Source organism: Pogoniulus pusillus, chromosome 1 (genome assembly GCF_015220805.1).
Source record: "Pogoniulus pusillus isolate bPogPus1 chromosome 1, bPogPus1.pri, whole genome shotgun sequence".
NCBI classification, from domain to species: domain Eukaryota; kingdom Metazoa; phylum Chordata; class Aves; order Piciformes; family Lybiidae; genus Pogoniulus; species Pogoniulus pusillus.
The window spans coordinates 30994819-31104951 of record NC_087264.1 but is presented as its reverse complement, the minus strand read 5'-3'; the positions used below and the strand labels follow the sequence as shown (position 1 = coordinate 31104951).

General features: G+C 46.5%; 3 protein-coding genes across 3 annotated transcripts; 1 reads left to right on the top strand and 2 right to left on the bottom strand.

Moving 5' to 3' along the window:
- The first annotated feature begins 1910 nt into the window (after positions 1-1910).
- THBS1 (thrombospondin 1) lies at positions 1911-16340 on the top strand. Its single transcript, XM_064147617.1, has 22 exons — positions 1911-2063; positions 2271-2362; positions 3139-3716; positions 4243-4318; positions 4537-4733; positions 4909-5034; positions 6478-6571; positions 6858-7031; positions 7399-7575; positions 7855-8028; positions 8173-8300; positions 8414-8566; positions 9030-9248; positions 9739-9846; positions 10183-10342; positions 10689-10807; positions 11572-11806; positions 12115-12342; positions 12483-12754; positions 13099-13196; positions 13291-13430; positions 14089-16340. The coding sequence occupies exons 2-22, from the start codon at positions 2296-2298 to the stop codon at positions 14094-14096; spliced, it is 3531 nt and encodes a 1176-aa protein (XP_064003687.1). The 5' UTR covers positions 1911-2063; positions 2271-2295; the 3' UTR covers positions 14097-16340.
- A 6986-nt stretch (positions 16341-23326) lies between these two features.
- Positions 23327-78895, bottom strand: FSIP1 (fibrous sheath interacting protein 1). The gene is given in 15 exon segments (XM_064150338.1): positions 23327-23332; positions 25294-25613; positions 25616-25904; positions 54910-54914; positions 57469-57607; positions 58804-58968; positions 63864-63971; positions 64634-64797; positions 67524-67640; positions 67721-67767; positions 71760-71848; positions 72757-72929; positions 75149-75232; positions 75703-75892; positions 77002-78895. Coding segments are annotated over 15 exon segments (1989 nt in total). The 5' UTR covers positions 77095-78895.
- A 3916-nt stretch (positions 78896-82811) lies between these two features.
- On the bottom strand, positions 82812-106294 carry GPR176 (G protein-coupled receptor 176). Its single transcript, XM_064147602.1, has 3 exons — positions 105096-106294; positions 87032-87284; positions 82812-85596 (listed from the first exon to the last, which is right to left on the bottom strand). The coding sequence occupies exons 1-3, from the start codon at positions 105322-105324 to the stop codon at positions 84489-84491; spliced, it is 1590 nt and encodes a 529-aa protein (XP_064003672.1). The 5' UTR covers positions 105325-106294; the 3' UTR covers positions 82812-84488.
- Positions 106295-110133: the final 3839 nt, after the last annotated feature.

Below are 110133 nucleotides of genomic sequence, written 5' to 3'. Positions count from 1 at the left end.
AGTTCTTCAGTAGGAGGGTGGAGTCTGGAACAGGCTGCCCAGGGAGGCTATGGCTGCTTCCTGCCTGGGAGTGCTGAAGGCCAGGCTGGATGAGGCCTTGAGCAGCTGAGTCTAGTTGAGAGGTGTCCCTGCCCATGGTGGGGAGGTTGGAGGAATGAGCTCTGAGGTCCCTTCCAGCCTCTCTAGGTGCTAGGGGATAGCTTTATAAAGAGATTCCGGACAAGTTTTACCATTTCTATTAGAACAATTTTGGCTTCCATGAGACAGCCCACCAGAGAAACTCAGTGCTATATAAAAGGCTCGGTGGGCTGACCACTGAGAATCACAACGACCTGTCAATTAAGTCTGGCCAGGTAGGAGCAGTTTCTTGCTCTCTCTCCTGATGGGTTGCTTTGTTGTTTTTTTTTTTTTCCTGGTCATCATCATCGCTCTTCTTTTTGAGACCCTTGAGGTTCTCCTGCAAACCATTATACACTGAAAAGCTTACTTCAGGTGGCATACTCTGAGAAGTTAAAAGGACAATCATTGTGGCTCTACCCTAACATGCACAACTCTGCAGCTCATTCTTCAGGTCAAGCATTTCCCAAGGCATTTCCTGGGCTAATCTGTGGAGCAGCAATGCCTCCTGACACAGGAGCCAGCCCGACTGCCTGCTGCGTTCCGCGCAGCGCAGCCCGGAGCGCGGCTCAGTCACCGCTCGGGACTGCCAAGCTGGCTGCGGCTCCGCGGCGCACACGCAACGCCTGACCGGCTCCTCGCTCACTGACAGCTTGCCGCAGGAGCTCTCCACATGCCAAGCTCAGGCCGGGGAGCGCAGAGGAATTCACCATTTTTGGAATCGCACTCCCTCAAAGCTGTTTCACACACTCGAGTGGCTTTTGGTCACACATGACGTTCAGAACCTGCCTTTTTAACCGTTAACAGCTTTCCTCTTACCTGACATGAGGGTGCCGCGGGGAATTCTGGCTGAAGTTGTGAGTCGTTTTGAGCATTAAACAAAGCTGCTACAGGAGCTCCTCAGCGGCAGCACTGCCTCAGCCACTTCATTCTTAAGCCGTTAACTGAAGGTCATCCTCTGGCACTCTTCTCCCATGACCAGGAGAAGTGGAGCAGGAAACAGAAGGTGCCAGGCTCCCCTGTTCGCTCCCCAGTCTGCCTTCTGCCCCTATCATGGCTCCTCTTCTCCCACCACTACCCGGCCCATCTCCTCTCCAGGGCTGGGAAGGAAGAACGACATTTGCACAGCTGTGTCAATGTCCCCTATGCTGTGTATGGCGACCAGTGGGCAGTAAGAGACCTTTTAATTAAGTTCATTACGCTAATTAAGTGAATGAAATTGCTTTCATTAAGTGATTCGAGGCAGCCGTAAGTAGCGGCTCTGAGGCCCACCTCATCTCGGCGTCCCGGGCGGGCTGCTGGGCACACCTGCGGCGGGCTGTGCCCCCACCAGCGCTCTCCCAGGGGGTGCCGCCGGCTGCAGCGGGTACGGCTGGCAGAGAGGCACAGCGAGGTTAGCGCACTGTCACCCCTCGGGCGGGCGTACGGCCAGTGAGAGCAGCCGAGAGCCAAGGGGCGGAGGGCAGGGCTGGCACACCGTGGAAAGGCTGCATGCAGCCGCCGGCGCGGCCGCGAGCAGCGGCGGCCGGGCCCGAGGGCACAGTCGCCGTGCGAGCTCGCGGGGCGCCCCCAAGCGGCAAGCCCGGGCCTCGCAGCCCAGCCCGGCAGCAGCCCGCGGCAGCAGCGGGCGCTCCCCCGCCTCGGCCCCCGCTGGAAAGCCGTCTCCGGCCGCCCGCCGCCCGCCTCCCGCTTCCTGCCCCGCCGCCGCTGATTGGCCGGCCGCGCGCGCAGGAATGCGGGCCGCCCTTTAAAGGCGAGCGCGGCGCCCGCCGCCGGCAGTCCGCGCAGTGCCCAGCCTGCCTGGGAGCCCCAGCTGCCGGCCCCGACGAGGCGCTGTCGCTCGTCCTCCCTCGCCGGGACAGCCGAGGGCTACCCAGGGATATCAGTCGCCGGCACCTAGTGGTGCAGGAAGCCGTCGCTGCCCGCCCGCATCGCTCTCCCCGCAGGTAAGTGCTGAAGCCGCTCCTGCCGCGCTCGCTCTCTTCTCCGAGGGCAGCAGCGGGCGCGACGCACCTGGCGTGTCCCTGCTGCCTCCCGCCGCGCAGCCTGCTCGCCTGCGGGGAGCCTCGGGAGCCGCTGGCGCCAGTGCGCTGGGACATAGGTCCCGGCTGCGACGGCAGCGCGGTGACCTTCTTCCTTGTGCTTGTCCCCAGGCTGGCTCTGAGACAGACCTTTGCCATGGGGCCGGCAGCGGTTCTCTTCCTCCTCCTCGCACTCGGCACCTCGGAAGCTAAGCGTGCCGCAGGTGAGGCCAGCGCTGGGCAGGAACTCGGGGTGGGCAGGGAAGGGAGAACAAACCCTAAATGTTGCTTGGTGTGTGTGTGTAGGACAGCCGAAAGGGTGATCGGTGACGAGCTCCAAACTTTAAATGAACAAAGAGATTTTAGCTCGAGTATTGGCTAGTTGGCAATAGGAAACTTTTCCTGGTGTGGAATTTGTGTAACCTCCAGAAATAGAGGAGTCTCCGGGAGTTCAGCACAGTTTGTCCACCTCTGCGATGGCAGCAGAACGGGGGAACACGATGTAGGAACTGGCAGAAGAAAGAATAGGGCAACAGGCTGCCATCCCGGTCTGTAGAGAAGCTGCTGCTTTCCTCGCTGCTGATCTATCTGGACAAAGCAGGCTACTATTGCTGATGTCCCGGCATAGGAGTACTGCAACCTGGGCATCTGATGGCTGCTGTTCTTATGTGAAAGTCTAAAGAGGTTCCAGGAGGGCTGCAGGCACCTGGCATTCCTGTGCCGACTGGCTTCTGCACAAGAATGCACATGTGCTGCTGTGGAGCAACTGATAGCGGGACTGCCAGGCTGTTAGGGCTGCCATCAGTACTCTGCTGTGAGGTCCTGTACCTTCCATAGTCTGCACTGTCGGCCTTGGGACTGCCAGACCATCAGGACTGCTGTCAGTGCCCTGCTGTGAGGGTGCACCATCAGCTAGAGTGTTGATCAGTCCTAGCAGATACACACTTACTTAGCCTCTTCTTGTCCTCTGCTCATAATCCTTGTTGTAATCTCTCTGCAGAGTCCAGGAGTGATGATAACAGTGTCTTTGATCTCTTTGAACTGATTGGCTTCATTCGGAAGGGAGCTGGCCGCCGGGCACCTGGGGTGCACCTGGTGAAGGGACCAGAATCCTCCAGCCCTGCTTATCGCATTGAAGATGCTGCTCGCATCCCTGCTGTCCCTGACTCCAAGTTCCAAGACTTACTAGATGCCATCCATGTCGAGAAGGGCTTCATCCTCTTGGCTACTCTGCGGCAAGCCAAGAAGAGCAGAGGCACACTGCTGTCTGTGGAACAGAAAGATGGCTCTGGTCACATCTTCAGTCTAGTATCAAATGGCAAGGCAGGCACCCTGGACCTGAGCCTGTCTGGTGATGGCAAGCAGCAGCTCATCTCGGTAGAGGATGTCTTGCTAGCTACAGGACATTGGAAGAATATCACCCTGTTTGTGCAGGAGGACCGAGCTCAGCTCTATGTGGGGTGTGAGAAAATGGAGAATGCTGAACTGGACATCCCCATCCAGAACATCTTCACCAGGGACCTGGCCAGCAGTGCCAGGCTCCGTATTGCCAAAGGGGGAGTCAATGACAACTTCCAGGTAAGATATTGCCAATAGTTACACTTGGTATTTTCAGTTGTCTGCCTTGAAGGTACATTTGCTACTCAACCAGCCTAGATAGCTGCAAAGACAAAAGGCTGCATCAGTGAGTACATCTGCTGTGGACCACCTCTAAGTCTAGTCAACTTTTAGTAATGGAATTTGAAAGCCTAAGCATTAGACCTGCAGGGACAGAACTCTCTGCAGTAATAAGAAGGCACTGAAGCTTCCAAACAAGTGGTTGTAGCTCCATTGCTCAGTTTCTTATACAATATTCAGAAATTCATGGAGATTTTTTCCTGCCTGGAGACTTGCCAGGCACTTATAGTCAAGGATGAGAATGTTAGGGAGCCGGGTGTTGTTATCATTAAGGAGAATAAAGCAGTGTGTCTTGCTGTGCCATCTGTCCCTCATGAAATTGCTCTCAATGCTCTTACATGACCTTAAGTTGCTACAAGCTCTCTGTGCAAGCTGCACCTCCTCTTGAAGTCACTGCATGCAGCTCTAATTCTTCCTCTGTCCACAGGGACTGCTGCAGAATGTGCGATTTGTGTTTGGAACGACTCTGGAAACTATCCTGAGGAACAAAGGCTGCTCCAGCTGTAAGTTTGCAACCTTCCGAATCAAATGACCTATCAAAACCAAGATTCTTCGTTACGTTAGACAAGTTGAAACAGAGCTCAGAAGTATGCTGACATGCAAATCCACAGTGCATGAGCAATGAGACTGTTTCTGCAGGCACCCTAGAGAATCTGGTGGCAGCTGCTCAGCAGGTGTTACCTTGGAATGAGAAAAGCCCTTATGTGTGTTTGTCTCTTAGCCACCAGTGCCACCATCACACTGGACAACCCCATCAATGGCTCCAGCCCAGCTATCCGCACGAATTACATCGGCCATAAGACCAAGGACATCCAGGCAGTCTGTGGCTTCTCCTGTGATGAGCTGACAAACATGTTTGTGGAGCTGCAGGGGCTCCGCTCCATGGTCACCACGCTGCAAGACAGAGTGCGCAAAGTGGTGAGTGCTGTTCAGGTCCATGGTGCCGGTCGTTAACTGGCACTCAAAGCATAACCTGCCCTTCACGAGCCTGGAGCAACACCAGGAACGACACTCCACAACTTCTGTGGAAAAGGGTGCCTTCTGCATTAACCTCTCAGTGTCTTCTCTCTGCCTCTCTTCTGTCCCCTCCAAGACTGAAGAAAACGAGCTCATTGCCAAAGTGGTCCAGATCACTCCAGGAGTGTGCATTCATAATGGAATCTTGCACAAAAATAAAGAAGAGTGGACTATTGACAGCTGCACTGAATGTACCTGCCAGGTAGGCTTCCCCACATTTACAGGTCCTCTGGACACAAACTCAGGAGTTGAAATTGAACAGAAATTCCTGAATGACATTGTTAGAGTGAACCTACACAGACCTGGATGTACTGCTGTGGGCAAAGCTGTGTTCCATCCTCCTGTATCTCTGGTATGAAGGCAGCTTTCATACAGTTAGAACAGCAGAATCTGAGAGTCATGCAAACCATCACTGGCACAGCTCCTGACACTTCTGGCTGCTTCATTTGGGGGACGCCTGTATTCTTCATGTAGTCTGTGAGCAAACTTAAGTCAGTATCAGTAGAATGCATTTACAGTACTGCATCATCTTTGCTCCCTGGAATACTTTAGGTTCACCTTCTGTCCTCAGTGAACCTCCTGCTAGCTTAGTAGGAAAGGACATTCTCGTAATCATAAAGGCTCTTCACAAATGTAAGCTTATTCCTGTGCTTCTAGCTTTTTGAACAGCAATCCCTTCCAGATTCACTGGAGCTGTTCAAGTCCCAGGTTCACCTGGCAAGACACTTATGCTTCCGTGGAGTGTTGCAGTAGTACACTGAAGCAAGCATACATCTTCAAAGTTTCTCTAAACTCTTTACTCCCTTTACCTGCAAGTAGACCTTAACAAAAGCATCTTGGGAGTACCAGGAGCCAGAGAGTGTGTTAACTGCTCTGCTGCTGTTTAGAAACTCAAGGCTGACAATTTGTGCATGTGCAGTCCAAGTTCTGCTTCTGTGGGTCTCTACATCTTTTTGCATTGCAGTCAGCACATGATGCTGTGACTTCTGCATTTGCCTCTTTCCAATGGGAACCCTCTTGCTCAGTGTTGGCTGTAATTGCTTTCATGTGGGCATTTGTTTGGAGATTGAAATAGTAATCATGAAAGCATTCTTCTGATCAAGCTGCTACCTTCTAGAAGCAAAACTATAGGCTGCCCTTTAGCTCTCACTGAAGTTTAAGGTGGGTGTTCTCAGCCTGCCTGCTTGGCTTCCAGATCAAAGACCTATAAGTATAAGCTATAGATTTCCTGGCTCTTGAGCTGAGTCACTAAACTCATTTTATCTTTACCATATAATCAGCTTAAACCCATATTAACTGAAAGTTTGCTTCTCATTTTTTGTTTGAAGTCTGACCTTTATGCTTTGGGTATCACATGATAGCCTTACTTTGGCCAGCATCTGCAAAAACAAAACTTGATCAGCTTCTGCAAAACCAAAAGCTTCCTGTTTTCGACTGCAAACTAAGGGCTGAGAATGGGAATGAGCCAGAGTTTGACCAAAGACACCTGCAACTGCCCTTGGGTTGCACTAGCTCTGAATGTACAGCTCTTTGCTTTGGGTGTACTGTTGAGCCTTTGAGTGCTGCAGCAGAGGTCTGTCGTTACCCAGACTGCAGACACTGGTTTTGTTCAGTTGCTTAGTGCACTACTCCTGATTCTTTGTAGAACTCGGCCACCATATGCCGCAAAGTGTCCTGTCCTCTCATGCCCTGCTCCAATGCCACTGTGCCTGATGGGGAGTGCTGCCCCCGATGCTGGCGTAAGTACTGAACACCTTCTGCTTCCCTGGCATCTGGCTGGACACATGCTGCTCTAAAGTGTGCCACAGCTGGGAACAATCCTGCTCCACTGGAGTGAGGCTGGCCTGATGTGTGGCAGTCACTTGAGTCGTGCACTGAAACACTTAGTTCATGGCCTGTATCTTGTACAAGAAAGGAAGATGCTTCTGGCTTTTGAAGGCAGCTGTGTCCTGTTTGTGAGGAGAGGGGTGGGAGAAAAGACTATGGAGAAACACCTCTGGAGTAACAGCTGTATCCCTCTTGCAGCTAGTGACTATGCAGATGATGGATGGTCTCCCTGGTCCGAATGGACTTCCTGTTCTGTGACCTGTGGCAATGGGATTCAGCAGAGGGGGCGATCCTGTGACAGCCTCAATAACCGCTGTGAGGGGTCTTCTGTACAGACCCGGACTTGCCACCTGCAGGAGTGTGATAAGAGATGTAAGTACCTGATCTGCTGTGAAATACAGGCCACTGTCACTGGCTTCATGTTCACGGACCATGCAGCTCTATTGCTGGGGCAGAGTGTTGGCTTCTGGCCTCAAGGACCTGTATTAATGAGCTGAAGGAGAGCAGACAGCTAATGCAGGAAATGGGCATGTTTAGGCACTCCTCCCAGGGCAAAATTTGAGGCCAGTTCAGTTTGGCAATTCTTTAGTGGCAAAACAACTTGATCTGTGATAGTGGTGAGGCTGTCCAACATACATGGAGTCTTTGGTTCAGTTTTGGTGCTGGCTGTGTTCTAGGTGCTCTGCACGTGAAGGCTGTTCTGCAGAAATGTTGTTAATAATAGATATCTCTCCCCCAGTTAAACAGGATGGTGGCTGGAGTCACTGGTCACCATGGTCATCGTGCTCTGTCACTTGTGGCACGGGCATCATCACTAGAATTCGTCTCTGCAACTCTCCAGTACCACAGCTGAATGGCAAACCTTGCGAGGGTGAGGCAAGAGAGAACAAAGCTTGCCAGAAAGATCCTTGCCCAAGTAAGTGTGTCCAGGTGGTAACTAGTGCTTGGCAGCTTAGGTGGAGACCTTCCTGAGCAGTTGCTATATGCCCTAGTTTTAGTAATGTTTTGCCTTTATACTTAGAGGTGGGCTAGGTAAAACATCACAGACCGGTTTCAGATGAAACTGAACTGGTTTTTGTGGCTTTTCATTCTGTCCTGTCTCAAGGACTCTTGCTACACAAGTAATAGTCCTTAGTTGGGTAGAAACTAGTTGTGCCACTGAATATAACATTCTCCAACTTCTGTCTCACCTTAGTTAATGGCAACTGGGGACCATGGTCTCCATGGGATGCTTGCACAGTGACATGTGGAGGAGGGCTTCAGAAACGCAGCCGCCTCTGCAATAATCCTGAGCCTCAGTACGGTGGGAAGGCTTGTGTGGGGGAAGCCAGAGGGACTCAGGTCTGCAACAAGCAGGACTGTCCAATTGGTAAGTACCCATCTGCCCCATAGCACCTAAAGGCCGTGGACAGCCTCTGCAAGTCTGGCCTACATCTGTAAGAACAGCCATGCTGCATGTTCTGCAGCAGCACAGCAGGCAGCCCTCACCTTAGCACTTCCTCTTGTTTCTCAGATGGGTGCCTGTCGAACCCCTGCTTTGCGGGCACAACGTGTACCAGCTCCCCTGATGGCTCCTGGAAGTGTGGTGCCTGTCCTGTTGGCTACCATGGTGATGGCATCCACTGTCAAGATATTGATGAGGTAAGAACACTACTTTGCTCCTTGAGAGAGTGAAAGAAAATGGTAGAGGAGAAAACTTGTTGTGTTCTGTAGTACTAACTGTGGTTCTCCTGTACCTCAAACTCCCCTTTCAGTGCAAAGAGGTTCCTGATGCCTGCTTTGTCTTCAATGGAGTGCACAGGTGTGAGAACACCGAACCTGGCTACAACTGCCTGCCTTGTCCGCCACGCTTCACTGGGACGCAGCCCTTTGGCCGTGGTGTTGAGGATGCCATGGCTAACAAACAGGTATTGTCAACTCGAGAACTGTTCCGGGCTGACATCTAAACTGCAGAAAGCTCCTCTGTATTTCAGAGAAGGACTTGGTACAGTTACTAAAGCACCATTCTTGGGTTCAGCACAGGAGAAGCATTAAGCACTTTCCATTTGAGTTCACAGTCAGCTTTGAAAATGACTGTCCTCAGCCAGGGAGGGTTCAGACGTTAAAGAACGTTTTAGGAGAGTCACTTAAACAGTGTTCACTGACCATCCAGCAGTAGGTGCCTGGCAGATACTTTAGTGCTTGGTTCTACTGGAAAAATGTAATGCTTGAACAAGGCAAATTGGTGCCAAGACAGACTGGAGCTGGCAAGTGGAAGAAAGTAATGAGGCTTTTCTCTTTTTCTGCTCAAAAGCGTGTATTGTTTGTGTCTCTGGGGGAAAATAAGGAGTGAAAATATGTTCTCCAGGGAGTTTCTCTGGTGTCTTCTAGGTGTGCAAGCCACGTAACCCATGCACAGATGGCACACACGACTGCAACAAGAATGCCAAGTGCAACTACCTTGGCCACTTCAGTGATCCCATGTACCGCTGTGAGTGCAAACCAGGCTATGCTGGCAATGGCATCATCTGTGGAGAAGACACTGACCTGGATGGGTGGCCCAATGAGAACCTTGTCTGTGTGGCCAATGCCACTTACCACTGTAAAAAGGTGAGCTTCTCCTGTTGTCCCACCCAGTGCTTGAGCAGCCTGTCTGAGAAATGCACAAACCCTCACCTGCAAGGCATAAATCAAGCCTCTATATAGAGCTGGCAAACTGTCCACAGGTAAACCTGGCCAAGGCCTTCTTGGGTGAGGTAGCAGTGCCAAGGGATTGCTGGTTGGAAGTCTTCTAGGAAGACTCTAGTTCAGCTGTTCCTGTATTCCTGCTAAACATGCATCAGTCTCCAAGAGGAGAAAAAGGAGGGAAGACTCTCAGAAGCAGCCACATCCTTATTTTATAGATTTTGAACTGTGCCTTTCCAAACCTTCCCTTCACAGCAAGCAGGAGCTAAGACTGAGAGAATGACAGTGAGAGAAGAGCTACCTGGCTCAGCTCTTGCAACTGCATGTTTTTTGTGCTTGCTGGTTAGAGCTTACCTGCTGAAATCCCTGTTGGAATCATGCCAGGGTAAACATCTGGGTGCTTTCTGCTTTTTAGGATAACTGCCCTAATCTGCCCAACTCTGGGCAGGAAGACTATGATAAGGATGGGATTGGTGATGCCTGTGACAATGATGATGACGATGATGGAATTCCTGATGACCGGGTAAGGCAACAGGAAAGAACAGCCTTAGAATGTAGCTCTCTCACTCTCCTTGCTGAGGCTGGGGTCTAGCTTCTGAACTTAACCTTGAGAGGACCACAGGAAATTGCTGGTGCTGACAGCTATCCTGGGAGCCTTTAGTTAGACCTTGCTGCAGCTGGCTGAGCTTGGCAAGTGCATCTTCACTTTTCAGCTGTTCCTACACTCATGCAAGCAGTGGAGTGTTTGGAGATGGAAATGCTTAAGCTCTTTCCCTGCCTCTTGTTTCTCCTTTCAAAGCAGTACAAGCATGAGCAGAATCTGATTCTGTTTAAGACTTGACTTTCCTTGCTCTTACAGGACAACTGTCCCTTCATCTACAACCCCCAGCAGTATGACTATGACAGGGATGACGTTGGTGACCGCTGTGATAACTGCCCCTACAACCACAACCCTGACCAGACTGACACTGACAACAATGGAGAAGGAGATGCCTGTGCAGTGGATATTGATGGAGATGGTAGGTGGCCTCTGAGCACTCCTCCAAGGGTTTTCTAATCACTGTGTTCAGATATACCACAGATTTCATCCCAGATCATACAAAAGCTCTCTGGTGGCTTCAGGCCATAAGGACTACTGAATGTTAGTTACAGCTAATGGAAATTTGCTGTAGAATAGACCCATTTGGGCACAGCTCAGTGCTAGCTCCAGCCTTGCAGGCGATAGGAACAGAAGTGTGTGGCAGAGCTGGTGGCAAGTTCCAGAGCTTTCAGATGCTTTTCAAAAACATCAAGTGGGTAGTGGCTTTATCCAGTCCTCTGCAGCACTCAGCTGTCAGCATTCATGAACTCTCCTTGCCATTGCAGGTGTCCTCAATGAAAGGGACAACTGCCAGTATGTCTACAATGTAGACCAGAGGGACACAGACCTGGATGGTGTTGGAGATCAGTGTGACAACTGTCCTCTGGAACACAATCCTGACCAGGTAAGGGATTTGCACCTCAGAAATAGACTGGTATCAGAAAAAACTACCCAAGGTGTTGTGTATGCTAGAAAACACTTGAACAAAGTCCCTTTGGCTTGTCACAAATCAGTGCCTCACCAGATGGTGCCTTCAAATAACAGCCCTATGCAGCCTAAACAGGTGCTGGATGTTTTCTGAAAGGTAACTCCAGTGAAGGTCTGAGACTACTGCAGGTACTCATCTAACTTTGCCCATGTTTGTCACTTGCAGTGATTCCCTTGGTGAGGCTATCAAATTCTTAGGAGTATTGTATGATACCTAGGCAGGAAGTACCCTTTTGCTTAGCCTGTAGTCCTCACTTAAGTACAGATTCGTTCTTTGCCTTTAAGTTCAAAACAGCTGCGTTTGACAATGCATCCTCCCACTGAGTTGAAGGCACCATGGTTGAATTTTCCGTGACAATAATGTGCTTTCAGGTGCTTCCAGAATTCCCCTTTGTAAAAGTCTAGGGGGATCCAGGCTCTTGCACAGCTTATTGGTTCATGTGGCAGAAAAGAGAAGAGAAGCAGATGACCACACTGCTTTCTGCCGCTGTGGGTTGGCCAGTACTGAAGCAGCCCAAGAACAGCCAGCACAGGCAGCTTTAAGCATCTCATAACCCTAATACATTTGGCCTGTCTCTTGCTAACACAAGCAGAGCTCTCTCTCCTGGCTGGTCAGACTCCTACTTTGACTTTTTTTTTAGCAGCTTTTTAGAATGTTCTTTTCTTCCCCCCCTTTCTTAGGAAGACACAGATTCTGACCTCATAGGTGATCAGTGTGACAACAACCAGGACATCGATGAAGATGGCCATCAAAATAACCTTGATAACTGCCCCTATGTGCCCAATGCCAACCAAGCTGACCATGATAAGGATGGAAAAGGTGATGCCTGTGACCATGACGATGACAACGATGGTATCCCTGATGACAAAGACAACTGCAGATTGGTTGCCAACCCAGATCAGGCTGATTCAGATGGTAAGCTGGCCACTCTCATGAGAACATTTTAAGAACATCTTCCATTACTTGGTTTTTTTTCTATCCCCTGCCCACTATTCAGAGTCTGTACTGTTTAGTGCTCTCCAGGAGTAAGGAGCAGTGTACAAATGATCACATAACCTATTTACTCCTAAGTCACTGTGAGGCTGGAGTGCAAGGGCCCTTGTGGAGTAACTTCTGTGGTGTCTGCCAGCAGTGCCTTGGCAGTCAGAGCTCTGCAATTGAGATTTCACCCCTACGTTGTACAGCAGTGGAGATGTGATGGTGACATTACTTGTGCCCTGCAGGTGATGGACGTGGAGATGCTTGTAAAGATGACTTTGACCAAGACAGTGTGCCAGATATTGATGATATCTGCCCTGAAAATGTGGAGATCAGTGAGACTGACTTCCGAAAATTCCAGATGATTCCCCTGGATCCCAAAGGAACATCCCAAAATGATCCCAACTGGGTTGTTCGCCACCAGGGTAAAGAACTGGTTCAGACAGTCAACTGTGACCCTGGCCTTGCAGTTGGTAAGGGGAAAATATTATCATCTAACAGAGTCGACTGTTTGGTCTTGGGTTGAGGGTGAGGGGAGGAGGAGAGCCTCAGAAATGTCAGGAGTTAACCTCAAGAACAGTGCATAAAACTTTCTCCTTTAATGCCCCCATAGGTTTTGATGAATTCAATGCTGTAGACTTCAGTGGCACCTTCTTCATCAATACAGAGAGGGATGATGATTATGCTGGCTTTGTATTTGGCTATCAGTCCAGCAGCCGCTTCTACGTTGTCATGTGGAAGCAGATCACCCAGTCTTACTGGGACTCCACACCAACCAAAGCTCAAGGCTACTCAGGTCTCTCCATCAAAGTTGTGAATTCCACCACTGGCCCAGGAGAACACCTTCGTAACGCTCTGTGGCACACAGGAAACACCCCTGGCCAGGTAAGAGTGGCACTCCTGATAAGCTGTTGTGCTGCCACAGGGTCTGTACAGAATGGCAGTGTCCTCTTATAGAACTTTAGCTTTGGCATTGTGCCCCAGTGTGCTGCACACCACCCAGATGAGCAGGCCTGCCTGCTGCAGACAGCCTCCCTAGCAGCTCTGGCTCCTTGCAGGCAGCCTGCAGCTATTTCCTGTTGGCATATCTGCATTGAATTCAAATGCAGCTGATGTCAGAAAGGCATGGAGGAGCCTTTGGATTTGCACAAGCCAGTCAGGAGGCGGCTGGTTAGGGCATCTGCATGTCAAAACACTGTCTCCGTTACCAATGCAATGCTCCTCCACAGGTGAGAACCCTGTGGCACGACCCTCGGCACATCGGCTGGAAAGACTTCACTGCGTACAGGTGGCGCCTTAGCCACAGGCCAAAGACTGGCTACATCAGGTGAGCATCAGCCTCCTACCTGGCTGCTGGCTGCTCTGCAAGGGTGAAGTCAGGGAAAGCTTGTGCAGAGGGCTGACCTCTTGCCTTCCCATAGGGTCGTTATGTATGAAGGGAAGAAAATCATGGCAGACTCGGGACCCATCTATGACAAAACGTATGCTGGCGGGCGGCTAGGACTGTTTGTCTTCTCTCAAGAAATGGTCTTCTTCTCGGACCTGAAATACGAATGCAGAGGTAAGGAACCACTGTGCTCAAGAGACCCTCTATATATTAGTCTGTTCAAGAACACTACTCTCAATAAACCAGAATGAAGAGCATTAGAACTAAAAGTAGAAGTTTGCCCATGATCTTCTGTGGCTCAAAGTTCTGCAGGCAGAAGCAGCATACCTTGATAAACCCCTCCAGTTAAAAGTTTCAATGGATAAAAGCTCAGCGTTTCTGTCCTACGATTTCAAGGTATCAGAACTCCCTGTTAACTTCTGAGCATGAACTATCTTGAATCTCCTTTGACAATGCTGACTGCAGTGAATCAGCACAGCTGACAAAATTCAAGGTGAAAATGCAAAGTACTTCTTTGGCTAGCAAGAGGGAATTGTCAGACATTTAAAAACTTAATTTGCTTGAAAGCAAGCAGAGAAGAAGGTCATCCATGTATTGCACTCTGTGTAGTGCAGGTGAGTGCATGGGCCTAGTACCAGGTGCCCCTAGCCTTCCTGAGTTGTGACCTCAGTCTGTAAGGGTTACACAGAGCAGATTCTGAAGTCCAAGTACCTGAGCACTTTCAGTTTTCTCCATTGGTATGGTGTTCACAAATGTCTCCAGGGATCAGTGTTGTAGACATAGCCACGCCTAATGTACACAAACAACTACCTTAATTTCTTCTTCTTCACAGATCCATAGTCCCAAGCTCATTGGATCCAGAGACTCTAACACTGCTGGTATTGCACCTTCTGAAACTGTTAGCCTTAAAAATCCTGGGACCATTGTATTATTCCCTCCTGTCTCCTTTCTGTGCAAATGTGGACTCAAACACATCATCTGCCTCAAGAGATTGCTTTTGAGAACGAGAGTGAAAACCTCTGCTGAAGTGGAAGGAAGCAAGTGTGTCTTGCAAGTGAGAATTGTCTTTCCTGAACAAGCACACTTCTTTCGGTTGGAAGGACATCTGTTTGCTGGTGAGCACAGTGTGGTGTCACTGCCTCCAACTGGAGCTCCCATGGAGTAGCATCTTGCTCAAAACATCTTTGGATGTGCTGTGGACTACTTAACTGAAGACCTTTCATTGTGTGGGGAAAAGGGGATGTGGGTGGGAGGGTTTTGTTTTCTTTGTGGGGGAGAGGAGTTATTTTTTAACAGCTGTGCTACCTTGGTTTACATCCATTTAACCTGGATAAACTCCTGCTCCATGTCATACCTTCTGGAGGAAAGCAGACTTTACTCTAGTTGTGGTGAGCCAGATCAGCTGTTCTATTGCACAGGACAAAGCAGATCTCCTAAAACTCATTTCCATGGTGGGAAAGAGGAGGAGGATCACACTAGCTTTGGGAGAAGTGGGATTTACACTTTGGTTCTGTGTTTTTCCTGATCAGATGCAGATCTTTCTCACCTTTTTTAATGTTCTCTTCAGCTATGGTGCCAAGAAATGCCACCATCTCAGCCGGCACTGTGCTGTCCTTAGAAACCCAGCACATGCTTCACTTTTTATGGTTAAAAAGGCACAAAAATAACACATTCCTCTTCTACATGCCATAGATGCTTTAAACCCCTTCCTTCTCTGGGGGAGAGGGAAAGGGGCCTATAGATGAAATACTGCAATTGTAAAATATTTATTTTTACTTATCCTGCACATTTTAATGACCGAGGGAGTCCTGATCCAAACGAGAAGTGCATCAACTCTATCCACCTGCTCCTTGTTACAAGTCTTCAGGACTATAAGAGTGTAAATACAGATTATTTATTGACTCTGGTCTATAGTGCAACTAGATGGTGTTTAGATGAGAAAAAAAAACCAGTCTTGGATGGAGCAGTCAGTGGTGATCTGTTGGTTACAAAGAGCACTTTTCCCATGAAGGCTCTGAGGCACAGGGCAAAGTGGCAGGGTAGGGAATGGGATGTTTGTTTTTCTCAGTCTGAGCTCAGTGCTGGCTTTGCCTTTCTATGCAGGGCAGCTGGTAGCCTGGCAGGCAACTGCTCTGCAGGGCTAAAAGGCAAGTCTCTTCAGCTGGTGGCAGTTCCTGTCTCACCCACAGCACTAGAGAAAAGAGGATGTCACACAGCCTCCCAGTGGCTGTTCAGGGCTGGGAAATGGCTGCAATGCTTTGCCATTGCTCGGTGGTCTCATACAAAACCAGAACACCTGTGCTGAGGGGATGGCAGAGAGGGGCACAATGACTGCAGTCAGCCACCATGCTGACTGCTTGTGCTGCTGCACACTCATCATTGTGACTGGGGCCCTGCAGCTACAAAAGAAGGAACAGTTCCAGGAGCTCCTTGCAACAGAAGGAGAGGGCATGGTGCACACGACAAGGCTTTTCCCTAGCAGAAGAGAGAGCATCCTTAGGATTGCCTTCTCTCTTCAAGAAAGGAAAAGAACTGAAGACAGTGAAAGTTTTACATACAAATATTACCTCATTGTGTGGCTGAGAAAAACGTTTGGAGTAAGCAGAGTTAAAAGTCTAAGAAACTCTAAAGCTACTGTAGTACTAAAACCTTAATGCTGTACATAGTCAACAGTTCTTTGCATAAAGTCTTCCCAGTAAGGAAACGACATTGGAAAAAAGAAAATGTCCAATACAATTTCTGATGTTGTGTTATTTTTTCTCCTGTCACCTTGTGCCCCATTGCTTGTGTTTGTATAAATTATTGTACCAGTTAATCACCTCCTCATGTAGATATGCTATTTAAATAATTTATCAAGACCTGCTCCCTGTAGAGATAGGATTTCTATTTTTATAAAAGGTTTGCCCTGAAGAGCTGTTGTTTGGTTTTTTTGCTTCCCTCCTGAGGTTTTTGCTAGCATCATTTTCTAAGAATGTGCTTTTTTGTAAACATTTTTAACCATTTTCCATGTTAAAGTTGTGTTAATTGTCCAGTAAAGCTTGTTACATACAAAGAACAATAAACCATCAAGGATGCTTATCTGTACACCTCCCTCCTCTGCTTTTCTTCATGTGGATACTTTGGGTAACTGCATCTTACTTGTGTTACATTCAGCTTCAAAGCATGACCTCTACCTTCTTTATATTGCACCTGACCTTCCCTCGCAGCTTGTTCCCCCTTGGCAGCAGGGGCAGCTGCCAAACTTGCTTCTGGAGGCTTCAGATTTCAACCATCCCCAGCCAGGCCTACCCCTAACTTCTTTCCTTCCCATGGCAAAAGGCAGCAGAAGGGCAGGGCTGGATCAATACCAAATATTATCTGTGGCACTGCAGATGAAGAGTGCTGGATACCTCCACAAGAAGTGTAGGCAGAAGGGCCTGCTGCTATATAAAATTCATCACCTCTCCTTTTCCTCAGAACTAACCCTTCTGTGCTATGGAGCTTTCCCCTGGTTTTCTGACACCACATTTCTGAGGACAGTCCTATATATGTTTATCTTACTCCCCAGAAGATGACAGACAAAGAACGCCTGGCCTGTTGCTTCCAAAAAGTGAGTGGCTGCTGAACTGTGCCCTCACCACCATGCTGCAGTGAATCCTGCTGCTCTCTTGTTCTACTGCCTGAGCTCACTTGGCACTACTGTACCAAGGGTCCTGCAGTTCTGGGCCCACACTCTTGGTGCCTCCCAGGGGCACCAAGGAGGGTGAGAACTACACAGAAAGTCCTCAGCTGGAGAGATACATACCTTAGAACAACAAAACTAAGCCTTGCGCTAGCCCGCGGATCAAATCCACTCTCCCCTGGCTCAGGCAGTGTGAGTGCAGCCGGGTAAAAGGAGGAGCTGTAGCTGAGGTAAGCTAGCAGCCAGGGAAAGAAGGAGCAAAAGAAAGGCGAAGAGGAAGAGCATGTAAGATGACCACAAGTTGCAGAGCAAAAGCTCCACAGGTGAAGCCTGTGGGAAATGGGCTGTTACCAGCTGCCTAGAGCGTCAGCAGTGGGAGAGAAAGAGCAGGTCTAGGAAGCTGAATGAATATTTAAGCGGGGTTACAACAGGACAAAGAGAACTCCTTACAGAAAGGGGTTTGGCAAGCCAAAGTTTTAAAGATAAAAGCTGCCATAGGAAATCCACAACGCTGGGCAAGCGTCACAGAAAACACATCTGGATTTCCAGGTTCAGACAAAGGCCAGGAGGCTCAGCCATCGCTAGTCCTTAGCTTCTGAACTGCTCTCGGAGCAGAAGATGCCAGCCCAGGCAGCGCACAGAGGAGCTGAGGCTCCTTGCTGACCCACGCACAGAACGAGTGGAGAGACCATTCTGCTGTTACTGTAAAATGAGGGTAGGACGCCTTGGGCAAGGCCCTGCCCACCAAAACTATGCATACCACAGACACAATGCAAGCAGCAGAAAACCCAGGGCACGGAGCAGTACTTCCACAAGAAGAAGATGGCTCATTTTCAAGTGGAAAATAAAGCTCTAAATACAGACTGCTGGCCTGCAAATCTAAATTCTTCATGCAGTTTGGCACGCCAGAAACGAACAGAGAGGTGTGTGTGGCTTTGCTGGGGGTTTCTAAGCAGAACAGAGAAGGTGCTGCGCAGGGAGCTGCTTCACAGAGGCTTCGGTAACAGGGATCCTTTTACTCTGGCTGCTGCAGCTGGAGCGCAGCCAAGCTCTCAGTCAGACGTGTAATCGCATAACTGCAGGTTAGAGCATTAGTGGGATCCAAGCACCTCCACTCTGTTTGCAGAGGAAACCATTTCCCTGACCTTCGAATCTCGCTGCAAATAAACAAGCAATTATTTCTCGATGAATACAGCAGCGGAGAAGTTAAAAAGAAACAACAAAACAGTATTTTTCCTAGATTTCAAAAACCCTCCGAAATTTACCAACTTTCCAAGCAACTGCCAAGCCACCTCCTCTGCTGTGTCTAACCTTCAGACTGGAAGACTCCCAGACATCAGGGTTGTTCGGGTCTTTTTGAGCCAGGAGGAAGCACCTTTGGAAGCATAGCAAATTTTGCCCCTAAACAGCAGGAGAAAGATCTGGTTTGGAGCTGTGGCTGGAAAATGGCTCCAAGCAGCATAAGGAAGTGAAGAGTGTTAAGGATTTTCTAGAAAGTTTTTCTAGAAAGAAGTTTTAATAAAAGATAAAAATTCTTAGCATTATTGACATTACAGAGATTGAGCTGCAAACAGCAGCTTCTCGCTCATCCCCCTCTGGTGCAGAGGCAAGCTTGCAGCATTTCTAGCAGCTGAATCCTGGCATACTTGTTCACTCTTCCAGACTAGCCCTTGCTACTCTGGGGACATGTTTAAGCAGCCCTCTCCCATCTGCTCTGCACAGCAGATAATTCCTGCGCAGCCTGTTTGTGCTCAGCACGGCCGCTGACTCTGCAGGAGTTCTGCTGGGGAAGCGAAGGGGAAAGCAAGCAGGAGAAAGCATGCACCAGAGACCACAAAGCAGGCAGCAGCCATCGCTTGCCTGGAAGAAGCTTTTAGCTGAGAAGCTTTGCAGGGCTCTTTCCTTTTCCTTTTCCCCATGATGAAACTGGAAGTATTTTCACCCCTTGCTAGAATGACTTCCACTTAAACTTGTTTTATGGACGTGTAAGAGTAACTTCACTCCTTTCATTAGAGCTGTCTATAGTCAACCAACTTGTGTGTTTGTTTTTATCAGAATATTTACTCTGAGATGGCAAAGGCTCCCAACTGCTCTAAATCTGCATGACCACTGAAAAGCTGGACTGAGCTTCTTGTGCCAGGACAGCATTCTGAAGTTAACAGCATAGTTCCTCAAATCATCCTGCTCAAAGCTATGTATTTTGGTGTATGTTATATGTAATTTATCTATACTTACATATCTAAACATAAGGTTCATGAAACCGACGGAATCTTCCTTATTTTCCTCTTTCAGAGGGTAACTTAACAAATCAGTCTCCTGTGCTCTGCTGTGCTTTGAGACGAAGGGAGCCCGTAAAGTGGGCGAAGCAGCTGGTTATCAGAAGCTTTCAGAGAGCCAGCTGGTGAAGGAAGGGGTGCTCTGGAAAACCTGCATCCGAACGCTGAGTTAGGTTGAGCTGAAATTTCATTTCAACGTCTCAGTCATCCCTGCTGCACCGCTCCCCCGGGAGAAGCTGCCGCATTCCAGTGCCGCTGAAATTCCAGTGGCCAGCCAGACGCAGGGGTTATTGCAGGTCACAGTGGAGAGACACTGGAAACACAAAGGACAAGCCATGAATCCTCCTGGGCTCAGCTTTCCTTTTACCCTGATATTGGAGACGGTTCAACCAGAGATCTTGTCAGTGTATCTGATGTAGCATCTCTGCTGCTCTGGAGCTCACAACAGTGACCTTCTTTTATCAAACCATCTAATTTCCCAGTTTTACTTACAACTGGAAATACTTCCAGCAGAGCTTGAACTGGTATTTCACCTCTAACAGCAAGCAAACCAAAAAGTCCTGTCACAGAAGCTGTTATTTAATAGACTGCAGCAGAAGCCAAGCACAGGTAAGCATTAGGTCCCTAGCAGACTCTGAGCTTGGGTACCAATCCCACGTGCCTTTGGAAGAGCACATGAGGAGTGCCAGGTGCCCACAGCTGGCACTGACTACAACTGCAGCAGGATGCTCAGCACACCACAGCACCTGTCATGACCTAACAGAGTTCCTGTTGGAATATACTCCTCAAGTCAGCAGCTATTCAACCCTACCTGCTGACCCCTGAAATGCCAGATGCAAGTAATGACTTCTACTCTGGGCTCCAGGAATTGTGTCCTGTTTAGCCGGGGAGAGGCTTTTCCCAAAGGGTGCTAGGAAAGCTTTTCCACAATAGTGAGAGCCTTAAGATAACAAAGCCAGAGAAGTCAGAACTCATTAGCATTTATCCTCATAGATGCTGCAGATATTCTACACATAGAACCTCAAACAGTACTTCATAAAACTTCCTCACATGCTGCACAAGCACTTTAACAGTGCTTTAGAGGAGGACTTTGTAAAGCACAAGCTGTGTTGAAAATAACTGCATGGTGGAAAGACTGCAGCCAGTAGAAAGCCCTGCAGAAATATCATACAGGCACAGGAAACACCCAAAATATTGTTTTGATTATATTTATGGTCAAGAACCTACAACACAGGCTTAATATGCTAGAGAAGGCTGGGTGAGCTTTGCCAGGCTCCTTGACACACGCTGGCAGCAATTCCATGCTGGATGTTGCAGAACACCCCGGATCCATGAGGCTGCTGTTGCAAGACAAGTGAAAATAGCAGCAAATAACCACAGAAACCAAACAGCTTTGGTGTCCATACTGAATGGACAAAGACAGACAGAGCTGCATGAATGTGCACATGTATTTGGTTACACCCCCAGGAGACCTAAGGGAATGCAAATGGTTTCTTTGGAATCAATGTTCGATACTGACGATTATGATTAACTCTTCAGAACAAGTAAGCTTATGGAACAGTTCTCAATGACAGTAATTCATTTTCTTAGCCTGTCTGAAATCAGTGTAATAAATCAGCACAATGTCCCTGGCACAGGTTTAATCACTCTCTCAGAAAACCAGAGGTATAAAGAAGTATAGAATCCCTCTGCCCTCACCTTTCAATCTTCACACCACCTGCAAAAAGAACTGAATCGTGTGCCGAACTGCTGCAAGCACAATGTTACTTGCAAGAGGAAAAACCAACACCAGTTTGTGATGCAACTTCTCCTTAAAACCTAATACAGGCTGTTGTGGAAGGCTAAAGTAGGCCTAAACATGCCCTGGCTTGTCCAGATATGTTCCCCTCTTCCCTCTCTCTCCTGGTGATGGGGGAAGCAATCATGGGAAAGGAAAACAAAGGTCCAGTGCCATTATGTCTCCTTCTGTCCAGTAAACAGGGCACCCACACGTGTTTATACACTTCTTAGTTTGAGTTCTGCCCTAAAAGGGTAAAAGTAAGCCCTAGCTCACCTAATACGGTCAAATTTGGCAAACTGTCATTCTGGTTGGCTAATCTGTGGACTAAGAGCCATTAGTCCTGAGCTGAACCGATAAAAGAGATGAGCAGGCAAATACAATGTGCTCTGCCTCATTGCTCTCTGCCACTGCATACGTGCTCTCTGCTCTTGTATCCTGCCATGCTCTGCCATACTTCTGCCTTATTTGATTTGCAGCATTACGTCTGCTAAGTTCCAAGTCAGCTTGCTGCATGGCAAACTAAAATATAGATGATAAAATGCCCTGGTATACAGGCCCTGATGCTTTGGGCTTGTATACCAGGAATCACTTTAGTTTACCAGGAATAAGTATTACATGCTTTCATGCAATAGGCTTGCTTAGCCAGTGTGACATTGGGCCCTCTGCACATCTGTGAGTCTTCTGCCAAGATTGGGAGCCCTGGAAAGGACTCATCCAAGAGGATGACCCTGGAGTCATCCAAGAGGAATCAGGATCAGGTCAGAGATCATCTGCCTCTCTCCTAGCACCTTGTTAGAGCCTGGGAAGATTCAGAAGCCTCAACAGCTAATAAGACACTGACAGAACTGCCCTCAAGTGTTTGGGTACTATCTGGAAACTATAGGTTAGCCCTGGGAATCTGGATATTTTGTGAGTAAATACTTAAAGCCTCTCTGTAACTGAACCCAAGTGCCTTCTGCTTAAGCAGAAATGAGCCTTTGGAGTCCATCTAGTGGGCAAGCAGTATAATCAACCACAAGATTGTCTTTCCAATTTCAATTAGTTGATTCAATGTTTGTTACATTATTGCTAGTTATTTCTTAAGTGTTCTAGATTGTCTCTGGTTTTTTTCTCTCTGTAATATTTTTCATGACTGTGCAAAGAACCTACTAAAAATTAAGGCCCGTGGCAAGATTCCTGAATATCAACATTAATAAACTATATAAATTTTGGAATAAAACCCACTCACAGTATCACACAGTATCACAGTATCATCAGGGTTGGAAGAGACCTCACAGACTCATACCATTACACAGGCACACTACAAAAAAAAAAAAAACAAAACCAAACTGGAAAGGAGCCTCAGCTGGCTCAGACAGCTGCACAGTAACAGCCTGGCCTCTGCATGGGCCACTCTGGCAGCTCCTTGTCTCAGTAGACATCACTTCTGTTTACACACATAGATCCCAATGGAGTTCCTGCTTCTCTCAAGAAACAGGCAAGAGGAGAGCAGAGCTCTCCACACCAGTGTATGTAGGTAGATGTGAGTTATGTTAACAGTGATGCTTTCCTTAAAATACATACTGTGCATTGCAGTATCTATTTATGCACAATTCCAGAATGACTGGGAAAGCAAAATTCTGCTGAACCACCTTCACAGCAACACAGCTCCGTTTGCCTGCACAGCACCACACAGTTTACAACACATGTAGCAGGCCAGAGGTGAAGTTAGCTACAGGGGACTGTGTGCACAGGTTAAGCAGCCTTTAGGATTAAGGCTCATGTATAAAAATGTCCCTTAAAGATAACACCTGACATTTCTCACACCTCCATGTGCAGATGCATTTGCCTTCAGCTGGGCTCCACTGGGATCCAGTCCTCACCAGCACGGCTACTCATGCCTGAACTGCCAACAAGTGCACACAGGCAGCTTTACAACTCTGACAAGATGTGGCAGCCACTTGCTTATGGCCAGGAACAACTGCCCAAGAGAGGACTGAGGCACCTTTGCAGGAAACAAATCAATTCCAGGGAAAAGCACTGAGGTTCACTTCCTTGTAAGCAGCACCTTGATAAAAGCCACAAGGCTGGACTCGTGCCAATCAAATGCTGATCTTGGCTATGGGGTTTAGCCTTAGAGTAATATTAACTGAATGCAATCAATCTGAGTGCAATTGAACTGCAACTTATGGATAACTGCGAAATACTCAGCAATAGTGTACAGAAAATTACAAACCTCTGCTGTAGGCTTTATTTTGCACTCACTTTTATCATGCCCAAAGATCACCTGCTCTTGCCAGTTTTAAAAAGTCAGGCATAGACACAGAGGCTCGAGCTTGGTGGGGTTACAGTAGCTGTAATCACATCCTTGGCTTCATTTCTAGGGAATACGAAAAGATATGGAGACTTTGAAGATTCAGAACACTTCTCCCTCCCCCAGTAAACAAACAAACAATAAATAGCAAGATGATCAAGTCCAGATATTTACTGGCCATGTGGGTCTGAGGTCAGCAGCACCTCACTCAGCCACTGCTAAGGACAGCAACTGGAAGCAGCATGCTGCCTGACTCTGACTCAGAGACAGTGGAATTAGGGTGTGATAAACGTGATATAAATAAATGTAATAAATTAGAACATGGTAAAATAAACCTTCACTTTAAAGGCTTCCACTAGGAGATGCCCCGTATGGAAACTTACTTAAGAGCTGAAATCTCCTCTCTTCCTTGTGCAATAAAGTTAGCTCACAGTGACTATGTCTACTGCAGTAAATATCAACACTAAACCTTCCCACTTTACCACCCAGTGGTAACAGTGCCCAGGGTTTGGCTTGGTCTAACAGATCTCATCTTGAAAATCACCAACGAAGAGAGGTGGTAGCTGGAGCAGGACCTGAGTCATGTGTGGCTCTGACAGCTCTGCATCCGCTCAGCCTAAAGGAGAACTTCAATTCATCTGAAGGCAGCAAGTTCAACTTGAGCTCTTCTCCCTGTAATGTGCTGAAGACTGGTGGAGAGGAGGGGACTTAGGTTAGTCCTGCAGGAGAGCAGATTGCCCTTAGTAGAGGTGCCTCTCTGTGATGCTCCTTGTCACCCCTACTGACACCCTGCTCTCCTCTGGGGCAGACCACTGCTTCTGCCCTTCCTCCGCTCTTCTGATGCTTGCATTTGTGAAAACTAGCCTGTTATTAAAAACAACCCAAAACCCCAACCCCCAACCACTTCTATGGGTGTTGTGCTTCTATTTTCTTCCTCTTACAGCTGCTCAGATGCAGCAGATGAGTCTGACTAGCAGGTTTGCCTGGCAGTGCAACACCAGCCAGAACAAGGCCTCTTGCTTTCTGACAGCTGGAGTCACTGTGACCACCAAATACTACTGTTCCCTTCACCGTGGAAAGGTTTAAGCAGGAGCAAGCAGAGAAACAGCTGTCACCAGAATGAAGAAACAACAACATAGCGAAGAGGTCTGAGGACATCCTTCTAAACTACCAACACCTATGGAAAAACGTTGCTCCAAACACACAGCAGATCACACACCACCAGGACACAGATCTGTCCTGGGGAGCCTGGCAACGTGTACTGACTTCTAACATGATTAAACCAGAGTGCTTGAATTGCAAACGACTTCAGGCTGCCAGGACTTCAGCGAAAGCAATGAAAACTGTCCAGGTGCCTACCTACAAATCTGGATGCCCAGCAAGAGGAGCAGGCTTAAGTTCCACGTCTCCATCCACATTCAGACTGCATTTGAGTAAAGCATATAAACAACAGGGTCAGTTCCAAACTCTTCTTAGAATACCAGATTGAATGAGTTTAATTTTTTGCTGGTTAAAATTTAATCTCCTACTGAACTAAAAGTAATTTTTAGAAATTTTAGAATTAGATAGAATTCTACAGAAATTCTGTTGTCTTTATTCGGTTTGGTGTCTTCTCTGCATAAATCTGAATGCTCTGAAAGCAAGTTCTTGTTTTTCATATAATAGGTCGTGGTGGTTTCCATACTGCTGGGATTATCTTACCAAAAGCTTTTGGGAAACACCTGGATTTTTGTGTGAATTCCTATAGCAACTACTGGGAGAATATTTGCTCTCCACAGAGCGGGGAAGATGACTTTCTACTACTGGAACAATAATCCATACATGTTGTCAACACTGTCTTCCAGCTGACAGAGTTAATCAACACCAATATTAGATTTCATACCAGCCTCAGTCTTGCAGTCACTGAAGTCAGGGCAGGAATTCTAATAACCATCTTCTTATTTTGTGTCTCTTGTTCTTGGCACCATTTTATGTCATAAAAGCACACCCTTGCCACTCCATTTCAATCCAGGTGCACCGGTGCATACCTTTGGTGAGAACCTGCTGGGGTTTTTCACTCTAATCCAAAGCCCACTCTGAAGGGTAGTTGGGGTCTCACCTCCCTGGGTTTGCAGCGGTATGCTGAGAATGTCAGCCCCTGCTGGCAGCTCTTTGTTCACGCTGGTGCGATAGAGTGGCTCGCCTAAGACAGAAGCTTTCTTCTGCCTTTTTGTGTTGAGCGCCCTTGACATAAAGCAACCTTCAAAAATGTTGTCATCACCCATCTTCTGTAAATGCCCTGAGGCACCAGGTGCCTCTGTGTGGGCCAGGGAATCCTCTGGGAGGTGAGTATCAGAGATGCTTTTCTGATACAGCAGCCAGGGGTTTCACTCTCACCATTAACACTTGAGCTTTTGTCTTCCAGCACAGCCTTTTCCTGAGCCATTAACTGCCCTACAATATGGTCTTCAACTAACATATTGGAAAGAGTAGATGTGGAGTGAAGAGGAGAGTACTGACTTGTGTAACAAGAGGGACTTAACCCAAGAGAAAGAGATTCCTGAGACTTTGGCATGGTAACCTCGCTTATTGTTCTCTCAGGCTGCATACATTCCTCCAGAAGGGTCTTAAGCTGCTCTTCAGAGAGGCCCCATTTGTTCTTCAGCCTGAGATAAAAAGGGCAAGAATTTCTTCTGACAAAACGTAATTAATGAAAAGCAGTGCCATAAAACAGCTTGAGAGGGAAAGAAGCAGAACTCTTCAACTAATGTCAGTGATTTTCCGCCCAAACTCCATTTAAAGACACAATGACATCATTACATCATTTTTATAACATCTTCACCAGGTTCTAGATAGATGAGGTGTTAGGGAGGAATTCTGATGCCCATAAGGTAGTGAGAGGGCCTTGGCTTGCCTTAGTCTTCCACTGGATATCCCTGGGTTTCAGTTACCAAAGCATGCACCTTCTAATGCACCTTGGTTGCAGACACACACACACACTGCCAGCAAAACAGCACAGAGCCTTTCAGTGGCTGGGGCTCTGCAGCCAGACTTAAGAGTGTATTTGGACAGCAGAAGCCCAGAGACCCTCACATCTTGACTGCAGTGTTCACTCCCACACCCTTGCTGTGGAAATGCAGCACAGCCTCTCTTCTCTGCCATGAGGCAGAAGCACATCAGTTGCTCATCCGAAGGACCTACCCCACTGAGTACATCCCATGGTGTGTGCCATGAGCAAGTCCCACTTTCTGCACCTTAGTTTCACTGTTTTCCAGAGGTTGTCACTGATTTCTCTTTTCAGGCAATGCTTTGTTCAGACAGTGGCACACTCCCACCATTTTTTAATCACCCCAGACTCCTTTATCTGATCCTTCTTAATGTTTGCTGTTAAAGACAACATCTGCTATCAACTGGGCATGGCAAAGAACACCACAGAGCATTTTCTTAAGAGAGGTTTGCAGTGGGCAATTACCTTTAGCCTTTACATTCCTCGATGTTCCTGGCAACAGAGAAGCACAGCACTCCCTGACAGCTTAAAGGTTATGACGAGTAGTATAAGACGTGGTTCAGATCTGCAGAATGCCTTTGTCCATGGGACATGAGACACAGAAGCTATCATAACATCTCTTAGGAATGTTGTAGGTACTATATGTAACTACTAGAGGGAAAAGATGCTTTCTGCAACTGAGGAAGACACAAATCCTACTTCTGCCATGCCTTCCCCAGGATCACTGACCCAGTCTGAGGCACACACAAATCCTACTTCTGCCATGCTTTCACAGCCTTTCACTGTAAGTAATTTAACTCCTATAGAGGAGAAACACTCCAAGATATTTCTTTAAAAATACAAAGACATAAAATCGAGGTCACTCAAATAGCAGAAGCAGCCCACTAGAGAAGGGAGACTGAACTGTTAGGTCTGGTTCCCATTAGAAATTGGAAAAGCTTTTAGTTGTCCTGGCTAATTTTTAATAGGACACTGAGCCCTATTCATTTCCTCGGCTTTTTACTGTTAATGATCCAAAAAACTAATTCCTAGCCAGGAGTTTAGGAGCCTGCTAACAACCTTTACTGTTTCTGTGTGGCTAGTTTACACACTCTCATGGCCCTTCTCTGACTGAGGATTTCTTGTTCCTCGCTGCATTCCTTGGTGACATGGGTCTGCAGAGGAAACCTTACTGCATGTGGCAGGAATGCAAACTCGTAGAGGGTTGTGGACAGACCTGCTGTGACTATGGGCTTGCCAGCTCCAAGCTTTAGGCTTGTTTCCACATCTTCACAGTAAAACAAACATACTGACACTGAAAGGCCTTGCTTACCAGATGTTACTATGGGGAGAAAGTTAGTAAGTCAGCACTATTTCTAATTACAGCAAATAATCATCAAGTGCCACAGAGTGAATGAAGGAGCACTGGAGAGGGCTACCTAAGGACTCCTGCAGCTGGCCTGTTACAAACAACTGTACGTTGTTACTTAATCTGAAATGATGACAATTAACAGTGCTCATGAACCTTTACTTGCTTGAAACGACTCACTCGCATGCTCTGACTTACAGTTTGTTGATGTGCAGGGCTGCAACAGCCCAGCAGACACTGCTGAAGTAACTGTTCCCTTTATGAGAGAATATTTTAAGAGCATTATTATACAGACAACATTCAGATAGGTTGACAGAGCACAGGAAAGTTTGGTAGGGTTTAGGTGACTCATGATCTTATTAGACAGTTTTTCACATGGCTCTGTTCTGCTTTGAAAGGCAATCTCAATCTTTGCCTTGTACCTCTGTGCTCCTCAACTAAGCCTGTACCCCCACATCCCAGGACTCACCTGTGTGCCCACACCAAAGCACTTGTCCATGAACCACGTGGTTAGTGCTGCCATGCAGCATTACTAATGTGCTGCATACAAAATGGAACACACCAGGCCAGTCTCAATGAGCTTCTGACAGTGTCCTAAGAGCCCAAAGTTTCTTTGCACCACAGAAGTCAGGATTGGTGTCCAAAACTTGCAAGCAAAATAATTTAAATGATGGGAACATGTCCTTACGAGACCTAAGTGGATTCACAGCAGCAGGCAGCTCAGCACCACACAGCTGCTTGCTTGCTCGCTTCCCACCTCTCTACCCCAGTGGTATAGAGGAATAGGAAGAGAAGAGTAAAAGCAATAAAACTTCTGAGTCAAAGTGAAAATTATTTAACGAGCAAAGGTGAAGGGAAACAAGAGAGAAAGAAAATACACCCAGTGCTGCACAGGCAACCACTCATCACCTCTGCCACAGGTAACCCAATGCCCAGACAGCTCCTGACATGAAGGGGTCTGGTAGTTAATTTTCTGTAGCTGCTGCTGCTAAGGGCCAGAAAGGAGAAGGAGTAGAAAAAGTAATTGGGAGCAGCAGAAGAGGAGATCAGTGAGCAGCTGGTTACATCCTTCTCTGAAGAGTAACTTCAACTTGTAATGCCCTGAGCCTCATGGAGCCATAAAACACCTCCATTAAAAAAAAAATTACAAAGTATAGAATTTAGGAAGAGAAAATTAACTTCATTCATAAATTGGCAATTAAAAAAAATCATAAAAGATTTATTCCTCTTTGTCTGACAAAGAGAAACCTCAGCAGACCTCAAAAGGCAGCATAAGTTTCTGTAATTGTGCTGTTAGAGTAGCAAAGAAGGTGCAAATTGTGAGGAAGAGACATGCAGCTGGAGCAGTGCAGTTCTTATTCATGTTTAAGATAGGTTACAGAGGTAAAGAGAATGATGGAAGGTTGCTGCAGCCAAACCCAGCTCAAAGGTGCATAGCTCAGTAATGACAGAGAGGCCTCCCTCTTGGTTTCAGCTTGGCTCTCTCACCAATCTCCAGCCAGCTGCTTGAGGTCTGAGCGTGCAAGTAATGCAAAAGTGCTTCAGTAGCTCTGCAGGCTTTACACAGAGAAAGCAATTGGCTGCCAGAGGTGACAGAAGTGGGATAGAAAGAGGAAACTAAAATACTTTCTGCAATCATTTTTTTCTCATTTGATACCAGTGACACTAAGCTACAAGCTGCAGAGTTTGCAGAACACTACATTAGAGTGTGACAAAGAAGCCTCAGCGACTCTAAGTATGAATTTCTTCTGGAAGCACATGGAAATCATTTTAGAACTTTTAAAGATCCAAAAAGATTTCTGAATTGCTCCAAATTCTGCTTTTTATTCTTCACTTTCTGAAGCACACTCTATAAATTTCAGCTTTGTTTTACAGTTGCTTTTGATCTGTAGCTTGCACAACATTCCCTAGGTGCCTGCATATTAGCAAAGCCATTTTCACCCATGGACACCAAATCCTACATTTGCTTGTTCTTATCAAAGGTGGTGACTTTAGGAAACAGATTTTAAAAATGTCCCAGAAGCTCAATTCTTTGCAGGTTCCTATCAGGGACCTATTTATTCTTTTTTTAAATCCTATTTTTAAAGTCATTGAAGACTGCCTGCATAGTTATTTTTCTCTGTATGAGTCACTGGATGATTTTTTCCTCAACTTGCTGAAATCTCTCTAAATCCATGTCTAGCTGCCCGGGCTCGGGGCACTCCATTTCATACACTTTCATGTGCCCAGGACAGAAAGCAAGCTGGTTTGAACTGAGCACACTCAATGTGTGCAAATCTAGGAGACACAGATTCCCAAGCTGGTATTTACAATCCATCAGGCTGAACAAGACTTCAATTTTCTAGCCTCTGCTGAAGAAGAACGTCCCAAATTTCAACTATTTAGCATTCAGAAGCAGTTTCCTCAACATCCTGCTTTGTGTTTTTAACTGTTCGCTATTAAGCATTTAACAGATTTCATTTCATTCCATAGAAATATCTTCCTTGAACATTATTAAGTTGTGGCTTTAATTTCCAGCAAAGCCAGCAGGGCCGACAAAAATGCCTTGATGTGGCTGCAGCTGTTTTCTGTTACAAAACCCCAGTTCTTTTTCTCTGGGTCTTTTCTTGTTGTTGTTGTTTGAGTTTTGGTGTTGAGGTTTTTTGTGGTTCTGTGTGATTGTTTTTATTGTTGCCTTTAATTTGTCCAAGAACCAGATCTAGTGTAGCATAATGGCAGTAGAGTATCTTCTTACAGCAATCTTAAAACTCAGAAAGAAAGCCCTTTGAGATGTTAAGAATACCTGCAGGTCTGTAATCTGTTGGGGGAACAGAAAAAGCAAATAGCAACAAAACTAAGCACACTGAGGTTTGTTTCTTCAAAGTAAGAAACTTCACTGCAAGTGCTACACCAGCAGTAAAACTACTACCATGCCCCAGCCAGAGAGAAGCAAACAGGAAGCCACAGCACAGGATCTAGATCACCTGTGTGTTTAGGTGCAGTCTACTCTCACTGAAACCAAGAGGACTGGCTCAAGCAGCAGTAAGCCGTGAAGACTTATCAAAAGCAATTTCAGAGGGAAGCTTCAAGAAGAGCAAAACAACACTTTGTGTGTTCAAGGAATTCAGACCACAGCTCCCGATACTCTTGAGGGATGCCTTTTGAAGCCACCCTGTGTCTCACCAGCAACAGGCAGCTCTGAGTGCTGATTATTTTCTGTCCCACTTGCTTGGAACCTTCTTTCCTGCACATCAGAATATTTTTGCCTGGTTGCTTTGGTAAGGGAAACAACCCAAGTTCACAGATGTGTTTCTGACGAATCCATGATGACACTGTTGGTTTAGGGGACACTGCACTCCTCTCAGCTATGTGGAATCACAGACAGCAGATCAGCAGGCAATGACACAGCCAAGTGTGCTTCTTCCAGGCAGTTAGCAGAAGCTACTTGTTCATTAGGCTAATTCAGCAGAGAGGTGCTGCTGGAATGTACTGAGCAGTGCAGCAGCCTAGGGTATACAGTAAATGCTTCAGAGTCACAACTTGTTTAGCCAAGGACACTCCCTGCTTAGGTCAACTGCTCTTCCACTGAGCTTAGGAACACAGAAAACTTCTACAGGAGTTTCAGGAGAAATGAGCAAGTTAGTCAAGGGTGTGACTGAAGCACAACCCCTACAGCAAACTACCGTAAGTAAAGCAGATGTCCACAGCAGACAAACACCTCCGAGAAGACACCGCCTGCAGCCATTCTAGCAGTACTATCCTACACAAGAAGTGGTAAGGGCAGTATGCTCTTAGAAGAGAGGCAGGTTCCAAGCATCTGACTACAGCACAAACACACCTGAGTATCTAACCTGCTTACAAAAACATGAGATCTTGAGTGCAGCGACAATAAGAAAGGAAAAGGCTGCAGTAGTACAGCCCAAGTGTGTGCCTGCCAGCCAGGCTGGCACAACTTGAGAGCTACATCCCACTGCTGAAATGGATGAACTTATAATTAAAATAGACACATTATGGTTCTGAGGCACACAATTATTTTCTGTCCTTTTCAGAGACATCAGAAACCCATGCCTTTCAGAATTCTAAGAATGAATTCTTGTGGCTCTCTCTGGTCTGCCTGGCAGGAGACACAAGCAGCTTGGTTTTGCCTTGTGGAATCCATTCACACATGTATCTCTTTATGCTACTCAATATCAACTGATATAGGAATTCTCTTCATGCATTCCATGCAGTCTGTGTTTCACTCCAGACACTATTGGAAGTATATTCCCTGCAAGGCTCACTCACCTGTAGTTCAGTACTAGCTAGTGGGAGCAATGGGATGTAAGTGCACATCCTAAAGAGCCATAATGGAGCGCACAATGAAGAACAAGGTCATGGCACACCTGTTGAAGGCACTCAGTGCTGGGTGTTTAAGTGCCAGCACTTCTTCAGGCATATTGCCTCTGGCTGGGACAAACTTCCTCACACAGTTTCAAGGACAGCCACGCACAGTACTGCAGCACATCTGTTCTGCAGCCTACTGGGGACAGATGCTTTCCCCTTAGGAGGTGGCAGTTGTAGTCTGAAACAGAGGGCTAACAAAAGACTGCATCTGCCAAATTTGCTCTACCATAGCTAGGCAAAGGTTTCAACCATCACACACATAGAGGAATTAGAAGAGCTCTTCCTTGTTAGAAATCAAAACTGCTTCAATTGTGCTTAGAGTTACAAAGTTCCTCTGAGTTTTCGATCTTAAGACAAAGGCACCTGAACTTCAATTCAGTAAGGGAGAGAGCCCAGACAGCTTTGGGGCTTGGGGTTTTGGTGTTGCTTTTTTCATTTTCTCTCTTGTAAGTTAGCCCTAGGCTGTTTCCAGCTCAGTAAACTGGCTGCTCTGAATATTGTTCTAAAGCCATGTAATCCTCACCCTGATCTACAGAGAAAGCCCAGGAATTAACACACATTCGCTCACGACAGCTCCAGCTGACTTGCCCAAGGTGGGAGGGCAAAGCATTAGTTGAGCTGCTGCACCCAGCTTTCTCTTCTGATGTTCCTAGGATCTGCTGGGCAGAAATTCACATTGTGCTTATAAAACAACAAAACCAAAACCATGTAAGCAAGTCTCACTAATGAAAATAAACCGGAGATCTTCACGATTTAAGACTCTCACTTGATTGTATCTACGTGGTGTGGAGATGAGGGTGTGCAGGTACCTATGTACACATCCACCATGCACCCTAATCAACCCATTTAATCACTCATGGACTTATTGACAAACTCAGAACTATCAGGATGGGCACAGGAAGAAGCTGCAAATGAAAAGAGTAAAAAAGAATAAAGCCTTAGCAATAAGTAAGAGAAGTCGATGCACATAATGCAAATTCCTGCTCTGCAGCATGAGGTAGTTAATGACATCATTTTAATAAAACCCCAGCATTTGACTCTAGGACATGCAGAGAAAATCTGGATCACTGTTATCTCCCCAAACCACAAAACAGAGCCATATGTCCCTGAAATGCACCATATGGGAAAAATCCATCTTTTAAAAATGCCCAGGAATAACAACAAGAGCCATCACAGAATTCTAATCGTTTCTATTATAAGGAACTTCAGAGTTGTTTTTCCCAGGACACAGGGGGAAAGTTTGTGTTAAAACCTTTAAAAAGTTAGTCTGGACAAAAGGAATGGTGGATATTTGTTAACACAACCAAACTACTGAGAGAAGAACTGCAAGGACAGCTTCTCCCTTCTCCAGAGGAAGCCTCTTTACTTCTGATGAGCAGTACCTGGTTGAGAACTTTACCAAGAGGGAAGCCTGCAGCCTTTGGGCAGTGTCAAATGCCCCAGCATCTGCTCTCTGTGCAGAGAGTGGTGTACTGGGAGAGAGAGGAAAGAAAGCCTTGCCCTGCTCCCAGCATCCACATCTGCTTAGAACAACAGAACAAACTCTTAGTTGTCTGAAGTTAGCACACTGCATAGAAGGTGCCACGAGCTCCTGAGATAAGGGCAGTTAGGAAACTGATAATCCATTTTTCTCAGCCTCTTGTCTTAAAATGAAAGGGAACCTGCTCCTAAGTTGAAGAACCATCTATGACTGTTCTGCTGCAGACAAAAAAAGAGGGCTTTAATTGTCAAACTTCAGCTGCTGCGAAGGGTCTGTACCGCGTGTTTCTGTGGTGCACAGGAGCCATTTACTGCAGCTCAGCTGATCCATCAGGCAAAAAGCTTGTCTGGAGAGCTGAGTTCCCTGAGTAAAAACTGTTACATGATGGCAAAAAAAGAATACCAACATGGGCAAGCTATGCCATGATGTACATGCTCAGAGTGAGGACTCAAACCTACAAACCTCTTCACACAATGCTGTGCTTTTCTTCATACAAGGGACTGCAAAACTGAGATGACAGCAAAAAATCAGAGTTTAAGAAAGGTAAGAATCAGGGCAAACAATGCAGAGAAAGCTGCATTCTGTATTCCTTCTGAAACGAGGAGTTAGAAGCAGTGGCATGCCACAAGTGATTAAATGTTGTATTATTTGAACATCAAAGCAACACATACTAAGAAGCACATCCTGGTAAGGTTATGGAAAATATCAGGCAGAGGAAGGCACTGGTGAAGAGGGCTGAAAAGGAGAGGTGCCACACAGTACAAAAATGAATGTGCCACTCAGCCTCCTCAGTTACTGCTGCCTTCAGTAACTATTTCAACCTATTTTGCATCATAGACTTCTGCTACCACTTTCTCTTCAGTTCCCTCACACAAAGCCAGACAGCCTGGGCAAATGGCCTGCAGCCCATTCATCAGCACACATCTTCTAATCTCTGCATACAGGTTGACACAGACTGCAGTTGTGTCTGATTCTTTAGTGCAGTTCACTGAGCCCTTTATTGCTCTCTAATCCTGACTGCTATATATCCTACAGTTGCCAGCTACCCACGCAGCCCCTACTGCACAGAGTGGCTGACACCCAAGGCACAGAGCTGTGACTGAGTTTAGAGTATCACTGAACATGCTGGAACCACTCCCAAGAACAACTTCCAAAGGCGTCTGAAAGGAACATCACATTTGGAGCATGTAAGCAGTTCAGACGCTAGAAAACACTGTGAGGCACTGCCCTGGCATATTGACAGGCTCCTTGCACCCACAGGTTGCTGTATGCTTGTCATGCGACTACAAGGAGTTCGAGCAAAGCCACAGGCATCATCCAAATGTGACATTATATGGTAGACCTGAGTGCACCAAGCAACTCAGAGTGGAGTCACCGTCCCTGGAGGTCTTCAAGAAAAGACTGGATAAGGCACTCAGTGCCATGGGTCTAGTTGACTGGGTAGGGCTGGGTGCTAGGTTGGACTGGATGATCTTGGAGGTCTCTTCCAACCTGGCTGATTCTATGATTCTATGACACAGGTAAAAGGTTTTAACTTTTCCTTTTTTATTTTGGATTGCTCCAGGGGTGCTTAGGAGCAAGGTCCTTCAGAACCATTATAGAGTGGCCTGCTGTAGTTTGACCCTCCCTTGACATCTACTAATGAATTCTTTAAAGCAGTACAAAATATTTGCTTGTCTTTTCCTGCTTGAGAGGAGTTTCATCTGCAAAAACACCAGAATTTGCAGAGCTCCTCTATACCCCCTGGCACTTTAACCTGGGGTGTTTTCCACCTAAAAGATAATTCCTAACATTTTCAGATGTGCATCTTATCCTGGTCAACACTGACTATCGTTAGACACTTCCACCATATCATTGGTGAAAACTGGATGTGAAGAATGCTGCTCACGCACACTGTGACCAAATTGTCATACTCCAGCATCTAAAGCAGTTCCTTCTTTTCTTGATAAGCATTACGAATGCTGGGCTTGTCTGTTTTCGTTCAGCATGAAACAGTCAACCAAAACAGTATGGCAAATAAAATTTTAAAAGTTCCAAAAAAGAGAGAAATATTAAACAAAGTCTCTGAGGAGTTCATGTAAGCAGGCAGCAAGCGTTACTCAGCTTGGTTCAAAGGCATGGACGGGTTTTATCAGGCAGGGAAGCTCCAAGACAAAGCACACCTGGGGTTGGAAGGGACCTCTGGAGGCCACCTAGTCCAAACACCCTGCTCAGAGCAGGAACAACAAGAGTAGGCTGCTCAGGACAAGTTCTGACTCTGAGAATAGAGACTCCACAACCTCTTAGCTACCTGCCCCAGTGTTCAGTCACTCTCACAGGGTTTTATTCCCCCAACTGTCTTGTGTTTCAGTTTGTAACTGCCTCTTGCTTTCCTGCTAGAAAAGACAGGCCCACAACACTGGGGAAACATCATTTGTCAGCCTGATTGCACCAACTGCATTCTGATTCTAGTTAAACTACAGTGAGTTTGAACTAGTCTCAGAGAGGGTCTGAAAAGAATTCACACCATGCCAGGAATTTCACACTCGTAACCAGCTCAAGATTCTAAAGCTCTTTCTTAAAACACTAACCCGATCATTACCACCAGCAGCAAGTACAAGGAAGAGCCTTTGCTTACAGCTCATCTTCCACCACCAAGCAAATTAAACTTTCCTTCACCACTGCTGAGTGACAGATCCTTCACGCACATTTGCAGCCTTCTCTGGGCTTGCTGAAGTTAGTAGTTGCTTGACTGCTCTAAAAAGCCAAAGCTGTTAGCCAGCTCTTGGGTTAGATAAAACAGGAAACCAAGCTTCGTACAAAACAACAGAGAGACCTCTTAAATTCTGAGTACATGAAAGAACAGAGGAATTCAGCAGAGTTTTACACTGCAACTTGTTCTGAAGTCCAACACTAAGAACTTTGTAGTACAACACTGCTCTGTGTCCCATGTGTGGAAGGGACACTTGAGTCTGAAGTTGTGTCTGGGCTGCTATCCGAGGCTGCTCTCTGTCGAACCATACCTGACCTAGCTTGAAAACAGCTGTGAGCAGGAAAGCCACGGCAGCAGACCACTCAGGCTAGGACAGCCCTTACAGGATCTCCTGGACAGCACCTACAGTCCATGGTGAATCCATGCTAATGGCAGCTCTGTTGCCAGTAGTACTGCTGCAGTCGTGCTTCTGGGCTCAGCCTGGGGCAATACTCACGCTCCTAATGTTGCAGTAATCCACGCAGAAGCCACACACCTTTGCTTCATCTCCCAGGGCAGCTCATTCACCCAGCTCTTACTGAATTTCTACTAAACATCCAGTCTGTTCCCACAGCCTACAGGAAAGGGATTTAAGAGCCACGACCTCCTCCACTTCTGTGTTTCTTTCTTAACCACAAAGAACAAGTCTCAGACTGAAAGTTAGGAAAGACTCCAGAGAGTTCTAGTGTCAAAGTCTAAGCATCTGTGCAATAGAACCAAACTGCTGCTTGCCATGTCCTGTGATGAAACCCAAGTGAATGGCACAGCTCAAAAATTAACTTCAGCCTTTCAGTCCTGACTTGAATCTCTTCTTTTCTTACAAGGCTATAAATTAATACTAACACTCAAGTGATTTTTTCAGAGCCATTGTCCCTACTGCTTTTTTTCCCCTTCTCATTTTTCAAACATTAATATGAAAATGAGAAGTTTGTATGTGATTATTAATTCTGTGAGTAAACTCTGACAATGAGATATTAGTTCCTAGAGTGCCTTAGCAGACCAACACTTCTTTTTAATGACCCAGGAAACGCAATTCTGCACCAAGGTGGGGAAATCCTGTTTCCTAGCAGGGTTCCATGGTTATCCAAGTGACCATCAAAGAATGAGCTGTTCCCATTACCAGACCACTTCCAGAGCTCAGGTAACTGCATATTCTGTGAGGCAGAGCACTTTCAACTTGCACTGAGGCTTCACAACTGCTCTAAGAATCAAATCCATACTTAATGCTTTCACATGCAACAGTATTAGAAATGGAACGAGCAATAAAATACACCAAAAGAAACATTGCCTTGGCAGTGTTAGAAGGCCTGTTAAATAAAACTGACAATAAAAAATAAACTCCACAGGACATGTCGCTCTATCTTCTTCTAGTGAGAACAAATGCTTCTCTTAATTCTCTCTTTTAGTGCCTGGGGGTGTTTCAGGTGCACTTCAAAGTTACTGGACTGCTCTCAGCACACAGTAGTTTGTGTTGAGCATGTTACAGCTGTACTGACGGTGTCAGAGAGCTGCAGCCTCTCCATGCCTTATACATGGCCACTCCAGAGCCTGGCATAACTAATTCTTTGGAGAAGTGCAGCTGTCTGCCACGCTGGGAATGTATTTAGTCCTAGCTTGTAAGGGACTCTCAGATGCCTCCTGTAGCCATACAGCAAACCAGACACTCTGAAAGCAAAGCACTCAGCTAAGAGACACTGCAGGAGAACTGTTCCTGACAAAGTGAGGTGAGGCAAACCTTCCAGCTCGGCTCTCCGTTTGCTTGCTGTGTTTTCACCCTCAGAGTGCCCCAGGCTGACAGCCACTAGCAGGGCAACTAGCAAGCCTGGTCTGAGTTTAAATGAGGCAAGAGTGGATTATAACTGGAGAACACCAGCACAAGTTTCAAGTGCCTGTACAATCTTTTGCTTTCACCAAAGCACCTGCAGAGCCTTGCAGCATTCCTCAGAAAGTATTTAACAGCATTCAAACGTGAGGGTTTTTCTTCACAAAAGAAGCACCATGGTGGACTGAGACCTTGCAAATGCACCTTCCCTTAATTCAGGATGCAGAAATTGAGAAGAACAGGAATTATTTTGGAGAGAAAGGCAATAGTTTGCAGCTTAAGGAAGCATGGGATGTGGCCAGCTTGGACTGACCTGACATGAGGACTTCAGATTTCACCACTGAAGAAAGAGCATCGTGCTGTTGTCACCAGCCCAGCAGCAAACCAGCCAGAGCAAGTACAACTGCAGCAGGCCATCGCTCTGATACAGCTGACATGGACAAGTATCTACCTTGGTGAAGGATTCAGTCCTCAGGGCTTCTCTTTTTAAATGTATTCTTGAATTCCATGCCTTCAGTTACTCTCTTGCCCTCCTCAGCACAGCCACAAGCATGATGTCCCTTGTAATTTCAAATGAAGCTCTCCACTGCCATCAAGGATTCAGTAAGTCACCCAGCTGCAGAGCAGTAAACGTGGAGAGCAAGGCTTCTACAAACCCCTGCACAAAGCTTTTGTGCAATACATTATCAGCTTTTATTCCTGGCCTACAGTGTAACCTGGGTTTGATCTGCAGACACAAATCTTTGACACAGAAGTCTAACACTTTTCATTTATTTGTAATGGCTTGGAGAAGGTCATCAGGCTGCTCATTTGGTCTGAGTACAGACTGCCAAACTGCTCTCCTGCAAGAGAGGGAGTGCTTCTGAGAAGGGACTGAGAGTAGGGAAGGAACTTCCCATTCTGTTTCTACCTTCTTTGCTCAAAGGGGAGTTGTAAGACTAGAACTGAGTCTAGAATCTTTTTCTAGCTGCTCTAAACTAGTTTCTGCAGCGACTGAAAAGCAGCATTTCTTGCAGAAGACAGGAAAGGGAAGGATCGTGCAGTGATCCAGGAGGGAAGCTACACAAACCAGAGGAGGCAAAACAAAGCATGAGGCAAGACAGTGAAAGAAGTAAAGAGATGGCAACGATTGCAGATGGTCAAGAGAAGAGAACTCTGAGGCTCAAGTCTCATCTGAAGGAGTTGTGTGATGTACAGAACTTTGCTGAATGGTGGCTGCAGGCTGTTGCTTAACAGCAGGCCTGCAGTGCTGTGTCCAGCTCTGGAGCCCTCAACACAGAAAGGACATGGACCTGATGGAGAGGGTCCAGAGGAGGACACAAAAATGTCAGGGGCCTTGCTCAGGGCAGCTCTGTTATAAGGACAGGCTAAGGGAGCTTAGGTTGTTCAGCCTGGAGAGGAGAGACACCCAGGCAGACCTAATAGCAGCCTGCTAGTACCCAAAGGGGCTGCAGAAAGGCTGCTGTAAGGTCTGCTTGCAAAAGCCTGCAGGGACAGGACAAGGGCAGTAGTTGGAAATGAGAGCAGAGCAGATTGAGATTGGATGTGAGGAACACGTTCTGCACCATAAGGGTGCTGGAACACTGCCCAGGGAGGGAGTAGAGGCCCCATCCCTGGACATATTCAAGGTGAGGCTGGAAAAGGCCCTGAGCAACCTGGTCTAGTGGAGGATGTCACTGCTGACTGCAGGGGGCTTGGACCAGATGGCCTCTGGAAGTCCCTTCCAACCCAGCCCATTCGACAACTCTATGTATAAAGAGTTGTTTCATACCAGTTAAGCAGACACAACAACAAACACCCAGGAGACAGCAAAACCCCCTCCAGCACCACGCAGCAGTCTTGGTGAGCTGTGCTGGCTCATGACTTTCTCCCTCAGCCACTCTGTTCTGCATGTGAGGGGTTTTGCTGCTTCCTCCCAGACACTTCTGCTCACATCAAAAGCAGATATCTATCCTATGGCTCTCTACCCTAAGGCTGCTCCAATTGCACAGGATCTCTGGGCTTGTTTCCAACACTCTCTAACTCCAGTTTACCAGGACAGCACTTGGAGATGTCAGTCAGAACATCCTGATTTACCAGGGAAAATGCTTTGGCACTGAAGAGGATTCAGAAACCATTTTGTCTGATCTGACTGTTCATACAAGATGTGATGTCCTTATCAATGCATTTATTTTCCAGAGGAAGTGTTGCTACTCCGTTACATTTCCACAGGTTGCTGCCTTTTTTCGGCGCTGTCACTATGGTTACTGGGCCATTAAAGCCTGTTCAGAAGGAGGTGGGCACAGCACAGAGCCAGCACACAGAATGAGTGCTGCTTTAAAAGCAGCTCTGTAGGTAATTCTTCTGACTGTGCAAATTGCACCAATGGAGAGCACGAAAATTGGAACAAATTATGGTAGGTTCTGAAGCAAATGGAGAACATTTTTACTTCTGCATCTCGAGCCTTTGAAACTCTGAGCTGTGTGTGCCTGAAGCCACACTCTGGCATGCTGCTGACAGCAATGCAGACAGCCCTAGCTGAGAAGGGAGATGAATGGGCTGACATGGGAAGTGCCTGTGAGGGGCAAAAGGCTGGGGAAAGGGCAGCACATGCCTGACCTGTTCCGATTTTGCATCACTAGGACACTGTAGAAGCCAATTCAGCTCCTCAGGGATGTTTCAGACTGTCTTTCAGACAGCAGGTAAGTGTATGTTTCCTCCATGTGCTGCACTGTCTGTGTGGAGAGTGGAGCTCCCTCTTCTCTCCTCTAACATCCTGCACTGAGCAGCAGATGCAACCACACATTTCCTTACTCTTTCCTCAAATCCTGATACTCTCCTCAGAAAACAACACATCCAGAGCCTCAGCCTTCAGATGGAATCACTTGGACAAAGTCACAGGAAGTCTGCACTCAATGAATGCTTAGAAACAGAAACAAATTCCCTAAATGAAAAGTGCTAACAAATTCCCTACATGAAAAGTGCTATCAATGTAAGCATTTTAAACGTCTATACGCATGACTTTCTACCTCTTCCTTTCAGAAAGGTATTCCTCCAACAGAAGACTAACCTATGTCTCTTGAGACTAATCCTGCAGCCACATACACCCCTTACAGCTACCCAGTTTAAGGAACAATCTTAAATCTCAGCAGTAAATCACCTTCAATATTTTGCATGCCTTTGGTATTGAATTTTTACATCTGCAGTTAGGGGGGAGAAAAAGAGACAACCGCCTTGCTATTACTCAGCAGGGTACAGATTCCTTTCTGAGTGGCATTCCAGACATTCCATCTGTTTCCCATAAAAGCAGAAAAGAGCTGTTCTTCAAGCAGATGAAAGCAGGTTTGAGCAGTGCAGGTAGGAACCACGTGCAGCCACCCAAGAGGGCTCTGGCAGCAGTGGCTCCTCTCACTTGGTATGATGGTTTCCTCTCACCAGCCCAGCCAGCAGCGAGATGAACCACACTTCCACAAGCCAGATCTGCAAAAGGACTGAAGACAACAGACACACACACCAGAGGCTGCACCAAGCAAAATGTAGATTGTACATGAAGGAAAAAATCCTTCTCCAAAAGGGTTATCAAGCACCAGAGCAGGCTGCCCAGCAAAGTGGTTGTGTGCCCATGCCTGGAACTAGTTAAAAGAAAGATGTGTAGGTGTGGTAGGCATGGCAGTGTTAGGTAAGCAGTTGGGCTGGAGGATCTTAAAGAGCTTTTCCTGATCCAAACCACTCTATGAAGGCTTCTTTAGTCAAAGCACGGAAAAAGAACTTTTTTTTTTCACTTGACTGTCATTTACTTCAGAACTATGTACGAGATCCCTTTTGTGCTGAACTGAAACATTTGGATGTTTACACAACGGAGAGACTGCAGCTCCCTGGAGAAGCACAGGCTGGGAGCCACTGCTTCTGTGGCTGTCACTTTTCTAGCCACCATTCACGGGGACGCCCACTGTGCCCAAACACAAACTGTCCCCATGGAGGGAGCAGATGAATGTTTTCAGAGAAACTAATTCAGTCTGAAACATTCTTTCTCCAGTTGATATTCTGCTCTTTCTCTGTCACAACAATAACAAACCCAGAACAAAGAACAAGGCTCCTGATTCCCCACCTTGAACACTTTAACTCCTTCTGAGCCCATAAAGAACTCAGCTCACTGCACAGTTAGCTGGTTTGCTTGTACTACTATGAATTGATGTTTATAGCTAAATGCAACTCTGAGTTTTCAAAAGCAGTAGCAATTCTAAACCTAATTTACAAAGTCTGAACAAAGCACAAGCAGCAGCAGAGCACCAGACTATCCCCCACCTCCTCCTCCCTGCCCCAGGAGAGATCCAGTATGATCTTACTTTAAAGTCTCTGCCACAGGTAATAGATTTCATTTGATTCCTTCAAGATTTAGACAGGCAATAAATGCTGAAGGAAATGACTACATAAATAGCATTCCTTGAAACTGTATTGCCCTGAGAAAGAAAGAGTCGTTATTTGATCCAGGCAATAATGCTCATCCTGTGCTCAAAACACAGAATAACAGCAGCATTCTGCTCAGGTGGAGAGGACAGCTGTCTGCTTGCCAGTCCTTCAGGAGCTAACCTGGTACAAAGCAGGCTAACGTTTGCTTAGGTGGAGAAGACAGCTGTCTGCTTGCCATCCCTTTAGGAACTAAACTGGTGCAAAGCAGGCTAGCACACTTCTGAACGTTCCTAGTGGCAGTCATGAATATGAATTATGACTTGGAACCTTCAGCTGACTTAGACTTCAGCAGGCCCCTGAAACATTCCACAAACAAACTATGGAACTGCACAAGTGAGGTTCTGATGCCCTTTAGGCAACCTGATGCCGAAGCACCACCAGCACTGCCAGACAGCACAGGGAGGCATATGCAAGGCCAAGGCTACCTTCAACTGAACAAATGCCCCTTTCTGTCACTATGCACTTGTTCATCTGACATCAAGATCTGCTGTAGCCATCATGCTTGTAATGATTTAAGAACTTGAAACAGCTGTAGTGTTCTAACAGAATATACCAGATTATCCAGAAGAAAAAATCTTCACTAATTATGGCAAAAAATAATACAAGGAATTATAAATTATGTTATGGAAGGCATCTCCTTCTCTCAATTTATCTGACACCTGCCCAGCTCTCTGCAGCTACAGATAAAACCCTTGGAGTAGAGCAACAGGCACAGGCCACTTTGCTTTCTGTAAACAGGCATCCTAGGAAGGCCCTGGCAGTGCAGATTACTTCAGGCAGGCAACAAACAGAAACTCAAAGGGTTGACAGAACAGCAGCTTTCAAAAGTCTGGTCTTGGTACTAAAAGAAATCCAGTTTGTTCTTGTTTTAATTGCTGTTTAATCATTTGCAGACTTCACTGCTTGGTGCCAGTGTGCCAGCAGTTCACCAAGCTGAAATATGCCTGCTCACTGCTTTGAAAGATTGCACACTAGGTGGCTGTGCAAGAATGACTCCTGCAGTTTCACTAGAAAATCATACTGAACAGCCATTTAAAGAAGTTGGAGGGCTTTTTTTGGGTGGTGGGTTGTTGTTTTTTTTTTTTTTGCCTTGCAAAAAGACTTGAAGGGTTTACTCCAAATGTCAGCTGTGGCTGACAACAGCCCCTTGTGTAACTGACTTCAGCCCACTGCAAGGGGCATGCACTTCACACGGTTGTGTTAATGATTCATGAGGCTGCACCTGAAACACTGTCCAACAGACAATGTTCACAGGATCACAGGATGTCAGGCGTTGGAAGGGACCCAAGGAGATCATCAAGTCCAACCCCCTTGCCAAAGCAGGACCCCACAATATGGCCCAGGCCACAGAGGAACACATCCAGAGGGGTCTTGAAAGTCTCCAGAGAAGGAGACTCCACAACCTCTCTGGGGAGCCTGTTTCAGTGCTCTGGGACCCTTGCAGTAAAGAAGTTTCCCCTTGTGTTGAGGTGGAACCTCCTGCACTGCAGCTTACACCCATTGCTCCTTGTGCTATCCCAGGCAGCAAGTGAGAACAGCCTGTCATCATCCCCCTCCTGGTACCCAGCCCTAGATATTTATAAATATTTATTAAATCCCCTCTCAGTCTTCTCTTCTCCAGACTAAAAAGCCCCAGGTCCTTCAGCCTCTCCTCATCAGGGAGTGTTCCAGTCCCCTAATCATACTCGTAGCTCACCATTGGTCTTTATCAAGCAGACCCCTGTCCTTCTTAAACTGGGATGGCCAACACTGAATGCAGTACTCAAGATGGGGTCTCACCAGGATAGAGTAGAGGAGAACCTCCCTCAATCTGCTGTTTAGCCAGTCCAGCCAGACCCACTGCTAAAACCACTGCATTCAAGGTGCAGCTTGCTGTAGCACAAACCTCAGCAGAATGGGCATTTTCCAGCCTTGCCTTTGATCCTGCTATCCTGCCATCTTGTTCAACTTGCTGCAAAAGACATGAGCAGTTCCATTCTATTGAAGAACTCCAAGTCATTCTCACCTTTACTTTGTGTAACTTATTCACTTTTGTTTGAATCACATTTGAGGCCATTTAGAAGAGTGTAGAGTTTTTTTATGCAAGAGTTTTGGGGGTTGTAGAGAAAACTGACCTAGTAAGGTCTAAAGATGTATACACAGAGATTAACACATAGCTGGTCTCTAGCTGTCATTCAAACAGGTTTCCTCTATTTCTGCAGGGTACTCTGCTAGCTTGTACCAAAAGCACCTATCAACACTCTTCATTCAACCTACAGCTAGAGCACTTAATTTCCCATCACCGAGCACTGCAGGAAGCACAGAGCAGCACAACAAACAGTAGTAAAGAGTACAAACAATCTAAGAGACAGCAGAGAGGGAACATTCATCAATGACACTGATGAGGGGACAGAGTCTGCTCAGCAGGTTTGCTGATGACACCGAGCTGGGAGGCTCAGCTGATACAGCTAAAGGCTGTGTGGCCATCCAGAGCGACCTGGACAGCCTGGAGGGCTGGGCACAGAGGAACCAGATGAGGTTCAACAAGGACAAGTGCAGAGTCCTGCATCTGGGGAGGAATAATAAACTGCACCAGTACAGGCTGGGAGGTGATGTGCTGGAGAGCAGCCCTGTGGAAAGGCACCAGGGAGTTCTGGTGTTTAACAAGTTACCATGGGACAGCAGTGTGCCCTTGTGGCCAAGAAGGCCAATGGGATCTTGGGGTGTCCAGCAGATCAAGGGAAGTTCTCCACCCCCTCTACTCTGCCCTGGTGAGACCTAATCTTGAATACTGCATTCAGTTTTGGGCTCCCCAGTTAAAGAGGGACAGGGATCTGCTGGAGAGGGTCCAGAAGAGAGCTACGAGTATGATTAGGGGACTGAAGCACTGCCTGATGAGGAGATGCAGAAGGACCTGGGGCTTTTTAGTCTGGAGAAGAGAAGACTGAGAGGGGATTTAATAAATGTTTATGAATATCTGAGGGCTGGGTGCCAGGAGGGGGATGATGACAGGCTGTTCTCACTTGCTGCCTGTGACAGCACAAGGAGCAATGGGTGTAAGCTGCAGCACAGGAGGTTCCACCTCAACACAAGGGGGAATGTCTTTACTGCAAGGGTTACAGAGCACTGGAACAGGCTCCCCAGAGAGGTTGTGGAGTCTCCTTTTCTGGAGACTTTCAAGACCCCCTCTGGATGTGTTCCTCTGTGATCTGTGCTAGATTGTGTGGTCCTGCTTTGGCAAGGGGGTTGGACTTGATGATCTCCTTGAGTCCCTTCAAACCCCTAATATCCTGTGATTCTGTGAACAGCAACAGCTAAAGCTGTCAAGAGGACTTTCCAATTATCCAGTGCTTGGAGTCACTGTACAGGGATCTAGCAATGTCCTGGATACCTGCATAAAATACTCAGTGCCACAGTGCCAGGTCACAAGGATTTCCCCTGTACTTACAAGCACCTCAGATGAAAGTAGGACAAGTAAAAGCAGTGAACTGACAGCACTTCTGAAGGAAGGATGGTGCTGGGATGCCGCTTTCCCACAGGCAGTGCAAGTGAGCCAACACTGAAACATTTTCCCATGTTGTTTGGTTGCGAGTTTGGTGTGGTTTGGGCTTTTTTCTCCTCCACAAATCACAGGGAGGTCAGCTGTCAATGTACAAGTGAAATTTAGCCCAATAATCTTCTACCTGGCAAGACTCCAGATAATGAGTCAAGCAGTATAATTAGTACCTTGGAGTTGTTTTGTTACAGTATTGCTTGTGAAACAAGCTTAGCAGTGTACCAAACTTTAACACATCTGTAATGGTTAACCAAGGCCTTCCCTTCCCATATTCTCAGCATCAATTCACTGTCTTTGCCCACTGTTACATGTGCTCTCAGATGCTTTTTATCAAGCACAGCAAATACTTTCATGAAGGTCTTACCAAATCAGGTATTCCAAGCACGGCTGCTAAACTGAGGCCTGATTAGCAAAACCAGGTAGTAACTTCACAGCCAATTGCCAAAGGCCTTTGCCCAGGCAGATCCCTGTGGCCACTCACAGATTACAGCACGTCTCAACTGAGTTAATCCCCAAGAAAATGCAAATACAAAAGAGCCCAATTGCAGAGCAAGAACTGACAGCAGTGCACAGTGCAGACACACATACAGAAATGAATTAAAGAGTTGATGCAAGTTTCTGCTCTCCTCAGCACAGACTTACAAAAATGAGGAAAAGGTAGCATCTTCCAGGACATGAAAAAGTTCCTTAATGTCACATATTGCCTGTCTGGTGGATTGCAGGTGTCTCTTCTAGTTTGACATTATCAAACTGTGCTCAATATGCTCACATAAAGCTTTCATATTTAACAATTCAAATATTTCATACTTCAAACCCCAGCCATTCACATAAAAGTTTGGTTTTGTGTAGCACCTTTGTTTCTAGAGGTGACTGAAGTGCTGCAAGAAACCACCTAAGCTGGCAGTTAGAAGACTACCTCAACTGTTAAGCAATGTGGATCACTGAGGAGAAGAAAGGGAAAAACAACAACAGAAAATCCCAACATACAACTGCAGAAAAAAGAAACACCTGACATCAAAGAGGGGTTTGTAGAGCAATCACAAACTCATCTGAGCTGCAACTGGTTCTAGCATTGGGGTTTACTTCTACTTCAGCCAAATACGATTCTGATAATCAAAGATTGAAGTCCTCTTACTTCACTTCTGGTTCACTCTTTACCATTCTTGGCATGGAACTGGCAGTGTGAAGGAAATCTAACTGCACTGCTTGACAAAAATGACCCAAGCAAGGAAAAGGGAGGTTGTTCCAAAACACCTGGAGAGCTGAGAAAACAGACACTCGAATGTGATTCTGCTTTGAACACAACAAAGATTCTTTCTGTAGCAACAATAGCTGCAAACAGCCGCTTGGAACTTAGCCTTCAGAGAAGAAAAGTAAGCACAAGAATCACAATCCTTCATTTCACTGCCCATCTTTTCAAAAGCTCAGAAGTTCTCTCTGAAGCAGCACTTTTGCTGATTCGGAGCTGATTTATATAGGGAGAAAACAGTCTCACAAATCAAAAGATAATTAACAGAGTGATGGTAGGAGTTTCTGCTCCAGTTCTTTCTAGGGCACCACATTTAGAAGCATTTACATCAAAAGACTGCAATCACATCACCAACTTTGTCACCAGCACACCCAGATCCTGGCCATGCTTCTTTGTGCTCACTCATAACATGTCTGCTTCTCCAGAATGCTTTGACTTCTGCAATTCAACACCAAACTGAATAATTTAAGACAACACAGTAAAATGTTTTGCTTTTGAGGCTTTTGTGTTTCCAACACAGTTTTTTGATTCAAAACCACATCAGTGTCTCACTTCAGCCTTATTCTCTTTGACCACTCTTGACACATGCAGCTCCTTATCACATGGAGGAAAATGCTTGGTTTTTATCACTTTCAGATGAGGAATTTGCATTTTGACTCTTGATTTTACAACTTCCAAGGCTTCCTAAATGAGCATAATTAACTAAATCAGAAAAAAAAAAAAAAAGAGAGAGAACCAACCCAGGAAGCCAAAGCAACCAAACCCACACATTTCAGCTCATGTTCCTAGACTTGCCATAGCAGTTTAATCCCATAAAAGCCAAAGTAAAGCCTGTTAGATTGAAAAGAAAAGTGCATAGCTCCAATTTAAGCACTAGTTATAACTCATTAAAGTAAGGACACACATAAATTGAAGCATTAGAATGTATGCTGCAATATAATTAGTGGCTATGAATCAAACCTGGATGGATTAAGCTAATTCCTGGAATGCTATTACAGGGAGTATCTTGTGGAGAAATAATGATCCTTGTGTTTGCACAGCAACTAAACAGCTTCAATTTCCTTATAAAATGGTCTTGACCAGAGATAAAGGCCCAAGCACTTGAGAATGTAGTCTTCTAGATATAATCAGCCCGAATTATGCCTGCTTCGCAGCGCAGGACTGGCAACCTGGTTACAGGCAGCAGTAAGAAGGTTGCCCTCAGCTTATTACACCACTTAATTGATATGGTAATTGCCACAGCAGGGCCAGAGTGGAGAGCATCTGCCAGGACTGGAGGCCCAGCACAATACAAGTGCCATGTGCTGTGCCACTGTGGGAGTGCTGACTAAGGAGCTCTTTTGCTCTGCTCTGGAGCCGTCGAGCGGTGCGACTGCTCTGCTCGCAGGGGATTCCAGCAGCCTTGCAGTGACAGCAATTATGTAACACACGCACAGAACAAAAGAGCTTCACAGAACTTGGTAAGGCCTCCAGCTCTCCCAGCTCCACATCCCTGGCTGGCTGGATTTCATGGTCTGGTAGCTCCAGCCGACCGCCGAACGCTGGAGTACGCACATCACGAGGCACCGGCAGCGCTTAGAAACCACTGCCTCCTCTCCCTGCCAGATCTACTTAATGAGGAGGGCAGCATGCATAATCATGGGGTTAATTAAGAGATTTACTCACTTCTCTTTGTAGCTAAATGCTCTTCTGAGCCCCTGCTATTAAAACAAGTGAGACACAGATACTACTTTTCCTACCAAGAAAATCTTATTAAGCAACACTGGCAATAAAAAAAACACTAAGCAGCAACAATAAACCCCAATTGCTGTAGAATGAACCAACAGAATAAATTCTGCCTAATCTACCTTCTGCTCATTTTTATGAGAGCTTCAACATATTGCACCTGAAATTTCCAAGTTCAGTACCAGAGCTTCAGAAGCCAACTGGAACCAATGTTACAAAGGTTTAAAACCCAAATTGGCAGATAAGGACATGAAAGATTAAAAGGCTGTTTCTGCAGTAGAATTTCTACTAAAATGTGACTTGACAAGGCACAAATCCTGCCACCTCCTCCTCCAACCAAAGCCTGTTTGAGAGGTGTATCCATTCACACAGCAGCAAAGCTGTCCCACTTTCTGAAACTAAAACAGCCACAGGAAATCACCTGGCAGTGAGACAGAGAATAAACCAAAGTTACCCACACCAGAATTTCAAACACCAAGAACTCAGTTTTCTTACCATATACAATTGGAAAGATGCTTGTTTGCATTATGGTTGTCAGCATGAGTTCATCACACACCACTCAGTATTGCACTCCTGATCTATTTACAGATTACACCATGTTTGTCACTCATAAAGAGTTTGATTAATATATCCATAATTATTATTTCTAATCATAGAATGGTCTGGGTTTGAAGGGACCTCCAAAGGCCATCCAGTCCAAGCTCTCTGCAGTAAGCAGAGACATCCTCCACTAGATCAGACTGCTCAGGGCTTTGTCCAGTCTCACCTTTAATATATGCAGGGATGGAGCCTCAATTTCCTCCCTGGGCAACCTGTGGCAGTGTCCTGGCATCCTCATGGTGCAGAATTTGTTCCTCACATCCAATCTCCATATGCTCTGCTCTCATTTCCAACCATTGCACTCACCCTGTCCCTGCAGGCCTTTGCAAACAGTCCCTCTGCAGCCTTCTTGTAGTCCCCTTCAGGTACTGGCAGGATGCTAATAGGTCCGCCTGGAGCCTTCTCTTCTCCAGGCTGAATACTCCCAGCTCCCTCAGCTGCTGAGAGTATTCAGAGCTGCTCCAGCCTCCTGATCAATTTTGCAGCCCCTCTGGACCCTCTCCATCAGGTCCATGCCTTCCTGTGCTGAGGGCTCCAGAGCTGGACACAGCACTACAGGTGAGGTCTCCCCAGAGCAGAGGGGCAGGATCCCCTCTCTCCATCTCTGGCCATGCTGCTTTGGATGAAGCCCAGGCTGCCTTTGGCCTTCTGGGCTGCCAGTGCCCATAGCTGGCTCCTGTCCAGCTTCTCACCCACCAGCACCCCCAAGACCTCTCTTCACAAATGAGTCCATAATCTCCATATTCTGTACAAGACTTACTTCTGCCATTTCTTGAATTCACGTAATTCAAGTTCATTATTCTGTAAGTCCAAGACAGGCCTGTGTAAGAAAGTACCCTGAACCCATTGTCACAGTGTACTTGAAAACTGCTCTTATATATAGGCCACAACACTTCCTTCGTGTACAAGGCCAAAAAGGTCACTTTTGCTGCTATTTCACACAGAAATTTCACCTGGAAGTCACTTTCCTCACTACTGCTTTCTAGCTTTGTCCTTAAAAATTCTAATACGAAAGTCACTTGTCAGTACTTCCACTGCATTTTGTTTCCCCAATCTGCAACAGACAGCACTAGATGTTGCATATAGCTCTGCCTGCTGCACGGGTCTCCCTATGAAATACATGATACAGCCCAGAACTCCTTAACGACTTGCTGCACTGGTATGCAAACCTTTCCCTCCTAATACAAAGAATCTCTGGAAAACCTGTCAGCAGAAGGAGCACTGACTACAGAAGTCTGCACTGGCAAGAGCTCCTTCAGGAAGCAGAAACTGAGAAAGTCAGCAGACAGGCAGCTTCCAGCTTACTCAATACACTTCTATTTCACTTGAGCCAATAGCAGGGGACAGGCACAAAATGTTTGCTTCCTGCAGAATGAAGACCCCTGCTGAGAGACACTACTTTTTACTGAGTTTCCTTTCAAGGAAAGCTTTGGTTTACAGAAAGAAAAGCAGCTGGGAAGAAAAAGGGTCTGCTCCAGCCACATGTTGATGTGTGCATAAGCACTTCACCACTTCTAATCATTTTGTCCACGAACATCCCAGCAAATGAAGCCTTTCATAACCTATAGAGCTAAACCACCCCTGAGCAACTAGCAGCGGTTAGTGTTCAGTACACCCCACAGTGCAAGCAGACTGCAGCAGACACTATGACAGACTGGATGGCCAAGCTATGAACAGTGACTAGACTCCACCAGAACAGGCACATGAAGAATGCAGAGGTGCTCTTAAAGAAAATGGAATCACAGAGGGCACACAAAGGGAGATTCCTGGTATGGAGATGTGCTGCTTGCATTAGGAAAAAGAACTGACTGGGAGGGAAAGGCAGAAAGCAGCCTCTGGGGATACAGTGCCAGTACTTTTGAAGGACTTCTGCAGAAGGAATTCAAATAAAACTGTGGCTGCCTCCTCCCTGAGAGTGTTGGCCTAGCTAGATGAGGCCTTGAGCAGCTGAGTCTAGTTGAGAGGTGTCCCTGCCCATGGTTGGAGCAGAGGAGCTCTGAGGACCCCTCCAACCCGAGCCATTCTAGGATTCTGTGATTCAGTTTTCTCCCAAATATCATTGGCAGAGTAGAAAAATAAATGTAAGCCATATTATGCTATAGAAAAAAAGGATCTGTTACCACGTCCTGTCCGTACCTTCAGCCCTCCAATGTTTTCTCAGTTCCTCCCTGCAGAGAGGACACTAAAGGCAACACACCACTGAGCACAGCTCCAGAACGAGGACTCTGAAAGCAAACACTTGAGAGCACTGCCCAGTACCATGCAGCAGAACAGGTCAACAGACATCTCAGTATTTGCAAGCAGAACAGTGCCAAAAGGAAGAGGAGATTGGAGAAAGCGAAATCAAACCTACACTAAATCTGAGAACACTGGAAAAAAGGCAGCCTATAACTCTGCCTCTGCCATTAGCAGAGGGCTGTATAGAGGCTGTGCCTCTTAGGTGCAGGCAGCTGGGGTGAGGACAATTACATTTGCCCTTCAGAGTTACACAAGTACACACCTAGAAAGTGGTTTCTAGGTCTCGGACTACCTCCCCTTTTTATGAGGGGAGATCCTGATGACAATCATAGAGGCAAGTCTGACTTGAAACTGCTTCACCATTGCCCTGAAACTTCTCTGTCAGTACTGACAAAGGGCTCTGTGCATTCTATATCAGAGTCAGTCTGGACAAGCAGTGCTCCGAATGTCATCATCCTTCCTTCAAGAGAGCAGGCTGCCCTCATTTATGCTGGCTGGGGGCTGAATTTTGTCATTTACCATCTGGAGAGCTGATGTCCTTCCTCCTCCCAAGCCCAGAAAAAAATCTGTAGAGCTTAGGTCAGCTGTTGTCTGAAGGAAAACAGAAACAGAGCTACTGGGATGAAATTGTTGAGGCTGAAAAAAACTGGAGGAGTGCTCTCAGATAGATGCTTCCTAGGGGGTGTTTCTGAAAGGAAATGGGAGCAGTCTTGACCATGAGTGGTGAGAGGCTTTGTTCTTGAGACTGTTGGGTGTACTGGCATCTTTGGAGCGTGTCTAGCACAGCTAAAGGAAAGCATGAGATAGGCCACGAGATGCCCAGCTCTGCCAAGCTGACAACCAATACCAGCAGTCAGAACAGAGTGTTAGGCCTCTCCTTGGTTTTTCTACCTGAAGTTTCTATCCCTCCAGCTCTTCAGACTTGAATGAGAAGAAAGGTTTTCAGTAAAGGTTTTCTGGAAAAGGACATCCCAGCTTCCTAAGTAGTTTTGGACATCAGCCTGCACTACACAGCATAGCTAAAAATCTGATTAGATTACTTGGATCAGGCACAAACTCTGAAAGCTTTTCCCAGACCATCTGTGTTTGGCTCTGCAAACAGGACTGCAGTGTTTCTGAAGAGAAAATTATTGACTCTATACTAGAAATATTGCTGTTGTTACCTGAGCAAACTGCCTCTAGAAGCTGGAAAGCCATCAGGAATAGTTTGGCCTTTCAACCAAGCCTTCTCATGAACCTCTCATTACCAGATTTGTCACAATATGCCATTGGTTTATGATGCCAGATTAATTGGAATACCCATCTTATCTGTAATTCTAACAGAATTTCTATACCAGAAATAACTCCTTTCTTCAATACTATATCTATGATAGAACTTCATCTTGTCCTCTTCCTCCTTTACAGGGGAAGAAAGGAATTATTCTAGAAGTCAGGAATAAATTATTCTCCTTTTCTGGAAGGTGTCTCATATGAGTCAAGAATGAGATGCAATGAATTAATTCAGCTACATAGAATCATAGAATGATTCAGGCTGGAAAAGACCCCTGAGATCATCAGGTCTAACCATGAACCCTACTCTGCCAAGCTCACCACTGAACCATGTCCTGAAGCGCCAGATCTAAATGACATTTAAACACTCTCGAGGGATGGGGACTCCACCACCTCCCTGGACAGCCTCTTCCAATACCTGACCACTCTTTCAGTGAAAAAACTCTTTCTGCTGTCCAGCCTAAACCTCCCCTCGTGCAGGTTGAGGCTGTTCACTCTTGCTCTATCACTACTGACCTGTAGTGAAGAGACCAGCATTAACCTCTCTCTATTGTCCTTTCAGGTAGCTGCAGAGGGTGATAAGATCTCATCATTGACACAGCTGGAATAAAATTAAATGTAACAAAGAGTCTCATCATCATCCTGATGCAGGATAAACCATTTGGTTTGCAAGACTGTCTCCAGCATTAAACAATAATGCACAATAAAAAAATCTGAGGTTTCCTTCCCCACATCTACATCAAGAAGATCAGTACCATTCCTTCTGAAGTGCACCATCCACACCAAGTGCTCACCTTCCTGCAACATCCAGCTCTTCAGATTACACATACAGTGCATCCTCAGATTACTTGATATTCAGAAAAATCAGATCTCAGTAATTAACAATTGCATATTATGTTTGGCAACCAAATTGCATAAACTTGTTCATAGCATAAATGCTGGAGGTATGTGGACATCTGTTGGCAAATTCCAATTTGAGACTAGACAAATTAGATTGAGCTCATGCTTTAAAGGTAGGGTTTGAAAGCAGTATCACCATGCTACAGGTGATGCTGCTGGTACATGTGTGTACACACACAATTGCATGAATCCATTCATATCCATTAGGCATTGGACATGGTTTTGTATGTAGATATTTAGTCACCCTCCCAAAGCAGGCAGCTGTGCCTCAATTTGGCAGGAAAGAGTTCACATTTGAAATAAACACAGATCCAGTCAGCAAAGGGGCAGCTGCCTTGCTGTGCTTAGAAGTGCTTTTAGAGCTCCTGTCATGCAGAAACCAGCACAGCACCAATGTGCTCCTGCATTAGCACAAGTGGCCAAACAGCACAAGGCACAGTTGAAAAATAAGTACATGAATTATTCCTTCTATATCAAATTCTTTGCATTAATGCTCAGCAACACGCATGGGGCAGCTGAACTTTTTTTTTCCCCTCGAAGCAGCAGCTAACAATGCAATTCACAAAACAAAGATAAGCTCAATGGTTTCCAGGAAACTGAAAGATGAAAGAATGTGGACAGAGTCAGACATGGCTTTGGATGAAGAACAAGGGAACTAAGGTCAAACTAAAACCCAAAAGAAGTGCAGCCAGGAGCCCAGAGCACGGTGCAGATACATTTCAGCTGGACTGCCACTTCACAATGCATTTCAACAATGCACACAATGCATTCTCTGCTGTATTAATTCACTGGGGACAACTTCTTTCCAAAGAAAAGAGGAACTCAGATTCAGAAGCCCTTAGTTTCATTACTTCAAGCACAATACTTAGCAGATTGTCTGCAGTTTATATTGATTGTAAAATACATTAGTCTTCTTGTCCAGCCTTGGTTTATGTGGTTAGTTCCAGACTTCAGCTGAAACCAGGAAGCCACACAGCACACATCAGGTAAAGTGTAGTGTAGGAATCCATAAACGTTAACATTTCAGAGGCCAGCACCTAAATAGGCAGCTCTAGAATTATCAGTGTATTCCTCCCCCTTTAAAAGAAGGTCAAAACAAAGCTACCATTTTACAAACCCACTGAATTCATTTTGCACTAGGGGAAGAAATGCAGCATCTTACCATACACACACTGATATTATTGAAGTTTCCTTTGCAACTAATCTAAGCTCTTCCCCGACTGACACCCACTCTCCATAGCGTCCGTCCAGGAAGCAATAACAAACCAATGAGACAACAAGAAGGAAATATTTTATTGGAGGGCTTTTTAAAAAGCCATCTCTCAAACACTGTGGTTGCAAAATGCCAAAGCCCAGTGAAACCTTGCTGCAGAAACAACACTGCTGCCAGATCTCCCCTCAGCGCAGGACTCACTGCCAACTCTCACAGGGGTATCGGGGAGAGAACAGGGCAAACATAACTGACTTCTACACAGATAATCCAAGGGGCTAAGCTGGAAAAACGACCGACTGTTGGAAGTGGCACACCTGGAATCTTGCTAGACCTGAGCGGCAGTGTCCGACAGGCAGCCGAGCGCTATCGCCACCGGCAGCAGCACGCCCGCGGCCATGCCCGGGACTACGCAGCCGAGAGCGCCACCTGGCGCAGGCCCAGGGTACTTCCCAGCGCCGGGACACTGCCCCCGGCCAAGCGCTCGGCGCAGTTTCGCGGCACGCAGCCTCCCGACAGAGAGCAGCCTCGCTGGCAGCACTGTCACTGCACCAGTGGCCGCCACACGGCTCTGGCATACAAACAAAGCACCCGACATACATTGTGTGAGAGTCACCTGAGCTTGAGGCATTCCCACACCAGGGAAGAACAACTCTAGTCAGTTCTGCATCTGCAGTCAGAAGGTGATGTCTTGATGTTTTGTCTCATCTTCTCCAGTAATAAGCTCTACATTCCAGAAGGGAGATTAGAAGTAGCAAGGCCACACAACTGCCATGAGCAGTCGTTGGCCAAAAAAAGGTGCACTTTTTTCTATATATTTGCCTTTACTGCTAGAAGGAAGAACCTTCATTCAGAGCTGAAGACTTCTTTATGCACAGTGGCAACCAAAGTGTCTCTCAGAGGATCTAATACACAAATATTTCATATGCACATGTTGTGATCTCCCACCCATGCTACAGAGCAGTAACTGCTGTGGAGCCACCCTGAAGAGGCCTTCCCAGGTGCTGTGCAGCAGGCAGCGGCAGCAGCACTGGCCATGAGTTACACTGGAACAGAGTCCATGCTCTGTCAATTGCCATCTGAGCCATAAACAGCTCCCATAGAGCCACGGAGAGGTGTGCTGTGCTGCAAGGCTCTGCAGGCCATGTGGCACCAAACAGCACTGCTGGAACCCAGCAAGCCTTGGAACTGACCCATCTGAGTCAGCAGCTCAGTGCAGCTCCCAGGCCTACTTCAGACTCTCCTACAGTTCCCAGACAACTCCTCAGATCGTGTTTGCCATTGACCTTCGGGTCAACGGCTAGAGAACATGGCACTGCACAGACTTACATTGTTTACCCATTAACCTATCCAATATACTGACACTCCACAGAACTCCAGCTATTTGCCTCCTATCTTTGAACTGCCTAAGTATTAAACTGAAGGTCTACTATGGCTGTGGTACTTTGAACAGCTGAGAGCTAAATATGCAGCCTGACTTTAGTGATCCACAAGTGACCCGCCCGTGCAGCAGTCACTGTCTCCATTGTCTGAAGCCTTTGTGCCATAGGTAACTCCATGGGTACGTACATTTACCTGCTCTGTCCTGTAGCCTTTTGGGTTGGCTTTGGTTTCTTTTTCTTCCCCAAAGCAAAGACTGGACTGCATGCAGTTGTATTCAGATGAGCTTTAAACCTGCCAGATGTCTAATCATAGTGTCTGCAGTTCCATCTGTGGCAGCATAAACCAGATGGTGGCTGAAGTTTTTGCAGCTGAAACAGCAGAGCTATTAGTAACTGACATGACAGCACTGCAGTTACACTGCTATCTGGATCACGAAGCTTTGATCCACACTGGAGATCGCTTTCTGAGGGTGATTAAAGATAACTGGAACAGTTTTTGTCCCAGCTCCGATAACTGCTAAAGAAAGCCTACTGCTGAATAAGGATCTCCATAAACCAAAGGCAGTCTAGATGGATTTTTGATCTGACACAACAAACTCCTATAGGAATGTTCTTATGGCTACAGGAAAAAGCACTAAAATCAGCTCTCCGCAAGAGAAAGTTTCTACAACACACACATAAAAAACTGTTAGCAAAAATACTAAATAAAGACTGCTACCTGGGCAAGGTATAAAATCCTTCATCCTTTTCCTTTCAGAAGCAAAAAAAAATAATTAGACACAGGAGGAAGGGTGTCAGGAGCACTCTAGTCCAACTCATTCACAGCAACAGCATCTATGAGATCAGATCAGATGCCTGAAGGCTTTTTTAAGACCCATGGAATGATAAACCCCCAAGTTTTTGAACTAAGGGGAACAGAGCTTCCTCTCTAGGGACTTCAGCTGCAGATCTATCTCTTTCAGACGGTTTTGCTGGTCACGTTGTTCCTTATTGTCTCGAAGAACCTTTTCACCTGGAGCTGCTTCAAGGCTTCTGTCTGCATAAGCCAAAGACTCCTGGCAAAAGCAAGAACCGACAGAACTTAAAGACATGACTTGGGATCACTGCAAAGCCAGACAAGGTTTAGAAAAAGAGGTGAATTTCAAATCTGGCAAATGCATCCTTTTCCTTATGCACCTTTTTTAATACAACAGCTAAGCACCAGGCTTAAGTAAAAGAATTCTTGCCTTTGCATTTTAAGAATAATTTCTCAGTCTTCAGAGCAATCCTCTGATGCTTAAATTCCACTACAACAACAAAAGTGTACTGGGAATCAGGCGGGTAAAGTTGCCGCTGCAGGTCACCCGCTCGGGTCCGCGGCCGCCGCCCCGCTGTAGGCATCCACGTCCCGCGCCTTAGAGCCGGCCGAGAGCCAGCGTGGGCAAACCGGGACTGACCCACGGCTGCTCGCTGCGGCTGGAACAGAGCCTGCCTTACAGAAAGCGGCCAGCAAAGGCCAGTGGAGTGCTCTTCAGAAGAACATCCCAACAGTGATTCAGCTCCTCATGCTCTCGCACTGCAAAGCTGCACTGCAGTGCACCCCCTCACAGACCCTGCGCCTGCCTCAAGCTGTACCTCGGACAGAAACAAGGCAGGTTTGTGCAACTCAGTGCAAAAGAGGCATGTGAGTGGTTTAGAATATATTTCCCCCACTACAGCAGGGCAGCACCTCTAGGGAATGGGATAAACTGGAGTCCTCTCTGGACAAAAGTCAAATAATAATTTTTTTAAGGCTGATACTCCAGAGTTTCTTAATTCTGCTGGCAAGGGAGAAAGGCAAAGGCTGTTAAAAATACAGGACATATTTACATTGATTCACTGACTTCACTTTCTGATATCCTAAGAAGAAACCTAATTCCAGTTCCCAACGGTGAATTTCCTGGGTAATGAGTCACTGTGCTGACAAACCAAGGAGACTCTCATGCAGTTAAAAATGCCTGGATTTACCAGCTCCTACATGTGAAATTTCTTGTTGAAAATGTGCAGTGAGCAGGTGTTAGAAACCAGACAGTCCTTGAACTCTGTACCACTGGAGATAGCAATACCCCATGTTCCTGCATGATTTCACTTCTTCCATGAAAACACTTGATAATAAATAGCAGATACCAAAGAAAAATGCCCAAAACACAACCCCATGCTGTATTTCCATTGACAGACCTCAACACACATTCAGACAAGACACCTGTAGCGTAAGTTGTGTTCTGCAAGGCACCTTATAAATCTGACTGGGAGGGTTCGTGCAGGAGCTAGACAACCCAGGTGGATCCCCATCCGACAGCAGTACTTGCAGCTTCATCTCTATCTCCTTCAGCTGGTGAAATTCCTTTGGGTCGGGTGTGTACCCTTCTCCTGGGGCAAGCCAGCCAGAGACTTTCTCCTGTGGAATGACACAGGGAACATGTAGTCCTCAATCCCAAAGGCAATGGGGTTAAAGGCAGACACACAAGAGTGGTTAGTTCTCAAATAAGCTCTGCTTCAGGATAAAATGCAAGTTCTCATCCAGCTCACGGTAAAGCAGAACTCTGCCAAATACTCCTGTCCCTAGGATGCTCAGAGGCAGGTAGAGGCAGAACAGCTAGAGACATACCTTTCTCCTGTGTAAAGATAACCAAGCAGCAGCTAAAATGGACTTGAATATAGCTATTTCTTCTTTTTTAGACAACAGATGTACCTGCATGTGCTGTTCAAATGTAGTTGTTGAAGTGTGCTTAACCTAAACAGATTGCTGCTCTGATTTCAACTCTTTCTAAACAGCTCCAAAGCCTGTGTCCCACTTACAAGCACTGCAGTAAAACTGTGTGGTGCCAGATGCTTTGCCTCCATGCCAGCTGGCCAAAGAGCCACCAGACAGATGCCAAGTTCCCCACCCATTCTTCTGAAGGTTAAACAGCTCCCTTGATCAATTTATTTTATGCCCAAGAGAAGCACTTTGGGTAGTTAACTCCTGCATCTCACTTTACAGCCTCTGAGCCAAGTTAGTCACACCCTTAAAACAGCCTCATGCTGTGCTGTGCCTATCACAACTCACTTCAATAGATGCAGACTTTCTGCTATGGTTCTGTACTCATTCAGCATGGCATCCCAGGTCCCTTTTGAAGAAACAAGTGCTTGCCATGGTCTAGCTTCTACACAGATCTTGCTGTCCAGGGCTGCAGAGTAAGCATCACTTTCTGGTGCCAGTGACATGAAAGTCAATTGAGGAGTGTTATGCTCCTTTGTAAAACAGTACAGAAGATAGAGGTGAAAAGAGCCTGGCAGACATAGACCCACCATTCTGAAGACAGAAAACACAAAGAACATGCTATAAGCTCATGTTTTTAATGCTGCTGTTGAAGTGGAAAAGCACAGCCCTCAGAAACAGTGCTAGGACTGTCCTCAACACCATCCTAAACCACATCTGTTGTGCTCTGCATCCCAGCGCTCCTTGGCTCCACATTTCTTCTAGAGACATGGCACTACAGCCTAAGCCAGTCTGACACTAGATCACAAGCCTGTCCTAACCACGAAGGCCAGGTACCAACTCAGAAGGGCAGGGCAGGGATGTGAGGGAGCACATGACTGTATTGCTGGTTTCTTTTAGCTGACAGAAAAGGGCCAACACCTTGCCCTAAGACCTCAACATCTGCCTTGCAAGGCGTTCCTGTCCAGCACTCTTCTGCAGATTCCAGGTTAGTCCTCTGGCTATTGAAGCAGCCAAATGTACACAAGAGGAGGAAATACCAGCTTTTAGTTACAATACCACTGCTATGAGGTCATCCCTGGCTCATCCCCTTTACCCTAAAGAATATTTGTTGCAAAAAGGGAAAAAAAAAGAGCATACTCCTAAGACCTGTCCTGAATTACCTCCACACTCTACAAAAGTCAGCTGAAAATCAGCTCCTCTAATGCTTCCTCACAGAAGTGTGATGGCATAACTTGTAAGCCTGACTTGGCACTCAGAATGTCTCTAGAAGATTGTTAGCCCTGTGGAAGCATCTACTCAGGTGAGACAGTGGCCATCCCATGTGGCACCAAATTTGTGCCATATTAGCCAGTTCCTGTCAGACACCCAAGAGCACAGTGCAAGTGCACAGAAACTGCTCTGCAGCGGTCTGTGCTCCTTAGCTACAGCTCAGTGTCTAACCCCATGCTCTCAGTACCCAAACCACTCCACTCCAGCAGTCACTTTACTCCAGGTTAAATGGACTCACACATTCGTTTTTGTATTTTCAAGATAACCTTAGAAAATAAGCTTCTGTCCTGTCAGTGTTTCCTGTGTGTTAACTCAGGGCACTGCTTTTGTAACAGCAGAGGCAGTGCTTAGCACCATGCAACACCTGAACCAGATTACACCCTTGCAGCTTTGACAATTAGATTAGCATGGATATGGACTTCTAGACTATTCTAAATATGCATAACAGTTTTTAAAGGGTGAAGTTCTGTTTGGCTATATGACACACTGAGTAGTGCAAGTCAGATGAAGTTATCTGGTCCACATGACACTGTACAGAGAAATTTGTGCAGCACAACCAACTCTGCCTTGCTTGATAAGCTCCAAAGCATACTTGAGCCAGTGGAACTGCAGCAGCCTTTTGGAAGCCAGAATGAAATAAGATGAAAGTGGCCCTCAGCTGGACAGTTACCTGGGCCAGCCTGAAGCAGTGATTACTCATTAGCTGATAACTTCCTCATGGCCTGGGTTAGAAAGCAGCCACAGGAAATACCTCACTCATAACCCAGTTCAAATGTGGGACAGGAAGACTCTGTCTCCAGACTAGACAGGTTTAAGTCACTAAGTATTATCCTTTCTTTTATTCCACTTCAGCAGTAGATTAAAGAGCTGTTTTGTTTAGAGAGATGATCTAGCACAGACCAGACTGACTCACGAACTGCTGCTCCCATTCTTGTCCATTCTATCAAGATGCCTTGTGCCGTGACCCATTTAATCTGACATCAACAGTGAAACCCCTACGGGGAAATGCCCACAACAGCGACAGCTGATAAATACAAACATTGGGTACATGTTTGATTTTTCCACTCCCTTGATGTTTTGACTCTGGTGCAAAAACAGGTAAGTACTGCTAGGCAGTTTGCATTGGCTACTCTGCAGAAATGCCTCTACATTTCCTGAAGGACACCAGCTGAAAGAAAAAGAAACCCCAGTAGCTACACGTTGTGAGAAGACTTCCACAACGAGTAAAATACTAAACTTCATCAAGAGCACCACTGCTCTCTGGGGTAGAAAGCTATGGTTAACAGAAGGCTGGTAAAACATGTTCAGATCTTTACATTCTGACAGTTGTCAAATGAAGTACCATCCCCTCAACCTGGAACACATCCCTGATGAGGAAAGGAAGACAGAAAAGATGGCACTCTTAATAGAACACCAACCTTTCCAACATGAAGACACCAGCAAAAGCCAACCAGAAACCCCACAACCCTATATGTCTGCCTACAGTTTCTTCCTGTTCCATGGAGTACCCTTTCAGCAGAACATTTTGGCATTTCAGTGCCAAACCTGTCACAAGCATATCTAACAGAACACCTCAAATCTTCTCCTAACTGCACAGACAAAAGATCAATTAAATAATGATCAAATGAGCTTTAACTCTGTTCTTCTAACATGGAACAAATTTAATGTACAATACAAATCCATTTTTCTAACCAGTAGATCAACAGTGGCACCTCACTTCTTTACACAAGGCATCCCAGTATTTCTTGCTTGTTAAAATGCAGGTTTCTTGAAGCTTTATCAAGTTTATCTAGGCTGAGGATGCTTATTGTCTTGGTTCTAGTTTAAATTTCCCAGAGACTCAAATATAGCTAATAGAACCAATGCAATTATAGAATGCCTTCCTCTCTCCCCCCTTTTTGTAAGAAAGCAATTAGATACAGAGAGGAAAAGGTAAAACACACCCAAATAAATAGTCTTACTTTGATTTGGAAGTTAAAAGAGAAAACTTTAACAATAAATAAGAGGTATTTGAGGTAGGGGAGTTACAATGAGGTACAGGGAAAGAAAAACAAGATACAAACAATCTATATATAAAAATACAGATTGATGGCAATGGGTTTTGTCCACCTCATGGAAGGATGGCCACGTGGTAACAAAAAAGAGCAGCAGGAGCAAAAGGGTGGTGCCAGCAGGTAAGGAGGCAAGGCAAGAAAGCTGGAAAGAGGGAGTTCCTCTGTTTTTATAGGAGGCTAGACAGGAAGTGGGAGTGAGCTAACCACTACACCTGGAGTAAGATTCAGACCCACCCCTGGGGAGGAGTCAGGAGCACCTGGGGGCAAGTTCAAGATCAGCCCCTCAAGACAGTTAACCCTCTACATTTATGAGAGCACACACCCTGAGCGCATTTCATTCCACAGAGCTGAAAAGTACAATAAGCTCCTTATATAATTAATTTCTCAAATGACATTTTAGCTTCCCATCCTAGGAGCTGTGCAATTAGTGCCTTAAAAACAGAGTCCCCAAGAACTCCTTCTCATTGACATTCCCCTCCAAGCAGTAAGAAATAATGACCAGCTCCCAGCAATTGGGAGGTCAAAAGGCTATCTGATATCTTTGTATCACTGGGAATGATGGCACAGACCTTCCTAGAAGCAGTGGCTAGTGGGCCAATCACATACTCTTTCTTATTCTCTGTAAGAAAAGGGATTTCCATCTCCTTCAGCTCTTGCTCTCCACTGCATCATGCAGACTGCTCTTTGACAATAATGTGTTCAACTTCTAACACCAATAAATTACAAATGTCTAACACTTCAGAAGACCCTGGCTTGTCTGTATACTTTGAAGCCAGAGAGAGCTGGAAGCCACAGAGAAACACTAAGCTGTCTTTCTAAATGAAAATACCAGCTTCATTAGTGGATCTTTCCTCAGCTGCTGCACTCTGAAGTTCAGGCCCTCGTGGAACTCTGGGAGCTTATTTCCTAAGTAGATGCTGTCCTTTCTGCCTGAGGCCACAGCACTGGCCACTCAGATTGACAGGCCACAACTTCACATCAAAACAGATCATCACCTTCTCTGAGTGTACTTCTAAGGCTTCTTCCACCTATGTCTAAATTTAAGTTCCACTGTTTTTCTGAGGCCAGGCATGTCTAAGTGTTAACAAAGTGAAGAAAGAGGCCCATGAAAATTCATTCTTGGAGACAAGGCCAGCTGTGTTTGACCAGCTTTTCTCTCATACCTCAGCACACTGCTTCATGGTAGGATTAAAACCAAATCAAACTCAGAGTGATCACAGAAAGAAGTCAAATACAGCAGGGCAATACAAACTAAAGCTGCCATACCTCATGACCCTGCAGTTCAGTGTCCTCTTCTGCATCTTTCAACAGTTCCATTAGCCTTTTCCTTTCATCCTCAAGCAGAACAATCTGGTTTCCCGAATCCTTTGCTAGCTGAAATATTTACAGAAAGAACAAACAGACAAACTTTAGAACTCCATCAGGTCAAGCAAAGTTTTTAAACTCTTTTAAACCATCCAAACATTGTTTGTCATCACAGCACAAATTATGACTCTGACAAGTCTCTGTAAGCCTCCATATAATAAACTGATCATCTTTAAACAGTCTTTGACATAGAGGGAGATGGACAATTTCCTTGGATGAAAAATCATTCCAGCCACTAGGTCTCCACAGGAGCAAAAGAATGAGGAAACAAACCCAACAACGACAAAACATCTTCTGTAAATAAAGGTCACAGCCAGGCTATACACAACCCCCTCAGTATACCTCCTCCTTGTCCAATCTTAAGAACATCTTCCTTTAACTTAACATTTAAAGAAAGTTTTATGCAGTCTTTGCCCTCCAAACAAGCAATGTCCAGGCAGAAACAGAACTATTCCATTTCCAGTACTCTGGAACCAGTCCACAGAAGCAGTATTACCCCACCAATAAGAGCATTACAGAACTCTTTGCCATAATAACACTTTTTAACAGCCAGCTTTTCTTCATTTATGCCAAATTAACTCCAAATGCTACTGATTAAAGACCCCAATTGCCTCCACAAATACTGAAATGGTAACTAAGAAATGTTCACGATTTCATGCTTTAATGCTTACCTCAATGTTCTTTTTGATGAAGTCCTGATTGCTTTTACTTTTACTATGTGTTTTTTCTGCTTCTTTAAGGAACTCATTTGTTTCCAATTGACTTGGCTGATCAGAAGTTTGAGGAAGAAGAGTTGCTAAATGATGATCATTCTTTTTCTGACTCAGTGAGAGCCCTGAGAGTAACAAAGTGTGACTGTTTACCAGGCACATTGCACAGGCTGGTTTCATTGCTAAAGAAACAAAATTGCCCTGTGTAAAATATAACTGCTGTCAAAATCTAAGGTCACTTTAAGCTTTTATTATAAGAGATCATTCCACATTGTGAAGGCCAAAATGCTTTTGGATTTCTGACCTTGCCAGCATCAATGCCAGCTTGGAAAGCAGTGGCATTCCTTGGAAGCCTACGTCTCAGTCAGGGCTGTCATCAGCACGAACTAGACAGTCACTTCTCTGGAAACCACAGAGTTCTCTGGGGATACATCATGTGCTTTTGCAGATCAGACAGCTGAGGAACAGATGATCTAGCTGCTATCACAATAACACGGCTTAGAAAACAAATGCTTGTTTCAAAACAAAGCTACTCAGAGCTGTGCAGCCCTTCACCAGCCACACCACCTTCTCTGTGGTTTCCTCCAATGGTTCTCTCCCCATCACACAGAATTGGACAGGTGTCCTGGTTTGCAGAGACTTGCACCAGTTTTACAACAGCAGTTCCTTTAGGAAATTCCTTTTATTGCTTTAAGTAACAAGCCCAAGCACATACAACCACCTAAGCCTCAAACTGCCTCAAAGGTAGGCGTGCCACTTTTTGCTGCTCTGGCAGGTACAGAGCTGGGAATGAGTGGGCTATCTGCCTGCAAAACACACTAGGCAACATGAGAGACAGGTTCTGGAAGCTTACATGGAAGGAACTCTTGCAGAGTGAATAGACTGAAAGCAAACTCCCAAAGACACAGAATAAATTCCATGCATCCTTTTACACACTATTGGACCCAAACAAACAAAACTTATAAAGCAGTGTTCTACCATATCAGACTTAGGCTCAAAATGCAGCACACCTCAAAGCGCTGAGCTGCTGGATCTGCCCAAGGAAACTCTGTCACAGTTCAGATAAACAACTGAGAGCTTCCCAAACTGCCTTTAGCATTACAAGGCAACATCTTGGATCTCTTCAGGAACTAGATCAGATGAGAACCTATCAATACAATGATGCAAAACACACCAAGCACCAACATAGCATGCACTATATATGAAACACTGCTTTTAAGAGACATCTTAGCTATGTTTAAATGAGCATTTAGAGAAGAAGCAATCCTAAAGAAGATCCCATAACATTCCAGTCCTGGATCACCAGAACAAGATGCACACACTGGCAACTGCCATGGCCCAGTAAAAGAGAGACTGCAACTCAAAATATTTCGGACATGTTTTGGTTGACATGGCACAAGGGTTTGTTATCTTGCCAAATCTGCTAAAGCTACATTATAAAAGTAATGCTTCCATTCTTTTTCACAAGCTCCTCTTGGTCAGTCTGTCTCCAAAATCAACTAAACCAGTAAATCTTAGCAACTCAGAAACAGTACCACAAGCCTCCCACAGACCCAGCCAAAGCTGCTTCAGTATTCATCACACACAAACTCTAAGTGATCTGTTTCACCTGTTCCAAACCAGGAGAATGTGGAACATCTCTAAAGAGTGCAAGCAACAGCAGCTCCCAACCATGCTTGTACTGGGAGCCTCAGAAGTAACTGCTGTCCTGAGCACTGGTCATTAGACCTGACATTGCTATTCCAGGACCTTCCAGCACCACTCAGGATTTGGGAAGGTGTAAGCTACACAGAATCGGGAACTAGAGAAACCTAAAGGACAACACGGCTCCAACTCAGTGACACTTAATGACACAGTGTTAAGGTCACACACAGCTGGACTAAGACAAGTGGTAAGGGAGCTGAAATCCAGGTTTCAAAGCTAAAGCAGGCAATGAAGTTCTTAAAAATACAGAGGTTCTGTGGCCATCCACAGTTCAGCCCCAAGGAATATCCATCTGTTATGTCCTCGTCATCTCCACCAGCCAACAGGAAGACAGATTGCTCCTGCTTACATAGAATGGTAGATGACAGAGATAAACAAGTGCAGCTGATAGCAACAGCAGCTGAAGCTATTCTTATGTCACAGCACATGTAAGGAGTTACTCAACCATACAAATCTGAATTTCAACTAGGGAAAGACGAGAGGCATGAAAGCACAATTCCATTTACCGTGGGGCATGGGACACACTGCAGCCCTATAGGCATCTGAAAGCTCTGTATAGTGCACGCAAACAACTGATGTCTGAAAGAGCCAGCACAGATGTTGGATTGTCACCACGAAGTACTCAATCCATATGAGCAACACAGCCTTTCCTGTGATCAGTATAATAAAGTACTGCATCACCTGTGTGAAGATTTAGATTTGCCACATCTGCACAACTTCTCCTGAAACCAAAAGCAATCCAGCATAGTTCAAAGTGCACTACTCAGCTGCAGGTAGCTCCTTGAAAACAAGCCTGCTGATGAAAGCTACAGCAGCAGCTTCTAAAGCACTTCCAGGAAGAGCCAGTGATACACTGCACAATTAATTGTTCACACCTGGGCATCTTGCACTGAAATCACAAGTTTTAGTAACAGGAAACTGACAATTTTCTTAGCATGTAGAATGTAGTGTTGCAGACAAGTCACGAACAAAACTATTCTCTATTACTATTTGTTATGAAACAAAACCCACTGTGGCAATTCCACTAAGCAGCCTTGCTTCTGACTGCATCAGCCCAGGCACAACAGCCAGGGTCTCACCCCCCACCCACTGTCTATGCTGGTTTACCACACTCAGAAACACAAAGCACACAGCTCCTCAACCTTACCTTGGCTATGCTTATTGCAGTCACCATCTCCTGGGCTGACTGGTGTGTGAAGTACTGAAGTACACATTTCAGCTTCTTCAGCATGGGAGGCCTCTGCAAGGAATTGTTTTGGTAACACTGATTTGAAGTATGTTTAAAGGAGCTCTAGTTTCAGGAGTCTCATACTGTAAGGTCTCACAAGAAAGTCAGACAAGTACTTAGCTGAACCCCAGCACCAGCAGATTTCTCAAGAGTCTGTGGAAAGCTGCCAGGTGTGTCTCAGCAGTAACGATGGCTGCACTTCTACTTTTAACCACTACTGCACTTACATGACAAGGAATTACAGTCTAGATCGGGGTCCTCAAACTACGGCCCACGGGCTGGATACAGCCCCCCAGGGTCCTCAATCTGGCCAGCAGGTATTTACAGAATCCCCCCTGCCCCATCCTCCACCAGGGGCTGGGGGGGAACCAAGCAGCCACTTCCTGCCACTTAATCCGCTCTCAGGCCTCTGCAGCCCCCAAGCACCCGCTGGGACTGGGCTGGAACCAAACTATAGTCTGGCCCCCAGCACTACTGGGCTGGAACCAAGCTATAGTCTGGCCCCCGACAGTGTCTCAGGGACAGTGAACCGGCCCTCTGTTTAAAAAGTTTGAGGACCCTCGGTCTAGAAGGTACAGCCTAAAGCCCTGAAGTGCAAAAGCCTCTGCAGACACCACATACATGTCATCTAAAACTCTGAAAACACTCTCCAGGTTTTCCCAGCTGGTGTTTGCCTGTGCCCCGAGTATCAGACTTCCAAGCTGCTTATGTCAAGGGTATAGTCTAGAAATAAAGTGTTGCAAGGTTGCAGCACACAGATTGTCCCACTGCAAAAGCAAACTTCGGTAGTGGCATTCACATCTATCAGCTGCAAGTGCGAGCCAGAGCACGAACATGCAGCCCCCTACAGGTACAGACTCATAGTGCAAAGAACCGCACAGAGCATACAGGAGCACTGTCACCAGCAGAGAAACAACCAAATGCCCTGACGATGGACTCAACTCAGAGGATGACTTTGTTACACACATCACAGGTCATCAACTCCTGATTTACAATTCTGCCACGAAAAGCTAGCACACATAAGCTGTGAAGGCTTTTGTACCCAGATCTTGTGTTCAATTTCACAACCACTTTAATAGTTATGAGTACATAGCAGCCCTACAGAACACATTTAATGAAGCTCTTGATCAAACTGAAGCTCTGAAAGGCAAACCAGCTGCATGGCATTCCATTTCAGCATCAGTAGGGAAGCTGTTGGAGCACTCAGTGATTTAGTTGAGGCAATTAACGAGGCAGGAATTACAAAATATGTAGTTACTTTATTTCCAAAAGGCCTCGCCCACAACTATTTACAAGTTAGTTAAATCTGGGTTCTAATTCAGTCACAAAAATCTTCACAAAGATGTTTATGGGCAATTCATTAATTTAGGAGAATCAGAAAACATGTAAAAGGTTTGGCCACAAAATGGCTTTGCCCCACTTACAAATAAAAGGCAGCCCAGAGCCTTAGCAAAGGTCTGTTCTAGTCACTGTGGTGGAGTAGGTTTCAAGATAGTCCCTGGCTCCTTTGTGGCAGTGTTGGAACTGCTCAGACGTTGAGAACCTTCTAGATCTTCCCAGGGTGCTGGGAAGAGGCAGACAATCTCTGACTTGATCGTGGTTCCTCTTGGCATAGAGGTCTGCAGAGGTGCAGGATCTCTTGGAGATGTGCAGGAAGCACAATGTCGGTGGCACTTCTTGCCACATTGCGAGGCACTTAAATGCCTTCTCCTGGGAAACTTGAAGCACTTAAGTTTCCAAGTAGCTCAAACCCAAAATATCAGGGCTAAGCTGGTCTGAAGCACAAGGCAGAGCAGAAGCATCCTCCAAGAGCAGCGAGGCAGAGGCAGCAAGGCAGAAGCAGCAAAACTGCTTGCAACTTAGCTCAATTTATATTACTTGCCTGATGCAGTGGCTCCTTTGGCCACAGAGATTCACCAATCAAAATGGCCTTTGCAAAACTGACCATATTAGGTGAAACCAGGGCTTGCTCACCCTTATTTGGGCAAGACACTAACAAGTAGCTAAACACCTGTGAGTACCTGCTTATCACTTTAGGAGGGGACATAATGGCCCAAGCTTTTGTTTTCCTGCTGCCCTTGCTTCCCCCATCAGCAGAAGGGTGGAGCAAGCCAGGACATCTTATAGGCCTGTTAGCCTTCCAGGACACTCAGTTAAAGAAGCAAGACCTGGAAAGGCACTGGTATGTCACACAAAAAACAAAGACCAGGCTGGAGGGAAATTGTAAATATAAACTCTGTCAAGTTTTGCCTCTTCAGTAGCCAAGAACCCAGAGGATGCATGCAAGCTCTAGAGCCAAGAACTGTCTTTGAAACACAAGAGGAACCGCAACAGGATGTCCACAACCATGTGAGCTTGCTGCTCTGATGGATTTTTACTGCACCCTGACATCTGATGGAGGCTCTTCAGATGTCACCTACACCAAATGCTTCACAACTCCAACTCCAGCACAGCAAGATTACTTTGCAGTAATGCTGCCATTGTCACGTGTGAACATCTAACACTCCAGCTGAGTTTTGCTCAACGATAAGCACAAAGATCCCAACTCCCTGTCCTCTCCCCAGCAGTAATGCAGACAGGATGCACCACAGCTCTGTTTCCTTGCCACAAGGTGCACAGCTGAGGTACACGATACAGAATGTGCACACAGCTGACACAGAACCAAAGACTCTGGCACCAAGACAAAACATTCCAATAGCAGCTTTTCAAGCCTCTCTCAAGCAGTTTTGCCATGCTCTAGACTCGAGAAATTCAGTCAGGTTCTGCGGCCCTACCCCCCCCAATAAGACAGTGTGAGTAGAACATCCACAGTGTGTTCCACTGTCTCCTGCAGTTAAGAGTGCAGCCATAGAAATTAAAAAGACATTTTAAAACACCCAATGTTTTCTTTTTCCAGGTCCTTGCCAGCATTCATATCCTGTGTGTTCTTGAGGAAGACTGCCAGTCCTTCAGAAAGTGCTTCTGACACTTGCTTTAGGATTCCAGCAGAACTGTGTCCTGACTCACTGAAGAAAACTGATACAAAACTAAACCTGTGGGTTTACATCACAGGCATTCACTGCAGTCTTGATGAGTCTTTTATTGTTATGTACCACACTTCACCTTTCTCTCTGTCATTAACATTTGTTTATTTCTCCTTCACTACTCATTTGTCTGCTTGCCACGTAGCTGTAGAATTTGGAGTCTAAGTGCTACTTCAGCTGGAAGTGACTTCTACTAGAAGAGTAAAACGCAAACGTTCCTAGCAGTGTGCTGGTTTCCACTCCGGCTGGTTTTGTCTTCATTAGCATGTGGTGAAGCTCAGAAACTGCCATTGTTCCTGCACCTTTCTTCCTGAGAACAGCCTGCTATCATACCTGTGACATGCTCTCACTTTCTAAAACTGCCACCTAGCCCACACGTTCCCCAGAACACTCAGGAAGAAAGCCAGTGGAAAACCTAAGTTCATGTTTCAGATTCAGACCTCTCCCTTAGAGTCACACTCTGGTTATTTGCTGGTCCCTTTCCTCATTCTTTCTCACCTTTGGAATCTTAAATTCTTCTGGAAGTGGATTAAATGTAACACGAGAAGTATAAAATTTGGTGTGGGTGACCCATGGTGCCCTCTGGAGCAGGTTCCAAGCCTTGGGCTGCACATCCTCCTGTACTGATGTCCAGCACATAACCAGTACCAGCATTGGGTTCCACTCTTTTGAGTGTTTATGCTAACTATTCCTAAAGAGGCTCAGCATTTCCTTCCCTCTGCTGCTGGCACATTGTGATGGTTTGAGGCTAATTGGAATATTTTAATGAGAGAAATTAAGATCATTGGCTATGAAAGGAAAATAATAGTGATGTCTATATTATCCATTGGTTTTGCTTAGAGATATAAAAAGCCAAAACATAAAGATTCTCAGAATAGCTAGTTCCTTGGGAAAATGCAGTTTCTATGAGAAAAGAAGTGTTACAGAACAACTTCTACCTTCGTGATAATGCAAACCTCATTTCAATTCAGTTTTCAAATATGCCCTGAATGTATTTTCATAGGCTCTTCTTCTTGTTATTATTATTACTACTACTATTATTATTACTATTATTTGAATGCTTTTTATTCAAGCATGACTATTAATCAAAATACAGGACAATTATAACAGGGTATTTAGTTCTCTCGTTCACTTACCAGCTGTGTCCTGCCATGATGACATCAAAGCTAAAAAGAGTTGTGTGTTCTCCATCTCCTCATGGCTTCCAGTACTTCTGATGGACTGCTCCAAAGGAACAGAGCACAAATGCAGAGAGAGAAGTGCTGATTTACTCTGAAGTAAATACTTGACAGCAAAATACCTTGTCTGCTTTTCAGACCCCATTAAACATTCCTTCTTTGGTGGCAACATTTCCTTGCTGCTTTTATTCTCTTCTTGAGGGTATCCAAACATGTCCTACAACTATGGTAAAGGCAGGGTGGAACTGCAAGGTCTCTGCCATATGTTGTCTCTTATACAGAGACACACCTTAGAACAAGGAATTTGTATAGTGTTTCTGTGATTCTGAATCCAAATGCACGACTGAGGAGATGCAGGCAGACCAAGCACAGACAGGTCTTTTTAGCAGCTCACATGTGCAATCCAGAGAATTGTACAACACCTAGCCTCAGAGGAAGCACTCATGTTTTAAAGCTTAAAGCAGCATTTCAGTGATGGAGACCAGGAGAGGAACAATGTGAGGGTCTTTGTGCTGTAGCATTCTTATGCCTTCTTCAGGAGGCATCTCTAATTTCTTCACTAATGGCCAGCAGTGAAGTAGATGAGCCTAAGAATGGTGATACCAGAGCAGAACAAACACTTGCAGGTCTGGGTTCACGGACATTACCTCTTGTCCTGCCTTCCAATACCTGCAGGCAGTGAGCTCAAGCACAAGGCTGTGCTAGGAAACCACACTGCTGGGTAGTTGGTTGATGGTCACAGAAACTTTTAAGGACTACAGCCCTCTTTCAAAGTCTATCTAGATAACAGATACTGAAACTCATTCAGAGCTACTGCTTAAGATCCATTTCTTCACTTTAAGCAGACAAGCATGAGTTACTTACTAAACTCTGTGTCTGTGCAAGGCATTAACTCTGTGAGGCAGCACTCAAAGACAGGCTATTGGCCAAAGAAGCAGAACATTGTCTAACCTGAAGTTCTTCCCAGAGCTTTGCCCTCATTTCTTTGCCTTGGTGTTTAATTGCTCTCTCCTTCAAATGTTTTTTTGCCAGTATTGTGTCAAATTTCTTCATTTTCCTTATAGCTGCTCGAATCTGAGGATCTACATCTGTCTCTTCAGAACATTCAAGGCTGGAAAGGTTTGCTGTAAAATACTTCTAAAATTAATGTTAGTTTAAAGTGTTTCAACTTAAAAAGGCAGTACAAGTAATTTGGTAACAACCAAACGCAAGACTACAACCATTATCAAGCACAGATGACATCTTAATTTCTAAAGGTCCTTGTAAAAGAACCCTGAACCAAACTCTAAACTGTAGCAGTGTGATACAGGGAGAGGAGGAGGAAGAGCCCCAGCACGCTGAACATGTGATTTGGTTCAAATTTATAATGGAATCTGCACAGCAAAAACCACAGATAAGCTTAAAAATCAAAGTCATTTCTTCAGCCTGACCAGCAGAATACATGTGGGAAAGTGTGCTGGTTTGAGGCTAATTGGAATATTTTACTGGGAGAAATTAAATCCTTAGCTGTAGGAAGTGAGACAATAACAGTGACCTATATCACTCATTCTTCTGCTGAGAGAAGCAGCTAGTCAAAATACAGATAATGCACTCACTTCTCACACACTTCTCAATTAGTTCTCAGTTGTTCTCTTCTGTCGGTCTGAGTAGTTTCATCTGCCTTAACTCTTTCATCTGATCTAACCTTTTTCCTCTAACCTCCTTGTCATCTTTTTGACATCTCACCTCTGATCTCTCCAGATTTATCATGTGAGATATACAGGGATTGATCTGATTATTTCTGAGGGAAAGGAAAAAAGGGGAATGTGGGGAGGAGGTTTGGGTCGTGAGCCTCCTGGGCAGTCTCACTGTTTTGGGAGGGCTTTTGTGTTTCTGTATTACTTTTAACTTGTATGTAACTGCAAATATCTGTATATTGTGTATATATATATATATATATATATATATATGCTTGTAAATTGTGCTAAGCTATAAATATAGCTTCCATAACTTCCAGTCAGATGAGTCTAGTCTGAGTGATTTCACTGTTTGGGGTGGGGCAGATAACTCCCAAAACCACTACAGAGTCACTCATTGAAATTAATAGTTCTGGGGTGAAGAGAGACTCTGCACTATCTCTGCTTCCAAACGTCACAGAGGTTTCAGTCTTATGTCAGCAGAACAGATTCTGATACTGGGTCTTGTCCTGGAGTCCTGTATACCCCTAAATTGCTCTCCCTCAGTCACTTCAAATGGGAGAGGAAACGCCGCCTGATCGTGAGTTATTTTGGCTCAACTTTATTAGTAAGAAAAAACACAATTAATAGCTAAAGCCTTTTCCAACTTCTGACTTCCAAAATAGTCAGATTATTGATGCCATTCCTGTAGATATTCTCAAACAACTGAATCTGTTAATTAAACTAAATCAATCTTTGTATATATAGTTTTGGGAAAATAAAATAACTCTATTTTTGTATAAAAATTCCCGACTCGGCCACATTAATTTCCCTGCCTCCACAACAGGTCTAGAAAAATATTGTTCTGAAAAACAGACCTGAAAAGCATGATGGAAAGTGTCATTACTGAACTAAAATAGAGGTCTGTATTGTCTCTTTTTCCTAAGCATGCAGATTACAGTTCCTGATCACTTCCAGCTTTTCCCCTTCCTTGTGCTCTGCCTTCTTCCATGGTCAAACTCAGCAGAGTAAACATTGTCCCTAGTCCACAGACTTCCATGTTTGGAGTCCTGTGATGCTTGTTCACTTTCTAATCTTTTGAGGTCAAACGCAACCAGTGGCTCCACTGCAATGTCTTGGTCTACTTTATGCAAACAAAAGAGACAAAGGGAGTGATATGACAAAGGGAGAACTGTAACCATCTGAGCTCCAGGGAAGCCCCAAGGACAGAAGATTAAAGAAAATACACTTGTTTGTACCGTCTTGAACCCACTACATGGATCTGAACCTGAAACTAGTGAGTGAAGCTTTGAAGTTGAGCCCTCTCCAATTTCTGTTCTGAGATCAGTATGTTAGATGAGCAGCACTTCTGCCCTAGGTACAATCACCATTAGGTGCTGTCTTCTTGCTTTGGTCAAATAAATCTATAAACCTCAACCACTATGATACAATTAAAGAAAGTGAACATTCTTTTATAAAATAATCTGTAAATAAAGAATTCACACAGCACTTCTTGATCATCTCAACACACAGACATTTCCAGTGTGCAGGACTTCTTTGTAACTGTGTCATCCAGCACAAGTACACTGCAGTCCCAGCCTCTCCACAAGCACTCACAAGGTAAACCCAGAGCTGTATGGCACTGTTCACTTTACACCCCTGGGAAGCCATACCTGCTTTTGCACTGCTCGGTGTTCCTTGGGAAAGCTCATACAGTCTGGAAGTCTGTCTTTCAGTGTTATCATCTCCAGCATCTGAACTGCAAATACACCCTGGAAAACACAGGGAAAAGCCTTTCACAATAAAATAGATGGGAAATAAACTTTTAAAAATACTGTTTGATAGTTACCAATGAAGAGACCAAACCAAATTGTTGTCAGCATCACTTCCCATTTTCTGACCTGGTGGCTCATTATCAGCCTTTCTAATAAATGACCATGGTCTCTGTGAAGTCTGCTGAAAAGCCTTCACTGCAATCATGCTAACACGGTTACATGGAACAGCTACAGCCAGTTTCTCCTGATCTTTCAGACACCACTTGGGTGCAGGTCACAGATCAGACACCACCACACTAATACTGGAGTGGTAACACATTTCTGTTAAAGATGGAATTAAAACAGTATAGAGAACTGAAAGTATGAATTCTGACACTTCCTTCTCCTCTGGAATGTTACCTGTTTGCATCCTCCTTTGCCTTCACCCAAACTATGCAAATACAAGAAAGCTTCAGTCATTGCCACACCTGACAGCTCTCTGGGATTCAGGGCACACTCCTGAAGAGAGAAGGTCATGCTCTGCACTGTAGTTTGCTGGTCTGCTCTTCCTCCCTTGCCATCAGACTGCACTCTGTCATGACCTTTGTCTCCTTGTGGACAGCACTCTTCCAAACCACTCCTCTGACGATCACCAGGCAAACTGGCAGGTGAAGCAAACTATGAGATACAAAGTAATTACTGCCATGAAAATAGTAATATGTAGGGTGAGCGAAAAGATAATCACAATAATCACACTATCACAAAGGCTAACGTGACTCTGTGTAAGGCCATTTTGGAATGTGATTTGAAGCTTTGTTTCCAGATGTCAGTGACTCTCAAGCTTATCACTCCATGGACTGCCATCTTGGAACTGCCAGGCTAAGAAATTATTCCAAAGATTGGTGACACTGCTGCGGCATCAGAGGACACAGCCAGGCAGATGAGAGCGTGTGTACAGCAGACTCATTTCCTAATGCTGTGGGTGCCCTGCAGCAGGCAGCAGCCCGGTCTGTCGCTCAAACTACAGAGGGTTTTTTATTAGAAAAGAACAGAGTGCTTCAGTGAAGCATTTGGGTATGCTCTCATCCTACAGCTGGGCTAGTCTAAATCCATCAGTCTACATCTGTAATTCCTAAGCCCCAGTTCCTGCATCCCAACAACCAGATCACATATCCTACTCACAGCTTTCAGTTCATCCTTGGTGTTAGTTGTCTCTGAGGACAGATGAGTGTCTGCTTCTGTGGGAGCCCTGGAGTTGACTTATTTTTTGGAATGCAATTTTTTCTTACACTTTTTTCAAACATATCTGGAACCTTGTAGTGAAAAATTCAGCTTCTGAGGATTGGTCAAATGCTCTCTTTTAATAAGTAACATAACTTTTATTCCAGCTCAGAAGTACCAATTGGATGGAACTGAATGACACACAGTGGCTCATGCCTCAGCAGCCTGCAGCTGTCTACCTACACAGTGCTGCCAGAATGTCAAGTGGCTTTCATTCCAACATTGTATTTACTAGTCTGATTAAAGGCAAAGAGGAAGACAATGGGGTTTCCAAGCTGCAGTGTCAAAGAGCTCCTTTTGTGGCAAACACGGATGCAAAGACATCCAATTAAACATCACTACACACATGCATAAGGAGCAGCCTATGTTCATCAGCTTCCACACAGCACACCTCCAGAGCCTGAAGCTCTCTATGAAGCTAAAGAGAGCAGAATCTTATTTCTTCAGCATTCTACTAAGAAAAAATAGGCTAGCTTTTCCAACCCACTGAAGGTGACAAGAATTACCTTTGGTGAGCATGGCTCTGATGTTAATAACTCCACAGTACTTAAAGATCTGCAGCTAAGATAAGCTTTTGAGCTAGATGCAGGTCTTGACATTTTATCCAAGCTCCTGTAATATCCACTGTGACCTAAAACTGGGGGGTAACCCCCAAAACAAACAGAAAAGCAACCTTACAAGCCATCAGTCTTGTACTAAAGCAGCCCAACCCCAGGCATGATTCAGCTACAAACAAATTTCAAACCCTTTCTAGCAATTGAGTGTGGAGAGACCTTCCCAGCACAGCCCGGCTTGCCCCTCCAGCATCCGCCTTTGAGTGCATGTACAAATATCCGTCACCAAGCCACTCTAAGCATTCCAATGTACTACTGTCCCAGAAACTTTCCAGGGCTTAGATCTTCAATCTGCCAGCAATGGAAGTGCCATGGCCCTGGCCTTTGCTGTTTAGTTTTCTCTGTTTTAAAAACACAGGACTGGCACAATTAGCATCACCCAAAAAAATGAGTGTCTTGAATCTATCAAAGAAAGCAGCCAAAACCTTTTTATATTCAGGAGTTCTACATACGGGGAGCTTCCAAATCCAGCCTCAGCCCCGGTTCAGGAAACTGCAGAAATTCAAGGTTCTCTGCCGACACCGCATTCACAGATCTCAGTGTCTCAGCTTGTGCCACGCACTGGCAACTTTCAAAGGGCCCCACTGCACCTTCGCTTCCAGTACATCTCGTGTGGAGGCCATGCAAGGGCACAGCACAGGCGAGTGGCAGAGAAGGAATAAGTCCCTCCGGTCGGGTCCCGTTATCTTCAGGCCGCTGCCGCTGGCGGCAATTCCACCACGCCCGAGGGCATTCTAGAACCTTCTTTCCCTTTCCCGGGGTGGGTGGTAAAAGCAACCGCAAACCGACCAAACTAACGTAAACTAATGCCCAAGGCTCAAAGGACTCCGGCACAAAAACCCCAACCCAACCTCAGTCTCACAACAGGTTTCGACAGGCAGGCGGGAAGCCAAGAGAAGCCTGAGTTGCTGCCCTGACGGGCCCGCTGCAGCTCCAACAGCCCGTCAGAGACAGAGGCCGGGCAGTGCCCTCCTCGCCCGGGCTCGCCCGCGGCCGGCAGCCCCGGCGGAGCCGAGGACCCTCGCGGCCGCCGCGGCGCTAGCGCGGGAGGACAGCAGCGCCGCGCCCGGCCGAGGCCCCGGAGTCCTCAGCGCCACCGTTCCCATGGCGACCAACCGGCCGAACTCTCGCGATGGTTGGGGCGCTCCGCCCGAGATGGGAGCGGTGTCGTGGCTGGGGTAGGGGTTGCGGCGGCGTTGTTAGCGCCGTGTGGGGATGCCGGTGTAACCGAGTTGTCACTGCTCGCAGTCCGAGCCGCCAGGCAGCCCGGCTGAGCGCTGGCTCCGTCCTGATGGCGAGACGTGTCGCGCGGAGCGGCCTCCTCCCCCCCTTCCCCCGGCGGCTACAATTGGGCTGTGCCGCGCCTGTTGCTGGGGTGGCAGAATTGCGCGGCTGCTGCCGCTCCCCTGTCCGTGTCGGTGTGGCGGAGCCGGGCCGGGCCGAACCGAAGCGGGCAGTGGCGAGGGGCAGAGCCGTTGAAGAGGGAGAGCCAGGAGCATCCGGCACGTCCTTCACGAATGGCTGTCAAAGCCGAGGCAGGGTGTTGTGGCGCCGACCCGCGGACGCTGCCCGGTAGCACAGTTGCCCTGGCCGCCGGCCTGCCCGCGTCAGCGGAGGAGAACGTTTCGAAGCGCTGAGTCCGGCACAGGACAGTTACCTGCCCTGAGCCTTTCGTGTGCTGCCTCTGCCGTGCGGTGCCGCTGTTTGCTTTGCGCCTCCGCAATTCGTGTCGTGTTTCCTTGACACCGAGGAGAGCTGAATGACTTTCAAATAAACTTGGTAAAACTTGAACGTTGTGGTCACCATCTTTTACCTGAGCACTGTTAATAAGGCGCTTAATAAGTGCAGTGTAATTATCTTCATAATCTCACCCCGTTTCTTTCTTTTATGTATTGAAATAGGATCACAAAACCATAGACTTGCTTGGGTTGGAAAAGCCCTCTAAGGTCAAACCTTGAATTCAACACCACGAAACCACATCCCCAGGTGCCACGGCCACACGTTTCTTGAATGCCCCCAGGGACAGTGACTTCACCACCTCCCTGGGCAGCCTGTTCCAGTGCCCAACCATCCCTTTGGCAAAGAAACCTCTCCTCGTCTCCAACATAACCCTCCCCTGGCAAAACTCCAGTCCATTTCCTCTCTATCTACCACCTAATACCAGGGAGAAAACACCATCCTCCGCTGCAGCCTCCTTTCAGGGAGCTGTAGGATGCGAGATGTAATTCCCGTGCTCTGATTAACTAACCGCAGAGACAGCTACTGGCCAGTGCACCTTCCTTTGACACCTGTGGCAAAATCATCTTTCCACTGGCAGCAACATATTAGAAGAAAAAAGGTGAGGAAACAAACTGCACCTCATTCAAAGTACAGTCCTGCCATAATTCTTCTGCCAGTCTCCTGTCAGGAGGATGCCTTCGGTGGCTGCAGGTGACTTTTCACTGATGTTAATACTGTCTGCCAAGACGAAACTTCCTGGTATCTAGTGCAGCATTGCTGAAGACAAATAGAGAAAACATGCTTGTGAGCCACTTCAGGTACACACAATTTCTAACACAGATCCTGGGACTGCCAATGCCATAGTGGAGTTTGCAATGTTCAGTGCCTTCCAGATAGGGCAAATCATAATTTGAAGCAAAACCAGAAGACTGAATACTTACATCCACAAAGTGAGCAATGACAATGATAAAGTAGCAGGAGGGACAACACAGTTCAGTAGCTGAGCTGAAGTCTGGCTTTGATGTATTAGGAGATAGATTGGCTATGTACAGTGCCATCTGGAAAGCAGATGGGTATAACTACCCCTATTGTATTTCTTCCTGGAGTGTATATGCTTAAGACCCTACACCTTACCTTACTGCAGACTGCCCACAGCCTCAAAAGAGGCTGTGGAAAGAGAACATCCAGCTCTGCATTTGGCCACACACAATACTCATTTGAAAGCAGCTTTGGAATAGGCTCACCACTGCTGCTTGTCCATAAGAGAATCAGGGAAGGCTTCCAATGAATCTCTGACACCTGAGAGTTGATAATAATGGCTTAGCAGAGACATCCCAAACTACAGCTGAGCTTAGCATGTTGTGTGTCCTAGAAGACCCAGAGAAGAAAAGAGGAGGGTCAGAGTTCATCTCAAACCCTGCACATGAGGCTGTCCCTAGCAAGGGGACTGATCTTTGTGAGCACCATTAGATGTCGTAGCCTCACACAAGCCGCCATGGTGAAGTCTGCACTAGAGAAGCAGAAGTTTTACCTCTGTGGGGATGGCTGTTTGGTTCCGCGTTTAGCCAGATAGTTCTCTGAAGGAGGACTTTTTAACATGGCTGACAGGAAGAAAACACAGGCTAGAAAGAGCACAGCAAGACAAGCACTCCAGGATGTGCTTCTCATCCTAAAAGATAGGTTACAGCACAATGAACACAAGCTCAGACAGGCTGTCCTGATACTCAGAGCAGTTACCATAGTAGCAGTTAGCTCTTTTTCCCTAATCCAGTCAAGAAGAAACACAAAATAAGCAGGGAGCTTTTTCCCATTCCCAATGCTTCTCTTCAGACTCTGTTGCTGAACAGCAGCCTAACAGCAACAGGTAAAACACATGCTGGAGGCCAAGACTTTCGTGTGATGCTTGTTGCTTGCTTCTGCTACCTTTAATATTCTTCTGTGTACCCAGCTGAAGTGTCTTTGCCACAGGCAGTAGTTCTAGGGTAGAGTGTGCCAGTTCTAGTACTGGGAGCAGGACAAACACAGATGTTTTTCATCTGATTCATTCACCTAAATGTTAGTGGAATAAGCAGAGCCTTTTTCTTGCAAAGGACAAATAAGTTATGTATTAATATCTTTTGATTGGGAGGGATGCAAAGAGCCAGCACTTTTGGGCCATATCCCAACTTTTCCAGAAACCCTGAGTGAGGATGAGTAGAGTTGTGCAGTATACTTCAGCAGCACAGTAATCTGACAGTGAAGGAAAGGCAAGAGTAAAATGCCAAGTCCAGAGCACTTCCACTACATTTAATAAAGCCAGGATTTAATTATTTGACTTGCATCAGGAAAGGTCCTGCTTTGACAAGACTTCTTGTCCCCAGAGAAAGCCATCAGAAAAATCAGCCTGTGGGTGCTCTTCACCTTTGCCTGGGTTAGCAGCTTAGAAACAGAGCTTACTTGGGGCTGGTTCCTGCTGTTCCCTCTCTGTGTTCTCTCGAGGAGGAATCAGCTTGCTCCCGAGTGCACACATCCAGAGCTCTACAGTTTAGTGTGAGCTGTGGCTTGGTTTGCCTCAGATGTCCTTGAATCAGCACTTAGTGCAGTGATGAACCCTGTGGTCCAAGTTTGACATAGAATCAGTCAGGGTTGGAAGTGACCACGAGGATCATCTAGCTCCAGCGCCCCTGCCATGGGCAGGGACACCCTAGCCTAGATCAGGCTGGCTACAACCTCATCCAGCCTGACTTTAAACACCTCCAGGGATGGGGCCTCAACCACCTCCCTGGGCAACCCAGTCCAGGCTCTCACCACTCTCATGCTCAACAACTTCCTCCTCACCTCCACGCTCAATCTCCCCACCTCCATCCTTCCCCCATTCCCCCCAGTCCTGTCACTCCCTGATATCCTAAAAAGTCCCTCCCCATCTTTTTTGTAGGCCCCCTTCAGATACTGGATACATCATCACCGCTTGGCTGGAAATCCTGCTAATGGCCTTACCTGTGCACAGAGGAAGTCACCTCAGCTACAACAAGCAGCAGAGTTGCACGTTAGGAAGCAAAGACTTCAGACACCTCTTTGGGGGTGGGTGGCTAGGGTGAGCCCTTTGTGGTCAAAGAGAAAACAAAACCTAATTCCATTTATTATCTCACACTAGCTCCTACACAGGCCACAGCAGTTGCACCCTAACTTCTACCAAATAAGATTAGCAGGCAAGGGCCTTGCAGCCTTGCCTGCCTTTTTTTGATGTTTGACCTCTCTATCAAATCACAGTGCAGAGGCTGGGGACACAGAGGAAAGCAACTACGAGTTCCACTGGAATGTCACCACCACCTGTAGGAGCTGGTTGTGGGACTGCAACCAGCTGCTGCATCTCAGTGCCACTGCTCTGGAAGCACAGCCTGACTTTCCATTCTTCAAGGCACAGCCCACTGACCCAAGAACATTTTCCCAGGAAGCAGAGGAGAAGAAAACTCTGTAGAAACCCATCCATTATCTGTAGAGTGTTTTTAAGAGCAGGAAAGGACACAACTAAGAGCGAGTTTGCTTTGCTCAGAAGAGCTCAGAGCCCAGCATCTATTACCCACACTGACTGATCACAGAGCCTGTGACCAGCATCTGTATGCAAGGGGCTCCAAGTATTAAATACAGACAGAACTGATAGGGAAACAGCAACTCCTGCTTTGCTCTTGGGGTGTTCAGGAGGGGTTTAATGGCAGTTGTTCCCTGCAAAAGCCAACCATTACAGCTGTCAGCACCAAAAAGCACTCTGCCGTGGTACTGCTCTGCCTCTGCCACAGAAGAAACTCCTCTCCCTGCAATGTCTCCTCTGATGGCAGGCAGGCTATGCTTGCTTTCTCCTGGCCACATCTCAGAAGCAGAACAGCTGGGCTTCCCACCACCCATCTCGACCCCTTGAAGCTGCTAAGCTAAGCTCTTGAACTAGCAAGAACAGAAGTGCACTGCAACCAAAGAGGCTCTGGAGAAACACAGCGTTTACACAGGAATGTATAAACTTCTTTATTAAAACATCTGCTTTCAATGCCTTGTAGAAACCCACCACCTTGAAGCCACTGGAAGCTGCTTTTTTCAGCATACCAAAGAAAGAAAATCTCCTAATTCTGCTTCTGAAAAGTTCTTCTCCCTTGGAACATTAACAAGGATTTAAGTTACTACGAACTGGGCAAGATTCTTCACTTTGTCCTTCTGAAAGTCTGCTTTAAAGAAAACTACTTTCATAAACCAGCAGCAAGGAGAGAAGAAAGGTTCAATGTGCACCAAAGAGCTGAAGTACAGGAGAACCACAGGGGCTACACAGGCATTACTGGGTTGTGCTTTCCAACTACCCACAGAGACAACAGTGACTGCAGATAAGGAAGAAGGAAAGACCACTTGCAGCTGAGCAAGGATTCAAATGGAAGGGTCACAACAGTTTCAGCTCATCCAGGAGACTGACCTAAAACTCACAGTGTGAACCAGACAGAATGGCTGTAGTGATGTGGGGGCAAGCTGAAGCACAATACCTCAGCTCTTGCAGAGGGGCTGGTGTGGTGACACCAGGGGTGCCCTGACTCAGGCACTCAGCAACTAGGCACCAGATTTGACAGCCTCATGTTTGCTCTTTGAGAAAAGGGCAGCAGGATGGTTGGCGTCTGCATCTTTGAAGGCAGAACTTCCCTACCCCTGACAGCAGTGAGTGAGGGCATGAACAAACCTTGCTTGCTGGGCTCTGTCACCAGCCTCCTCACTCAGCAGCCCCATACAAGGCTGCCAGCATTTCTGCTCCACTTCTGTCACTTGCCAGCTCTCCACAAGAAAGCAACAGAGTGCTGCAACAGATGAGTCTGCCTTAAGGTTTACTCTTTGGTTACATACACAATACACACCTCACCCTGCTGGAACCTCTGCATGTGTCCTTTAGCATAGGACCAGTGTTCTGCTCATGCCCTTGTCACATACATCCTTGTTATCTGGAGTCAGGATCAGTCCTGTGTGGGTTCCAATCCAGTCTGCAGTTAAAACTACAGGAATATCTGGTTGTGGGGTATTCAGAAAGGCTCTCTCAGGTTTGGCACACAATGGTTTGGGTACCTCTGGCTCTGCTGAAGTTTTAAGCCAAATACTGGGTTTGGTTGTTTAAAAATGTAGTTGTTTGGCAGATACTGGGAACTCATTTAAGCCAGAAGTCCAGGAAGTGTCACTTTGAACTGAACTAAGAAAAGGGCTCATCTGAAAACAGATGTAATAGTCACCTTCCTTCCCCCAGGGCTGTGCAGAACCTTGCTGTGTCTGCTTACAGCTTACCCGCTCTGCATCTGGCTTCTGCTCCCTCCAGCCTTTCCTGTCCAGGGACTTTGACAGCCAGGCCACTTGAGGATTCCAGCAAGCTGACTGCTGCAGTTCCAGCCTTAAGCCATACAAAGTGTGCTCAAAGCCAGAGGAACTTTGGGAAGCCTAGTCAGGCAGGTACCACTGCAGGGCTTTCCCAGGAAATCAGAACCACCACCATCTGCTGCACACAGCAATAAGGACCACTTGTAGTCACCATTCCCTTCTCTTTGTTTCAGCTCTATTTGGCACCAAAACCAATCAGCCTGGAACAAATATCAGCACAGCAGAGATCCATGGGATCACAGAGAGAACAGGAGGTGACCTTCCTCTGTCACTGCCATCTCCTGCTCTCACTAAGAGTCCACTTTGGGAAAGATGCTGACTTTATTGTTTCTGCTGATTTTCCTTTCTGCTTTACACCTGGGCTGTGTTGTCTGGATCAGCTCCTCAGGGGTGTTCCCCAGAGGAGGCAATAATCGCTTCTTACTGTTTCTGTTTTCTGAAAGCCACTGTGGGGGTAGCTCAAAGGGTCCAAATCCAAACTGCATGCAGTATTTGTCATGTACTGCATCAGCATCCATGGGTGAAGCTGGTGCCACCTGAGCAGCAGAGTCTGAAACCGTCTGTGCCATGAACCTGTGAACCAAAGTCTCTCCGACCTCGGAACTGCTGGCAGGAATTCTTTTCTGTTGGAAGTCCCCAGAGCCAAGAGATTTGGTCTCGTTCTCCTCATCTTCTGTTGGCTTGAAGATCTGCTGCTGCCCGATGTGGAACATCTCCAGCAGCTGGCTCCCTGAGCGGACGCTGGGTTCCAGGGTCCCATCAGCAGCAACCCCCAAGCCCACGACGTTCCTCCGGCTGTACCTCCGGTGCAGCTGCAGCACTGCCCCCACCAGGCACCTCCGCACCGACCTGTTCACAGTCAGGAACAGCAGGGGGTTGGCCAGCAGAGAGACCTTGGGCAGCCAAATGGCTGTGAGCAGCAGGGAGCCCGAGATGTCCGGCACGTTGAGCACGGTGCGGTAAACCACCAGAGTGACATAGGGCACACTGCAGAAGATGAAGATGACAACCATGGAGAGCAGCATGGCATGAAGCTCAGCCTCTCGCTGCGAGGCGTAGGGGATGGAGATGGTGTTCTGAGGGGTCCTCAGGGCAGCAATGATGACTTTCTTCTTCTGGCTGGCACTCAGTGCCCTGCGAATGAGAATTGTAAAGAGGAACACCACAGCCACTGGCACAATCACAGTGGTGATGTTATAGATGATGACATAGATCAAGTGCCCAAGGGAATAGCTCCAGGAGTCAGAGCAAGTGGACATGGCATAAATATCAGAGACGTTTGTCACAGCAAACACTGGGATGCTGGCCACTATTGCATGGGCCCAGATATAGATGAGCAGGTCTCGGGATTTGGCATCAGATATTTTCCTCTCCAAGGGGTATAAAACCGAGTAGTACCTGTGAAAAAAAAATCACAAATTACCAGGGATCCAAGGAAAGGGTGAAGCCTGTAATGAGCACGGCGCTGATGAGAGGCCTCTCAGGAGCTTGCTGAGTACCCTGTCCCAAATCCTCCCACCTGCGCTGCCACCTGCTTGCTTATGAGAGAGGAACGCCTGCCTTTGCAGGTCTGACAGTAAAAAAAGGACTCTCAGCTACAGGTGCTGAACAATCCTCTTGCTAACTGAGGCTGCATCACGTGGGCTGATGTGCTTGAACATTATTGTGAAGAATGCACCATTCAGCTGCAAAGTGGCCAAGACATTGCACAACATGTCAGCACCCATGATGGAGTCACAGCTGTGTCACACTGGAAGGCAGACAGAACAGATGTGGAAAGCTGTTTTCAGAGGCTTTTACTCTGGGTATTTGGAAGAAGCTGCTGGTCACAAATGACAGGAACCCACCTACTGCAAGTACAATGGGGCTCTGTTGTGCACAAGCTCAGGTTGGCAAGACCCTGAGCAGAGGAGCAGTCAAACACTGAACATTCTGTGTGCACTAAAAGAAGTCAAATGCACCTCTGACACACACTCAGACTTCAGGCACTGACTCACTGCTTGTCACTGCTGTGGATGTCTCAGCTCGAGGGACCTCACCTTTCACATTCATCAGTGGAGCAGTTTTAGTGATGAAGGGCAATGGTTGTTGTTTCACTGTTATGCACTGATCAAGGCATGAAGATTAAAGAGACACAGCCCTTTATCAAGGTTAGAATTTGGTTCTGTAGAGCTACCATGTTCTGTGGTGAGACACAGTGAAAGCCTGGCATGTGCAAATCCACTGTCAGTACTGTGAAGTGCATTAATCCAGTGTCTGACCCTCCCTTACAAATACCTAACTCACAGCCAGTCTGTGGGAGCTGTGCAATCCAGTGGGATCAATGGCCACTCATAAGCAGAATTCATGGAATCCAAAACCTCCACCCAAAGGGACACTTTTGCTTTAAACTGAGCTTCCACAGACAGCTGTTGACATACACACTTCACCTGTGCACAACCAAATCTACAGCTGAAATTTGATACTGATGCACAATCTGCCTCAGGCACAGGCAAGGGATTTCAGCTTGTGCACCTTGTCTAGAGCCTGAAATTGCTTTTGAGTGCCACTAATGACTAAGAATGATTAACAGGAAGAAAGAAAAGGCAGAAGCTTCTCTGAAGATGGATCTATAGGCTCAAAGTCCTTTATAAATGTCCACAGATGCCAGAGTACAGTAAACACTAAATGTTTCCACCCTCATGGAGAATATCCTAATACATTCCACAAAGAAGCCACAGACCTTGAGCAAAGCACTGGAATAAGAGCAAGAGCAAAGTGGAAGGGGAAAAAGGGATTCAAGTGGAGAACGAAGAAACAAGAACGAAGGAATCTGGTAAACCTGCTCTTTTACCTGTCAAGAGCAATGGCTGGAAAACTGAGAATGGTCACAGAGCAGAAGACTTTGTGCAGGAACTTGGCAATTCTGCAGAAGAGCATGGTGTAGATCCACCAGCAGCAGTGTGGGCTGGCACTAAGAGCAATGTCAAAAGGCACACAGACCAGGCTGGCACAGATCCCCGAGCAGGCCAAGTTCTTAATGAACCTGTTTGTGACAGACTTCAGTAATGACGTCCTGCAAGTTGACCACAGCACCGTGATGTTACCTGCAAGCAGACACAGAAAGGATAAACAGAGAAAAAAAAAAACCAAAGCAACCAGCCAAGCATCCCCCAAACCCAGCAACAATCATTTTAACAGATCTGAATGGTCCCAGGTACTGCAAATCACACCCCAGATATCTCCTCCCAGCTTCCACTAATGAATCAGTTAGGGGACTCCAGAAGCAGCAAATGTTTACACAATTCCTAACAGTGGGGTTAGATGATTGTTTGACTCCTGCATTAGATAAGCCATCTTGAGTATTCAAATGCACTGCAAGAGTGCTACCAGGAAAATACCCAACATACTTAACAGACCTGTGCAATAACGAAGATGCACTCAGTATTAGTGTCTTATGAACTCGATATTGGTGGCTTTTCTTAAATGTCACCATACACCTGCAGTTCTCAAAGCTTCTGCACTCTAGGTGGCAGTGCAGGAGGTGCAGACATGCACTCGGTGAGCACAGCCACGCTGCTCTGCCCACTGGTGTGCCCAGTGCAGAGTTCGTGGGTGAGCTGTTCTGCAGCAGCAGTGGCGACACGCCAAGACCAGTGTAATCTGAATAAATGTAGCTCTCCTTTCCTTTATTCCTCCTGGCCGTAGTGTGCAGAACCACGAGACTGACCACAGCAGTTTCCAGAATAAAAACTGCTTGGCAAGACAACTCCCTCAGCTGCATGCTGCAGTAATCTGGCAGGCAGAGCTCAGGATCCTACCTGCAAGAAAAGCCAGGCTGTCCTTACTGTAGACTGTACTAACCACCACACGTTGTTGCTGCCAGTAATTGGAGCTCTTCTCAGTCCAGGTGTAACTGCTTTAGGAAGCAGTCAGACCTGGGCATGTTTTTTGTAGAGTACATAAAACAAAAGCAAGCAGCATCTTAGGCTGCTGAGACACAGAAAATCAGCAGCAGTCCCATACTTGTTTCTGTTGACACTACCATTCCTTGGCTTGATTCTTCCTCTTACCAACACCCCCCCCCAAGTTTTTATTTGCTGAGTCGAGTTTTCCTGTGGTTGCTCACATAAAATGCCAGCAAGAGCATGCCCTTGGCCAAGGTGTGTAAATGAGGCAAGGACAAAGCTGTATCAGAGAGCCAGGCTTAGCTTCTCGATACAACAAGGCACTGCATCAGCACAGGCACGCCGGAGTCACTTCAGAAATGGCCTCACCAAGGCACCCTTTAGGTCTTCAGTGCTCAATGTAATTTGAGATTCCGTTCTGTCTGTGGTGTCATGTACATTCCCTTTTGGCAGCTGACACAACACTGAGTTCTGCATTCACTACCTGCTGTGCTGCAGAGAATGGAATCATCTCCCCACTTCGGCAGGTGCCTGACAATGTTCCACAGACAGTATTCAATCAGCTGATTAAAGCTTCCTAAGAAGCTCAGAGAGGTGCAGTGTGCTAGTTTGAAGCTAGCTAGAATGTTTTGGTGAGAAGAATTAGATTACAGGCTGTGGAAAGGAAACAATGATGATGTCTACTTCACTCATAGGCTTGCTGAGATGTATAAGAACAAGATCATAAATATAGATAACAGAGTAGCTCTCTGGGCTTTGTGGGCTGCACTTCTCTCTCCAACCTAAGCTGCAGTCTGTGTGACTAATTCACCTGCTTCCTAATCCCGCTGGCCAACCCTCCAAGCTACCTTGATTGTGTCTGTGGTGGGCAGGTAACACCCAAGCCATCACATCTCAGCCAAACCACTTGCTTGTTGGAAGATCTTAAACCCCTCAGTTACTAAAGAAGTATTTCCCACGTGGCAAGAATCTGTTTACTGCAGTGCCCTGGAGCAGGGGAGCAGCTGGGGTGCTCTTGGTTTATTTTTTTGCATTTACACCTTCCTCTAGTTTGCATGGCACTGATTTTATGACCGGACTTCCAAAGCAATTCCATTAGAATGAATATAAAGGATGAATGGGAACCCAGAAGACATCAGAGATGTTTTCATTAATATCTCAGGAGATGCTAAAGAACCCTTGAGCTATCTTTGGGGTCTGTCTCTTTAATTACTTCTATAAGTCATGTCACATTGTCTTTTATACATTGGAAGGCACAGGGAAATGGCATTAGCTCTGGTGATGGCTGATCTTAAGTGGAAAAGGGAAAAAAAAAGCACTAAAACAAAACAAAACAAAACAAGAAGGATTCTAAGATACTTAGCAAAGCCAAGAGGCAGTAGCTCATCCAACCAGGCCTGGTAACTCCAAATCCAGAGAGACACACAAGTGCCTACCACTGGCTGAAGTAAAAGGAACCAGATCCAGGTAATCACACTGAAGAAATACTTCTGGGTTTTTTGACCTTGCAAATAGGAAAAGTTTTGGGTTTTTTAAATTCAAATCCTCTCCCAACAAGGGAGTTGTGAAGGTGAGCCAGGCTGTAACCCTGCCTCACATCCACCCCAACATGGCCCTGAGTGCAGAAAGAATACTGACGTTCCAAGAACCCAGGCAACTGCCCTGATGGACAGGGAAAGACAGGTGGCCATTCTCGCTCCTCTTCTTCCCTGCTGTTAGAAATGCAACCAGACTGCCCTGTTTGGCCTCCACTAACTGTTGGGCACAGCAGAAGCAGCTTTGCACTGAAACTTAAGGTGCCACAACTCTGCCATCTGATTCCTTGTGCTAGCATGAGTGTTTAGGTCTCAGCACCTTCACTCAGAATTGATTTCATGGGCATTTCTCAGTGTACAGTAAGTTGATACACAGCTGGAACGAGGTAACCTCAGAGCTCCCACAGCAAATCAAGCAAAAGCTGCTGGTATGCCAAGGACGGAAGAGTTCAATTAGCATTTCAAGCTTTATTGGTAAATTATGCCAATAGAGAGAAGTAATTGACAGCTGCCATGGTCAGATGAATGTTTCATGGAGCACCTCGTGCACACACGAGAGCAACCCCATCAATGCAATGTAATGAGCTGTATCTGCACTAACCACTGCTGCTCAGGGGCTGCTGTCAACAGCCCAGCCACCGCTTCTGACCTGGCAGGGGCTCTCCTCAGTTCAAATAGTTAAACCAAACAGTGCAACAGGTATTTCCTATTCAATTTACACCATGTCTGGGTTTGCTTTTGAAAAACAGGAAAGCAGCTGTCTTCCAGGCCAGGTCTTTGGCCAGGGAGTTGTGCCACATGGCTCATTACAGCATTCATGGCAGCGCTGCAGCTGCAGCTTCTGCAGTGGTCTGGAACCAGAGGTGCTGGTGGCTCATACACAGTTCTCTTGCATAGGGCAGGAGAAGGCACTACTCACAGGGCTGCATTTTTAACCTGACCTGATCATAATACTCTGCAAAGAAAATGGAAATTAAAGGCAAGCTCCATAACGTCATGCACTCAGAGAACCATGAGATGAGTCAAAGGACTGGTTCCAGTCCTTGAAAATGAGCACATCTAATTGGGAAGCAGTTTTGTATGTCCTTTTTTTTTGGTTGCTCCACTGACCCCCAGCTGCCTTGGTTTACTTTTAGTTGTAAAATATTTCATAACTCACTTTCCTTTGCCGAGATGATGGTGTTTCTGTGGGGCATGCAAAAAAACTTACATTATAAATAAACCTACACGGAAAAGCTCCTGAGGGTGTTGAAGGCCAGGCTGGATGAGGCTTTCATCAGCTGAGTCTAGTTGAGAGGTATCCTTGCCCATGGCGGGGAGGTTGGAGCAGATGAGCTCTGAGGTCACTTCCAACCTGAGCCAGTCCAAGATTCTATGAAAACCAAAAGCAAACCTGAGCATGGAAACTACTTTTCATCCTTTAACAGGCCACTGTCACTGCCTTTGGCTTAGTACCAGCTTAGATGACCTCCTGACTGCCTCCTTGGCCCTGCTAATAGTCTTTAAGGTAGGCCATGCAGTAAAGCAGGACTTGCAGGTCATCTCCACTTCTTCCTCCTGCAGACAGCTGAAGAAAGAGGACACTTTGTCTCCATTTCTTCAACCCTTTAATTAAATCAGTAAGAACAAAGCCACTTATAAAAGAGGGAGCTGAGATTTCTCCTCTGCAATATCAAAGAGGGAAACAAAGAGAGAGAGGAAGAGCTTGCCCATGTGCACACCACACAGGCCAAGGAGAAGCCCAGCTTTAGCCTCCTTGAGGCACAGGGCAGAGGCTGATCTGCATTAACCTGATCCCCATTTCAACTTCTCTCCACAACAGAGGACCTAGCCCAGGCTGCCAGTAGAGCCCTCTTGGGCTGACAGTTCCTTCCTCCCCTCGCCTATCACCACATCAGTGTGGTCAGCATTAACACTACTGTGTTCCTCTGCACAGCCTACCAGAGGAAGCAGAAGGCCATACCTGCTTAAATTTCCTGTTTCCTTCCAACACCACCTTGGTATAAACACTGATAATGCAGTTACTGGACTTGTGCTGCTCTGAAAACACAGGAAAACTGGGAATCAATGCAACTGGCACTAAAATGATTCCCTAGCCTCTAACTTTTGTACCAATTTCATGTTGCTGGGAAACAGGCCAAGGCTGAAGAAATGCTTCCTCATCTTCAGCCCAAATCTATAATCTCCAGGTGACTTCTTGTTTCTAAGAATTCTTCCCAAAATTGAAAGGCATGAAGATGTAGACAGGCTCTTGCCATGCTGTTGGTTGGCTACAATACACATTAGTGGCTATTTTTTGTCTCTGAATGTATCCTCTCTGCCAAGTGTTGTGTTTGTGAACATTAATTCACTTAGTGATTGCCCATTTCTACCCTATTTGAATTGTTCATGGTTGTTTGGCTTTTTTAAACTCCCTTCTCAATAGTTATTACCAAAGCAATGCTGGAGCAGTCATGAACATTTCACACAACTGCTCCATAGTTGATGGGTTTGTCACTTTTCAGAGGACACAGTAGAACAAAACCTCATCTGAGGGTACCATCTCAGTACAACCCATGAGGGTTCTGCAAAGCCATGAGAGGCAAAGATGGCAGGGGAGGCAAGATCTTGGTTTGACCCAACAGCAAGAGCAGGGGGAGAAGAGAATCTTGCAGGCTGGAGACAGACCTCTCCTGGACATGAGAGCTTTTCAGGGACTTTTGGATCTGTTATTATTCACAGGAGCTTTTTTTCACTTGAGTTAGCACAAACCTGGGAGGATGTTTCTTGTACTTACTGAAATGCAAAGCAAAACTCAGAGCAGTATCCACATTTGTCTGCTTTAAGTAACCTCCAAAGTTAAGCCCTGTACCTCTGAGGACATTGCCATAGAACCAAGCGTTGCACTACCACTGTGGCCTGTGCACAGCTCTCCTGTTCAGATACAGGAGCAATGCCTAGCTGTTTCCAGAGGCACTTCCCAGCATTATCTGCCTAAACCCCGTTACTCATGCTTCTTTAGAGTTCATTTTCTCCACCTGGATTATCACTGCACTTGCTCCTCACAGTGCTGCCCAGCCTGCAATCAGAGCAGCTGGAGGTGACCACGTTGGCATTCTGTTTAGCACCAGTGGCCGGATCATCTGGAGTCCTCTGTTCTGCTCTTGGTGGACAAAACCAACGTATGCTCCTGTCACCTTTAGCAGAAGATGCACAAGTGGAACAGAAACCAATCAAATATGCTTGGGAAATTCTCACGTTCCTCACTCTGCACTGTCCAAAATCAAATCCTGCCATGCTGCCTGGGCCAAGGGAGGCCGAGATCTAATGAAGCCAACTCTCCTGCCTTCAGGATAAGACACTGGAAATAAACTAGCTTGCTTAAAGACAAGCTCTTCTGTATGCTGAAGAAGCTGAACAGTCACAAATGCACAGCCTGAACAATGTTTTCTAAAGAACATTACCTCTAGGCTGTATAAATGCAGGAAATGTTTTAACACTACCAGACATGCAAACCAACATTGCTTTCTTAGAGGCTTTAGGTCACCCCGAAGCTCATTAAAGCTCTCATTTATACCTGAGATCATATCAAGGTTCCCCACAGCTTCACTGCAACATACAGCACTTCCCAGCACGTTGTCTGGGGAGGTGCTGCCGCAGCACATGTCACTTTATCTCCTCTGCTGCCTGCTAACACACTGCTAGCACCTGTGACTGCTTTCGCAAGCTGCTCTTTTACAAGCTGCTCTGGCACTGCTGATCATGCCAAAAAGAACATTCTCCCAAGGATCTCTCTGCACTCAGGAGCTTTAGCAGCAAAATGTTAAAAGGAGGCATGAGGATGCCCTTCCCTCTGGCTGCTGTCTTCTCCACTGACCAAAGTTATCTGCTGTAACAGGTTTCAGTCTCTATCCCAGCTTTTTACAGGCTTTGCAACTATCAACAGTTTAAAAAGGCAAGGAATGGTTGGGTTGGTTTGAGGCTATTTTGCATGCTTCTGTGATGCTCTGAGCTTATAATCAATCTTTTGGGAACCCCTGAGCAGCAGCAAATTGTCCCAAGGACTCCCCAAGTGGTGGCAGAATGATTGCACACAGGGTTAGTATCCGATCAGAGAACAGAGAGCACTCAACAGCCACCAGGGATTTTCTAATTAAGGCTCTCCCACTTCAGTGTGAACCACTTTGCAGATCAAAACTTACTTGAAAAAGAACCCAGATGAAGCACAACAGAAATGGGTCTTTTCAAAGTATGTATGGTTTGTTCTTTTAAAACCAAGAGTATACCAAAATGTCATTCCTGGACTTCCCAGAGGTACAGCTTTGCCTCTGTTGAGGAGGAGAGGCCAGAAAGTGGAATCTGGAGATGAGATCAGATCATTCCCTACATAGCCACATTACCTTGGAAGCGACTTATGCCCAAATTTGCAGGAGCTGGTGATGATACTGATGGGTGAGACCCCAAGCCGGACATTCAGAGACTGTGAACATCCATCTGCAGAGCTTCCCAGGGCAGCCAGCACTCGCTGGGAATTCCTGGCACACCCAGCCATATAGACATACATGCACATCACAACCATTTCTCTTCTACTATTGCCCTCACACTTTGCCTTCATTTACTGCTTCCTCTGCCTTTTGGCATTTAGCATCCTACGTCACGAGTTCTTCAGAGAACTTCAGAGTAACTCATACAGGTATCTTGAAGGCTTCCAAATGCTGGGGAAGAACAATTCCAAAGATCAGCCCATAATGCAAAATATTCAAACTCATCCCAAGTTTAAAGCTGCAGTGAAGTTATTAAATTGGGGAAGAAGAAAAGACCAGTACAGGACACAGTACTGGTGTACAGGACACTACTTTCAGTAGTGAGAAGAGTCCTTTTCATTGGGACCCTGTCAGATGCCCTGTTCCCCACATGCACTTCCAGCTGCTTGGAGCAGCTCTCATCAGGTGCCAGAGCTGCAGATCACTTGTTGCTAGGCTTTGAGTCCCTGTGATCAGCAGATGCTCGGCAGACACTGAAACAGATATTTCCTGCTTGGATACTCAGCCAGCCTTGCTCTTGCGCCAGTGCTACACTAAGCTAAAGGCTACCAGTAACAGATTCTCAGGACTTTAAAGTTGCCTGCCTTTGGAAGACAGTAGAAGGTGTGTCCAGAGACTTACCAACATCTCACCAGTGATGCTAAGAGCCACATAGCTGTACCATTATTAACAGGTTCCTCAGCATGGTCTTAAATGAAGACAAACACCCTTACTGGCAGTGTACCCAGACAGCAGAGGCTTGAAGGTTCTGACTGCGCTTCCCAGACAGTGCCACACAGTTAGATCCTGTCACACAGAAACGTCCACCCATGTAAGCTGTGTTTTCAGTCACAAAGCAGTCACTTCTGACAGCTGCTTATACAGATCTGTCCACATCACACTCTCAAGAAATGACTGGAGGAACAGAATTCAAAGAGTAGTTCAGTGGTTTGCAGCACCTTCCTAACTTGAAGTGCAATTAATGATTAAATCAACCAAAACAAGTCTCCAGAGGCTGATACCGCATCATGCAGTATCAGCCTTTGCCAACTGCACGGGTGTTTTAGTATCTCCTTCAACCACATGCTTTTGCTCTGCTGACTGTGCTTTACAGTCAAACAAAAGGATGTCTGTGCTGTGCTATTACAGAGGCAGGGGAGAGACAGAAATGTTTCAGTGAGCTGCCAGTTTATTGCTTTTCAAATGAAACTGCAAAGAATACTAAACTCGACCAGATATAGCATGAGCATTACAGAACTGTACTGGGTGGAAATAAGGATAATGGGTAAAATGTTGTGTAAGTGCAGTAAAAGAACATCCTGTAACCCACTCCTGAGTCCTGCAGCTCTTTCTCTAAGCACTACAGCAATTCTGCTGCCCCGTACAGGGTGTTCCTTGCAGTGTTCCCTTCACTGTTAATGCAGCAGCGTTTGGGTGAAGCAGGCAAAACAAGAAGTCCATCTGCTAAAACACTGTCTGGTGGCAGGGGAAGTGGCTCCTGGAAGAAGCTTCCAGAAGCTCCCTCAGCTCCAATTCAGACCTGCTTCTGGCAAAGGCTGAGCCAGTTGGGACCTCTGCAATAACTTCTTTAGTAGGGGAAAACCTCTTAGGTGAGTTGATTTGTTTTGCAGAGGAGGGGGACTTAGCAGACACAACCATGCAGGCAGCCAGGTGGGTGAGGAAGGAAGGAGGAAGGCACACCAGCGCAGCCCTTCACCTTCCCCCCATGGCTGAGCCTTTTCCATCCTGGGCAGAATCCCATCTGCAGGCCCTGGAGGATCCAATGCTGGAGCATGATCCCAAACAAGCTGTGGCTGGAGGAACCCCCTGATAAGCAGGTCATCAGAGAAATGATCCAGTTCCACCGTGAGAAACAGAAACACAAGCAAAGGAAGGGCAAGCCTTCTGGAAGTGTGGACTTCTTGCAAGAGCTGCTTTGATGGGCAAGAAATTAAGTCAAAAGTGGTACAGAAAACAGACTAAAAGTAGTCTGTGGTCCAAAAAAGTGACTGGCTTTGTTTTGCCCCAGGAGAACTAGCAGCAGAGAGGGAAGGCCCAGGCCCACACTTATCAGGACTTACCTTCGTGATGGAGGAGAAAGTCAGCTCCAGTGCTGACTATCACAAGTAATGCAGTTCACAGCACTCTGTCAGCACCCCCCAACGACAGCAAATGCCATGAGCAGAGAGTAAGGCAATTAGAGCTCTCCCTGCCAGCACCACTTCGGTCTCACTGCTGCTTTTCTGACTGCCACAACTGCCACTTGCACTGCCTGGCTGATCTAATGCCTTACCACCAGAGGCTGTGCCATTTCTTATCAGCCAGCCTCCCAACCTAGAGTAGTCTTGCTGCAATGTCTCTGTGGAAGCTGGCTGACTGCAAGGCACCAGTTCTTACCCATTTCCAGCTGCTAAATCTAATTTAAAGATGCTAAAAAAGGCAGGTCACATGTAACAGCAGTGCTCAGAAAGCAAGCGGCTGTCTCTGCTCCAGTGACAGCATTTCAGCAGCAGCAAAAGGAAGAGGGGTGCAATACAGTCACTATTGCACTGCTTTTTCTGCCAGGTGGGGGCTGGTCTCTTTGCCCAGGCACTGAGTGACAGAACAAGAGGACACAGTTTCAAACTGCACCAGGGCAGGTTTAGGCTGGATGTTAGGAAGAAAGAGTGACTGACCATTGGAATGGGCTGCTCGGGGAGGTGGTAGAGTTATCATCCCTGGAGGTGCTTAGGAGGAGGCTTAGTGCCGTGGTCTAGTTGACTGGATAGGGCTGGGTGATAGGTCGGACTAGATGATCTTGGAGGTCTCTTCCAACCTGGCTGATTCTGTGATCCAGTTCCAGCACCCTGCCATGGGCAGGGACACCTTCCACTAGCCCAGGGTGCTCAAGGCCTCGTCCACCCTGGCCTTGAACACCTCCAAGGAGGGGGCATCCATAGCCTCCCTGGCGAGCCTGTTCCAGTGTCTTACTACCCTCACTGGAAAGAATGACTTTCTCATCTCCAATTTCACTCTGCCTTCTTCCAGCTTCACTCCATTGCCCTTTGCCCTGTCATTTACAAGCCCTGGTTAAAAGTCCCCCCCTCGGCTCTCCAGCAGCCCCCTTCAGGAGCTGGAAGGCTGCTCTAAGGTTTCCCCAGAGCCTTCTCTCCAGGCTGAACTGCACCAACTCTTGCAGCCTGTCCCCATAGTAGGGGTTGCTTTAGGTGATGGGCCAGGGGGGTGCAAGGAAGTGATTCAGAGAAGTGGAGTCAGAAAACAAAGCATTATCTTGATCATCTGGGAACTTTTCCTTCAACATATACAGGTTGTCTATAAAACTCACTTCTGCTCTTCTCTGCCAAGCACACTGATACTCCTACTAGTACAAGAACAATCTGCTGCCTATCTCATAACATCCAAGCTATCAGTGCTGCTCGTTGCACTTGCAAGGTTCTGCATTTTCCTTGTGTCAGTCTATGCAGCTGCACTTGCACCTATGCACAGAAATGCCTGTGTGCCTCCTGGGGATGCATGCTCAGACCTGCTGCAGCTGGACCTGAGGAGGAAGGGCTGCGGAAGGCTCGCTCCACCAGCCTGTGCAGCTCAGCAGCATCTACCAGCATCTTCTCTGGGGATGGTTGGTAGAAGAGCAGATGACTTCCTGTATCTTGGAAAACACTCCAAATAACGGCAAACTCTCCTATTCCAACACCATTCTGACAAAAAAAATAGTTACCCAATAGAAGCAGAAAGAATAAAAGCTCACTCAAGTGCTCATGGTGCCTGCTGGACAGCAAGTCACTGAGACCTGTAGCACAACACCAGCAACACCAGCTAAGGGTCTCCCTAAGGTCCTCATGTGTGCAACACCACCTCAGTGCCCAGAACATGCAGTACAAAATATGGATGTAGCTAAACTTCCACTAACATTTGGTGACACAGCCACACACCAGCTGTGCCCTGAGCAGATGTGACTCACCGTGACACTGCCACTCAGTTAAACAGCTCTGCTGCACGGCCATCACTGAAGCATTTGCACAGGACAGTGAAATGACTGGGATCAATCAATTTCACCCTAAGCAGGGATCAGTTTAACAGCCTTGACACACAATGTTTGGAAACACTGCTGACCCATCAGCTCACTAACTTAAACCCACCAGCCAGACCCCTCCCCAGCAGCTTTCTAGCACACAGTGTCTCCAGAATACGGGCCACCTGCCCTTCAGATAACAATTGTTGCACCTCACGCATTTCCAGACGCGGTAAATTGTTATTTTCCCAGTGCCTCTCCTTTAAAACTCCATGATGCTGCTCAGCAGCCCTCAGCCACAGCCAGACAAGGAGCCTCTCCCGCAGAAAGATGAGAGGTGTCCATAGCAACGAAGAGCACAGAGGGTCTCACAAGCTCTCTTCTTCACCTGCTTCTCAAAATCAAATTTCCTTCTGAAATGAATTGCTCAGGAGTTCACCTGAGAACACATCAAGAGCATAAATACCTATTGCAGACAGACTTTACCGAGGGTTCAGCCTGAAGAGGGCTGTCTGCTGCAGGGTCTGTTATTCCTGAGGCTTGGAAGCACTCCTGCAAGATGCAGGGGAAGGATGGGCACAGCGTTAGGATACTGCATGTTCTCCCTGTGCAATCGGTACTGCACGCAAATAGCGCCACTCCCATCATGACACCAGCCTGATGCTTCTCCCGGTGCTTCATTTCACTCACTACTTGCTTACCAAACTTCCCATATTCCAACCAATCAGGAACAAAGTTCCTCTATGCTAAGTGCCTGGTTTAGAAGATTCCTTCTTTAAAAACGTCCCTTTTTCTAAGAGTGACACCACGGGAAACAAGACATCATCCTTCCCATCGCCAAGCCTGTCTTTGCTGTTCCCCCTCAGATAACTGTACCCTCGCTGGGGGCAGGACTACAAATCCCTGCTGGAGCTACCGCAGACGTGTCCCTCGTTCTTCTGAATTTCTGCCAGCCTCGCCTTTAAATCATCTACCTGCAGCCTTTTTTACTGCCAGAGTCCCTGCTTTGTTCTTTACAGAGAATGCTGTGGTAGCCTTCCCCGGCAGATGAGCTCCTTGTGCTGGCACACATTTGCCTCAACAAACATCTCACCGAGGCTGCCCGTTACTTGAGGACAGCAACCCAGGAGGGAGCTACTCCTTTATCAACCAGGTGCTGCAACAGCCCTGTCTCACATCTCTCTGCTGGCAGATGAAAGGCAGTTTTAGGGACAGGGGGAGGCTGAAGCTAAAGAGCTCAGGACAATCTTCAGGAAAAAGGGCAAGCCTGAAGCCTTGCCTCTTCCTGTGCTGCAGGACACTGAGGAAGTAGCAGAGGCTCACATTTCCCTTGAAAATCTGGTATTTTCTGTCAAAGGACATCTCTCTGGTACTGTCACGGTGTGGTTTCAAGCCAGGAGGTCACTAATCTAACCCACAGCTTCCAGAAAATGCTATAACCACTAGAATTGAGCTCAAGGTGTATCAGAAATCCTCATCCTTCCCAATGGCCTGTACAACACAGATTTGAGAAGATGAAAGAGCAAGTAACAAAGAGCCTCATCCCCCAAACCCTAGTCAAGGCACTGATCAGGGGGTAAGGCTAGATGATCTTTTGAGGTGTCCTTCCAACTCCTAACATTCTGTGATCTACAAGGTCTGGGAAAGCTTCCTGGATTTGGAATTATTTGGGATATTCTCTGTGGGTTTGTTGTTTTTTTTTTACTCACTGCCAAATGCATATTCAGTCTGAGGAGCAGATGCTGGCACTGAGGATACCTCTTTCTCACTATCATTTTCTTAACTGCCTGGTATAGCTCTTTATTCCTGAATAATCTCTTTTTAAAAGGAACTATTCCTGCAGCTTTATGTACGTGGTCAACAAGAGAACTGTGAACACTCAGAAAACCTGAGGAGCAGAAGTAGACCCTCAGACCCAGAAAATAACAGAAACTACAAACCCTGATAACCATACCAAGGAGTAGCATGAGCTGTAGGAGCACCTAGGAGCCCCAGCTTGGTGTATGGCACAGTCAGCAAAGCACAGCTTGGAGAAGCTGCCTCTTTCCAGCATGGTTGCTGGTATGTAAATCTGTACCTAAAAGGTGTGACTGTGCCAATGTCATGCTAACAGTGATGGAGTTTACACCCTGATATCCCTGGCCTTCCTTGCCCTTCACCCAACAGCACAGCAGCTAGTGCTGCCCACCACACTCCCACACCACTGACTGCCCTGTAGGACAAGCTCCCCATGCAGGGTGGCTGCAGCTGCCCTTGAAGATCCTGCATTCCAGGGACCCCTCCCTCTGCCTGCACTCAGCTGAATGCTGCTGAAGCCACCCCCAGCGACCTCTCCTTGTTAAAGCTCAGAAGCAACATTCCCTCCTCCTCTGGAAGGTTAGGTTGCCATGCTGAAGTAAAAGTTAGTCTCTGAAGGTTGATTAATTCTAACAGGAAGAGAAATCTATCCTTTATGGAGCAGCACTGCCCTATTCCCGTATTCACTGCAAACCTGACCTTAAGAGTCTTCTTTGATACAAAGGAAGCTATTAAAATGTACTCACTTTGGAAAGGAGCCCTGTTGTCACTCCACACTAGAAGGAAAGTAGCTTTGTCACCACTCTTTAGTTCAGTTGTCACTTACTGCAGTCATTGCCACACTGATTCTTTTTCAAGCTAGTGACAGCTACTGGAGTCACTACAGTGGCTCCACATTCTTCTGAATCAAATAGCTACTCTTTTTTTCCACAGTTACCACGTTCAAATACTCTATTTTCATAAACTGTTCAAGCAGTTTTGAACAGCAGCTAAGAACATGAGAGCTCTTTCCTGTCTGCATTCTGGAGGAGGGGGTGGAGAGAAGAAATGATCTCAATTAAAAAATACTACAAGTTCAGGTTACAAATTTAAATTCTTAGCTCCCACAAAAAAAAAAAAAAAAAAAACAACCTACAAAGTTTGCCCTACCACTCTGACCTCACCCTGAAAGATCTGAAGTCTCTGTTCCCTCTGTACAGTGAGAACCCCACCAGCACTGGTGACTCCCCTTTGCAGCTTGGCTGCTCTGTTGTGCATTACTGAAGCATATTGCCATGCTGGCTGCAATCCTACCACGCTGCACTTAATACCCACAGCAGGCCTTGCATGTTGGAATCCCAAACTGCTTGAGTGAGATCACTGAGAGCTCCATCTCTCTGTACAGTTTGCATGTGGAGAGAAAAAACAAGGCAACATCAGTCTACACAGGACCCAGAAGGGGAGGAATGGAAAACAAAACCCAAAACCCAGGAAACACTTGGCTAGGGAAAACAACAGAAGTGCTGTGCTGAATGAAAGAAAACAGGTCTCTAATGTCAGAAACGTCTTTACCTTAGGATCTTTTGTGCAGACGTGTCTGCACAGCCAGATGCAGCTCCCAGCCCAGCAGCAGCTCTGGCAGAAGCCAGCAGCCTCACTGTCCTGGCCTGCTGAGCTCAGGCACTCAAATCAGTCCTCTCTTCACACCAGCAGGCAACAAAATCGAATGCCCTCCTTGAAAAGCTTCTGAACTTCCCAGGTTCTGCAGCTGCCCTCTGAGAACAAGCCCTCTCCACAGATGTCACAGGTGCAGCCAGCCCAGCACGGAGAGAGGGTCACAGCCACATGTACTAGTGGCCTGCTCTGCCCTGGGACATGCTGACCACCCTGATCACAACAAAGCACACAAAAGCAGAACAAGAGCAAGCAGCTTCCCATGGGCAATATTACAGTTTTTCCTCCTCTACCACTCCAATGGCACTCATCAAAACTTCTCCCAAAAAATGCCTACACAACCAGCAGCAATCTTAATTTTATTTAAAGATGGACAAAAAATTAAATTAAAAAATTGTAGTCAGCACTTTACTGCTGCCCCAAGAAGAGGAGGAGCAGCTCTGGAAACCACGTGTAAAATGGTGCTGCTGTTGCAAGTTTGCATCCGTGATGGCCTTCTCCTACTGTGGCAATAGCTGGCAGGGGAACACTTGCGGACAGCCTCAGAAGATAGATTGAAATGAGAACCCAGGGACAGATAAGTCTTTCAAAAAACCTCATTAGGATGGAGAAATGGCCTTCATCCTCAAAGCTTTAGTAATTCGATAGTGGCTCTAAACCTAAATTTTCTCTTGCCCTTCCTTATATCAACGTCATCTCAATAGCCCCATCCCTCCAACAGCAGCCACTGGGATTAAAGACTCTAGCCAGTATCAATCACAACTGCAAACCATCATCCCCTTCCATAAGTGACCCTGACCTCATCACCTTAGCCACATCCTTTTGATGCCAGGGAGCGGGAACTGGTCTGAAGCTCAGACTGCCAGCTGTTCTGAGACACGCTCCACATTCCCTGGCCCAAGCACACCTCAAACACTGGTGATAGGTGCTCTTACTGGTTCCAGCCCTGCCCTGAATCAACAGCTCACAGGCTAGGAAATGCCACTACTAGAACTGCCACTACTGGTCCTGGACCTGCACAGGAAAGCAGCTTGAACACAGCATCTCAGTCTCAGATTTCCTTGGTATCCCATTTTGTGAGTTTGGTAAAGGAGTTCATCAACGTAGGCAGAGCATTTAAAGCTCCCCAGATGAATTTCACTGGTTTCATGCACACTACTTACCACAGGCAACAATGACTTGCAAATCTTTCCTTTGTAGAGCCAAATTGAGCTCAGGAGAAGTAATTCCTCCTTCCAGTGCCTCCTCTCTTGTGTGGAAATCTGGTGGTTAGGCTACACCAAATGAGTGCACAGCACGTAGCAGTAACTGGGTCAAAGTAGAGAGCTGCAGATCTACCCCTTCTGACTGCTAGGCTCTTGCAAGTTAAATCACAGGCAGCCTGCCAAGTGAGCACTCCCATACCAACCACACCAGAGCAACTGCAAGACCCACAGTCCCACAAGCAGCTGTTGAACACTGCAGCATTTACATACCTCACAGCTTCCTTAACTCATGATCAAGTTATCTGAAGAACTCTTATTTCTGCTGCCCTAAGTTGTGATTTTTTAGACTAAGAATTGTTTTATTCATCCCAAACATGAAATCAGAAGTTTTGAGAAACAAAAATTACATAATTCTCTTTAAAGACAACTCTAAAATCCAGTACCACTGCTATTGCTACCTAAGAGCAATAAACTGAGGATGTACTTCCAACGTGCTGTGAAGTAAGCATAAAGAACAGCTTGAGTCTTTCTTGCCCTCATCAGGTACCATGACCTACTCCCCACAGCACTGTCCTTTCACACCATAGTGAAAAACAACACAGGTATTTCTTCTTCTGTTGTAAGTCTACCACAGGTCTCAAATAAACAGGAGAGAAGAGTGGTGGGCATCTCTCACACAACTATCACATCACAGCCTTATGCATGGCAGGAACCCAAAGAAAATCCACAATCCTGACTGTGACTCTTGCCTCTTGCCCTCTCTGCTATGGAGTACTGTGTGTGTTAGACTTCCACATAAGTACAAGGACCAAGCCACATGTGTATGCCTGCTCCCTTTCAAGCTGGAACTAGAAATCATTCTTCCTTTTAAGCAGGCAGTGCTACTTTATCCAAAGCAAAGTGGCCTGGGCATCCAGTGATGGTGTGGGATGTACATACTGCACACCCACCCAGAGCAGGCAGGATGCAAACTCACAGCTCCTGCCCCTGGGGACAGTGTCTCCCATCTCTGGCTGCAGGGCAAGGAAAGGCCTAACTCACTTTGAATGGCTTCCTCTATGCAAAGGGGAACCAAAGGCTCACTCAGCCAAAGAACTGCTGCCCTGCAGCTCAGCTCAGGGATGCCACCCGCACTCTAAGGATCATGGCAGAGAACAAATTGTGAGGGAAACAACTAAAACAGCATTTGTGCAAATGTGAGGTAAGCATCAAGTTGTCCCTCCCTGCTGATGCAGTGTGCAGCAGGTACACAAGCAAAACTTCTGGCACTACTGAGGGTGGAGCATGCAGGCACAACCTTCTCGGGATCTGGGCTCCAGCTTCTTTGTAGCTGTGTTCTCATTCAGCAAGGAATGAGTAACAAACAGTATGCTCATGGGGTGACAGGAAAAGGCTCTCAAGTTTTCAGCTGGTACGACAGCGTGTGTCACAAATGTTCTTAATGCAGTGCCTGGGACAGCAGGGAGGCTGGGAATTAAGGCAGCGTCAAAAGAAGTCATCACAGTCGGTTTCCATCCCTGCGAAGTCACAAGGCTTGCTGCTAACACTTGTAATTAGGCCATTGCATTTCCATACTGCAAAACACAAGATTTTCTCTCCTGTCCTGCTCTTTGATAGACATAGAGAAGTTACTGATTGGGAAGCTTCATCAGTCTCCCAGCCATCCATCTGAGATAAACCCCCTGCAACAGCTTCAAACATCTTCACAGAGTCCACCTCTTGAAAGCAAACTGCAGAAGCACCAAACCATTACTTGGAGCAGCCTGGCACAATGTATGGCTATGGTATCTTTTGGTGGGGTGGCTTTTAGAAACTTACTACCCCATACCTAGAGAGCATGATTCCTTCTCTAAGGACGGCAAGAAGATTGCCCAGGGTCATACTATTTACACCAAAAAATCCTTCCAAATGATTCATTCAAAATCTGCAGGACACAAATACAGAACTACTGCAGCATGAGCCAGAAATTCAGCAAAACTTACTTAAAACACCCCTTGCCCTTTTCTGTAGTAAGAGAACAGATCTCACTACAGCACACCACAAGGATGGCACCAACCCGTTTATTTTTGCCCATTTCAATTCTGATAGAGAATACATACATACAATGTACCAGTGCTCATCTGTGATGCACAGCATTTTATAGCAATAGCTTTCACACACCGATAACCCACAAGGGACTTGAAATCATACACTCGAGGACCGAAAAGGCAAAAGCCAGAGTCACTAATGTAGCAAACGACGCTAGTTACCGTTGGGTCTGCAGTCCCTGACCACACCAACAACCGCCTCCGGCCACACTCACGTACCCAGCAGCGAGCCTACGAAGATGACGACCTGCACGGTGGTGGTGAATTGCCGGTAGGTCTGCTCCTCGCCATGCTCCTCGCCCAGCGCGGCGCCAGCCCCGCTGCCGTTCCCGCCCTGCCACACCAAGTGCCCCGCCGAGGCGTTCCTCATGCCCAGCGCTCTGCCGACAGCCTGGTACGGGGTCTGCTCACTGTCATTCCTCTGCATCCAGCTTTTGTCGTACCCCATTGCGAGGTTCCTGCCTTCCTGGCTGCTACCTAATAGCCACAGGTTAATGACTGAATGAGGTCCACAGGCAAAGAAGGCGCTTCCGAGCAGAAGAAACCTCTGACACTCGGAGGCATCTCCATCACGTTTCGGTGTCGTGGGAATCAGGGGCGGCTTTTCACGTTTCTGCCTTGTAAATCATGACAGGCAGCAAAGAAAAGCAGAAAACAAAGCAGGCTCCTCCTGGCGATCAGCTGTCCCATAGTTCTGGCTCCACAGTACCACGGCGTTTCCTCAGCGCGTTTGACTGCAATGACCGCGTATGAGAGGCTGACAGCCCGCATGGAGCCTCATGTCCCCCACCTCGCCAGCTCGCCTCGCAACCGCACGCACACGGACTCCCCACACATTAAAAACGCCTTGGAGAAGTTGACGGACCACAGGCACTGGCCCCCTGCTCCGCTCGGAGCCCTGGCGTTAGCTTCTCTCACACAGCCGCGACACAGCTCCCAGCGCCCTGTCCTCTCCGGCTGTTCGCTGCTACCGCAGCGAGACGTGCCTCGTCCCGCGCCCCTCCTTGCTCTGCGCGGCACCGGGCGCCAGGCAGACCCTTATACAGCCTCCAGGGAAGAAACCGTCTGCTCAAGGCCTGCCGCCGCACCTCTCGGGCAAAATTAGTGCGGTTCTGGATGTCAAGACCGGGGCTGCTCGAACCGCCAATGAACCACAAAGCCCGCGGCTGATCCTGCGTGGCCTGCTCTGAGCGCGCCCCGCACCAAGCACTGCTGGCCGTGTTCCCCTGCTCGTACGGGCGCCAACATCCCGGCCCGGCCGCCGAGCTGCAGCGCACCGCCCTGCTCGCTGCCCCGTCACTCCACACTGCACACAACCGCGGAGCGCCGCTAGCCCGCCACGGCACGCTGCAGGGAGCCGCGGCAGAAAGCCGCAGCCGCTCGGCAGGGTGTGGGCTGCCCACCTCCCGCCTCCGCCGCGCCCCGCAGGGCGCCGGCATCACGTGGGCGCGGGGCTGTGGGGCGCATGGCGGGCGCTGGGGCCGGGGCTGGCTGGGCCGGGCGGGCAGTGCCTGTGCCCGTCACTGCGCCCGCTGCTCCCCGGCACTTTCTAACCCGGGGTTTGGAGACGCGTCCGTAATTCTGACGACAGAATTTCAGAGACACTGCTATACTGTTAGCTATATGTACTCTTATTTATTCTTGTTTAATACACCAATTGCCAGGAAAAATGTATTTTATTTATATATATATATATATAGTGTATAGTTGTGGGGGGAAAAGCGTGCATCCACAGAGTGAGTGCACATTTGCCTTCAATGTGAAGGTTGAGAGTGGCTAGTTAAAAATCGGGAGGGGTGGGGAAGGGTGGGAATGTTTTTCAGCCATTTCCAGCACATCTGTTGGTGCCCAGTGGAAGGAGAGCTGCCTTGGAGGTTAACCCTGCTGCTTCGGCCTCAGCACGACGAAACACATTTCTGCCACCTCTGTCCTGTCTCCTGTGCACTCGGATGATACTGGAGCAAGCTGGGTGCTGTGTTACGGATTCGAAGACTCCAGGCACAGGGAAACGGGGACTGCCACCACCCCATGCCAGCACAGGCCACAGAGGCTGCTGGCAAACACTCTGCTTTGGCCCTCGTGTTTGGGTCCTGACCTTTGTAGCCTCCCCTCCTCTAGGAATAGCTTCAGCTCATTGCCCCACTCTCTTTCTTGGTAGTTCAGGCACCTTTCCCAGCCCTCTAGCCAGTTCCAGCTTTTCCCCACTTTCCCCAGAACAGTCAGCAGCTTTCACTATGCTTTGTCCCCATCTTTGTTTCTCAATTGGCTTCTTCCTCCTTTGGGTCCCTCAGCGTTCCTGTGGTAGTTCTGGCCAGTGCCTGTCACCACACTGACCTTGTAGCTCAGCCACCCACAAGGTGCTTTGCTCCACACATCAGCCCCTTCCTGCCTCCTCCTCCAGCATCCTTCTCCTCTTCTGCACTTCACCTAGCAGCCCTAGCTCCCCTCTCAAACCACAGGGGCAAGTGAAAGCACTCTCATATTGAAGTTTTAACTGCTACAATTACATTTCAATGTTCTGGGATATAAGAATTTTATATCTTGGAAGAGAAGCTTCTGCCCACCTGCACATGTCTGGGGCAGGTGACCTCCAAAGCACTGCTCACTGTAGGAAATCTAGTCTGGAGCACACGGATACCTTTTTTTTGCTTCCCTCAAATAATATAATTTGTTTTTCTTCATGCAGGATTTCACAAGGCTTGCTAGCAAAGCTAGCTAGGTTCTCTCTTCCCCCTCACCCATCCAATTTCAGGCTTCTGCTGGGGTGCCACACTTTGTGAACTAAATTCTCAGGATGTTTTTCCTAATGATGTTATTTTTCTCTGGCTTGCTTCTTGGAAACAATGAATCATTGTACATGGAATTAAGATTAAAAAAATAAAGCCTGATGTAGACACCTGGTTCAGAACATTTTATCCTGACTGGTTATAATTTTCCAAAATCAACAAGGGTCAGGCAGCTTTTAACAATGCAGTTACCTGGCCCACTCACCACTAAGCAGTGTAGCAGGAGAGGTTTCCCATGTGCTGGACTGGTGCCCCACATGAGTACTTGAGGAGTCTAAGCCCTTAAATTCTCTGTAATAGAAATAACTGACGTTTCTTAATTACTGCATAATGTCTTGAATTGACTTCTTACTAGGTCATTGTGTGGGAGAGAAGATGAATTTGTGATCTAGAAACTTCTATTTCTAGTCTTTAACAGAGACTACACAAAGCAGTGGATGAGCATGCCCAACTGCACCAGTGGGGCAGCTACAGCAGCTTGTTCTTAGAAGGTGCAAGAAACTCTAGAAGACAGATAGGTCACGTTTGACTGTGCAAAAGGAGATCTCTGTTCTTGTTAGATAAACAAGACGAGACAGTGTTCTGGTAGGGCATAAATCCTGCCAGGCTGATTTAACCCTTGCTCTCCTCCTGTTGCGGGTCTAGGAAGTTGAGTCAGATGAGCAAAGCCTTGAGAGCTAGGGGCTTAGCACCACATTCCAGGTGTCTTGTGCTGCCCCTCAACATGGCCAGTTTCATTTTCAAAATGAAGTATTTAAAGGGGAGTGATTTAGAAACTGCACCTTTCTGCCTCTGTGCCTTTCTGCACAGAGCCTTTCCTCCTTTGCAGCTCGTTAACTGGGAATCAAGGCAGCCACTTGTATGCAGTTTGCCCTAGTAGCTCAGCAGCACCATCTCTTCTCTCTTTCCTATTCCTGCCTGGAATAGTTTGTATTTTACCACGGGATCATTATTGTGAGTACAGGAGACTTATTCAGGGACCAAAAAGCGGCATAAGTACATATGCAGAAGTTAATGCCAAGTCTCCATAAGCATAGTTAGAGTTTTTCCTGGTTTTGCATTACTATTTTCCAAGTTCAGATTGTTTAAACTGTTTAATTCTGTGCAACTACTTCCCGTTGAACAAAAATCGAAAGAATCTCAGGGAATTTTCCCGATATTTTAATATTAATAATTAAAATAATATTAATACATAAATATCATTGATAGCACATTCCAGGCATTCCCAGGTGTGTAAAGAACAGCAAACAGCATCACAACAGTGATGCAGTTTAAGATTTGGGGTTGATTAGACACCAATGACATTATGAAACTACCAGTTATCAAGTAAGTTCTCATCTCAACCAGGACTGTAAGAATTTAAAAGGAAACTGTTCTCTAACAGTATATGTATAACAGGCTTTCCATTTCCAGACAAATTGAGAGCTATGGAAAACATACAATAGTTTAAGTCCCTTCTTAAGTGACCTATTTGCAACAAAAAGCCTGTACTTAAAGGCCAGAGACTTAAAGTGAAGATCAAAACTCCATGGATACAAACCTTGTAAGTAAAATAAAGAGAAGCATCAGATTTTTCACAGATAAAAAAAAAGAGGCCATTATACTGCAATAGTAGAGGCTGAAAATAATCCAAGTATGGCTCTGAAATTTATTTTACTTGTTTTCAACTAACATGATGGAATCTGATCTTTAGGGAAAATATAATAATGGGCATCCTGGTATGAGCATGAGTAGAGCTAATGCAGAAGGCAAGCTCCAAGATTCAGTTAATTCTGTTTCCTGTGTCTGCCTTACATATGAGACCACTTTAATGTATTATCTGGGTGCATGGCAGCAAGCTTTTCTTTTTGGTGGCATTTTCCTTTGCCTGGGGATTACACAGCTAATAGGTATTCTTGTATCTATTAATTTACTTAGGGGGAATTGTTAAGTTCCCAAAACTTTAAAAGCTGTGTCATTTTGTAGCATTCTTTCTTGTCAGCAGTTACCATCTGAAGTGACAGGAAAAAAGGACATTTACTCCCCTGACAACCCCCAGCACCCTCTCCCTGTCGAGTCCCAGCAAAGACTAAAGCTGCTTGCGTTCAGTCTCCTCTAGCAATCACTGGTGGAAAGGTCTTCTAGTTTCCACATCAGCTTGTATCCTGCCCTAGCTCTACATCCTGAAATCCTTTCTGAACTTTGTTTCTCAAGGCCTATAAGCAAGATCTGCACAGTATTTGGGTTTTAGCATTTGGATCTTTCATAATTTAGTGGAGGGCTTGGCTGTGCTCCATTGGCAGCTGGGCTCGATGATCTTAGTGGTGTTCTCCAACCAGAACGATTTTGTGGCCCTTACGAGTTCCTTCCAACTCGAGATTCTCTGTGACAAGAGGCAGGAGCACTCTAGGGCTGCACAGCTCTCAGGACTGGGCACCTGGGACACACGAGGCCGAGACGAGTCCCGATCGCAGCTTGAGCAGGGCACGATG

What these genes read in the sequence shown, in the direction of transcription:
- THBS1 (XM_064147617.1), top strand. Translation starts at nt 2,296, where the DNA reads ATGGGGCCGGCAGCGGTTCTCTTCCTCCTCCTCGCACTCGGCACCTCG. An exon ending in GCAGGAGTGTGATAAGAGAT is followed by an intron (nt 7,032 to 7,398) that starts GTAAGTACCTGA and finishes TCTCTCCCCCAG; the next exon opens with TTAAACAGGATGGTGGCTGG. An exon ending in CCAGAAAGATCCTTGCCCAA is followed by an intron (nt 7,576 to 7,854) that starts GTAAGTGTGTCC and finishes GTCTCACCTTAG; the next exon opens with TTAATGGCAACTGGGGACCA.
- GPR176 (XM_064147602.1), bottom strand. Translation starts at nt 105,324, where the DNA reads ATGGGGTACGACAAAAGCTGGATGCAGAGGAATGACAGTGAGCAGACC. An exon ending in CTTCGTAGGCTCGCTGCTGG is followed by an intron (nt 87,285 to 105,095) that starts GTACGTGAGTGT and finishes GTCTGCTTGCAG; the next exon opens with GTAACATCACGGTGCTGTGG. An exon ending in CCAGCCATTGCTCTTGACAG is followed by an intron (nt 85,597 to 87,031) that starts GTAAAAGAGCAG and finishes TTTTTTTCACAG; the next exon opens with GTACTACTCGGTTTTATACC.